A 115,020-nucleotide genomic window follows, 5' to 3' on the forward strand; every position below is an offset into this window, starting at 1 on the left:
TTGGTTTGTCGTAGTCATGGTTGTAGACAGACCACGTCGTTATTTTGAGGATTCTGTTTGATTCTGTTTATTTTTTTTTCAGACAGAATGTGTATTATAACGCCTTTAACATAATCTAGCAAGGTTTCTTAAACAAAAAACCAAGAATGATATATAAAATACATATTTGAAGAAAAAGAGTTATTGAAGGAAAGTCCACATCCAACAAAACGAGCAAACATTATTTTGCTCTTAGCCCTTGGATTGTGAAATAAGATATTGGGAATTCTTATTCCATGCCCTAATAAATTTTACATAGATATATTCAAAGATCCAATCAAAAGAAAACAAAACATAACACTTCAAGCCACTACCATCCCTCTTCGCCCCCCCCCAATAAAACCCAAAAAATCATACAGCCTCTATATAACTGTTTCGATTAGATTCATGATTTCTTCTCTTTTGACCCAATGGCTAATAAACAGTTACTGTTTACTTTATTAATCATGCGCGCACAGGGTGAATGAATTAGGACATAAGGCGAGAATTAGACATAGGAATCAAACAATTTAAAATGTATCGCGCATAGCTCATATTATCACAAAAGTGTCACAAAAGTCTCGATACCAATTTAAACGTTCATAACGCTAGTATACAGCACGCAAACCATCAGGTCAAATATCGGGTCAACCAGGTCTGTTAATGAAGGGGGCGGCAAGATTCACCTTTTCTCCGACCCATACCCTCCACACGCCCCCCCCTGCTCCCACCCCCACACGCCAACCCCGAAAAGGAACGACATGTGTATGCCACTGTTAATTGAGAGCGGCCTTCTTTTCCTTGTTCTTTATTAATAAAGGAAGACATTTATTGATATAAAATACAAACAACTTGCATAATGTCCTGTTTTCGATATATTTATTACTTTACCATTGTTATGTGCCCTAAACAATTCCATAATATTCATTAAAAGTTGTATGTTCACTTGTACTGATATTTGTCACTATTTATTTGTATATGGAATATTCTAAAAATGTTAATGAATAAAGTAAACAAAAAATTATTATTCAGTTATAAAGAAGTTTCCGGAAAATTAAGTGGTGGCGCTATTACATACAGATTAATGACTCTGATTGGACTTTGTTGAGGTAATGAGCTATATTTAGAATATGCCATAATTATGCTATAATTTGATGAGCATGTATATCTACAATACGAAAGATCAACATTTACTCGGTAGTCGGCTTTTCCTCCCAGCTACATACACTTTAAAAGAAATAAGTTTATTATTACGAAGAAAACAGTTTCTATAAAAACACAACATGCATACTATGATATTACTTTGATATTACTTTAATATTACTTTTTAAGACATTAATATTATTATGTAATTAATTTCACACAGTAAGGTGGTAATCAAAATCCAGATTAGTTCACCAATCAACACAGACAAGTCAGAAGCGAGTATCGAGGTCCACCCTGTTGACAGGAACATCATCGTTGCCATCCACAAGCCCGGTATATAGAAATGTTGGGCAAACTGGTATATATCTCGTCCACTTCCATTTCCTGATAAATGACATACCGAATGGAAAGTCGTAGATATGAATGGAGCTGAACCCTTCCGTATCGGTAGTCTGTTCGTTGTAGTCTTTGGTAAATGCAGTGATTCCTCGTTCCTCGCGTGACCCTATAAACAAAATAAAATAGATACTAAAAATCCCTGTTTGTGCGTTCAACATTCATAGTCAATCTCATTTTTCTTGCAGGCAGATCTCCATCTCCATGGTTATCGCAGCCCGAAAAACGTTTTCGACATCATTCGCAAAAGGTTATAAAAGGTTGTCAGAAAACGTTTAAGTATCGGGTTATATAAAGGGTATATTAAGAGTATAAAACGTTTTCATAACCTTAAAAAACATCTTTTGATAATCTACTGGTCAGCAAACAAAAATGTTTTACAGAAAACGTTTAAATGTCGAGTTATATAAAGGGTATAAAAACGTTTTAATAACATTCCAAAAACATTCTTGAAAACTTGATACAAAACATTCTAAACAGAATGTTACTTGGGGTTGAAAAAATATTTTGCGAAAAATGTTTGCCCAAAATATTTTCAATAACGTTTTAAAAACGTTTTCATGACCTTTATATAACCTGACATTTAAATGTTATTAAAAGGTTTTGAAAAAACAGTTTAAGAACATTTCTGTGTTTGCTGGGTTCAAATATTTTAACATAATTTTATTTAAGTATTGACACAAAAATGTTTGCAAAAATAGTTTAAAATAACATTTTTTGAAAACATTTCAAAATATTGTTGTAGTGTGTTTTCATACAAAACGTTTAAAACGTTATCATGACCTTTATATAACCCGACATTTTAATGTTATTAAAACGTTTTACCTAAACCAAAAGCCAAAATATAACTTATTTAAAACGTTTTAAAAACGTTTTTGTGTTTGCTGGATACATGTTAAATTTGTGGGCAATATAAAAAACAATATACACCAGGTAACACAACGATTGTCAATGTCAAATGGATAATTATTGTCCTATTTTGATGAGTTACCAGAGTAAAGAAACATCCTACATAGCACAAACTATGCCTTTCCTGATTTATCATGAAATTCGGGGGAAGACAATAATTTGAGACAATTTTCAACAAAATCGCACTTCCAATATTTTTGTGATTAAAAGTACTTGATTAACTAATTCAATCATGCGTTATTAGAAATATAAAAGACAAACGATTTTCACAGCATATTGTCAGTATATACCTGGTAACAGATTATCCAGAGTGAAGGCGAACACTCCTCCAATGAATACTTCCGTTGTCAACACAACTTTGATCACCCGATCTAAACGTGTGATTCCTGTATAATATAATTATTATAACAGGTTTTGTAAATGATTATAATTATGGTCATGAACCATAATACACACTGGTCAAAAGTATTGAAACATCACTGAAAAAAAGAAGAATTAGCTCAACGGGAAGGTCGAACAGTCATCAAATATCCTATTGGTAACACAATACGTACTGTACAGGTTGTAACAGAACAATAAAATCAGTGGTCGACAAGCGAAGATAAGATATATAAGATGACAGGGGAATGAGTCATATGTCGGCGATTTTCAAAGTTTTTTACATCAATTTCTGGCAGTATACAAATGCTACATTTTGATGCAAACCCCATCAAATTCGGACATCTGGTTACTGAGTTATAAGCAATTTATAAGCAATTTATTAATGGCTGAAAACATTATAAAACAAAAGAATTTAAACAATGTTATTGCCAATATCTCAAAAACAATTTTAGCAACATCCGACTCATTCCTCTTGATCATGTTACATTATGACCAATTGTGTAAAGTAGTCTTAAAATACCTTGTGCCACTTTCGTGCCTTTGTGCAGCAAATGTGACTGAATTGAGTTGAATCATGAACCATTTGGTTGCACTTAGAAGGATAATTTTAAATAATGGGGCATTTGAACCCGGCCCCCAACGCAACCCAAAATTGGCAACCATGAGAGTTACCAAATAGGGTGTAAAAGGGGTAATTTTTTCACCAGTAGCAAGGACCGCGAAATTGGCAAAATAGGGGGTATTACTATTTAATTTGGAATGTCCGCCAAATTTGACCGTGAAATCAGCAAAATAGGGGATATTTTATTTGCACTGTCCGCGAAATTTGAATAAAAGGGGTACTTGAAAAAATCCGGTAATTTTATGTCAATATTTAGCGTCATTGAAAAGGTTTTAAATACTAGTCATTGAAAAGGGGTGTTTGAAACTCTAGTCATTCAAAACCACAAAAAAGGGGTTGTTTTGGGCCAAATTTTGTCTTCGATTTTGCATGAAAAAGGGGGGTAAATTTGATGAACAATCATTACAAAGGGGGTCTTTGAAAGATTTGGTAACCCTCATAGTTGCCAACTTTTGTGTTGAGTTGGGGGCCGAGCATTTGAAGCGTGCATCATTAAGCACGAAGTAAGCGACTAACTAACGGTAGCTTTCAGAATTTTCCTGCATGACCCAATTTTGTCGAAGTGAAATTTTGCGGACACACATGGTGCCCACAACCACAACGTCGATTTTGAAAGGCAGAATTCGGAATACTAATTAAGACGAATGATCATGATACCAATATCATTTAAGAACTCACCTGTTTCTAAAAGCTTATCATTTTCACCCGTATCAACCCATAGAGGTAACAGCATTCCCATGAATAAAGAGAATCCAATGATGAGCAAATTACGTGATGAGTTCAAATCCACATACTGTAGATTAGACAGTCCCACTGCCACAAGCAGTCCTGTTAACATGATTAATATAACATTAAAATTCCTAGCTTCTTTAATTTTCTGTATTATTCCTTTGTTTATTTATTCTTAATCGGCTTTGTGATACTATAAGAATCGTGGATCCCTAAACTCCAAAGATGTTTTTATTTAAACTGACACGTAAAGACAAGTTGTTGCTACGATAAATTTGAGGGTGCGAAACTTGGAGACAGATCCATGTCTGTTACGGGCAGACCGTAACAGATCCGACTCGTCACAATCAAATCCGGAAAATGTTTCTTTAGTGAGCCCCGATGTTAAAACCTGCTCAGGACGTAGAAATGTCATTCCATATATTATGTCCTTTTTGAAGTGAAGCAAGCTAGAAAATTAAGAAACATAACTTTAATAACATGGTAACACTCTTGGTTCAGTGGACAGAGTGCAAAACCATGATCGTAAGTGACAGCTAACTGAATGGATATACAGATTTAAACTGGAATAACCTATGTATACTGGAAATGTCAAAACTTACCCAACAACACACATAACACTCCTCCAACAATGGGCAAGGGTATTGTTGAAATGAAGGCGGTGAATTTGCCTAACATTCCGACGATGATCATGATGACCGCACAGATTTGGATCACAAATATGCTACCAACCTGAAAGGTAATTACACCCATTACAAATCAGTTTGGTACTTCTTATAATAATTATACAATAATCGAAAGAAGAGTAATATTTAGGCACAAAAATTTTAACAATGTAACATCAATCTCTTAAGGCGTACCCCACGTACCCCCTCCCCCTTGATCGTCATGCTAATACGGCGACAAATGGTGTCTATAGCTACACTCCGTTAAACTCGTAAACGTCGGGAATTGTTTGGCTTTTACAACTACGAAAAAAGGTGAACCCACATTAAGAGTGATGTAGTTGACCTGCTCTCTAAATGTGAAAGAGTGAACAATCACTCAAAAAGAGTGAAATCTCACTCTTTCTAAGAGCTGTCTGAGTGACAACTCTTTTAGAGTGAAGCTCACTCCCAAGAAAGAGTGAAAAAATTCACTCCGGAAAAGAGTGAATCAGAAAAGAGCATGTATTTATTTATTTATTTATTTAGGCCTATTTTATATACAAGAATATCACAGCAGTTCATAACAGCTACTATGTGCTTTAAATTGTTGTGAGGCTAGGCCCCAGGTTAGGGTAGGGCCCGATCTAGGAATGTTGAACTGGTCTAAAGCTTAAGCACATACACAATGTGTCGAACTTCAGTGTGGGATGAATGATGAAAAACTATGGATTTAGTGAAGCTAGTAGTCAAACTGTTCAATGATGAGTACACTTAGGTGTAGGACATAACACTTGGCAAATACCATGTTTACAGACCACAGTCTGGAGAAGCGTGATGCGGCGTAACCTACATAAGCTTAAATATGCCTACATAATGTAAACCGGCAACTGGGCCGGTAACAAACTGCTCACATATGACTTAAGCTTACTGCCGCCGTTGTCTCCAGACCAAGTGTATACTTGCTACGAGTTATGACCTGCACATAAATGTAATCACTATTGAGTATGCTGTCTATTTCTTCATCAAATCCGCTTTCTTTTCGCCATTCATTCACACACTGTTCGCCATCTTAGACTTAGTTCCCGCCTCTTATTTCAGGCGCACCGCTTAAACAGCGTGAATATCAACATACAATATTAAAATATATATAAAGTCAAACAACAGTCAAAATAGAAAAAAATACTGAAGACTGGGGCACAAGACCAGCATGAAATTTAGCGGAGCTCAACAGTTTATACAACTTGAAATGGGGTTCAATCTGGGGTTCAATTGGTGCAATTAGCAAATCATTGGTTAAAGTCAAGTTCTCCAACTGGTCTTTGGCGTTTCCCCAAAGTTTAGTTGGTTTGTTATCAACATGAGATGATGCCCGGGGTGCGTTAACTTCCCGTGGCACTTCTTCCTTTCCAGACTGAGGGGTGGGGAAGGACCTCTCGAGACTTTTTCCTCCCGTTGTTTAGCCCTCCAAATCACAAGCCTCGCCTTGTCACGCTCCCGGGGGTGGGGGCACTTCAATATGAAATGGATATAGGTGTAGGGCTGGCACTTTCGCACTAAGGGGCATTCGGTGAGAGCAAAATGTAAAAAATATGGGGTCATTGGGTGAGAGCATGATTTTTGGCATTCGGTGAGAGCAAAATGTAAAAATATGGGGTCATTGGGTGAGAACATGATCTATTTTTAAATAGAATCTTTGGGTGAGAGCCAAAAAAGCGCCACAAAAACCGAAAATCGAATTTCTAGTTCAAAATGGCTTCAAATTTCATTGTTTTTTCCAAAATAAGTAACAAAGTGATAAATGAAAGTTGCTGTTCAAATTGAACTTGTAAGGGTCTTTGGGTGACAGATCAAATGGAAAAATAGGGGTCTTTGGGTGACAGAGCATGTGTTCGTAAAAAAATATGGGGTCTTTGGGTGACAGCGATGCTGAAAAAGGGGTCTTAACAGCCCTACATACGCGTCACCTCCAAAGTTGGAGTGCCCCCGGGGGTCACGCTTCCTTGTTGACGGAGATTTCTTCTGTTTCCTCTTCTTTACCGGGCAATGGCCAGTACCAATGCTATTTCCGACAACATTATCCACGGCAGGCGACGAATCACTTGAAGTGGTGTACTCCGGCTGTGCCGTTGTTGTGGTTTTAGCCGGCTCAATGTTAATGGCGCGGGATTTTGTCCACACAACATCTAAGAATATTTTCCCGTTGGTTTGTTTAATTTTCCATACAGGCTGGTCCCATTGTTCAAGGTGTAATGTCTCCAACACGGTGGCTAGCTGCTTGCCAAGTCCAAGGAATATTGGCGAAGAAGAATCCATATTATCCCTGGTTTGGTTAGCAGAAATACAAGACCGTGTGCTCACGCCGCCATTTTCCATTTCTCCATCTTGTTACACAAGTTCAACAAACATCGGCCGATTTTCGGCGCTTCTGATTGGTTGACAGTTCACTCCAAGAAAGAGTGAGATTTTGCGCCACTTTTGAGCGAGTGAGGCTCACTCGAAATCGCGAGTGAAATTATGTGTACTGTTTTCACTCTTTTAGAGCTAAAACCCACTCTTTTAGAGCTAACTTAAATTCATTCTGAAATTCAGAGTGGTTTTTCACTCTTTTACATTTAGAGAGTGTCTGGTCTACAGTTGGCATGTTAAAGAAAGTAGACAAACGTATAGGATTTTAATTAATAATTTGTGATGCTTCTTGTGAGATGTCACAAGACCGTTCTCGAAATAAAATATATTGATATAAATCCGCGATGTCATAGGCCCGCCGATTACAAGCTGAGTCAAACTATATCTATTATGATGTCTATGATTATGTCAGGTCAAAACCTGTGGATTTATTTTATATCCAGTAATGAAAATCAAGTCATACTAGCTTTCTGCAAATTCAATTCTGTTCATTATTTTGGTTAAGTGAGGTTGGGTGCTTTGATTCCTGACCCCATCGGACAAGGCTCAATATAAACAATACGGGTTCCAAAATTGAACCTTGCGGAACATCACAAACTATATATTTGAAGTCGGGTCTATTTGAGTTGAAGTTTTCATTATTTTTTGGTTTTTATTAAATAGGTAGCTTTGAAACCAGTCATGAACAATGCACCGAAGATTTATAGTGCGCTACGCACAGGTACAACGCCTAGACGTTGATCCACAAGCGTCAGCACACTTTACAGGTTGTCGCTGACCACTACAGCCCCACATCATAAACCATTTAACAACAAATCAGGGACTTTGCTGCTTCAAGAGTGCATCCTAGACATTCCACAAATAACCTTCGAGTTTCGTACGGGTTACAACGAGACAATTAGCAATAAGTCCCTTGGCCAAGGGAATTTCAAGCTAACTCAATTTTTCCTCGAGAACGTACTAGCCACCACTAGAGCTCGAACCCACAACCTCTCGCACCATAGTCGAACGCCTTATCGATTGAGTTCACGCTTTTTGGAGTTTCAGCTTCAATTCGTACCTTTGGTTAAGCAATAATTACATTTAAGTCGACGCGATCTTTTGTTGGTCGAAGCAACCAAAAAGAAATCGATTTTCATTGTCTAAATCAATATATTATTATCAATATATTATGAAAAATTGTTGTTTTAGCCCTCTTTACAACAGAACTCAAGAACCGCAGGACCTACAAACAGTGACAAAAGTATATTTGTGATATTTGAATTCTTCTATTGAAATGATCAATGCAATTTTTGCCAAAGCTCACTACCATTCGCAAGATGCTGTGAACTACCAAATCGCAACAGTTTAAAATAGTTGCTAACCTTAAATCACCTTATACTTCAACTGTAATACACTACAAATATTATAGTATCATATCTTGCCTTGGTAATGCCGACTAAACCAGCGTTTGTGCTAAATGACGTAGTGCCATTTGCAGTACCCCAAGCTCCAGCTAGTACACATCCAATGCCTTCAAATCCAATGCCACGATTAACAGCATGAGGTGGTGGAGGTGGTGCACCAGCTAGTCGAGCAATTGCATAGTAATCTCCCAATGAATCCAGAACAGACGCAACCACTGCTGAGAACATCACAAACACTCCTGCCAAAGTCACCACTGGTACACCCCATTGGCCTACAAGAGAAAAAAAGGATATAAAGGGTATCAAAGTCGAAGCTATTTATCATTTTGAGGTGCGATGTCGGTGTGCACCGCAATATCAACATTTATTTAGCGAGACGTCATCGTAATGTGATGGAACGTGGACATTTCAGAGTACAGCCCATCAATAAAAAGACAAGTTCACACAATGACATCCTGACACCGCACAGTGTCATCGCCCCGATATCTTCATGGCAGAAATCGCCATGGTAGGTTGAATCCACCGCCACGCATGGCCATTTTATATCGACCTGTTTAATAGTTTTGTGTTGCATCATGGGTCGAAGGACATCTGACTAAGGCTACTGATAATAGCCCCGATTAGCCCGGTTACTGTCCTCGCTGTGTGTTAGTCGAGCATAGTACACCATAGGTCATATGGTTTTAGACTACCTTTACGATTGGCCAATACACTGCGCTATATAATTCGGCACATATAAGTCAAAATTATTGTCAGATTTTGACTCAAGACGCAAGCTAGTATCTCAAAGCGCAAACTAACGACTATCATATCTGTTAAAAATATATATTCAAGTGCAAGGAACCACATCTGGTTTCTTTATACGAAATCATTTACGGGAGATATTCATCATTTTCAAACCCGGTATCCAAAGATTTATCGTCTGAATATCAATCGTGCATAGCACATCCACGTGTATCGATCCCGTGTATTCATTTCAGGTTCAGTGTCTCTTGCTGTATAGTGTAATTATTAACCGGGCGATGTCGGTGTGCACCGCAATATCAACATTTATTTAGCGAGACGTCATCGTAATGTGATGGAACATGGACATTTCAGAGTACAGCCCATCAATAAAAAGAAAACTGCAGAGGATTCAAAAGAAATACCCCTCCCCCTGAAATTTAAAAAAAAAACCATTTCTTTGCATAACTTGACGCACATTCTGTTGATTTGAAAAATTCAAAGGCTGTGAATAGAAGAATCATTTTGCTACCCTCCTAAAGTTGTTACATTTCCACAAATAATTTCTTTGGTCAAAAATAATTTCATTTACCAAAAATGATGCTTTCAGAAAAATTGCACTTTTCAACATTCTATACATGTAACGTACGAGGATTGATTTAATGGTGTTTTTGTTTTCTTTAATTTTTATCATCCGATAACCAGCCACCTATGCAATCATCTTTCAGTATAAAACAATGATACATTGACATGTTTGAGCCTGAACTAGAAACCAAATATAGTTTTCTTTTAGCCAAAATATTACTGACTCCACTGCTTATAACATTGTTTCTATAATTTCTTTGATTTTTTTCCTAAAAACCGATATTGCAATAATTTTTTATTGTTACAGTCTGTAGTTTAATAATGTTTATGATCCGTGTTGATGGCAATTGGTAGTTTAACATCATCAGTTTTTAAAGATCCTGACAAAATGTGTATGGCATTCTAATCATTGGAAAGTGTCATTCTTACCAGGGTATGGAATACGGAACCACTGTGCATCGTTGGTGACTTCCGGATTGAGATCTGTTCTAGCTCTGTAGCCATAAGTCTGGGATTCGGCACTGGGAAATACGTCGGTTATCGTGAAAATGTATGCAATCAGCCAAGCTAGCAGTACGCCCAGTATGATCTGCGGAAAAAAAGTTAGGTCTTCTGGGAAAAAATATATATCTTCAATACGACAGGTCAAAGTTTTCATATGATGGACGGCTTTTCCTCCCAACTTCATACACTTTAATTACATATCATTCGATTTATAAAGATTACTTGACTGTTAAATATCAAAAATGTAAAAGACAATTGTACCATAAAATTTGTATTATATCACGAATTAAAAAAAATCAAAATTAGTTGATATCTGAAGGACATTCCTCGTATTAAGAATGCAATTTGGTGTGCCTGATGTCCCAGCAAACACAAAATGTTTTAAAACGTTTAAATAACATCAAATGTCGGGTTATACAAAGGTCATGGAAACGTTTTAAAACGTTTTGTATGAAAACACACTGCAACAATATTTTTAAAATGTTTTCAAAATGTTATTGTAAAATATTTTTGCAAACATTTTTTTCTAAATATTTTGCCTACACTTGAATAACATATATGTTAGAATATTTGCATAAGGTTATCAACAAATGTTTTTGAATGTTATAAAAACGTTTTAAACCCTTTATATGTTATTTATATAAGCCGACATTTAAACGTTTTCTGACAACCTTATCTGACCTTTTGTGAATGATGTCGAAAACGTTCTGTGTTTGCTGGGGTGCTCTTAAGTCCCACAAAAATACTTTGCAATTGCAAACGTTTCTATCCGAGCCCTTAAGACACTCTTTGATAGCGAGAACCAATCCGAGCAAGTGTTAGAAAAATTCAAAACATTTTAACGTGTTAATCAATGGAAGCACGGCGCTGGTTCTCTTGTTCGTGAATGCATTGTGTGCAAATCAATAGGGCACACAATGGAGCAAACTGCAACTTTTACATTGGCATCTTCCTTGGGTTTTTGGATCGTCATATCTTTTTTTCTTGAACAATTTCAACAAATGAGGTCTTAATTTCGAGCTAAAAGATGCAGCTATAGGCTGCTGGTTCCAATTATGACATATCTGTCTTTGTTTATGATATACAAGGGGTGAACATAAGTGGTACCTTAATTTTTTGGCTTACTGTAGGTTAATAAACGCGTATTACTTGTTGGTTCGTGAAATTGTACAAAGTAATGCACTTGTACTGAGATCTTGATGCGTCTAATGCACTCCCCCTTCGGGGCTCGTGCATTAGACTAATCAAAATCTCAATACGCGTGCATTATTTTGTACAATTTCACTCCCAACAAGTGATACGCCTTTATTAACCTATAAATAATCGCAAAGCCCACTTTGTGACCCTCAATGACATACGATTACGATATATACATGTAGTGCATGATGAGATATCGAGACAAATGTATAGACATCATAAATAAATTTACCGGAAACATTCTGAAAAATGGAACTCTTCGTGTACTCGAGCATTTTCCTCTTCTCCATCCCAATACGGGAACCTCAACATTCTTTAAGACTTGGGAAAACATAAAGATAGAGAAAATTGTTCTGGAGAGAAAAAGAAATGGAAACATAAACAAGTGGACATGGTGAATAACGATAAAAAGCGTGACTGGTATTTTTCACGGGGGAGGTGGGTACCGGGGAATTTTGAATATCGCGTGTTAAGAGGCGGCTGTTTTTATTCGTTTTCATAGTCCATGAGTTTGTTTAAAATAAAACGTGATTCGTGCTTGATAATTATTTTGCTAACATTATAAGGCATAATGTTGTGATTGCCGAAGACTACCTTTAGTTATATACTACATGTAATACAGCAGATTAACCCTAACAAGTATGAACACTACAAAACACTACAAACAACTTAACGGCGCGTGCATGCATCCCACGGGATGTGATGACGCAATCACCATAAGTAATATATGGGCACGAATTCGCTGGCCCGGCCAGCGTAAGACCAGTGGCTAAGTGTTGGTGACCTACTGCTTGGCATGCGAGGGGTCTCGGGTTCGAATTCCACCCAGAATCAACAACTTATTTGTTCGTTTTCTATCTTTATTTCTCCCTTCTTTCCCATCAAGTCGCCAAAAAGCCGTCCGGGGGTTAGGGTTAATCAATTATGGGTCACAATGGACCCCAATGTATATAATACAAGTAAAATAATTGCTATATACATGTGAGTCACTTACAAGGTAAATTACGTCAGCCAAAAGCTATTTGAGCGATCCCAAACTTATTCCAAAAAAAAATTATGGTCGTAAAGATCACCTTGTATCAGCTTGGAATTGGAATCGATTTCTTTATTAATTTGATATACTATATTATTATTTATTTTGAAAAACCGAGCCTGTTCTATTCTGTTACCAATTCTTTGAATACGTATAAAAATACCAAGATACTGAACGTCAATGCTGTTAGTATTTGTTTCAAGTGTGGGGTTTTCAATTTTCATATTTCCTTTGTTCTTTGTTACTTACAATACTGATATTCCCCAGTGGAGTCCAGCTCTGGAAGCAGCAGGACCAAGAAGACTAAACCCAACAAGGGCTACACATGGTGCTATGGTTATTGGTCCTATGAACTTGAGAAGAAATCCCATGATGCCTGTGAAACCAACAACTACTTGTAACAAAGGTGCCACCATTATTGCACCTTGAACCTTAAAAAAAACCAAAAAAAAACAAGGATTTAGAAAAAATATTTTTGTCAAAGTCGTCAGAAATTTGTAAGGTCATAATTTGTAAGGTCAATGGATGACATGCACTAGTGGAAATGTATAATGCGGATGTAAAGTCCGGCTGCCAGTGGGTATGACGTTGTTTTGGTGTCCATGGTTTTGTTTTTGATGGATATTGCTTCTCAAGACCACTAACTTCAAAAATAAGTTTACTGTCAGCATTGAGCATTTTGAGATATGGCGGGTCAAAGTTCACACAGATGTCAAAATTCAAATTGCTCAAATACTGTTGAAAAGTTTCCCAAAATATTCCTCTTGTCATGGCGATCCAGAAAAAGTATACTTGTACCTATCTGAGACATTCCCTTCCGGAGTTGTAAGTAGAAAGGTCAAATGTCACCATTTGACCTCCACAGGGGGTCAAAAGCTGAAAAATACTCCGATTTGTATGAAAATAGTCTCAAATTTATCGTCTTCTGTAAACAATTAAAAAACAGAGCAGTTTGTCATAGCTAGGAGGTTTCGTTACTATGGTAACGTGGTGACAAAGGTCAGTGTCCATTGAATCATATGTAGACTTGACCCTTTTTGCTACGTTAACATGGTTACCCATGTAAAGAAGCATCATACACAATACAAACTATTATTTTTCTTCATGGATTCTCTATGATGAACAATTTGAGACTATTTTGGTAAAGATCGGAGCATTTTTCAGGTTTTGACCCCTGTGGAGGTCAAATCGTGACCTTTGACTTTTTTGCCGATAACTCCAGAAGGGTATGTCACAGATAGGTTAAAGTATACTTTTTCTGGATTGCCATGACAAGAGGAATAATTTGGGGAACTTTCCAACAGCATTTGAGCAATTTGAATTTTGACCTCTGTGTGAACTTTGATCCGTCATATCTCAAATTGCTCAATGCTGACAGAGTTCCAGTAAACTTATTTTTGAAGTGGTGGTCTTGAGAAGCAATGTCCATCAAAAACAAAACTATGGACACCAAAACAAGCTTCTGTGGCAAAATTGAGTTTGGCAGCCGGACTATATGAGAATTGAAAACTTTCTCATCCAACTTTCAACCCTGTGGGCATGCTTTCTCATCCAGATGTGAAATGCTGATTAACGTGTAATCAACCTGTCACATTGTGTAACCCCATGAGAACTACCTGCCGATCGGCCAAAAAGATAATATGTAATTGACCAATCAGAGGCAATGTTAGATCGGCAGGTAGTGCTCAGGGAACAGAGCAAATTTAACACGCCAATTAGTATAGCATGCCCTGATGATCAGTTCGTGGTTAAAATTTGCATAGAAAATTTTAATTCTCATAGTTTTGTCAAATTCTCATCTCTTTTGAAAGAATTCTCATTTTAAATTTCCACTGGAGATGATTGTACGATCGTAAAGCTAAATACTATAACCTGTTGACATGTGCAACTTCACTCTAAACCATCGCGGAGGTAATTTTTAGAAAATCCCGTTTTCTGCAATAACGTAAAATTCAGCAAACCACTAGGCTATACCAAGAATCGCCAAATGGATTCTGTAGCCAGAGTCGTGCATCAAGTTTACCATTTTAAAGGTGTTTATGACTTTGTATTCTAACATAATGAATTTAATCTGGAAATTTAACATTTCATAAACGATGAACGATGCTAGCACAGTTGCCCCAAGACAATTCTTGAACATTTGAATTTTCAGCTATGCAAATTTCAAAATCCCGTAAAATGCTACATTTAGATCAGCTGTCGGATGTTAACTATCAAAATAAGAATACCAAATAATTATTTGACACTATTCATGCTATTTGAGTTAATCAATTTTCTATTTTTTATCATTTTACCAAATTATTTGGACAATCGAACCTGAGGCATAACACCCATCTTTGTGTTGAAATCTTAGTCAATATTTTGCCAAGATTTAATAATACCCCAATAAGTACAACCTACCTCCCGCATCCTGACTTGCCATACTTCGGTGTAATTTGCCCGTTCTGAGGCGGTAGAATTAACTATAATATAAATTTGTAAAAATTATAATGTTACTCTTTAATACAAGCGTTTGCCTACAATCACCGAAATTGATATTGGCACACTCTGGCAAACATATATCGTTACCCCCTTTACCCCAGTTCAATGTTGATGAAAGCACTTTTTTCCATTGGGCAAACCCACCCACCCATAAACCCATCCACCCACCCACTCACTCACTCGCTCGCTCACTCGCTCGCTCATCCACTCACTCACCTACCAACCCACCCAAAGACAAACACCGACACCCACCCGCTCACTCACTCACTCACTCACTCACTCACTCACTCACTCACTCACTCACTCACTCACTCACTCACTCACTCACTCACTCACTCACTCGATCGATCGATCGCAATCAATCACGTGAAGGTTAATTTTAAGAAAACATACCAGTCAGGGACACAGGGCATTCTCCGTAAGAATTCATAAGGGCAATTGCTGGGCCAAGATACGCAGAACTTCCTCCCTGAACCACCGGCAACCTGTAAATACCAATTTGAATGAATCCTGTTAAAGGGAGTTACGTGGTTTTATTTAAAACAAACTCATATTGACCATAAAAACGAATACAAACAGTCGGCTCTCAACACGGGATATTCAAAATTCCGGCGCCAATGACGTAACAGTTATGTGCTCAATTGTCGTCAGCATCCATTGTATTACTGGGACGTCATTGCACTCGACAATTTCGGCGCCGGGGAATTTTGAATATCGCATGTTGAGAGACGGATGTTTGTATTCGTTTTTATGGGCACTATGAGGTTGTTTTAAATAAAACCACGTGATTCGTGCTTGGTAATTATTTTTCTTACATATAAGGCATAATGTTGTAATTGCTAGAGACCGGGCTAGAGACATCCTTTTAAAAAGCAACGATAACAATTTACGATACCGATAGTTAGCTCCATCGGTTAGCTCAAGACCTTATGCGGCCTATACACGCCCGGCACGATCAATTTGATTTATCAATAGACCATTCATATTTTGGCTGCTTCGACCAACGTACAATACCCCCGGGGATCACTCATCTATAAAAGTTGTAAGCATCCGCGTGAAAAAAACGAGGATTTAGGGTGGTTTTGAAAAGCAAAGCAATGATCCGCGCGGATCCGCGATTAGGGTATCAAAACACTCATTTTGCTAGAAGAAGGAGTATTTTTTTAAGGACGGTCCTTGCTTACAGTATTTTTTTTTTTTAATTACCGAATTAACAGCTATTAGTGGTGACATGTTTATCAACTTATTTGGCACAAATTTGAGTTGTTTCCGAGCAATTTTTCAACTTACTGTACTATTATATCACTGTCACTGAATGACACAAACAATGTCTATCATTGTTTAGGGGTAAATTTCAAACCAATTCCTTGTTTAGGGTGTTTTTATTTGAGCAAAATCCTCGTTTAGGGTTAGTTTGACAAATGTTTGAGATCCTAGCTTAGGGCCATTTTAAAAGGTCAATTCAAGCGGGTGCTTACAACTTTTATACATGAGTGAATACCGCGTCTACCCTTAAAAGTGGTTTTACATGCTTACCGTAAACCAAACGTAACCTGTAGAAACGTTACAATCCCTTCAACAAAAAAAGCCGTAGCAATAAGCTGACTGACTGCGAGCTGATCCTGTTCCATACACAGTGGGCCAACGAGAATGAGAGGCAAAGCAACACCAGTTCCACAAAATGTAAGGAAATGCTGTGAAAAAGAAGTAGCATTAATAAAAAAAAAAAATACAATGAAAATTAAAAAATATGTAAAAACAAGAAACAGAGAGACAAAGACCATGAATAGAGAGGAAGGCACTTATTTCAGACTTGAGTGAAAGCAACACCCTGCAGGGTTTGGCTATGCCCCTCATTTTTTAAATTGCACGTTGCTCTATGATTATTTTTTTAATGTATTTATTTCTAACATTCGGTCGAAGCCAGGCTAAGCCTAATAGTGCTCAGAGGCTACTAAATTCAAGGGATGCCATCCGGATATGGCGGGACATGGATATGGGAAGAGGCCCGAATTTAGATGCAGAAGGAAAACCGGAGCACCGGAGGAAAACATGCGAGGACGAGCATGGATCGGCAACCAAACTCACATGTGGCACCGCGGGGAATTGAACCCCAGCCATAGTGGTGAGACGCGATTGAGAAGACCACTACACTAACCCACTTATCCATATTTTTCAAAGCTGGTATAAAACACAGCAAATTTAGCCCCCCCCACTGCTCTACAGGGTGGTCCAAAAAGAACTTTACCTAATTTGAAATGTTCATTTCTCTGAGTTTAGAGCAGCTATGCTCAAAAATGTTACACATTTTTTAATATATACTTCCTAAAAATATGTGTTGAAAAATTGAGAGAAAAATATTGTGATTAGGGACCAATCAAGTCTTAGATTTAAAATGAAATCTTACAGACTTATAATTAAATCTTTAAGATTTAAAATTCAAATCTATCAGGTTAATTTTAAATCTAAAATTGATTGGTCCCTAATTACAATCCTTAAGGATTTATTTTAAATTCTTGTAATTTAGAGTGTAGCTTCTCTAAACTGCGAGAAAGGAAGCTTTCAAATTGTGTAAAGTTCTTTTTGGACCACCCTGTAGAGCCATCACTGAGAAAGTGTAAGCTAGTGTGCATTGCATACTGCGATAATAGCGCATGCTCACAGAATATATTAATAACAAGCAAAAATTATATGTTTGAACAGGGGTATTCAAAAACAATATCCCTGGTTTCAATAAAAAAAAATATGGTCGAGACTACCACTATAGGTTCAATCATGGGTAAAATCTGTTTAAATAGCGTGCTTCTTGTTTTTCTTAATAGAATGGTGTTTGGTTATTTGAGTTGTTCATGAGTTGTTCGTATATAGTTGACCCAACGTAAACATTTACACTTATTAGTTGCAGCTCCTTTACATGATAGGTTCCACTGATCATAAGGAACAAAAAAGTAAGTCAAAATTTTCACGCGCATTTCAGCACAAAAGCAATAGAAAGAACCTTTTAAGACCGATACCGTATTCAACTTCTAGTAACTTAAATTAATTAGTGGTAGGCCTTATTTGTCAAAAAAATTATTTCAAAAATAGGGGGGTAGGGGCGCCAATTTTGTTTCTTACCGGGCGCTACCAACCATATAGTTACGCCACTGACCGGCCCTGCATATCGGTGGGCCCCAGGGGCTATTTTAGGGGGGAAAAGACACTGCACGTTGGCAAATGGAATGTTGGTTACGTGTACTTTTGCCTCAATGCCCAAGCAGGTTACATGTTGGCACTTGGTCGGGGTGTTGGGGGCTCGAGGGATGTGTTTCCCTCCAGTTGATGAGGTGTTTTTGAATTACTCAATTTGGTGATACATGTTTTTAAAAATCTAAACCAGTAGCGTAAAATATTTCTCTTTGACATGGGGCCCCGGGAACATTCTACAATCTATTAACCAACTGGTGGGGCATGCTGGTACCGTATTTATCAATGCGCCCTTCCCTGGCAAATGTCCCTTTCTCTTTTTACGCCTATTAAGGGCGTACTACACCCATATATTGGTTTGATTGGTCTAAAAAAATATTTTTTCATTTATAGCGAGGCGATATATGCACGGATCATGTGAGATAAAAAAAAAATTTTTTTAATAAATAAAAAAGGTGCTTTTAAACCATTGTATAGTAAGTCATTTTAGCCCTATATATTTTTTTGTTTACCGTATCCTGGTAACTCAGATGCGTGTTTCATAACAAACCATAATTTATTCTTTTCAACATGTTCAAGTAGGGTACATGAATAGAATACATTAAATCCTTTGTTATACTCTCTATAGAAAATCTAGTGGTGCTTGCAAAATATATAACACTGAATAAATTAAATAAACACTTACACAATAGATGCATAGTCATTAGTCAATTTGATATTGATGTTGTTATTGATGTGTTGTTAGGAGAAGAAAAGGCTATTAGGTCACCGTATCAATTAAGCATCAATTTTGAATACACATGTGAGAGTCTGTGATACAAAATGTATCATAATGAGGAATAATTTTGATATTCTGTCTTTAACTGGATATATATCGAGAAGTGCAAGGTGGATATACTAATATACCTTGGGATGTAAATGGTGAGTACAATTTAGAATGCCTAGTTGCGATGGATTTCACAAATAAGTATAAAATAGTTACCAAAATCACAAAAGTTACGCTTACGGAAAACTACTCAATATGGTGGTATAGGTGACAAGAAATACAATTTTTTCAACATTGCTGTAGTATGGTTGTGGTAACCTGTTACCTATGGCTTAATTAAGTTTCAGTGAAATAATGTCGCAAGTTAAAAATACAAAATATAGCTCAACATTGAAAATAGAAGCATTTTAACCAGTTCCTTTTTTGATAGTTGTGGAGCACCAAGTTCATGAAGTCATAAAAGAAATCAGGTACCACTTATTCCCATTTTACATATCAACTTTATTTCCCTAACGTGTTAGCAACACATATCCAAAATGTTAACGAAATCCATTGATATTAAGCTTTCCAAAATGAAGTGAATTTAAATCATCAGTGATGTACCACCTTTTGGCTTCTACTTTTAAAAGCATGTAAGCTACGTTGATACCGATGCCACCAATAAAACGTGAAGATTTGCCCTTCATTTTGCATACCACTTTGTCCAATTTTTTTTGTAATTTCTTCACAAAATGCAAAAAATGCAAAAAAAAATCAATGGGTGTAGTACCCCCTTAAGTTTCTTCTTGTATCATTAAATTGATTCCCAATGCGTTTGTTCGTTCTGGTTACCATGCGTAACTTCAATTCCTACTTTTAACATATATATTTGCTACAGCTGTGATTAAGCATCATTTTGTTGATCTCCTGTTCCAGTGTTGTCTGTTGGGCATTATGTTGTACATATTCCCTACGGTCTTAGCTGCGCGGAAGGTCGCGTGTTCGATTCCTATCATCATCGGTGCATTCTACGATTTTTTTAATCTGGAGGTAACACTGACATACATTTGTTAACTCGTTTGTCTTAAGTTTTAATTGTAACACATTGGGTGGGTTAAACCGTCTTTACTCTTATTATGTTTGCATTCAGTATCCTCTTGTATCATTCATGATCTTATTGTGCTTTGTTTGTTCCAGCACACCATGCGTAACTTTATTTCTTGCTTTTAAAAATACCTTACTAATGATATTATTATTGTTTAATGTATTATCATTTATATATAATTTACTAAAAAGGGTCCCAGTATTTAACCTTGGTTAAGGGGTAGGGTATGAACCTTTGGACAGTATTTATTGTGGGGCATTAGAGTACATCAGTCATATCGAATTGCATTCTGAATGCGAAGAATGTCCTTCTGATATCAAATAATTTTTTGAAATTCGCAATGTAATACACATTTTATGGCAAATGATTAAAATTGATATTTTGATATTTAACAGTACTCGATGTAAACTTTATAAATTTGATAATGTGTACTTAAAGTGTGTGTAGGTGGGATGAAAAGCCGACGATCAATTGAAAATGTTGACCTTTCGTATTGAAGATATGGAATTTTTTTTTTTTTTTCTAAAAAAATTAGGTCTTTTGGGAAAAAAAATCCATATCTTCAGTATGAAAGGTCAAAATTTTCAATTGATCGTCGGCTTTTCCTCCCAGCTACATACACTTTATGAATATATCATTAGATTTATAAAATTTACTTCGAGGACTGTTATATATCGAAAATGTGAAAAATATCGAATTTTAATCATTTGTTATAACATTTGTATTATATCGTGAATTTCAAAAAATGAGAATTATTTGATATCAGAAAGACATTCTTCGTATTCAGAATGCAATTCGAAATGTCTGATGTGCTCTCATGTCCCACAAAAATACTGTCGAAACGCTCAAAACGCTCATTCCAGATCCCTTAAACTAGTTTTGAATCTTAAACTTTAAACATTTAATATTATTATTTATATTGTCTGCAATTCTCATTTACAATTTTTCAAAATTTGGCGTATCAGGACGTTTTGTTGTTCCTAAGAATAATTATGGTTATCCACTAGCGGCGTGTCGGACTAGCGGCGTGTCGGACTAACGCCCTGTACCCTCTTTGCGTAGCCGCTAGCACCAATTGTGCAAATAAAAGCCGGCTAACACCTAGAGAAGATGCAAGGACGAGGAGGGTTAATAGAATAATAGAATAATAATATATATAATGGAGATAATTCCGCAGGTAATCCCGTCGCATCTATTCATACATAGTCCTTTTGTTCGCAAGTACATCAATGCATAGATACCGCGTGTAGTTAATCCGATTATTATGTCACTTCAACAGCGAATAGATCACGCTGTGTGTTTTGTCGAAGGGAACTTTATTGTGTTATTCTTTTGTCTGCCTGTGTTTTCGCTGAAGGTGTAAAACGGGTGATGAAGTTTAAAATTTCCGCCAAGGCCGAATCATTTCACATTTTGAGTGCATTGTAGCCGACGGCTACCCAACTAAAGGCTGCTAGTCAGGTGTAGGAATGCGTGGATTTGGATTCGTCTATAGATGTCAAAGAAAGACTGATCACTCGCACCTGTAAGATAGATATCTTTGAAAAGACCGGTATTGTATTCAATCTGTGTTTGCTGACATCATACACAGGTGATTAGTGCAATCTGCTTGTAGTGCAGGGCGGTCTATTCAAAAATTGTATTCATCTATTGCTATGGTAGTTAATCCGATTATGACGTCACTTCTACGGCGTATTAACCACACGGTTTGTTAGTCCTCCATTCTCATTATTTTGTGATGTGACGTTTTTTCTGCCAAAAGTAAATATCTACAAAAAAGATATAGACTTTATGCATTTGACTCGTTTTTTTTTAAAGCTAGCTACAGCTCGAAGAAAGTACCCACCTGGTTCACTAAGTTAATGCTTTTATGTTTTGCTAAATGTTAATCAGAGAATATATTACTGTGAGGTATGTTTTCATTTAAAATGTAAATCCATTTAATTGACTTGTCATTATTTTCATTTAGCTACAGCTTGATGAAAGTACACACCTGGTTCACTAATACCAAGTTAATGCTATTATGTTTTGCAAAATGTTAATCAGAAAATTTATTACTAGGAGTTTTTAAATAGGTAGGTTTCCGTTCAAAATGTAAATCCATTTAATTGACTAGCAATTATTTTTACTAGCTACAGCTTGATGAAAGTAGACGCCTGACTAACTAATGTCAAGTTAACAATATTATGTTTAAAAAATGTTCAAAAACTGTATTATGTTTTATGTTAATCAGAAAAGAAATTGGTTGGAAGGTGTTGTTCAGAAGGGTAGGTTTTCATTTTAAATATAAATTCATTTTACCAAGCTGTAGCGTGATGAAAGGTCACGACAAAATGCAAAAACGCATACAAACTTTACAAAGGTGCCTACAATTTCTTAAAATATCGCACAGACGCTAAAAATTATCAAAATGTGATAAGATTTCTGTAAATGTCGCAACTTTAGTGACACGCAAAGGTGCATATAAGATATCTGCATATTGTATAAAATTTGTCAAAGTGGCATAAAAGTATTATGTCAAAAAATTAAACGCAATGTCTATGAACTAAATGTCCAAATAGTGCTTAACTTAATCAATAAGATGTTCAGTTCATAAACATGGTGCTAAATTGTCTACAAGCAATACACATAAAGGTTTAATACCGAAATAATTTGATGAGTTTATCATTTAGTGTTCAGGAACGTCTACAGGATAACTCAATAGAAAAGGCCATGTGGATTGGGGACTTAACTTAAAATATCGGCAGTAAACCCTGTAAACCTAAAACGTTCGTGAAGATTCCAAAACCATAAAGTGTCTTCTTTACAATGTTGCAAAAATCATCAAAATCACTGATCTGCTCGTCCCGAGGCTTATCTTATCCTCACGAGTGACCAAACAATCACGGAGTAAAGGGCGTCGCCAGAGGCAATATATTGCTTGAATTTTTCGCAAAATTAATGTTTGACTGATTACCACAAGCTATACCCATTTTGCAGAGGATTTTTCGTCTCGACCAGTCGTACTTTAACTTCTTTAATATCCTGGTCATTTGTCGTGTTGAAACTTGAATTGTATATAAATATTTTAAGCACGGATTTGTAATTCTCATTGCACGGATTTTTATCCTCACTGCACGAACGTGCCAGGAGGCACGTTAAAATAGCCCATGGTGGGTCCAGTCCGGCACACAGTAACTTTCACAATGCTTTTGGGCCAGGACTCGCCTTGGCTAAAATAATCACATGCCTATATTTACCACCGACCCAACTATGCGATTTTCTGCCTCCGCCAGGAGGTAGTATGATTTGAAATTTACACCTAAAATGCCGCACATTGCGCGGCATGTAGGCCGATTGTACAAATTTATATTCTGACAAGTACTCTAATTTCCGCCCAATATCGAGAGCCCAATATATATCCCCCACCACTTTGCGCCATACATAAATTCGCCTATCGCCATTTCCGAATGTTCAAAAAGGTAATCACGCTTCCTCAGCATGTGCAATAAATTAGCATTAAAATTAATCTTATTCTATAGGGATTCTAGAAACACCTAGCACGTGGCGCCAATGGTGCGAGTCTATCAAGCTCATGAATTATGCATTAGAATTTTTCAAACTCATATGTTGTATAATTGAAGACCGAATTAAAAAGACTAGCTTGCGTATGCCGTCCTGTCAACCAGACCAAAAATGCCATACTGCGCAGGTCAGCAACCAATCACGGCGCGCCTTTGTCATGACGTCAGACGCAAACTAGTATTTTAATTCGGTATTTAATTATGGGTTGTAGCCTCATCACATCAGCAATATCGTAGAAATCAAGTCGGACAACCGTTATGCTGTGTGTGGCAATGGGAAAACACATTAAACAAGGTTTAATTTCATGATTACATGAAACCTGATTATCAATGCAAAACTTTGGCTGGAGAAGTTGAAGCTGACGTTCATGGCGACACTTTGGATGTGATAATTTGACATCATGGATTGTTTTGTGCAAAATTTGAGGTATTTTTGTGTCATTTAATACGCGGTGAGTGGCATGCATGCTAGGCTCGACTAGGCCGCAATCATCGTGCATGCGTGTCTACATCATAATAATAGGTTGAAATGATGGGATTGAGAAGACCGGCTAGCTATTTGATTTCTCTGCATACGAGATGTATGTGCTGTGCCGTGTTAACTATGATGCGCCTAGCCGCGCCTATGGCCGGCTTCATTGCTGTTCAAATACATGTACTAAAGTATTGCAATTTTATTGCGTTGATATAATTCGGAATAATTCGTTTTAAAGTATTTGCTTCCCATGCGTGGTTGGTCATGTTGGTGGTATGTATGTCAGTTTTTACATTCTACTGAGTACTGTTGCAATATTTTTGTATGCATACCCATGACCGTTTCAAGACTATGACTGAGAAATTTGCTTTTTGTTTGTTAAGATAAAAATAAAAATAAAATGCAAGAATCATCTTTCCCCACACAATACTTCTTACAAACAAGGTGTTGATATTGGCCCTTTCGATGCAAAACAAAGCACAAATGAAGGATTTTTTATTCAATTACACATACAAAAAAGTAATGGCCTATGAAAAGACTCCCCTAAATATAATAATATTAATATTATTTTAGTCCTGAATACAAAATGTAATAAACAAGCATAAAAGAATCTGATACGAAAATTTGTTACTCTGAAACGTTACAATTGTAATTTTCAGTCAAAAAATCCACAAGAAATGACTCTTGATACAACTTAGGCCTATATTTTAAAAAAGCAGAAACGGCTGCCTGCATCTGGAACTCTTCATATCTGAAAGTTTGAAGGTCTTATTTCATACATCAGAATTATCTGCAAGATGGCTTTAGGTGACCGTGGCCCTATTGGCTAATGCACAAATTTAGATTTTCTTTCTATTTAAATAATGTTAAAGCTTATGCCCTGTAGATTACATTCGGTTCTTGAGATATGGCCTGTCAAAATGGCGCGAAACCAAAACAAAAAATTGGTAACAACTTTCTTTTTATTTTCTATATTTTTGACAAGTCCAGTTGCCAGATGATTTTCTAATTACATGCATGAATTATGCAAAGTAAAGATTTCAGATAATCAGATACAATTAAAAGAGCTATGGCACTGAGGCATGGTAGGCCTACATGGGTAGAACACACACTATACTACAAAATTACGGTTGCGTTTTGGCAAATTTCAATTTGCATAATTAATCAGGGCCACTTATTAGAAAAGTTGATTAGGGCCCAAATTAATTATGCAAATGGAAATTTGCCAAAGGCATCCATGGGTTTTATATCTTATTTTGTAGCCGATCTGAACATTTTACTTTGTATAACTCTTGCATATATAATTAGAAAATAAGGCCTACCTGACAACATTGCATAACAAAAATAAAAGAAAGCCATTTTGACAGGCCATATTTTGGTAACCGAATATCCGACTAAAATAAAATTTTCAGTCTTGTAATCAGGAGAGAATGGGCTCACATATTTCAATCAGACAAAAATCTATATCCAATAGCGTTACCTTAAAGCTAGCATTATAAGTGTCTCCTTAACTAATAACAAATATCTTGGAGGCATTGTCTTTTTTAAAGACATTTCTTGTTTTAGGCAGTATGCTTCGACTATATAAATACTATGTATTTATAAATACGCACGTGACCTACCACCTCGCTGCCATAACAGCTTGTAGATAGGGAGGCTGGAAGTGACCTTCAACAAAGGCGATAAACAACACCAGACTGTGCAGCAAAATTGTCTATTTTGTTTAACTTTTACATATATTACATGTAAACGTTTCCGTCAATAAATAATTTTCCGCCGGCAAATATTTTCAAAATGTTGTTTTTGATAACATATTACAAATTTGGAATCTCCCCATGTGTAATAATTGTATAATTCAATTATTACTTAAATTTGATGATATTTGTCTAACAACATTTTTGCCACACCCCATCTACTCCCCCGGCTCATAATTAGTGCACAATGCCTAAGTGTACTAGTACAAAGGAAAATATGTTAAAAGTTATAAACTGTTACCTGGACACCAAGAAATATTGCTTGAAAGATAGGTGGCCGCTCATCTACCCCATAGATGACAGCTCTCTCTACTTTCCTGGGCATGGCAATTTTGGAATCTCCATCACTCCTGGTAGCCAACTCTGTTGATAATGCGTGGTCCTCAATATAATCTAGATTGAAATAAAAAGTTAAGAAAGGAGGGTCACAGAAATTACTTCGAGAACCAACTCCTACCTGGGAAGCAAGTGATATGTATATGTCGACATGTTGAGTTATAAAAGTTTGCCTAGGTGTTTTATGTGTCATTGATAAAATGTCTTCTCTATAGCTAAACAGGAGGTCCCAGTATGGGGGACATGTTATGTGGGATCAAATTTCAAAATTGCTGGAATTTTTAAACACCACCAAAGTATTCAGAAAAAACAACAACAGCGCTACATCGTAACATCCTATGACGTCATTCTGTCAATCCTATGACGTCATCAGTGAGAGATATCCCGATTGTAGACAAGATATCATCACAGCATCACCCTCTGTTGAAGACGCTTGTCGGACCAGTGAAAACGTACCATGTGAGCGAAAAATAGTGTCTAGTGTTGAAGTTAAAACTTTAATTCATAACAACAACATAGTTTGACCTATAAACGAATCCAATTTCACGCATTCCTACACGTCAATGGCAGCCATAGCTGGGTCCCCCCCTTAGGTCTATCCCACCTAACCACCTTATGAAATGATGTGGCCTTGGCGGGGATATTAAACTGCATTCCATCACCCGTGTTACAGGTAGACAAAAGAATGGTGAAATTTTACAACACAATACAATTCAACATTGATTTTTAAGCGGATTTAATCTACCTAATTGAGCAGTAACAACACCAGCTTGGTGCAGACGGGACCCTCACTTGGCTTGTTGGATTCGTCCATATCTGGAACGGTTCTTGAGTTGCCAGCAAAAAGGTCTGGGGTCAGCATCGTTGACTTGTTTTGCAATGAATTATTTGTTTTAGATTTATGTATATTATGTTTTCAACTGTACCTAAATACATATTTAGTAATGTCCATAACCTGAACTGAAGCAAATAATATAACGCAGGCGGCAGGAAAAAGCTTTAAAATGCATCATATGTAGTCTATGATACACACATGGCTCCGAAAACCACACCCGAAAACCGCATCGCCTGAGTCTGGTCCCCTAAAATTACGGGAAACTCCTTGCAGTAAATGTTCCGGTTATCCCGTAATCAATTACCAAGAATAACGGGATAACTGCCAGGAGATTTCACGTCATTTTACGGGAACCAGTAAAAATAACGGGATTTTAATTTTACTTTTAGTGTGTGTAAACAGGATTAAGAGGGAGTCAGTGTACACCTTAGTATGTAGTGTTACGAGTCGTTAATAACTCAAGGCCAAAAACACCTTTTTCACTACCGCATGCATAACAAAACACAATGATTAACTAAGTTAACGATACTGAGTCTTTTGATCAGAAGAAAAGTATGGTTTTACAATAATTGTGTGAGTCAACATAGCCTATAATCAATTATATACATTCTTTAGCAAAGTTACTAATCCAGCAGCCTTCTTGTTGTTGATTGCAAAGTTCTCAAAGTTAATGTATGTTCTGATTCACGTGTCCTGCGAATATCACCGTTCAGTGAAGTCCACTGAAGAGTTTTATATATATCCTTTGCATAAAGTCCTCGCACGGTTGACTATCTCCAAAATGGTGCTATTTTCGCCTTTAATAATTCTAATGGAAAACAGGCCTGCATTGCATTGCATTGCATTTGTTTCCCTGTTTCCATTTACATTTGACAGATGTGTTGTTTCATTAACCATGAGGCTTCAGTAAGTCGACAGAAGAATATATGGTCGAATCCAACCAAAAGTGTCCACGGGCCAAAAATAAAAGTCCGAAATAAAAATGTCTCCACAATTTTGTCCTTTTGCCCATTGATTGATGACATATTGGCCTTATAGGAACCAAAAGTGCCATTACTAATCTTGAAAAATAAATCCAGGACGTGTGATAGTAAATGTGATATCAAAACCCAATGTTACCTACGAATACCACTAGGATGCTTTCACTATCGCAATAATAATCAGCCTAAAACAAATGGAATATTCCCATTAACGCTTTTTTCGTGTAATGTAGACCACAGGGTGTCAGGAAAATGCTAGCTCAACCAGGAAATATTTGTTTTTATTTTTATAACGCGATCAATATGATCTTAGTCAATTTATGCTAGTTTATTTTTGAAAATGAAGTTTAGGTCAGTTTCTGTATTTTATTTATCAAATGAGTATGAATCAATTTACACATTGTATTAGAACGAGTAGGATATATGTTTTCAAGAAAATTAGGAATTATACGCATACACCTAACGCTTTATACAATGAAAAGGTGAAGAAACCCGGGTATTCGTAGGTAACATGAGCGATTTAACAATATCTATATTGAGTTTAGAGGTTTAAATTTTGCTATTATGGTAATGAATTAATAAAATGGTAGTTTTAGATCTCTTTCAGATGGTACGTCCAAATGAATAAATGCTATTACCTTAGATCAAAAAAATTTGATGCTTTTAGCAAGATTTTGACCACTTCATTTTGATATACAAGTAGTTAATCAGCAATTTTACATAATAAATAATCGTTGAATGAATCCGTATATTGGTAATAATTGTGTCCTGGGGTACCGCTTAAAGTTTTTGACAATTAATTTCCATTGGTAGAGACACTTCATTACATATGTCATGTATTATGCTGTATTCGTAAGTAACATTTCAGTATTTGTAGGTAAGAATTAGACTTTTGGTGGATATCGCAATCAAAACTTCATTTTATAAAGCACTTTGAATGTATTATTTTCTTTATGTGCGTTTATTGATACTTTAGACCCTATCATGTACTAATGTCGGTTCACAGCGGTTGAAAGAGGATTGAAGTAAGAAACAAAGGCACTAAAGTGACTTTAATTTGCGTAATTGCACACAAATCGCTTAAAACCGTTATTGCAGACTTGTGAAGTCCATCTTGGAGTCAGTTACGTCTTGTAGCCTTTCGTTTGAGGGCAACTACAATTAGCTTTATACCAGGGTCCATCAATGTGTTGTCTAGATCATGAGACAATGAGAACAGTCGTTTTTTCCATGGTATTCGTAGGTAACCTTAGCGAAAACGTCAAAAGTTACCTTCGAATAAATCAATTTGGACACAAATTACTCAGAACCAGAAGGTCGGTAAATATTTAAAATGAAGCACACATGACAGTTGACAAATCCAAGTATTTATCCCCTTCTAATCTTCTTTGAATCTGATTTTTCGTTCAAATGAGCAGACCGTCGTCTATTTCAGTACATATTTTTCACCAATTAAGCCGTATTCAGTTTTGCATGGTGGGCATGTATTTGAATTCGCAACTTTCATTGACATATGATTTGATAGCAAACATACAGGCCTTTGTTATGTACCAATATGGGCATTGGCATGAATGGCGGTGTTTCACAATACTGTCATGATGTCAAATTGTATTCGTAGGTAACATTCGGTTACCGAAATTTACCTACGAATACTTGCTTTTATTGTTGACATCTCAGAAATATTTAAACGCAGGCTAGTGAAACTTGGTAGAAATAAAGAGTGTATTACCCTGCACATATTGCTTAACTATTGTTTACTATTCTCTCACTTTGTGGAAATGGCACAGCTTTTAACATGTATTCGGAGGTAATGCATATTTTTTACCAAACCTACCTTTGTGCCATTTAGAATTTCTGGCAGCTAAACACAATAATAAAGATGTCCGAATGCAATGCATTTCAGTATTGGACATATCAAAGCTTGTATCAATTGCGCATTTATTAGTGATTTCCATTTTTAAAGATATATCTAGTGCTATGAAAAATTGTATTCGTAGGTAATGTAAAAAATACCACTCAAAAAATTATCACAAAAATTCATAATTATGTACAAATATGTGAAAAATTGAACAGGCAATCTTTGAATACACACCTTTCAGGAAATCAATTTAGATTCAATCCAATGACTTCTTTTCATAACTGATTTATATGTTTTTAAAAATACTTTAAGAAATATTTTGAAAAAATGGGTAAAAATAGCATGTTTTGGGGTCTCTGTGTCTAAGTTTTTCACAGAAGGGGCCTTATTATATATGGCGCGAAGCGTATGATCAAGGCGAATAAACACAATACAAAAACGAATGCCAATTGATTAATACTTTTAAGTTATCGCCCTGAACATGCCGTGTACACTTTTCGTTGGATTCGACCATATATATATTTCTTTCTTGGAAGAGGTACGCACTTTGACGTATTTTAGATCTTATCTGATATCACTGGATAGTAGTACCCCCGGGGGGGGGGGTACTCAACTTTAGAAGTGACGGGTATGTGCCTACCGGGTGTCGTGAAGTAGGGGCCTATCGGTACCAAAGCATTATTTTAAAAATGGGGGTCATTGGGTACAAACAAAATAAAAAAGGGGGTCATTGGGTATAATATTTTGAAAAAAGGGGGTCATTGAGAATAAGATTTTTTTAAAGGGTCATCAGGTAGAAAATTTTGAAAAAATGGAGCAAAAGTGTGAAAGTTTCGGTATAATTTTGAAAAAATTTAGCAAAATTTGAAAGTTTCGGCCGGGGATTCGGCATTATTTTGTTGCATTTTGATGACGCTCTGCTAGAAAATCTAGGAAAAAAAGGGGTCATTGGGTAGCCGCAACCAAAAAAGGGGGTCATTGGGTAGCCGCAACTAAAAAGGGGGTCATCGGGTATGACTTTTAAAAAAAGGGGGGTCATCGGGTATAGTCGACTTCAAAAGAGGGGGCCTATTGACAGGCACATACCGTCACTTCCAAAGTTGAGTGCCCCCCCCTCCGGGAGTAGTACATTGACTACATTAGATATGTCTGGTTCACAATTTCCTTTCTTTGAAGGCATATGGACTGTTATATCACTGTGAAGAATCGTGTTTACATTTGTTTATCATACAAATATCAGAAACATCCCATTATATAAATAGCCAATATGTGTGCAATCCGTGGGAATTCCCAAGAATTATAAACATTAACCTTTCACAAAACATCAGTTCTTGTGGGGAATTCCAATAATGATGTCATATTTTCTTTACAATCTCAGGCGAATTAATACCCAATTCATAACTAGACTGGCTTTGTTTACAGTGATTTAGGGGAATCGCATTTAATGTCTTTACAAACTCTTGCCAGGGGAACTTCCCATGGAAGTAACTCTAAATTGTAAACAAAGATAAATAATCAATTTAAATTACTCAGGGCACATCACAGTAGTATTTACATTTGTGGAGTGCATATGGGTGTCGAGGTAGACCTGGTCACAAAAAGGTGTTTTCTTAGGGGTTGGGTCCCGTAAAGTTACGTGAAATTTCGAAATGCGGGCGTCCGTTAATTTACAGCTCTTTTTTACAGTGTAATTATCTGAAGATCAAGACAAAATATTTTTCTGACTCATTTGTTTAAAATACTCGTTTTAATTCACCACAAAAAATATTAATATAACAATTATGCCTATACATTTGTTACGATTCTACTTACGATTTTCCATGTTGAAATGACGCGGTTGAACTTCTTAATTATAACTATCTGTGACTCTCCGAATAAAATGCAGGTGTCTTCAAACTAATGAACCTGTTTTCTTACAGGTGTGCCAACTTTCGTGACTTATGGCAAATATACATTGTGTAGTGAACCCGTAGTGAACCTAACGTAATTGATCAGCTGATTGATCTGCTTGTTTAATTGTACACGTAGTTGTTGGTTCATCAGTATAGTCATGGACTTGGTAGTACACTCTAAATTATAAGGATTTAAAAATAAATCCTTAAGACTGTAGTTAGGGACCAATCAATCTTAGATTTAAAATAAATCTTGTGGATTTGAATTTTAAATCTAAAAGATTTAATTTTAAATCTAACACTTGATTGGTCCCTAATCACAGTCCCTTGGGATTTATTTTAAATCCTTGAAATTTAGAGTGTAGTTAAACCAGTGTGTAGTTAAACTTAGTTAGTTACGAGTCGTACTGACTCAAGACCAAAATCACCTTTTACCCAAATTCACACGAATGCATAAACACAAATACACTAACAATAAATCTAAGTTTTTAATTGAAGGAAAATATGATTGGCATGATATATTTCAAAACTGTCCCACATAAATGTGTAGTGAGTAGTGCAAAGCACACACAAACCACTATGGATGAGTACCAATTTACTGAGTGGGAGCCGAGATGTAAGGTCTAGTGCATGTGCACGTTTCTCTCTTTCAAGAGTTTAATTTTAATGGATTGGAAAGTTCCATGAACTTAAGAGCTCTTATATATTTTTATGGTCCATATTTGATAAAATTATGCATTTAATTAATTATCAATTAATGGTCACAATAATATGATTTTGCTACGTAACAGATAAATCTAAATAATTATTTGGCGGATATGTAGGATGGTCATTTTCACGGTAAAGGGTGTAACTTTGGATTTTTAACACTTTGATCCGTAGTTGTCTAATAAAGCTACAGAATTCCACAATTTTTGGCCACATAAGTCATCTAATTAGCAGCTACCTTGGGTAGCATAATCATCTTTGGGAGTTACTGAGCTGCGTTCAGTTTTGGCAGGCTAAAATGTCCATAAATATGGCCTTTTTGATGTACTAAAAAATAGTAACATTTTTGTAAAGCCCTGTGTTTTCTTCAGTTAGTTCATGGATAATTTCTCTTATGCTGAAAGTGTAGTCATATGCTCAGTAAAAACTGCCACATTAGTTTTAATTGTGAACAGCCCTGTATTTTTGAGAACCGGACTTCGATATTTGTCGTTTCGAGGCTTCATTTTCCGTTAACAATTGTTAACAAACTTTGTGGGTATAGCTTTGGTTCATGAATTCTTTGTTATTTCTTCATTTCTTCTTGATTCATAACAGTTAATTACTTAACTTGAAATAGGTAACAACAATTAATCGATTTGCAAGCTTTTAAATTTGTTATAAAATCTTGGCTTCATAGAGGCGATTTTCCGTTAACTCTTTTGAAGCCTCCGAAACAAACTGTTCAGCTAGCTTGTGCAAATATATATAAAAGAGCTCATCCAATCTATTTAGCACTGAAAATGTAGCAAAGTAGATCCTCAAGTCACTTGTTTTAAACAGTGGAGATATACATCACCGTTTGAAAATGGGACCCAATACAAACTTTCCGTTAACACTCCGAAACAAATGAAGCCTCCGAAACAACAATAAGATTAATTATCATCTTTGCACATCTAAATTGATGCGTTTCATACTGATATCTGCTTTGTAATTGTTACTTGATATGTGCAGAATGTCATAAATTTTAAAAAGTGTTGATATTATGGTTAATGTTTGAAAAATATACTGATACCCAAGAAAGCATGTTTCGGAGGCTTCACATGCAAGTTAACAGCATACTTAACAAGAAAAAAAATAAGTGTGATAAATCTACAATATCTGCGGCATAGAATTATTGATTCAATACACACAAGAAAATAACAGCTTAGATGATCCCAACAGTGTTCTTTAAAAATAAACTACTTCTGAAATATAGAATTGCAGATTAATAGGCCTACGTAGGCCGAGTGGTAATATAACTAGAGCGGTTCTCGGCTTTTGCGGTTCTCGGCATTCGCGGTTCTCGGTAGTGTGGGTTGGTCCGTATGTGACGTTTCTGTTCAGAACCTTGTGTGACCCTTCCCCCAGAAAAAAATCATCCGCCACCACTGGTTATAACAAGGGCCTTGTAAATGCAACTGGTGAGACAGAATGATTGTTCATTATCTAATCTTAAAATATATAATTCTTTAAACTTATTTCTTTTTTTCTGTTTCAGTGAATATCATCCGAAAAGTAGGCCTCTGCACATTATGATTTTCCTTGTTTTATTTAAACTCTTTATTGAGGTACATGCTCCTCTTACCGTTATTGACAAGTCAGCACATGCTGTACGCTGTTTATTTATTTCGCCCTCATTTTCTTTACTTTTGTTTTTAGATCTTTAGTTCTTTATTTTTGTTTCTGTGAATATCATCCGAAAAGTAGGCCTTCTGCACATTATGATTTTTCCTTGCTTTATTTAACTCTTTACTGGGGTGCATGCTCTCTGCTGGGGTTTTTCATGTTCCTCTTATCATTATTGACAAGATAGCACCTGCTGTAGGCCTACGCTGTTTATTTATTTCGCCCTAAATTAGTTCTTTACTTTTGTTTTAGATTTTGAAGTTGATATCATGATATCACACGCTATGTTTTATACCAACCGCATTGTCTGTTTAAAGACAGTTCTTGTTTTAAATCCTGAATACAATGTCAACATTCAGTTCGTTCACCTCACAATGCGGTGCGATGTTATATAACTGTATATATTACAGGGTTGCCAAACCCGCGATGTAATAGGCCTAGGTCAATAGGATGAGTTTTGAAGATTTTCCTCGCGACAATTTCCTGTCCTATAGACACCAATTGATGGTTAAGAAAAATATTGCATGACTTCTCAACATTGGCTTACGCGGCTTCTGGTAGTTTTTTATCTCATAGAAACCAACGGTTGATAAAAAAAATATTGGGCGACTTTTTCAATGATTTGACCCGCGGTTTGCCCTCATTTGTTTGGCAACCGTGGTCTGTGTTAAGTGAATATATTTCGGTAAGAAAACAATTATCATAGACCATGTAGACAGAACGGACAATAGTCATAGGCGCTCTCCTCCATTTTGAGAAATATACTTTTACACACACACTACATTTTATAATTAAAATGATCAGCCTTAAAGTTTTACCTTTTAGTGGGTTAAGCCAAACCTAAGTGGATGAAATATAAATCAACACTTCTGGCACTGATTGGTTTCCGTAGTTGTTATATGGAATACGAGCTGTCTGTAGCTACAAAATTGTCTGCAAATCGGCTTTTGCCGGGCCTCTCTTTTCGGCGTTTTTCTCATTAAATTAGGGTCCCGTTCAAATAAAAAATAAACTGGTGTCTAGATGTAATCACAGTTAACACACCAGGAAAATTATAGAATATACAACAACCTAGTTACACCTGTAGACCGCGAACAAACATGCACCTGGCCCGACCTGGCCGTATCACTTAGTGTTCTCCCTACGGATACCCTTAAAGGCCCATTCAGTGATTTGCTCATCCGGACGATCGTAAAAATCATCAAAATTCAGATTTTGGTACCTTTGTAATTGGCATAGATGTGCTAACATAGCCTGCTAGTGGTTCGGTCGAAAGCCGTGTATTTTAGACAAAATAAAGCATTTGCATGATTCTGGACTTTTGATACTGACAGTACAAAAAGTCCGACTCGAGATCGAAAGAAGCTCACTCTCCACGTACCAACACGCGTTGCGTATTGTTTCTACTACTTATTACATCAGTAGCTACTATTTTAAACAAAATACACAATTTTAACAGCTTTTAACTGTTTTTCATATTTGAATTGACCGTTAGTTTGCCTCGGTGACCTTTAATTGCTGATTTTGTTTTCTACTACAAAAATTAAGCGTCTGTTTTAAATCAATTTAGACTCTACTTCCCCGTGTTAGAAACACTGGACTAGGAAGTTTTTCCAGTCGATTGGTGGCGCACTGTACGAAAATCTCGATTTTCTCGAGTCGATCTGAGTTGAAGTAGAAAACCTTTCTAAAACTTCTGTTTTAGACTAATTTGTCGATGTATTCAGGGAAAAGTGGTTTAATGAAATTCTGTAGACTTATTCTTTATATCTAAGCAACTCTGACAAATTTCCATTTTTTTTAATGTTCCTGTGAAATCACTGAAAGGGCCTTTAAGGGTCACACAATGAAAGTAAATGTTTATTTTCGCTTACCGGGAGCGCTTTCGAGGAACTTCCTCATCATCCAACCTGACCAGAGCCAACAACACGCAAGCTAGTCTTTTTAATTCGGTCTTCAATTATACAACATAATGAGCGTGAAAATAGTCTAATGCATAATTCATGAACTTGATAGACCCACGCCATTGGCGCCACGCACAGTGTCATCGACCCTATATCTTCATGGGAGAAATCGCCATGGTATAGGGTGAATCCACAGCCACGATTGGCCATTTGGTTCAGACCTTTGAAGCTCTTTGAGACGAATAATTAGTCGAGGGACATGACTAAGGCTACTCACAATAGCCATGTAATTGATCTTGGTTGTGCGTGAATAAGCTTGTATACCCCATTGAAGTCAATGGTCATCGACTTTTATACTGCCTAGTAGTGAGTGCAGCTGTACTACACGATGTAGTCCATACAGGACCAACGCAATATAAAATTAGAGTTTTGGTCCGATTTTGAGTTCAAAGCGCACGGCCAATTTTCAAGGCGCATTCTAGCGACCATCATATCTGTTCAACACGTATTTTCAAGTGTATGAGACCACATCTGGTTTCTTGAGAAAAATTCATTTACGGAGATATTCATAATTTTCTAACCCGGTATCCGAAGATTTTCGTCTGATATCAAAATCGTGCATAGCAATTCACGTGTATCGATCCCGTGTATTCATATTAGTGTCTCTGCTACACCAAATAATTATTAGCCAGGCGGTGTCGGTGTGCCACGTGCTAGGTGTTTCTAGAATCCCTATAGAATAAGATTAATTTTAATGCTAATTTATTTCACATGCTGAGGAAGCGTGATTACCTTTTTGAACATTCGGAAATGGCGATAGGCGAATTTATGTATGGCGCAGCCAGAGAGGTGGGGGATATATATTGGGCTCTCAATATTGGGCGGAAATTAGAGTACTTGTCAGAATATAAATTTGTACAATCGGCCTACATGCCGCGCAATGTGCGGCATTTTAGGTGTCAATTTCAAAGCAAACTACCTCCTGCGGAGGCAAACACCCCCTCAAAGCACCCCATCCCCATACATGTATAGGACAAGTGACAAAACAAACCACAAATAACTTTCCCATATCACAGTACAATTAACATGGTCAGAGTACAAATAACATGGTCCTCCAATGAACTGATTAATGAAAATCGCATCCCATTAAAAATCAAGATCAAAGGAAAATTTCTTAAAATGATTACCCAGTTTTCCCTTGCTTTCTGCAATTCTATATTCTGTGCCAAATTTAACTTTCACCATGTTCTTATAACCTTGAAAACTAGGGTTGACATCCTGAAATTTACATCTAAACGGTTCCAAAAAATAAGCCAAAAAATAAGCCCCCCCCCCCTCTAAGAATTTTTGGTATAGTCCTAATCCAAAAACGGCTTGATAAATTCTCTTGTTTTAAAGTTTGAACCATAGGCTGATTAGTTATGCATCAAGTGAACGGGGTTTAGTTGTTATCTTTTATCATCTTCACTGAGAAATGTAGCCATTTATAATATTTTCGGCCAAAAAAGTTGCACATTTCTTGCACTTTTGGTTTCAGACCTCTTTCACTTGAAGAAAATAAATCAAAAAGGAATGTTTTTAAAACAACTTAAGTTAAAATGTTCATGAATTAATTTTTACACATTTCAAACATGTTTTATGGTTCAGTGAGTAATCATATTATGAAATATTATTCATCAACAAAAGTTGCACTCTTCTAAATTGGCTTTTTATATGCATTAAAGTGCATAAATTTAACAAGTGTTTCATTATAATTAAATTTATTAGGAAGGAACAGCTGTAACTTCAATGATAAATCCTGTGTTCATTGATTAAATTAACCAATGGACCAACAGATTCCTGGTCAGATCTTTTATGCTGGATGCATATACACTTGTTTCATTGGTCATTCATTGAATGGTTCAAAAAACATTTATATGGGTGGCCGTTAATATCAAGACTCAACTTGTCACAAGCGGACAACACCACCTTATTAGGACTTTGCAGCAAATTCTGCAGCATGCGGGGAACCAGCTTGACCAACAACAGAAGAACGATGCTTGGAAGCCATCTCACATGAAGGAAGGCCTATTCATTATTGAAAGACATTAATAAGCTGCAGCATTCATTTTAATTTATTCACTGAACTATAAAAACTGTTTTTGAGTGTGTGACACCTAAATCCGGAAAAGTTTGAATGTAATTAAATTAAATTATGCTTCTTTTTGATTTAATTACTCACTTAAAGGGAAAAAATTGTCAAACACAAATTGAAGCATAATAAAAATTCCCTTTAAAAGGGAAGGCCAGCGTCAATGCAGAAGAGGTCTTGTAAATAGTTTGGGTCACCGTGAAAGGCATTTTTAGGATCACGCTTACATCCATGTTACATGACAGTTCACCAAACCATCAATGGTGAGAACATGCACACTGAAACAGCAAAACACATTAACTCCTATAACTCCTGTCAACTCTTTAATTCATTACTCCAAATTGTTCTGTATTTTTGTCTTTACTGCTTTTTACCCATGCTTATTATAAAAATCAAGAAATACACTGCAGTTGTTAGTTAATTCGCTATGTTAACTCAACTTACATGCACATTTTATTTTAAAATAATTTTATATTATTTCGCAATGTATAGTTTACTATAAAGTAGATAGTGGCAAGCACATGATAAAGGACTGATCATTCACTACAATCTTCACTTTTAAACTGTATTTTTTGAATGTGTTGATTGTTAGTCCGAAACTCCTGCAAAGCTATGGACATGGCATCTTACCTACTCCATTCTGTAGTCTGCATTGTGTGTTTTCTCAGTCTTCAATCATTTTGTTGAATGTAATTTTATGAATCAAATAAAAAGATAGAAATTGGCCTCACTTTAGTTATGTGTCATTTTACAGTATTTATCATTTATAAAGTAAGACAATAATTTATTTATTTTCTATAAGTGCATGTCAAAATATGGGATATATTGTTCAATATTATAGCAGCCCCTAAAAACTTTATTTTCAATCGGATTTTTCCCGTTGAAAAGCCAAAACTGATGTTAAAGATAGATGTTAAAGATAGCAATAATATCATCAATAACATTTTGAGTCAATTTTATCCATAAAACGATACAGGATAGGATAGATAATTACTTTGACTTCAATGTGGTCCATATAATGAAGATTTTGATTCCACAACATTATTAGATCTGTTATCAACATATCAATTATGCACTCACAGGCAACCAAACATCATGCTATGCCCAGTAGTCCACTGATATGACCTCGTGATCATTCCCCCGCTTTGACCATGTCATTTTTTTTGATATGCTGATTGCTGAACAAGTTTATGTTTATATGTGTAGGCCTAACCTATGATAACTTTTTAAGTCATAATTAATTCAAACATAACTTTGGCAATACTCAATCGTTTTCGTTCGTTGAAACGGCAAAACATACTTTCTTTTCCTTGCAAAGCGAATTAGCAGACATCAAAACATTTCCACCACGAGAAGTAAAAAAAATAATTCATACCAATAGAAGAAGGCTATAATCTTAGCTAATCTTTAGTGTACACAAACCCCATCTCAGAATTAGGTACCAGCGCCCTATACGCTGGCGAAAAGCCTAAGTATAGAAAAATGCATCTTTTTTTTGGCCGAATTTCATAAATGGCTGCATTTTGCAATGAAGATGATAAAAAAGTAGCAACAAAAACACGCTCACTTTATATGCATAACTAATCAGTCTATGTTCCAAACTTTAAAACAAGAGAATTGATCAAGCCGTTTTTGGATACTAAAATGTCTTAGGGGGAGATTAACTTTTTTGGAACCGTTTATGAATAGGCCCTATAACATTTCAAACATAAAACAAGAAAGTTGATGGCATTTTTGTGTTCAGATTCCTCAACATCCGAACCAAACATTTTCTGAAAATGTTAGAATCCCAAACACTCCCCCGTTTTGCTGAAGATCTAGCCTGGGCGAAAAAAGTACTTTTACCCCCCCTGTCAGAACTCCCCCTGTTTCCCCAGAAAATTCCCACGTTTTGCAGTAATTGCGCAAAATTGGTTGATCCCCCTGAAATTCCCCCCTAATGCGCCACCCGAAAAAATTCCTGGCGCCGCAACTGCTTTTTGCGAGCAGGTCTTCAACAAAAATCTACTTTGTTGTTTTGAGTTACAGAAACATATCCATTAGTGATCTTGTGTGAAAATTAGCATTTACCGTTTTGTTTTTATGACACATTTTATAGCGATACCCAATTTTAATGTTTGTCCAGTACGTCCATGCATGGTCCAAGAGACATCTAAAATTTGAATGTCAGCCCACTATGTAAATCAACTGCCATTTTCTTAACCTCATTGGCATTGAAATAAAATGGAGCACCCAACGTGTCATTGCCCTTAATGTCGAACATTATTTTGTTGTTATTTTTATTTCCCTTTCCTTTAAGGCCCTATGTCACATGGGGGAAAATGGTAAATCACACATATTTAGCAGCATTTCTCCTCATTTTTCACAATTTTGCAGAATTCAGCAGCCTGTTTTAACAGATTTTGTCGTTATTTTAGAAAATCTGGCTGTTTTTGTGTGATCTCCCATTTTCCCCATGCGTCATGGGGCCTCTGTTCAGATCATGATTTTACATTTGAAATCACTCGCCTTAAAAAAAAAAAAAAAATCTGCAGGGGGGGGGTAGGGGGGTAGGTGGGGGGCTGAAAATTTGAAACGTTCAAAATCACTCATATTTTTAACCACTGGAATCTCAAGGCAGCCAATGTGTAGCATATATCTCAATTTGGACTCCAACTTGTATATTTTGCATAGGGTTCCATGTAAAATTAAAACTTCAATGCATTGTTCTGGAATTCCAAGTGCTTTTTTCCTCTGGCGTCAAAAAATTAGAATTGATTCCGGATCAAAGTTTCGCAACGAGAACGCGCATATTACTTAGGGCTTTCGAGATAAAAAAAAAAAAAAAAAAAAAAAAAAAAAAAAGCCGCAAAAAAATTTAAATCAAATTTGCTCCACAGGTTCCAAAGTACACAATGTGCTTACACTCAGTGATTTACCAGCCTACCTTGTATGTCCGATGTGTGAAATGCAGCCAATGCTTAATGGGCTGTTCCAGTTAAAATCCTTACACCCTCTAGATGGAGGTCATGACGTCAATCTTGCACAGAGGAGTGTAAAAAAGCGGGAAATTTAAATCAAATGTGGTCACCCATTCAGGCAACTCCATTTGATATTCACACTCCCTGTGTGGAAGATGTCTTGCCGGGTGGGGAGTATGGAATTCAAATGGAATAGCCCAACATTTCTTCTTTTGTAGGATTTGAAGGATTTCAATATTTAGGCCCTATGTCACATGGGGGAAAAATGGTAAATCACACATATTTAGCAGCATTTCTCCTCATTTTTCACAATTTTGCAGAATTCAGCAGCCTGTTTTAACAGATTTTGTCGTTATTTTAGAAAATCTGGCTGTTTTTGTGTGATCTCCCATTTTCCCCCATGCGTCATAAAATAGACCTATAGAAAAGATGAGAAAATAAAAAATTTAAACATTTTCGTCAAAATTTATACAAGTTTCATCATCGCCTTCATCATCATTATTTTATTTTTTAATCATAACAAATCACATTGAATGATTTAGTTTGATGAATTTTAATACAATCGGTGCCTTAGTTCTTTGATGCCGGGGTCTGATGATGCACGCGGCCAGGGAAGAACGGAATCGGCACATGATCAGTAAAATGCATTCTGTAGCTATCACAATTTACTCATGACTACTGCATCCCGCTTCGATTTTGCATTGTCATTTTGTCATGTCAGTGAGTTCGTGTTTTTATGCAGGATTTTTATTTCGTAGTTTGTTAAATTAATCAACCGTTGTGTTTATATAGCCTAGTATTTACGGGCAAGTTCAATTTCTTAGTGGTATACTCGGCGTCATCATGTGCCGTTTGAACCCTGGAGTCAACGGGCAACAGCACCAGGAATGTCCCGCCGGATCACACTCAGTTAGCCTACCCCCGCCCCGCGCCGATGCACAAGTCAAATACCCCTCACAACCAACGAACTCGAGCATTTATGTCTGATTCAACCATTTACGTCCCGATGTTTTGAAAAGTTATAAGAATAAAAATGTTTTTTCTTACCGGTTTATTGTTCTTGCAAGACAATGTCTTGGTTCCACAGTCACAGTGGCGGCTACAACCCACCCCGGCTTCTTTGCATTCGCAATTCCTGGTGGAACAGGTGTTGTTGCAAGAACATCGCCGAACCTGTGTATCCTGGGTACGGATCGCATCATTTATTATATTATCCACAGATTGGTCGCCATCAAAACTTGAACTTGGACCTGGTATATCCATGTTTTCAACAAGAGTTGGCCTAGATCATTAATTGTTTTTTGGGGCGCCCTCTACGGAGGCGTCCCACAATATTGGCATGTACTTGTGAGTAGCTTCTAATTTCAGTCTTACTAGATTTACTCCGCAATTGTTGTGCTATTTTGCTAAAATTATGCCCTTGCTCAGAAATAAATCCACAATATGCTTGGATTTTATTTTATTATTGTTTTCTGTTATGCACAGGATAAAATGGTGTGCGTATATTCTTTGTTTAAAAGACAAAATTAATGGATTTGTAAAAACACCAAATAAATCGAGACCTTTGACCTTTGTAACCACTTTGACCTTTGTAACCAGTTTACCGCCTCTTAGAACCCGATAGACGGTGACCAACACTTTGGATTACAATAGCCTAATCTGAATGGCATAGTCCAATAAGCTCAAATAAACAATCATAGTGCAAAATTTGACCTAACTTGCAGAGTATGAGTTTTTGTACCCAAAGTTTCAAAGTCAGGCATCTTATCAAGATCAAGATAGTGATAGTGACATAACAATTAACACGCTTATCTTACCAAGGTCTTATCTATCTGCATGGGGTAATTGGAAATTATGGTGTTGCTTATTTGTTTTAAGGATGAAACAACTGGCTCCTTTTGCATGGAAATTAGAACAAATTACTATACAAGCTGTATCAAAAGTTTGGTACCCAGCAGTTTTGATAGTAATTGAAAAGCCTGGTTCTTCCAAATGCAATATCGGGTCCCCTTAAAATGATAAAATGATCAGACCATAAATCTTTTGTGACTGTTTATGACATTAATCAACAAATTATGCGGATCCTAGATGTGTCGAGGATGTTATGTTTATGAACAAAACGTTACGTTTGTATTTTCAACATTGTTAATCATTGCTACGTGTATGTTAACAAATGAAAGTTCTGTAATTATTTTAATTCTTCAATGCTAAGTTAGTAAGTATTCTTTTGGATATCATCAAATTGTAAATCTCTAGTCAGATTTTCAGTGTGTTAACAACTATGTATCAAAGATGTTACGTTCATGTACAAAACATTAACGTTCTTATCTTGTAAACATTGTATACCCATATAGCTACTTTTGAAGAATGAATGTTCTGTAATTGTCTTTTATCCTTCATCTCTATTAGTAGGGATAACCATCAAAATTTCATGTTGACCCTATTGCTACAAAAGATTGTTTTCTGAGTAGAACTAATCAACAGAAGTATTTTGGTGGTTAAATGGTCAAAATCGGTCAAAAACTTTTCGAATTATGAATTATCAAAGTTTCCCATTCTGACCGGTCATTGGAACGAAATAAAATGACAAGGTCCAAAAATAGCAGTTGGGAGCAAAATTGGCATAAGCATATATTTACCTTTATATATTTCTTTATTTTAACATATTTGCAAACATGAAACAAGCATATTGTGAAAGTATCAAAGGGTTTCTTCTGAAATGGCACTTAACTAGTCACTGGCATAACTTATTTTTTCAAACCAAGGCATTGAAATCATGCATTTAGAGGACACTTGCCAAAAATCATCCAAGATAGCCGATATGGCACAAAATCAAAATTGCACTAAGTAGGTGAACTTTTTTTTTTTTTTTTAGAATTTCAATGTTATTGGGTTTAATATGACCAATTAGTAGGTGTATGTAAACAAAATCTTAAGTTTTGAAGGTCATTGACTCATTCACAACAATAGAGATTATCCTCATCATGCTCATGTGTATTCCTGTAGTATTCCTCATTCAAACCAAAGTAGCACTCAATACATTATGAGTATCTTTGTTCAAACCAATTCAATGCTTGACCTCGGAGTTACCTGCATGACTATCGCGGGCTATTTTGAAACAGTTATGGTTGCACATTCAGGTACTTCTTTTGAAAGTCCTAAACAAGGTATAGCCAGCAGCAAGTTGTAGATGTTATAGGCCTAAATATAAGAAAACGTTTAGGGTTAAGATCAGGTGAACAATACATCGAATGAGCACGAAACTTCACATTTATGTTCAGAAAGGTGTCTTCTTAACATGATTTGAAAGGAATATAAAAATTCCAAAGGGAAGCTGGTGATTTAATTTGTAACTCGAGATCTACTTGTTCAATTTTTAACCTTTTTACAGAGGGTATGATAGAGGTATTACTGGCAACTCTGCCAAATTACAGCTCAGTAGGCCACGTTTTTCACCTGATCTTACTGATTTGAATATTTTGTGCCATTCTTGAGCAGTGCTAAACTCAGCCACTGGCAATTAAGCGCACTGTGGCGATGGACCAATTTTGACTCGCACTTACAGAAAAACAAAATAAGTTATGTTGCTGTAATTTGCAAGATAGTTACAAAATATAATTGGCAGTAACTTCCCCAAATTTTACAGAAAAATATTGAAAAATAAAAGAATGAGATCAATTTAGAAATGTATGTGCAAGCAGTGCACAGTTGAGCTCCCTGCATGTCTATGGGAGTGTTCTAATCAAGTTGATGGTTCATTGGTCATCCCTACTATTAGATTTTCAGTGTATTAGCAAGTAGATGATGTATATGTATCACAGACGTTATGATGTATATGTATCACAGACGTTATACATTCATAAAAACTTTTCTTTTGGTCAACATAGGGGTAGATCCTCTTCTATACTATCCATCATATACCCCCCTGCATAACGAAATTCAACAATATTCAATATCCAAAGCAATATCATCACTACAATATGCCCCAAAATTGACCTCCCCCACCCCACATAATCGCAAATTGACACGACAGCTTCATTCCAATTCAATTTATTTCATCCAAAACGGTCCTGTGATACACCTTCCCCAATCAAACACATTTGTCTTGCATTTGATCATCTTCTACTCTTCCCTAGAAAAAATCATTATGATACCAAATCCCCGGGACCAAATCTAAACACCATGCCATGGAATTCACCATATCACGTCCAAGCTCACATAATTTGGGCGCCCCATTCCTTTTTTAAAGGAATTTTTATTTGGTCTACAAATGTAAATTGCGACATTGATATGCAGATGGACCTATTGGTGGTACCGTTTGTATGAACGAGTAGCTTTGTATATTGGTATGTTGGACATCGTAAAAGTTATTTGGTTTCAGCAAAATAGGCTCCACCCATTTCCGGACCCTGTAATTACTTTCGCCTTGCGACTAGCGTTTGTCAGCCCACATGGTCAACCCTACATTGACTTTATAGTACCGCCTACTGGTACTGGGCAGTAGTGCGCCACAAACGTTGAAATTAGGAAAGAAACCCCATCCTTATTTGAGTTGAACGTGACCAATAGGGGATGGGGTTTCTTGGCACTGTCCGTTGGAGTCCGTCTTTAAGGGATCTAAAATGAGCGTTTATTGCGTTTCGACAGTATTTTTTGTGGGACATGAGAGCACTTCAGACCTATCGAATTGCATTCTGAATACGAAGCATGTCTTTCTGATATCAAATAATTTTCATTTTTGAAAATCACAATATAATACAAATTTTATGACAAATTATAAAAATTTGATATTTTTCAAATTTTGATATATAACAGTCCTCGAAGTAAATTATATAAATCTAATGACATATTCTTAAAGTGTATGTAGCAGGGAGGAAAAGCCGACGGTCAATTGAAAATTTTGACCTTTCATATTGAAGATATGGATTTTTTCCCAAAAAGACCTAATTTTTTTTGGTGTTTTGGGGAAAAAATCCATATCTTCAATACGAAAGGTCAAAATTTTCAATTGATCGTCGGCTTTTCATCCCACCCACATACACAATAAGTATAAATCATCAGATTTATAAAGATTACTTCAAGTACTGTTAAATATCAAAAATATCAATTTTTAATGATTTGCCATAAAATGTGTATTGAATTGCGAATTTCAAAAATCAAAATTATTTGATATCAGAATGACATTCTTCGTATTCAGAATGCAATTCGATATGTCTGATGTGCTCTAATGTCCCACAATAAATACTGTCCAAACGTTCATACCCCAGCCCTTAAAGATGTTTTGATAGATTCTCTATCAAAAACATACACATTTGCAGGCGGGTTTTTCAAATGTCGAAATGAAATGCGCGCAATTTGAAGTGGAGTGAATTACAAAATATTCAGTAAGTTAGACATATCATTTAAAAAAAACTGGAGTTGGAGTCGACTGATGATGGACTTAAAGTAATGTTGGAAAGTTTTTTTGTTTAGATAAAAAAAATTAAAATAACACAAAAAAACAACCTTATTTAAGTTAAAGTCCGTTTCAGAGCTGGTGCCTTTATGTGCTCTCAATCAAAATGCATGGTACCTCGCAGTGGACAAATAATGAAGTTGGGTATCACAGCAAAAGGACTCATTAAATTAAACGGTAGTAGCGAGTCGCTTCATTTTTTCACAGAATATGACTATTGAGTGTGGCAATAAACGCGGCTGTGTACTATAGACATTGTTTCTTTCGCGAAATTGAGTTTTTTTGATATTTTTGTACTTTGTTATGTTTTTTATAAATACAAAGAATGAAAATCCAGATTTGTAAACTCCAACTGCAATATTTTAAGGATTTTATTTCACTATTCCACTCGTGTTTGAAATTGAAAAGGAAAGAAAATCTTTGTTGTACCAGCCAGGTACACGCGCGCAACAACGCATCGCGTTGCGTATCACGCACTTTGTTAACGCACAAATACGCTACGCATACGCGACGCTTATCTGCATGCGCGGCGCATCTTATGGAAACAACACGGAAGCGCTAATTTCACAAAAACCTAGTGGTCAAATGGCTCCGTTTTAGCTGATAAAATGTGGGTTTTTCAAGTTCTTTCCCCGATTTAAATATCAAGTTATGAATGGATTTCGCTCAAACTTCTCAACGGGCCGTGGATTTATCCGATGTTTATGTAATGTAAGGTAGAAAAATAAAAACTACCGCATTCTCCTGCGAGATTCGATGAAAGTGCAAAATGTGACCACATTAAACTTCAACGGCCATTATTTCAATGTTCATTTTCTCGGTAAAATGACGATTTAGGTACACGATAACTCAATAAATACAGCATCTATAGGTAAGCAAATATGATCATCGTAAAAAGCATGATCGACTCAAGAAACGGTTTTCTCGTTTTTATATTTTGGTCTATTTCCGATTTTAGGCATCATTTTGTGCAAATAGGCGTTTGTGAATTTTAAAAGTTCAATTTGATGCCTTATATGGTCAATATCTCAAAAAATAAGGCCAATATCAAAAAATAAAAAAACCGTTTTTGGAATGGAGCCTCAAGATTGAGCTAAAAACAAAATAAAATATTTTGGAAAGAGTGTTTTTTGTTATGATGTACCTAACAAATATTGCCCAAAACTCACTTTTTTGTGATTTTCTTCATAATTGTTGTTTTTACCCCAAATCTGCATTTATATTCAGATTTATTGGTGTCTTGCCTTCATAAAAATGTATACTTTTATATGTTTTGCGCGAATAATTACAAAGTTATTGCACTTTTACTAGGCCTACATGCATGTCTGAGAGTACACAGCCACCTTAAAGAAACTATCAATAATGGGAAATTTTAACTTGGTTCTATACATAACCGATTCTTTGCTCTGTTGCACTTTTTGACTCACCCTGTAGACTTCCTAATTGCTCAAATATGGACAAAACAATCTTTAACAGTAAATTTGTTATAAATAAAATGAATAAAATTCTAATACGGGCATTATTTTATTACGAACAAAATCAATAAATTAGGACTTCTTTTTATTCTCAAATTGGAGTAATACACTTTAGTTTTAATCGTTACAAATCATCAAAAACTTAAAACTACTAAAAATTGGACTCCTCCATCTTTATTTCATTCAAATACAAAATATAACAGCACAACAATTTAACACATTGAGGAGGTTCTCGGAAGGCCGGATGGCCTGTATTAAGAACCCCCTGTCCCAACCAAAAAAGTTTCCAAATAACAACAACAACAAAATATACCGCAAAATGTCAATACACAACACCCCCCCATAAGTTACCTTAACAAAAACCAAAAAAGCCTGTTTTGTGATCAAGAATATGCAAGAAGTTACCGTGAATTTCTGCAATTCTGGACAATGACTCTAACAGAAAATTTGTTATGAACAACAAAAAATAAAAGCACCGTGTATTTTATTATGACATAACATGTCTAAACTCTACAAACTATAAATGCCAATTCCTTACTATAATATAGTGGACTTATGTACTTTTTGCACTCAATGAGTAGACGTCAGTAGGCCTACTTTTTTACGCACAGATTGGGGTGAATTGCAGAAATTGACTCCCAAAAAAGGCGTGTCGAAAAATAGTTTTAAAAAACCCCACAAAATTATTATATTTTTTGAACTCAAAGGACCTAAAAACCAATGATAACTCAATTTCGCCAAAAGTGGACTTAACTGAATTATTGATAGCCCTACTTTTGGGCCTCACAACCAAATTTTTGGCCCGGATTGCTGGTTTAAAGTAGGCCTATATAAAGGTATACATATATCTCAGAATGAAAATGACTTGATGAATCCATCTGTGAGGTAAAATTTGGGCAAAAGAGCTCATGCAGTTTTGGAGAAAATCCCACAAAACAGGTTTTTTGGCCTAAATTTTTTCGAACACCGCAACAAGTAATTTCTTGAGTCAAAAATTGTTTTCAAAAAAAGTACTTTTTGCGCTCAGGTCTTCACATATCAATGCAGGAGCTCTTTCTAAAACTTCATAAAACTTTTCACAAAATACGATATGAAAATTCCTCGTGTACCAGTCGGTCTAAGAATAGCAGCGTGTTTTGGTTTTTGGAGTTTTTTTTCAATAAAAAAACCCCTTTTCCATGGCTGTATTTCTATGTGTCGTTGTAGCTCTTTGTTTGTTTATTGATTCGTTAAAATGAATGTATGCGGCATAATGCGGACAATGACATCCAGAAACAGGAAAGTGCACCTTGATGTTTCTCTTGCTGCGATGGCAGGAGATCGTGAGAACGAATCGGGGGTAACCAGATTGACCTGTCATTGTGATGTAGGGTGTTGAGGATGGGGTTGTGGGTGTGGGCGTAGGCCTATATAATATATGTAAACGTGGGGGGGGGTGCAGGGCGGGGCAGGGGTGTGCGGACATCCACGGACAGGTATAGGGGGTATCGAGTTAGGCCTATATATACATGTTTGTAATATTCCTCTAAAATTTAAATTACATAGGCCTATACTCATTTAAAAAAAAAATATTAGCCGCAGGCCTATCGGTTGTGTGGGTTGGGTGGTGTGGGTTAGTGGATGCGGGTTGTGAAGGTGTACCGTAGTCCCTCAATTACAGAAGGAATAGGCCTATCCCTGACATGCATGTATATAGGCGTATAAATCCCCTCTGGTGGATAAATCTCCCCAATATCTTGAATGGGGGGGGCAGGCAAGACTTTTCACAGGGAGCAGCTGCCCCCCTTGTCACCCCTTGGCTACGTTTAGGCTACGTACGCCACTGCCCCGCGGCCGCTTTTTGATTTCGCAGCTCCGAAAGAGTAGGCATAATTATTTCACCAAAATAGAGCTCCGAAAGACCCTTGAGCTCTTTCTTTCTTTCTTTCTTTCTTTCTTTCTTTCTTTCTTTCTTTCTTTCTTTCTTTCTTTCTTTCTTTCTTTCTTTCTTTCTTTCTTTCTTTCTTTTTCTTTCTTTCTTTCTTTCTTTCTTTCTTTCTTTCTTTCTTTCTTTCTTTCTTTCTTTCTTTCTTTCTTTCTTTCTTTCTTTCTTTCTTTCTTTCTTTCTTTCTTTCTTTCTTTCTTTCTTTCTTTCTTTCTTTCTTTCTTTCTTTCTTTCTTTCTTTCTTTCTTTCTTTCTTTCTTTCTTTCTTTCTTTCTGTCTGTCTGTCTGTCTGTCTGTCTGTCTGTCTGTCTGTCTTTCTTTCTTTCTTTCTTTCTTTCTGTCTATCTGTCTGTCTGTCTGTCTGTCTTTCTTTCTGTCTTTCTTTCTGTCTTTTTTCTTTCTGTCTTTCTTTCTGTCTTTCTTTCTTTTATTTTATTCCTTTTTCGTAGAGCAACCAGAAATACCCGTAGCATGCAGCAGCTGCTTGACATAGGTACAAGAGGGCGCTGTTTCTAATTGATAAATCGTCACGTCAGGTCGGGCAGATGTTCACTTCATTTGTTGTATAAATGTTGCGATCAATACCGCTATAAATTGATATTAATCAACATTATTGAGCAACGTCCAGCTAACGGAAGGAAGTCAAAACCTTCCTGCATGCAGTGGTAAATTTCTAGGTCGTGCTTTTGACTAGAAAAACATACATTTTGGTAAGTACTTATGCCACTATTTTCTGCGCACGAATTTGGCAGGCATCATTGGCATTGTATGTCATGACATTTCGATCAGCTGTTTTTTGTTTACGAGATCGAGCGGTACGTGACTACTAATTTTATATGTCATGGTCATTCTTTGTTTCCTTTGTTTTTTTTCCAGGAAGGTGATCTACAGTCGACCGGTCGGAAGTATGAACCACCAGCAGCAATCGTCTGCAAATTGTGGAGCCGCTGCACAGAGAAAAGAAATGTCTTTACAGCTAAAGATTCCTGAGAAAATGGACACTTCAGACATGTCCGATGCAAATCACAGCAATGCCAATGGAGGGCACGGTAAGTATGGCTATGGTATATTTTGCTCTAAACCTTTGACGAGAGCGCATTTAAAAATTTAAACGTACAATACCGTACGTATTTACTGCGTTGAAACGCACTTGTCTCTCTGATTATCCCGAGAAACCTACTGACAGAATGACTTGTATCAATAGAAGATCCAAAAGCCTTCAAAAGCCAGCTGAAACAGCACTTCAGCACACTTAAATAGCACACACACACGTTCCGGTTCGTCTTTCCCCACTAGGGGTGTTGAACTGTATTATCCAGATCCAGATACTTGCACCTCTGTCACTACGATTTCCACCAGTTGTCCTTCTCCGTACGAAGGTTTTCAGGCTCCTGACTGAGCCTATCTGGTCCAGGGTACACAGTATCAAATTTAATTAACAAAATATCACTCCTTACTGTTATGCACGTGAAGGTAAGACTTAAAAACAAAAAACATATTTTATGCATGTGTGACAATTTTGGGTACGGTAGGGGAGATTGGGGTTAGTTGGAACGCGGGGTAAGTTGAAACATTGTATTTTTTTCTGACACAAAAAATTAATTTGGTAAAATACTGGCACCTAGTAATAGGTATTAGTAAGGGTCATCCACCAAATTAGCAACAGCACTGATGCCCCACCAGTGTTGGCTTGGGAAAGGAATATCTGTTTTTTGACTTACTGACAAATTTTTATACCCCTCAGAAAAGATGCGTTATCTCCATGTTGTTTGAAGATTTTTTGAGTATCATAAGCACTAGTAGTAAGTCCCAGAATAATGTTAAATAAAAGTTTTATTGTATTTCTTATTTTGTGTAATGAACTTTGAAATGTAAAAATAGGCATCGGGGTTAGTTGAAACTTTTGAGGTGGGGTTAGTTGACACGTGAAAATCGCATAGAAAAATATGATTAAAAATTTGACTTTTTAAAAATTTGTAACATGTTTACCATTTCTTCAATATTGCTTTAATATGGTTAAAAAGCAATATATACAAGCAAAAAGTGCACACAGAAAGTACATTTTATAATATTTTAGGCTTATCATATTTTGGTCCATGGTGACACTCGTCACCTTGTGTCCCAAAGTATTGACCCACACTCCCACATATTTATTTATTCATTTTTTCACACTGATTGTATGTTAAAGGGTGCCTTCAAGGGAAGTATAACCCTAACAACACAATAATAATTATTTTGAAATTTTTACAAGCCGTGTTTCAACTAACCCCACCCTATGTTTCAACTTACCCCAGGGGTGGGGTTAGTTGTTCAAACACTTTTTTTCAAATTTTCAAATTGGATTACATGTATATGAATAATCATAAGCAGGTCCAATAAAGTTTAAGGCTGTATTTGTAGCATGTATGTATATGTTTATAATGATATGGTTAGTGTTTCTTGAAAGTAATCGGTTTGCGTTAAAAAGACGATTTTGTGAAAAATGTTTCAACTAACCCCAATCTCCCCTACCTAGAGTAGGCCTAAGGCCAAACACTTGTGCAGAAAGCCAAATTGGTCACTTATTATCTTATTGCCCACTGTTCAAAATGTGACATCTACACCAGTTGCAGTCCCCGAAATGGTCTACTTTTAGCCGACCTCAATTCCGAAACATTTAGTGATCAATAGTTAAAAATGCGATCCCCAACCCTTTGGTTACCTTTGGACGAATTTGTAGCAATCTCCGTGGAGTCTCCGTATCTGAAATTCCCCGGTACAAACATCGAAAATGTCGCATTTCTCAGTCCCGCTGATGAATACTATCCGCATCGCTGTACATGCATGCATATCTCTGACCCCTGTAAGGTCAAACATGTGGTGTTGATTTCAACCAATCCGATCCACCGATTGTGACCACGTGGTCGGTTTCATGAATATTTAATAAGCAGCTCAACGTCATATCTGAGGTGACCAGGAGGCAGGAGCTACCATTTTGGTCAACTGAACTCGACTTGTGCGTTCTTTTGGTTGACATTTATCAAATAAAATTTTCAATAACGGGTAATAGTAGGATTTCAATTTTTTATTAATGAAGTTACTTTTGAGGAATGACAAAGTTGTTTTTGGAAACTTAGATGTTTGTTTCAACTGAGGATCGCAAGGTGAGTGAATTCGTGAAGAGATTTCCTTGTTTGAGTGATAGTAGGATATGGGACGTAGGCTAAAATAGTACTTTGACCTGCTCTGACATCTCAATTCACACGGAATTATTCATATAACAAAAGTTAATGTCTCATACATGTAGTCATAGACTAGAGATAACACGGTGGCCATGGTGCATACCTGCCAACTACTCCGATTTTCGCGGAGTTACTCTGATTTCCCGAGTTGTTATTTTTATATACACCGTATGTATCATGCAAACCACTAACTAATGTTTACATTGTACCTCTTCATCTAGCACATATATCGGTAGTTTTTACTCAATTTTTTTTTGTCCCTTCTGGAACTTAAAAAAATCATCTCAAAATGTGGCGGGATGGAATTTTACCCATGGATATTTGAATTTATTTCTTTATTTTTGCAAAGTCCCAAGTTTTTTAGTGCTGAAATTGCCCATGGGCAATTCCACGGTACCTGGTAACTGAAGGACATTTGCACTCAATAAACGGCATTTCAAACTTGGGAATCACAAACACAGGTAAATTTAGAAACCCATTTAGCATTAGGCCTATGTAGTACTTACCGTATCACTTCAGCTCCAGAATGAAAACAATAACATTTTTATAATGTGTACACCATTCCACACATAATAGTAGAAAGCAATTTCTTTCTTTCTTTCTTTTTATAGTTCTTTATGACTTTATTCATCAGAATGTATGTCCGACCTAACCTTTCATTATAATGGAATTGCCCAATAGGGTACACAATGCCTCGCATGGTAGGCCTAAGTCATGATGTGGACTTAATTACTTTAAAAAGAGATAATGCAAGTAGATTGGGTATTTTATCAGCTCTATCTGGGTATTTTATCACAGCTCGGGTTTTAAGTTATATCACTTGAGACTGATGACTATAGGTGATGAATGGTTTACAGGTCTGCATAATCCTGTTAGACAATACTTCAAAGCCAATAGATCATTTAAAGGAAGTCTTTAATCAGCGTACTTCATGATCAGTGTTCAGACAGACTGGGAGAGAATGACAAGGGGGTCTGTGATATATTCTATGTTGCTGTAACTTGTAAGTGAATACTAAAATTTGTCAAGCTACTATTTATGCCTAGCTAGATATAGACATCACAATTTTAAGGTCAAGGTGCATTTTGTGATCCACACCTCATCCACGTACAAAGTTCAGATTTTTTTACTGGTTTTAAAGGTATAACCTCTTAATGTTTGTGTGTAAAAAAATTATTGCAATCTGTTTTGTATGTATTGATGGACTCTGTTAAAAACATAAATTTTTAGGGACCGTTCACAAACACTTGTAAGGGGGGCCTGATGCAAAAAAATTTCATTGCGAAAATTTTTTACAGACCTCAAAAATTTCATGAAAATTATGGGTCAACTCCATAGAAAAGCATATTAAACTCAATTTTCCCAGGAAAATTTGTGGTCATTGTTTTCAGGCCCCCACCCCCTTTGGAGGGTCAAAAAATTTCAGGGCCCCCCTTTTTGCATCAGGCCCCGTAACAAGTGTTTGTGAACGGTCCCTTAGCGTGATATGAAGTGCTTCATTGCTCAATAAATTATAATCTAGATTACCTTCATCATGCTGATTCATGCATCATAATTCAAATGTATGTGTACCCAATTTTAATCGGGATTACTGAAATCTTGGGGATAACATTTTTTCATGGATATCTAAAAACATGACATAACAAGTACTAGAATCACAAAATCTCCAGTAATTGCCTGCAAAGTGCATTTTAATTAGTCCAATGCACTGCAAGACATGGGAAACCATGTGTGCCAAAGTCCCGGCTGAAGTCCAAGTAGCCCAAGTGTCTAGAAATGTAATAGAATGATGTGATTGGACCTAAATATAGGATCCCTTCCTGGAATATGGTAAGTTTAGGTCAATATACTTTGTAAGCATGAGTCTGACCACTTCCAGCCATTATCTTAGCTATTCTTTGCACAGTGTTGCCAGTTTTCCAGCTGGCACAGTGTATAGTTTGAGTTTCCTGATGATGGAACTTCACCATTCAGCGGAGGTGGTATATCGTTGCCGGGATCGTTGCCTAAGTACAGTGTGTGGCATAACAACACCAGAACACCTTAAATGCATTGTAAGTTTTATGTGTAGGTTAGAGTTTAGGGTAAAGTTGATATGGTTAGTGTTTCTTTTACATTCCAAATTTACAGGTTCAGAATACTTTATGTAATGGTAAATTTAAAGTTGGTACTTTGATATAAGTTGTCCGTGCTTGTTATGATTTAGCTAAAATCTTGCAGTCAAACGACGAATTGGGATTTGGCTAAACAAACAATCTTAGGTTTTTTTCTGGCAGGTTTCAGGCAAACTTTCAGCATTTAATTTGTTCAGTCTTAGAATGCTATCATTTTGAAAAATCAAGTAAAATGATCTGTAAATTAATGCATGAAATGTGTCAGAATATTTTCAGTAAAATGAAATATAACAAATCGAAAAATTTTGCAACAGCAACAGGAAACAAACCTTATTTTTAGCCTTAGGTATTCAATTTAGAAGTCCCTGCAGCCAGACACTTTGTTTAGTTGATTTATAATAATTGGTGACACAATACGGTATAAAAAATTGAAATTGGCAACACTGATGTTCTTGAGCTCCCTTCCTTCCATTCATCATTGTCTTTTGGCACCCAAGCATACATGTTGTCAAGATTTTGCTTAGACCATTTAGCATGATTAGTTGGAGCACAAAGATTTTACAAGCTACATACTGTGTTGGATTTTGGAAGTCTTTCTTTTTCACATTATAATACAAGCTGTGCATACTATAAGAAAGTTGTTTCAGAGATTTCAATTTTTGCCAAGGAAATAATTTATCTGCACTTTAAATTATGGAATCAAGGGAGATTGTAAACGGAGTACATACTGCAAACAGTGAAGGTAGACTATGTGAATCGCATTGCAATGGCCATATCTCTCGTAAACGCAAACGAGAAAGTGCTGATGCTGTCCATCGTCGAAAGCGTTGTCGGAGTCACAGCCCGAAGAGGGAGAAAAAGGGAAGGCGGCGATATTTGAAGGATTGTCGACAGGAGGAGAGTGTTAGTGATTCAGACTGGGAAGCAGGTTGGTTAGAAAACCAGTAGCTTTGGGATATATGTAGGAAATAAAGTATCATAGACCATAGGGGCTATGGTCCCAGTCTATGGTATAATGTGTATGGATAATGTGTATCCCATGGATCTGTATAATAAATCTGGGCATGTGTACATTCTCTTCCATATTTTGTGAATCTCTTTGTCAAACTGCTGGTTTAGACTTTGGTACGTACCGCGGTACAAAATTGTCCATAATATAGTAAAAAGGGTCATTTACTAAATTGGATATAAATATAGCATGTGTTTTGGGAACCTTTACAAATAATTTTCTACAAATTCCAGAATTATTTTTGTAAACTTAAAAATGCTGATATGCATAAAATCGATTAATTAAATGTAATTCTTTTTCTTTATTGTTCATCAAATTGTCTATCTGCAACAATTTTTGCTATTTTGTGAATGCCTAAATAAAAAAAAAACTTGATAGCAATATGATCCAGTTTCATCAGTACTTAATTGATATCAAAGTCATAAATGTTGACTTTTTTTTATGATAAATGTAAGCGATTTATATTTTGAGTATAATATTAATGTGATGTGATCAAGCAAAATCAGTCGGAAGTCAGAAATATTGATTTTGAGATATAGAAAGTATTTCCTTTTGTTTACTATTGTTTTGGAAACTCTTTAAAACTGCTCACATATTTTGAAATGGTTGTCCAAATTCATCGTTTTTTTTTGCAAAATGTAGCTCTTCTGAAATGCTGTTTACAATCCTATAAGAAACTGAAAATTGGATGTCTCTTCAGACTGTTTTTGTTTGATCACACTACATATCATACCATTATTAAAACTAATAAAAGGGAGCTTTTGAACATGCTTACATACTGTAATTATTTTCACTTTGATTTGATTTGATCAGTGTGTGTCAATTGAATGCAAGGTTGACCAAGTCCATTTAAAGAGCAAAAAAAAGTGGATTTTCACGGTATTGTGATTACCAGGCACCAGGGCAATACATAGATCTATTTGTTACCTCTTTGACAGGAAACACCAAACTTGTGTGGTTGGTTCTCAATGGTTTTCTTGTTTGAGTACTGGGGTTTTAGTAAATTTGTTGTACATGTACATGTATATATACCGTACTGGTCCGAGTATAGTCCCATGTTCGAGTATAATCCCACCCCCATTTTTTTTTTTTTTTTCAGAAATTGTAAAAAAAAAAATTTTTTTTTTTTTTTTTTTTAAGTTTTTTTTTTTTTTTGGAGTGTCCCTGGACCTAGACCTAGGATCATTCATGGTTGACCTAAAAAAAAAAAAAAAAATTCAAGATATTTTGTATTTTTAATATGAAAATTGATAATTTGTATTCATGTCATACTCTATTAATGATTTCAAAATGCATTGAATTTGAATGCATTTTGAAATCATTAATAGAGTATGACATGAAAACAAAGTATCAATTTTCATATTAAAAATACAAAATATCTTGAAATTTTTTTTTTTTTTTTTTTTTTTAGGTCAACCATGAATGATCTAGCATCTAGGTCCAGGGACACTCCAAAACCGAAAAAAAAACTTTAAAAAAAAAAACTTAAAAATTTTTTTTTTTTTTTTTTTTTTGTTGAAATTGAGTATAATCCCACCCCCAATTGTGAAAAAATTTTCACATAAAAAACGGGTGGGACTATACTCGGACCAATATGGTAGTGTTTTGTAAATTTGATCTTTAGGATGTGGAGCACCTCTAGCTCTGTCCAGGTATACAAACACACAACTGCATACATGTACGTACATTACATCCATAATTTAGTGTAATATGTATGGGTATTGGGTGTGATTATTCTGTGAAGGCAATAGTGCTTATAAATTTAGTTTTGTTGGTGATGTCCTGAAGATTGGAAAGATCAGCGAGTGACAAAGTAAGCTAAAGTTTCTATTTTTACCAAAGAAGTAAAGAGTAAAAGTTGTTCTTTTATTTCATTTTGATAATATAGGGCTGATTTTTGGTGAACAAGGAAGTTGTGCATGCAGGAAAAGTAATTTCAGTTGTTGTTGTACACATTTTTGTATGGTACAACAGGGGTAGCGCCAGAGCAAAACACTCCAGAGCAGTGAAATTGAGTGTGCCAAATGAAACATTTTCTTGCCAAATTGGCCCAATTTTGGCCCAGTAATTTTCACTGGGCCAAAATTGAGACATACGGCCTCTGAGTAAACACTGCACTCCAGAGTCCGCAGGGACCCCCAAACTTGCAGAAAATTAAAAAGTAGGGGTCTGTATTGGAGTTTGGTGTGTCAGAGTTGCACAAATGCACTGCAGCATATATAGTATGTCTGCGGTAGTGCGCAAAACTGCGGGTCTGCAGACCCTTGAACTTGCAGAAAATTTAAATATAGGGGGTCGGAACTGTATTTTGGTGAGTTGGTACCCCCAAAAAGCAGCCCATCAGCGCTACCCCTGAAGTTAGCTGTAGTTCAGAGCCATGGTGATACACCCGTCAAGTATCTTGAAATCCTGACTGACTTGAACCTCCACCGATGCAGAGGTTTTGTATAGTGTGGAAATATAATACGCTATCATACGTAGCCTTAGAGCTAAGGGAACCTTCAAGCAAGCTCAATTAATTTCACTTGAAGTTCTTGACTACACATGCCCCATGGCTCAAAGTCGCAGTGAGGCAAATTTTGGGAAGAAGGTCCACCTTGAAAAAAAAAAACACACCCAGTCTTTTCACAGCATACCATACATCAACTGTATCAACTGGGAATCTAACTTGTTATTGTTATTGATCAATCGAACTAACTTGCTATTGACTGCCATACAACATGTAGAAGACCATGCAGGATCGTGTCATCAGGTGGACTGCTAGCAATGAACTTGGATCATGCATGGGGATATGGATGATTGACAACATTAATCGTAACCCTACCAAATATCCCAGGGTGACTCCCCTTCAGGCGGGCAACACACAAACTACCTCTGCCGCCCTCCCCCCACCCTGAGTGTTAGGGTTAAATGCATAAATTGTGTTATTAACTGGAACCAGCCCCCACTCTGAGGGTTAGATAGTAAGTAACTGCAATCAACCCCCACTTTTAGTATTAGGGTTAAATACAGAAATTGACTTACTAATTGTCAGTATCGTTTTTTGCCTTCCTCTTTTATCCAGGTGGTAGTCCTACAAAACCATACGTACCATTCTCTCCAACCATGTCACGAAGCTTTCCTAAACACAAGCCAACCCCGCAAGACAAAGAATATGAAGAGATTGCTAAACAGCTGTACAAGGCAAGTACCACGGCTGGCCAATCACGATGTGCAGACTACGAGTTTCCTGAGGTCCCTATAGAACAGTTTCAACAGAAGCGAACAGCTGTGGAACGACAGCTTCATTATGCCAGGTTAGTATTTGCTGAATCGGGGAAGGAAATTACAAACGAATCTTTTGAATGTTATTTATTTGGTCCTATGAAACCAGAAAGATTTGTAATGTGCAACACATGGTTGTGCTGAAGAAGGGGAAAAGCCTTGTAAAACCAGTATGCACATATCATGACATATGCACATTTTTCCCCTTCGTCAAGCCGGATGCAATGTGTGCGCAAAGGGGATAATGTTACTGGATTTTTGACTGAAAGAATGAAGCAACTGTAATTCTATTTGTAGCATTGGGACATTTTAATTTGTATAATGGACACTAGTTACTGTTTTGTATGACATAGCAATTAATTGAGAGTGTAGAATTCAGTCATAATTATTGTAATTATGTTAATTTCTTTTGCCATATGGTTGAAGTAACTTTTTCACATCTAAGTATGGCATTCATATAAACCAACCTATAATGTGTGGACATTTTTTTTTATCTTGTGTGATGCAACATAGCCTGCCTCCAAATGGTAGAAGGTGCGGGATTGGCTCTTTAGCGCTTTAGCGCCGAGAGTTAGCACCAACGCTAATGCTAATAATTACAATGAGTGCTAATTAGCATCATGTAGCGTTTTAGTGCTAATAACGCTAATTATAGCACAATTGGCGCTAATTAGTGTCATGTAGCGTTTTAGCGCTAATTACGCTAATTATGGCACAATTAGCGGTATTTAGCACTATGACATTAAATAGCGCAATTAGCGCTATTTAGCGTGATCTCAGCGTTTTAGAACTAATAACGCGTTAATTAGCGTTACCTAGCACTCTGACGCTACTTTTGCGCTATTAGCGCTAATTAGCGTCATTTAGCGCTTAAGCGCTAATAACGCTAATAACCGGTACCTGGCATTCTGTCGCTAAATTAGAAAATTGTAGATGTCCCAGTCAGTGGGGCACTAATAGCGCAATTAGCGCTATTTAGCGTCATGTAGCGTTTTAGCGCTAATAACGCTAATTAGCGGTACCTAGCACTCTTACGCTAATTAGCGCTAATAACGCTAATTAGCGGTACCTAGCACTCTTACGCTAATTAGCGCAATTAGCGCTTAGCACTCCGACCCTACTCTGCCCTATTAGCGCTAATTAGCGCCATTTAGCGTTTAGCGATAATAACGCTAATAACCGGTACCTGGCATTCTGTCGCTACATTAGAAAATTGTAGATGTCCCAGTCAGTGGGCGCAATTAGCGCTAATAGCGCAATTAGCGCTATTTAGCGTCATGTAGCGTTTTAGCGCTAATAACGCTAATTAGCGGTACCTAGCACTCTTACGCTAATTAGCGATAATTGCTCAATTAGCGCTATCTAGCATGATCTAGCGTTTTAGAACTAACGATGACGCTAAAGTACATCAGCGCTACACCATTGCTTTCGAAAACCGCGTTGTTTAAAACCACTAAAATTTATGGATGAATGATACGCATGCGAGGATGTTTATAAAGATAAATAAACTGCACAAACCGCCCCAACAACAATAACGCTAAAGTCCATCAGCGCTACACCATTGCTTTCGAAAACCGCGTTGTTTTTTAGAACTAATTAGCGCTATTTTGCGTGATCTAGCGTTTTAACTCCGAAAACCGCCCCAAGAACGATAACGCTAAAGTGCATCAGCGCTACACCATTGCTTTCGAAAACCGCGTTGTTTAAAACCAATAAAATTTCTGGATGAATGATACGTACGAGGGTGTTTATAAAGAAAAAAAAGTCCACAAACCGCCCCAACAACGATAACGCTAAAGTCCATCAGAGCTACACTAGCGGTACCTAGCACTCACGCTAATAACCGCTACCTGGCGTTCTGTCGCTAAATTAGAAAATTGAAGATGTCCCAGTCAGTGGGGCGCAAGCGCTATTTAGCGTCATGTAGCGTTTTAGCGCTAATAACGCTAATTAGCGCTATCTAGCAAAACCAAGAACATTTATGCATGAATGATACCTACGAGGATGTTTATAAAGACAAACAAGCTCCGAACCGCCCCAAGAACGATAAGAACGATTACGCTAAAGTACATCAGCGCTACACCATTGCTTTCGAAAACCGCGTTGTTTAAAACCAATAAAATTTATGGATGAATGATACATACGAGGATGTTTATAAAGAAAAACAAACTCCACAAACCGCCCCAACAATGATAACGCTTAAGTCCATCAGGGCTACACCATTGCTTTCAAAAACCGCGTTGTTTTTTAGAACTAATAACCTTAATTAGCGTTACCTAGCAATCTGACGCTACTTTGCGCTATTAGCGCTAATTAGCGCCATGGGGCGATGTCCCAGTCAGTGGGGCGCAATTAGCGCTATTACGCTCATGTCCATCAGCGCTACACCATTGCTTTTCGAAAACCGCGTTGTTTAAAACCAAGAAAATTTATGCATGAACAATACGTACGAGGATGTTTATAAAGAAAAACAAACTCCGAAAACCGCCCCAAGAACGATAACGCTAAAGTACATCAGCGCTACACCATTGCTTTCGAAAACCGCGTTGTTTAAAACCAATAAAATTTATGGATGAATGATACGTACGAGGATGTTTATAAAGAAAAACAAAGTCCACAAACCGCCCCAACAACGATAACGCTAAAGTCCATCAGAGCTACACCATTCCTTTCGTAAACCGCGTTGTTTTTTAGAACTAATAACCTTCATTAGCGTTAATTAGCGTCATGGGGCGCAATTAGCGATATTTAGCGTCATGTAGCGTTTTAGCGCTAATAACGCTAATTAGCGGTACCTAGCACTCTTGCGCTAATTAGCGCTAATTGCGCATAGCGTTACCTAGTACTCTGGCGCTACTTCGCGCTATTCGCGCTAATTAGCGTCATTTAGTGTTTAAGCGCTAATACCCGGAACCTGACATTCTGTCGCTAAATTAGAAAATTGAACATGTCCCAGTCAGTGGAGCGCTAATAGCGCTATTTAGCGTCATGTAGCGTTTTAGCACTAATAACGCTAATTAGCGGTACCTAGCACTCTTACGCTAATTGCGCAATTACCGCTATTTTGCGTGATCTAGCGTTTTAACTCCGAAAACCGCACCAAGAACGATAACGCTAAAGTGCATCAGCGCTACACCATTGCTTTCGAAAACCGTGTTGTTTAAAACCAAATTTTTGGATGAATGATACGTACGAGGATGTTTATAAAGAAAAGCAAACTCCACAAACCGCCCCAACAATGATAACGCTTCAATCCATACGATGGTCCTTCATCAGTAACTTGCTGGAGCCCCTATTTCTTTGGAACCTCTTTGGAGAGCTTGTCTATTCCTGGTTTAGGTGGGTGCTTGGGTGACTTTGTGTTTGGTATAGGTCCGTTGCCTCTTCCCTGTGTATATTTGAAAGATCTTCGTGAACTAATTGCGCCCCTCTCACTGGGACTTCACCTTCAATTTAGCAAATTAGCGTCAGCGTGCTAGGTCATGCTAATTAGCGTTATTAGCGCTAAAACGCTATAAAGCGCTAATTAGCGCTATTAGCCCTACACGCCGCTCCTCCGGGACTTCACCTTCAATTTAGCAAATTAGCGTCAGCGTGCTAGGTCATGCTAATTAGCGTTATTAGCGCTAAAACGCTATAAAGCGCTAATTAGCGCTAATTGCGCCTCTCACTGGGACTTCACCTTCAATTTAGCAAATTAGCGTTAGCGTGCGAGGTCATGCTAATTAGCGTTATTAGCGCTAAAACGCTATAAAGCGCTAATTAGCGCTATTAGCGCTAATTGCACCCCTCTCACTGGGACTTCACCTTCAATTTAGCAAGTTAGCGTTAGCGTGCTAGGTCATGCTAATTAGCGTTATTAGCGCTAAAACGCTATAAAGCGCTAATAGCGCTAATTGCGCCCTCTCACTGGGACTTCACCTTCAATTTAGCAAATTAGCGTCAGCGTGCTAGGTCATGCTAATTAGCGTTATTAGCGCTAAAACGCTATAAAGCGCTAATTAGCGCTAATTGCGCCCCTCTCACTGGGACTTCACCTTCAATTGAGCAAATTAGCGTCAGCGTGCTAGGTCATACTAATTAGCGTTATTAGCGCTAAAACACTATTTCGCGCTAATTGCGCCGTGCTAGCTAGGTACCGCAAATTAGCGTTATTAGCGCTAAAGCGCTATAAAGCGCTAATTAGCGCTATTAGCGCCAATTGCGCCCTCTCACTGGGACTTCACCTTCAATTTAGCAAATTAGCGTCAGCGTGCTAGGTCATGCTAATTAGCGTTATTAGCGCTAAAACGCTATAAAGCGCTAATTAGCGCTATTAGCGCTAATTGCGCCTCTCACTGGGACTTCACCTTCAATTTAGCAAATTAGCGTCAGCGTGCTAGGTCATGCTAATTAGCGTTATTAGCGCTAAAACGCTATAAAGCGCTAATTAGCGCTAATAGCGCTATTAGCGCTAATTGCGTTCCTCTCACTTAGAGCAGTTTTGGTAAAAAAAATTATTGGCCTTTAGCGAATTAGTGCACCTTTTGGCTAGCGTTGCAATTAGCGCTAATTTACATAGACCCTATACGCTAATCCTATGCTAATAGCGTGATTAGCAAAATTGCGCTAATACGCTAAAGGTCCAATCCCGCACCTTCCTCTCCAAATGATTCAAATAGAAAAGTTACAATCAACCATGGCAAATTGTAAATTATTAGTGATGCAAAGGGAAGATACACCCTGTTACCATGGATCACTCCATGCAGGAGGAGAGGTCCGTATCAATGCATGGGCTATTTCATTATAAATGACAACATTGAGTCCCAAAAGGGGTCAAAATTCAAACTCATTTATTTCATGCAAATTCATTATCATTTCAAAGTTCAGATGGTGTGTCAATAATTCTCAAAATATTAGAGCGTCAAACCCTCAGGAACCATTAAAAAAATTAAATTGAATTTTTGCTGTGTAAAACATAGCTGCCGTCTGGAGGGACATTTTTTTAAACAATTTAATACACAACTTTGAAAGAGTATATGTAACCAACATTGGGTTCATACTTATTCATATTTAGTCTGTAATAATTGTTGTATGTTCCTTTACACTTCAGTGTCTTAAATATGCCAGTTTCAATATAAAACAATTAGTAAATTGATACTAATCCAGATAAATGGTGCAAAATTACTACATATTTTTAAGGATAAACTTTATCTTCACATGAAAAATTCATGAAATAGTCATTTTGTCCTGCCCAATAGCTACACTGATGCATAAGTGAGTATTCTGCGTCAATCTGTTGTACTAGTCATGGAAAACCTAAAATAAAAGACCCTCCTGTGTCATTTGTTCTGGATAGGACACATTTTTAACACATAATAAGCCAAGTTATCCGCTTATAAGCCAAGTTATACTTTAACTTTAGAAATAGCTGCATCAATATTATTGCATAAAAGATCCCCAGCATTTAAAATCCACTACAAACAGGGTTAATATTCTGGTTAAATTAGGAATATTGCAATTTTTAGCTAACCGAAGTTCAATGCAGAATAATATCATTATGTGTTCTCAACAACTGGACAATAATTTGAACACTAAAGTGGTTTGTAAGCATAATTTGCAATAAAATGCAAAAATTTCTTGTAGGTTTGGCTCTTTGAAATTTTTATTTTTTAGTTTGTTTACCAATTCATGGAAATGACATAATTGTGCTGGAGAGGACATTTGTTAAGAGCCACTGTCTGTAAGATTCAGACTCTTGTGATTCAAGTGTGTCATAAATTTTCTTTAAAAAAATTAGGATGATGCAACATTGGTCCAAGAAAATAACCCCAAAGTTTTAGCTTCCTCGCTCATTTCGTTTGTCCGCAAAAAAATAATGAAATTTTGGCCCCAAAAACATCGTTAAATGGTTTATCATCTAGCAATGACTACAAAATTGTGCGCCAACATTGGCCCAGTAAATAGAAAACAGTTTTTGAATCCTTCTATGGGTGTCATTACAATTACACAAAAAAATGGTTGGGTTACCATTGGCGCGTTGTAATAAACAAGTTTAAAATATTAGTGAAAAGCGCCCTCGTGTTGATTTCTGTGGCTTGAAACTCGTTGCGCCATTAAGCACCCATATAAAAAGCAAGCTGAAATGGATAAACTAATTATTTTGAAGCAAATGCAAATGCAAAATTGATGGGTGCTTGTTGGCGCTAGAAGAAAATTGGGGTCAAAGGTCAAATTTTCTTATTTTGCGCCATTTTCACGCCTCATTAATTTTGTGCGCCAAGGTCAAAGAACATTAAAAGTGGTGTTCAGTAGTAAAGAAACTATAACTCTAATATAAGAAACAGAAACAAGCTTGGGTCCTGTTGGTTTAGTATTTTTAATGATTTTCTAAATATCACCCTAAAGCCTAGTAAATAGTAAATAATAGACCAAATAGGTGTTCCATCAATATTCAAGCATCCACAACAGGACACGCCAACAGGTACCCGTGGTGTTTTTATTTCATTCACCATATTTAAGTGCTGTTATTTGCATTTATGTAGAAATTAGTTTGGGCTCATGTTCGCGCAAGGATGTTTTAGGGGTCAAAGGTTAATCCAAAACCATAAAGTACTGCTTTATGATAGTTCGTGCAACCAATATGCAATCTTCAAGCATCCACTATTATATGTGCCAAAGAGTACCCATAATGTTTTTACTTCAATCAGTTTATCTAAATGCTGTCAATTGCATTTATATAGAAATTAGTATGGGTTCATGTTGGCGCAAGGATATTTTTAAGGTCAAAGGTTAATCCAAAACCATAAAATGCTATTTTTTGATAGTTCCTGCAACTAATACGCAATCTTCAAGCGTCAACTACTAGATGTGCCAAAAGGTACCCATAATGTTTTTACTTCAATCAGTTTATCTAAGTGCTGTTCCTTGCATTTATGTAGAAATTTATTTGGGTTCATGTTGGCGCAAGGATATTTTAAGGGTCAAAGGTCAATCCTAAAGCACAACTTTTTTGCGAGTTTGTGCAACTGTGAAAATGTGCGCAAACATTGTCCCAATTTCTACCTCAAATGGAGTGTAGATTTGCTTGTTGAAGTCATAACAATGGGATGCTCATAGCACAGTGATATTTAAGAATATAACACTTTAATTTTGTTGGATGCAGAATGTGTATAAATCAAAACTTACCCTGCATTTTCAGATCATGTGACCATCCACACCAAACCAAGTGGAAGGTACACATTTTAAGTTTTCATGGTTTACAAAAAAGCCTGCACATGTTACAAGTATATTGATTCATTGCAGTCAAAATGCACTATTGATCTTCATATAATAATATTAAGCTTGTAACTTCTGCATTTTAAATAAAAATGCAGAAGTTGGTCACATACATTGTACTTGTAATATTTGGCTCTTTTTAAAATATCAATATGCCAATATTATGATTATCCCAAGGATTTTTATGAAGAAATTTTATAAATCAAGTTGGCATAGGTTATAGGAAGTGAAAAAATTATGGGATCTTGTTGCCATTGAAATTACCAACACTCAAAGAATGCAATTTGTCATATTTTGAGTTTTTTGTATTGACCTTTGACCCTCAGAATATCATTGCGCCAACATGAGCCCAAACATATTCCTACTGATACACAAGTAACAGCACTTGGATAAACTAAATGAAGTTAAAACACCATGGGTACTTGTTGGCGCATCGAGATATGGATACTTGAAGATTGCATATTGGTCGCACAAACTAACATAAAAGTAGCATTTTGTGATTTTGAAGTGACCTTTGACCCTTAAAATATCCTTGCGCCAACATGAGCCCACACCTATTTCCACAGAAATGCAAGCAACAGCACTTGAATAAACTAACTAAAGTTAAAACACCATGGGTACTTGTTGGCATATCTAGTAGAGGACGCTTAAAGTTCGCATATTGTACGGCATGGCATATTATAACAGTTTACTTGCCTTTTAGATGATATTTAGAAAATCATAAAAAATACTAAACCAACAGGACCCAAGCTTTTTACTGCTTCTTTTAGTAGAGTTACAGTTTGTTTAACACTGAACACCACTTTTTCTGTTCTTCGACCTTGGCGCATGAAATTAATGAGGCGTGAAAATGGCTCAAAATTAGAAAATTTGACCTTTGACCTCCATTTTCTTCTTGCGCCAACGAGCACCCATCAATGTTGCATTCGCATTTGATTCTAAATAATTAGTTTATCCATTTCAACTTGCATTTTTCATGGGTGCTTAATGGCGCAATGAGTTTAAAGCCACATAAAACAGCACGAGGGCGCTTTTCACTAATATTTTAAACTTGATTATTACGACGCGCCAATGGTAACCCAACCACTTTTTTGTGTCATTGTAATGATACCCATAAAAGGATTCAAAAAATGTTTTCTTTGCACTGGGCCAACGTTGGCGCACAATTTTCTAGTGGCTGCTAATTGATAAACCATTTAACGATGTTTATGGGGCCAAAATTTCAATGATTTTTTTCGGACAAACGAAATGAGCGAGGAAGCTAAAATTTTTGGGGTAGTTTCTGGGACTGATGTTGCATCATCCTATTTTTTTAAAAGAAAATCCATGACGCACTTGAATCACAAAGTCCCATTTCGGTCCCATTCTTACCGACAATGGCTGTTAAATTGCAAACAGAATCGTGGATACAGGCTTGCAAAAATGCAACAAATACCAAATCATGTGCCACCTTGGTAGAAGGAAGACCACTCTTCCTCTACAAATTTCACATTCTATGATATAACCCTTCTTATTTCAACAATTAGTAATTAACTTCAGTTCTGGAGAGGACAATTTTTAACGCGAACTGTGGTATCAAGAACAAGTGGTCTACTGTATGTAAAATAAATGAATTCCTCAAGCAGTGCCCTGTCCCATCAATTGGTAATATAACACAGATTATACAGGTAGGGTAAGGGTTTATATTTCCTCTTTAATGTTAACAAAAATGGAGGCATGAATTGGAGAGGACACTCATTTTTTTATTTAACGCCAAATGCCAATTTTGCAAGAATCTACTGAATTTTAACATTTTTGCACCAATTTTCACCATTCAACTTGCATGATGTTCCACACATATCATATTTTCATTGCAACAAGCGCATTGCCATAGAATGTGCCTAATTTTTCAAAGAATTAATTCAGAATACATGGGCAAAATGAAATGGGACTCCAAAATTGGGTTAAAAATGTACCTTTTGGCAATTTTTTATACAAAAAATAGACAGAATTCTGTAAAAATGCTCATGTAGCTTGTAGTTTGTGGCATACTTAGAATTAAGTTAATAACACTGCATTATCACCCTAATTATATCAACCAGATATGATAAAAGCCATTTTTGTGAACGTGTCATTTATAATGAAATAGCCCGCATACTCCTGAGATGTGCATCAGTTGTGTGTACAGGTGGCATCATGTCTTAAGCACCTTACATGCACAGGACATGGGTGCCCTACATGGACATGCACAGGCACTTTAACGCACATGCAATTACCCACTTCCTACGCAATCATTCAGATGTGGATCAGATCAGTGACATGTATACAGTAGGCCTACTTGATGTGGATCCCAGGAGTGCACATTGATGCGGTCTCGCTCCTGTTTGGAGTCACCCCATATTACAGTGTAGATAGTTGTAGGCATAGAGTGTATCCCAGGGAGTGTGTCATGGGATTTATAGTCATGTTGTTGTCACACATTGAGATATTTGCCTTCTCCCAATATTATGTCGCGATATATCATATTTTGAATTGAAACTATTACATGCACTTGCCATGCTTGTATTTTAAAATGGTAGCTCAATTCAATCCTTAAAGATGCATGGAATAATGGAAGAAGGCAAATTTATGGAAAATGATTCTGGTAGTTCAAGAAGCCATACATATCATAACAATATGAAATAGTTTTGCTATATATGTCAAAGGTTCGCTATGTCAAATATGAAATCAGGTATAGGAAAATACCAGTTTGACATAGTGAACCTTTGACATATAATTATTGAACCTTCGACATATGTGACGTGTCATGTCAAAAGGTGACACTTTTGGGCAGGATCGTAAATGGAGAAAATCTGCCCGTGGGTGATTTTTTTCACAATTTGGTTTGTTGCGAATTTGTGATATTATTTGTTAAAAATATTGTCTGATAGTTTCAGACCGGAATATAACTGGCATCTTGTATTTTTTTTTGATTTTTTTGAAGGTAAATCCTACTCTCAACAGTGTCAATAATATTTTTAAAGGGCGATATCTCAATTTCCAATTTTATAATTCACCACAACTTACCAACTCAATATCTTCGCTTAGGAATGTCCGATTTCATTGGGGAAAACAGCATTGTGGAGCAAAATATCTCTGTATTTAAAAGATGTAAAACCTCAAAATTGATAACCTGCCCAAAAGTGTCTCCTTTTGACATGACACGTCACATATTGGAATCTTCGACATAGCGGAATCCTCGACATAGCAAACATAGGACATATAGCAAAAATTCTAAATATGGGACCTTCAACAACATTGCGGACCTTTGACATAGTGGACCTTAAACATAGCGGACATTCGACATAGCAAACATTTGACACAGCAAACATTCAACATAGCGGACCTTCGACATACATGTAGCGGGCCTTCAACATAGCGAAACTTTCGACATACATTGTAACAGACCTGTGACATAGTGAACCCTGTATAAGAAGCAGATCTTCGCAGATGTAGATTGTCGGACGCTATCTCAAATGACCTTTACAACCGGAAGAGCACCAGTGTAGTATTAATTTGGTTGGCTTAGCTGAGCTGTACTGGTTATGGAGAATTTGAAACTACATTGTACATGTTGGTGAAGGTAATTTATGGTGTAATTGGCCATACTCCCTATTGCAGAATTAAAAATATAAACTGATTTGCCAAATGAATCACAACTAAATCCTAATTGTTTAGTTAGTTCTAACTGGCAATACAGGTCAAATATTAATATTTCAGCGAAAATGGGACAAAACATGCAATTTTACATGTTTTTTACAATTGAAGTTACAAAATTCTAAGACTTGGCACAAGTCTAAGCATTCAAAATAGAGTTAGCACATCATTTTAATATTTTATGTTATTTTTGATAATAATTAAAAAGGTAAGAAAATGTGTTGTCCAAAAATTAGAATGCATAACTTGAAATTATAGTCTCTGTACAAGTTTTGGGCTTGATTGTCACAGCATACGAAAAATGCCCTAAAAACGCATATTTTTGGCCCTTATTTCCAAAAATCGAACAAATATTAAAATTTGACTTTTATTGCCAGTGGGGACTTTAAACTATCAGATTAAAAATAACTACATGTACTGCTCTCTCTTTAAATTTATAGCCTATATCTCAGTGTCACAAATTCCACCATTAGCCTGATTATCAGATAATAACTGCTAGTGTCCTTGGCCTTGAAGACATCAATAGAAGATACAATATTAACTTAGTGCACTCAACTGTGAATTATAATTGTCATGTGTGTACCACAAATAGTTATTAGGAATGTAACAATACTATTGCTGCCGTGTTTAAGTTTTAACTAAAATTGAGACAAAGTACATGTAGGAGATAGAGGAAAATTCTTGCTAGAGGAAAATGAGCTGCACTGTGTGTGATCAGGCAAAATCAGTCTCAAGTCGGGTCATATTCAATTTTCAGTTTCTTATACATTGTAGGATAGTAAAAGACCAGAGGAGGCTTAAAGGCATTCCTACAATGCACTATGATTGGGAAATTTGATCAATATAACCTAATTTTAAAGGCAAAGTCCCCATTGCCACACACACACAAAATGGTCATTTTAAAACTGCAGCCAACGAGCTAATAGTTGAGACTTAGGACTGATATTTGATTTTCTTACAGGAAACATTCATATTGTCCCACTGCATTAATTTTATTCCTAAGTCTCAATGTTATGAATGTTAAATAATAGGATGAAAACACCAGATATTTGCACACAATTCCAATGCAAGGCATGATCAACTGTACCATATGTGTACAAAAGCCAGACATACAAGGTCAGAAACCCCATTGGGTTGTGGGAATGTCTTTAAACATCCTCTGGTAAAAGACGATTAGTTACAAAGCTGTATTTTGCAGAAAACTCCATTGGAAATTGAACAACCAGTTCAAAAAATATGAACCATTAAAGAGTTTCCAAAACAAGAGGAAACAAAGGTAAATATTTCCTCTGTTTGGCTGTATCTCAAAATCAGTATTTCCAACATGACTTATTTTCCTTGATCACATCACATACAATGTACAGGTGAAGTACATGCTCTAATCCAGCCTGGCCAAAGGCATTAATTGAGACACTGAGATACAGCAATAAGCAACAAAATACATTTTTAAAGAGAAGGGTGAAATCCTCGAGCTTCTAGTATACCAGGGTAGCTTTAATCGGAGCCAGAGATAAAGAAACTACTTCGCGTCAGATAATGCTTTTAATCAAACTCCACAGCTTTTGATAGTAGCGCGCAAAAGTTGATTCATCTGGTGCCTTCAGTGGATCAAAGGAATCACAGAAAATGGTGAAGAATGTTGGTACTTTACATGGCAAAAAGTATCTTTTTTTTGTTGACATGGTGCTTTCAGGAAACAAAGTATCCTATTAAAAACATGTAAGACCTAACTTTTGAGACAGTTTGTATACATTTGAAGGTGAAAAACTAACCATAGGGCACGCTGTTTCATCAATTTGTGTTCAAACTGTTTGTTCCTTTGATTGACAGGTTTCATCAGATGCGAACTATTTTCTTAATTATCTCTGGCTCCGATTATAATGGATACCACCATCTACATACTATCATCCTCCATACTATCATCCTCCTCCATAATCATCATTGTAGTACATATTAATATTGTAGCGTAAGTTAAATTTCCATCTTGTTCAGATTGGGTGCCACAAGCTTCGCGCTCTGCGTCTTAGTGGCATCCACATCTCTTCACTTCTCATGTTCTTATAATGTGTTTCTATAAGTAATTATCATTAAGTATTTCTTATCTTGCATTTCCATTTGTATAACTTTTTTTGAATTGAGATGAAAACAAATAAAACTTGAACTTGAACTTGAACTATAATTTCCAGTCAATCCTAGTCAAAAATGAATTGTACAAGGCAGCCATTACTTATGGCATGTAATGCAAGTATCTGATTGTACGTTGCACAAGTGATGAGATGTATTGTGGAAAAAAAGCTTAATCAATATCAAGATGACAAGAAAAGAACAGAAAAGGTCAATTTAACCTTATTCTGTGTTGTCTTCTGTCTACTATTTGTCTATTTATTGTAGATGCTTTTAATATGCAGTTTGGAATTCTATGTACGTGTATGGCAACAGAACAGAAGCCGTACATGGTATGATCGTGAAATTGAAGCTCTATAACAGATTCTTTATTATGTAGATATTTATAATTATGGTATTGGTAAAAGGTTTTTTTGATGGGAAATGCAAGAAAGTATGGTACAAAATGATAAAAGGAGAAATGATAAATTTGCATCTTAAGCAAAATGACAAATGACAAGAAATACGCCTATGACACTCTGTTTCTTTGGGTCGACGGCTGCACCAATTATGCGGTAAGTGAAGTAGTGAACCTTGAATTAATATGAAATAAAATGTTATGTGGCAGTGAAAAAATAATCATTACCTGCAGCATTTCATTATTTTCTGCACATCAGTGTTTTACTCTGCAGTACACATGGATATTTTATTTAGTCTCAAGTAAATAGCTGATTTATATCTTGGTGTGTAGATATTTCATGACATTATTTTTTAAGTTAAATATACATGTAATAGAGAACTAAAATGTGCAACTCACTTTGCTATATACGGTGCGTCCAAAACCATCAGATTTTAACAGGCATCTGTGATGGTAATGGGGTGACGTCAGGCATCGTACCCTGCATTACGAGACATTCATCGCCATGTGAAGTCACACGTGCACCATCATCTGGGCCATTCTTCGGTCACGTGTGTGACATAACTAGGGGTATTTCACACTAATGCTCCTGTGCCTGCTTTATAAATAAAACAGATAACACTATATCTTTTGCATGATAGTTACACTAATGTCTATACTTTTCAAAAATATTTTTATTTTTTTTTTACGTTGTGTTATTTTTTGTGTCAGGGGTCAACAAAGGGTCGGTCACGTGTGTGATGACATCAGACGGATGCAAGTTTTTGGATTTTAAAATTCATTTCTAAATTTCTGTGAATGTTAAAGGACGGTTATTCCTTCATGTAATTTTACACGAAATTAGGGTTAGGGTTAAGGTTAGGGTTAGTTTAGGGTTAGGATTAGGGTTAGGATTAGGGTTAGGGTTATGATTAGGATTAGGGTTAGGGTTAGGATTAGGGTTAGAGTTAGGATTAGATTACACGAAATAATTACATGAAGGATCGACCTAAAGGACCTACATATTCATACCAAATGTAGTAAAGCATTGATATCTTGCAATTACAATGACACCAACATTGACAAGAAACATTCATGCCTAGCTGTGTTAATTGAGGGTTTGATACTAAATGTTTGGTAACGTGTGTGACATTTGGTTTTGTTCGTCTGAATGTCACACACGTTACCAAACTTTTGGGTGAACAATTAAAGTATTTTACAAAAGCAAATTTGTTTCCAAATTTATTTATTATATGCCCTATAACCAACTAAATGTATTGTTTAGGGAAAAACAGTGGTGTGATGTCAACAATCACTTCGTACAAACCTTCCATTAAAACTGAAATAACTGGATGGTGACACAGAAATCCATATTCTTAGGGGTAGGGGTAAAACATGGGTCAGTTTTTGCTCTTATAAGAATATTTCAGGTGATGTTGAGCTAAAACTTTGTGTTTAGGTTCATTTTGTGATTTACTTTTATGGCAACTACAAATCGGGTAAAAATTACATTTTTGGATTTTTTTTCTTCCATAAAGTCCAATTTTAGCCTATTTGTGTGTACAATCAAGGTTTTATCACATTTGTGAGGACATAACCACAAAATGATACCATAGCAGCAAGGTATCAAGAATGTTGGTACTTATTTTGGTGTCAGTGGATAGAGGAGACCCATACATTGATATCAAAATTCAACATCATAGGGTGCTCTTAATGGAATTCCATGGCGGAGTTTGTACGTCACACACGTTACCAAACTTGTCACACACGTGACCCCGGTCATTATCATGAATTACGTAAAAACTAAGAATAATAATTTCCATTTAGGAAGCTGGAATGGAGGGTATAATCAGTCTACCTTTTGACATAAAATATGAAGTTCAGTTAATAAAATCTTTTCTGATGGTAAAAACAATTGCATGTTTTTGGTCATGTGTGTGACATACAAAACCAATTAATTTGTTTCGTTAATTACGTGATTGTTGTGGTTTGAAAAACATTTCTACAGTTCTGATTTATTTTAGTGGCATCATAACAGCATATTTTTCAGGAAATTAGAAAAACACAATTATAAGAAGTTAAAACTGCAGTAAGTGTTAAAATGGCCCAAAAACCTTACTTTTAGACCCAAAACTAACAATTATGTTAATTTATGCAAATTAGGGTGTTCGGCGATTAATTTTTCATGAAAATTACAGTTCTTAAAAACTTTGAACTGTACTTGTCACATAAAAGTTTAAAAATAAATGATACCTACAATTTGATCTTTTTCAAATTAGTTTCATTTTCTGAAGAATGGCCCACCTACATTTTTTGTATCAGAGAGGCCTGATGAAGTCTGCTGATTTGTGATTTCGGGCACAACCTAGCAAAGTGAGTTGCAAATTCTAGTTCTCCAGTATTGGAAATGTACAAAATAAAACAGCTGATTTGTTGCAGTGCAGGTTTTTACTGCTTTTGTAACTATAATTTGGTAACTAAATTACTAAAACATGTGTTCATTGTATTATTAATCCCTTTTATGTAATAGTAAATAAGATGTGTAGTTAAAAAAGTTCCCACAATTTAGTTAAACTACAATGTATACAAAGACCATGCAAGTTTTTATTATTTTTGTTATAAATATACAATGTACATTTTGCACAGTTATCTCATTTACATCTAATAGAACTAATAGTATCAAAATATTCCCTTTGTTTTACAATGTATGTGATTGTATCTTTATAGGTAGGTTTACATGAACTTGGTGTCTTGCATTATTATTTTATTCATGTTGTTATTATGAATTAACTTTGTAATGTTCAGAAATTTTTATTCTGGTATGTTTGAAATACTGTATGCAGTTTGTTTTTGTGCTAAAGATTTAGTTGATTTGATGTGTTTAATTAAAATCATCATCATCATTAACTTTATAATAATTTTATTTGCTGTGGTTTTACAAATTTAAATAACATGCTTTTTCATTGCAACAGCCAGTCAAATTTTACCTGAAAATGAGATACCGTAAAAAACTCTATGTGCTTATTACTATCGAGCGCTTTTGAAAACATGAAATTGTACCAAAGTCTGGCACTTTACCAACTGAGCTAATGGGGTAGAGGCACACATTTGCAGGTTTACTTGTTCGTATATAGCTATGTGTATCCATGATTTGCTCAAAACTCTTTACACTATTGTGGATGGGGGCACTTCATTGCATGTTTTAAGAGCGATTGATAGTAAGCCTATATACTAACTATCATGTTTTTACGGTAAACAGACTGTTATATTAAAATCCTAACAAGCGGGAATCCATCGTAAACTCACATGTACAAGCTGCTATCGTAAATTATTTTGGAGGAATTGATCAAATTAAATGAGAAATAAGAATTTCAGTCTTAGAAATCAATTCTCAAAGGGAAAGTAGAATACTAAAATACAGTACTACTTACTGTTCTGATAATTTATGGTTGAATGCACTAATTATTGGTTTTGGGTGGGGTCCAAAACTCAAAACGTTTTCTGTATATATCAGCCTGTATACTTCAAATATTTCAACAGTTTGTATTCTTTATTATATTTGAATAATTATTAATCAATTAATCGAAGTGTGATTTTTATTTTTATTTTCTTCTCTTCCTATCCTTTCATTCCTATGTTCATTCATGCTAATCATTCAACATCATCATTTTGCTTTTAACTTGACCCTGCACTTATTACTTCCTTAATTTTCTTTCCCGAACTTCATTCACTTTGAACTTGCAAACCTATACCTACATGTACGCACTTGCCTTCATTCCTTTCCCCTGTTTTCTTCTCTTCTCTTCTCTTTCGCTTTTGGTGTGGGTTTCGCTGCACTTACCACTTACCTAAATTCATATCATACCCATAATGCATTTCCTCTTCCACATCTCACCTCATTCCTGATTACAACTTTTACCCATGCTCCTTTGCTGCTGCTCCTGGTGCTTGATACTTACCTTTATTCGCTGTGAATCCTTGTTTGCTGTGCTTGTACGTGTGTCTTCTTTGGCCTGTTGGGGCCACTTTCTGACGTGAAGTTCTACATCACATTCTGGGCATAAAGTTGTGAATGGGACAGGCCCTGGGCCTCATTTCAACAATGTTAATGCGTGAGTTTTTGCACTTTTAATTTCTCATTTAAAAAACAAATTAAATCTCTAACAAATTACTAACATGTTCAAATGAAATATCCTCATGTATGTGTTTATAAATCTCTCTTTATCAGCTAGGGTTGCCAAAAAATTTCAGCCCAAATCATGAGTCAAATTTTTGAAAAGTTACCCAATTTTTCCCTCAACCATTGATGTTTATATGGATTACCAAAAGTGGTGGGAGCCAATGGTGAAAAGTAGCCCAATTTTTTTTCTTAACCATTGGTTTCTATGGGACAGTAAATTGTCAAAAATCATGGGGAACATCAAAAGTTGCCTAGATTGGCTACCAAATCACGGGTTTGGCAACCCTGCTGTTTAGTATTGCATGACTGAATTAGAGTTTGCATGGTAGTCTTGATAAATATTGAATTCTTGTTCGTACTGCCTGTGCTTAATTCTTGAGTCCATTCTTTTTATTATTATTCATTGTTCATATTGAAATGAAAAATATTGGGAAATGTTTTGTCATTTTACCAAAGTAGCAGGATGATGAGGTCTTTCGAGTTAAAATCCATACACTCCTATGAAAAACATGACTTTAATCTCTCTCACATCAAGGGGTGCAGATTTAAAATGGAGGCACCTATTAAGGAAATTCACACTTCCTGTGTGAAAGATTAATTTATGTCTTCCATCCATAGGGTATATGGATTGCAGCAGGAATAGCCCATTTTGGAGGTTTAGATAAATTGGTAAGGCCAAGTAAAAATAAAAACATGTTTCTCGTCCGGGTTTTTAAAAATTAGGAGAATGAGGGGCTTTTTATTTTTTATTTTTATTGGAAAACGACGCTAAATACCTGTATTTGGCACCATATTTCGGTATTCGACATACAGATTGATATCTGAGAAAAAGGAGGAGGCCCTTTTTATTTTATTGTTTTGAGAGGTAGACCCCTCTAGTGATCACAAAACTCTTCTTAAATGATGTATTATGCATTTTACAAAGCCGTAAAATAAGTTTCAACTTCTGAAACATCTTTTTCAACAAGTTATAACTGAAAGTTTACAAAATAAAAAGAAATTTGACAAATCTTCAAAAAATGAGGAGGGCGCGGACGAGAAACATGTATTTTTTTTACTCGGCCTAACATATGTGGCTGAATGAAAGCATACTTTTTAGCTTTTCTTGAAGTGAAACTGGTGCTATGAACCATCAAATTGTCAAACAAAATAAAGCAAAATTTTGAACACATTATTACTTCATGGTTAGTTGAGGATATTGCTAGCTTGCAAAATTTGTGGGGAAAAGACCCAAAAAAACTAACATCTGGTTTTGAAGCATTGCAATATAAAATATTATTTGTTGCTTGGATTTGCTAATGAAGCTTTTTTGAATTTCAAACAGTTTGGTTTTAAAATAATATAGGCCTATACTAGTTGTGCACATACATTCAGTATTTTGCTTAAAACCCTGCTCAAGTTCATTTGCTCCCTTCCTTGAGTTTGAAAACAGTTTTTAAAAACACTTTTTAGAAATTTGTTGTTTGGTCAGGAAAAACCTCCTATGTGTCCTTGGCCCCTGAACATGTTTAAAGCAAAACCCCTATAGATGGCAGTTTAAAAACATGTTCAGGGGCCACAAACACATAGGAGGTTTTTCCTGCCCAATTGCCTTATCCACATGTCATTAAAGTAATTACATGTACTCGTTATTCATATTTTACTTAACCCCATGAGAACTACCTGCCGATTGGCCAAAAGAAGTTTTCATTATCAATTGGACCAATCAGCAACATTGTTAGAATAATTTCACCACACACAAAAATTGGGGTGAATATTTTGCAAAGCTCCATTCTGAATTAGTGATTAAAGTAAATATATCATGTAATTGGCCAATCAGAGGCAATGTTAGATCGGCAGATAGTGCACAGGGGGTTAAATAGACAACTGCAGTTTGTGTAACAAGGACTAATACTGACCCTTAATTTGCAAGGATTTGCCATCTTGCGCCCAAAATAAGGTTCTTCTTTCAATCACATGTTCAAAACATGCCTTTTATGCCTGCTTTTACAGCAAGGTGCCAGAAGGTATAACGCCAAAGTGTATGTGGTAATTAATTATGCGTAAGAGAGGTGTATACATGTGCTCACAATACACTTTGAGGGTTGAACCTCCTTTTGAGATGACCATGCAAAGGGTCAGTATACATATAGTTTCTTGAGTGGGCTTTTCCACCAGTATATTTTTGTAAGCCTACATGTTTAAGGATTATCCTGCAATCTACATGTCAAAAATTTAATGCAAATCAAGTCATGTAGCCTAATATTTGCTGTGTATAATGGGCCCATAACAGGTGTGGCTCAAGGGCCCTCCTTTAAGGACCCCTGGTGGGGTCAGGGACCCTATATGGTAGGTGACTTTAGGCAGAGTTGAAAGAAGTTGCATGATCATGTATTTATTTACTTATTGAAAATATGTCAGTTGATGTCAAAATAGTTTATCATGTATTTTAAGTGTGATTGTAATTTTAACAGTATACAAACTGTATGCTCCCTTTTACCAGATTCAAGATTCACTGAAATATCATACCCACGTGGTGATACCAGGATTTCTTTTTTTTTTTTTGGGGGGTGAATTTCATGTGGGCAAAAGCAACAAATTTTGAACAAAATTGCTGCAAAAAGTGGTATTGTAATTTTGGGGGTTTTGCCTTAAAAAAGTGAGGGGGGACATGAAAAATATTTGAGGGGGAAATACCCCCCTCCCATGTGCCGCCACTGATTACATGGGCACTAATGCCTTTCTTACTGTGCCTATGGTTTTCTTGCATGACATCATCATCTGAGTAACCAATCAAAATAGAGGTTACAGATCTCTTGGCACTTTTTAGCCTAACCCCTTGCTTTTGTGCTCATGTATTAAAGCAGACCTCCAAAGATATTTGCACCCTGCTTTTGAAGTTGAGGTACAATGTCATTTGAAAAAGGTTGTACAGGGCATAATATAGAATGTTTATCATTTAACTTAAAGGCGCACATAAAAATAACAGATGTGGAAATAGAGTATAAACTGACCAGTAGATATCAGTGCAGTCCTAGTAATTCATGGCATATTGGATGGCCTAAGGGAAAGTTAGCCCATATTGCAAGACTATCCTTGCCTTCAAGGTGAAAGAAACCTACTCATGTTAATACCCTCTGGCCATCCATCTGGCCTGCTGTCAGATATTTCCCAGGAAAGATGACATTCCAATATTCCCCTTTAAGCAATTTTTCAGCCCGCTTTAATCTGCATGGGAAATCATTTTATTTACCTATTCATCTAGAGTTATTTTTGTTTACTATATGTTTTGTTTTCTTTTATTTTCTGTAGTATCAAAAGGTAATGATAGAGTGTGTGACAAAATTTGGCGTGGAGTGCTAAACTTTAGTTCACCTCAAGTTTGGAATTGATATAAGTGCGTAAATCGCCGGTCACCCCAGTATATTATCACGCTTGGAAAGTTGATCGGGCAGAGCATACCAGTTTGTCAACACGCTTGCGGTGTAACTGTAAAAAGCATTTACATCACTACCAAACTTGTGGTGAACTACAGTATAACAGTAGGGACAACATTTTTAGAATATTTCACAGTTGAGGTGTATCCTTGGTGTAAGACATTCATGAGTTAAGTCCGATGTATACTCCACTTCGCTGCCGCGATTTCGCCGACGCGAAGAAATTTGAGCTGAAATTTTACGACTTTTACGAGCAGGTTTCTTCGCTTCGCAGAGAGTTGAAATTTTTTCAACTTTGGGGGGTATCGGTCAGCGAAGTTTCTGCACAAGCTCTTCTGATTGGCTGCTAAAGTAATCAGGCCAGCTAATGGCCCCATCAAGAACTTGACCTGCAACTGTAGAAAATACCTTTCTCTATCTGTTTGTGTAAATTCTGTATTGACTGAACTACGGACGACTATAAAGAAAAAATACTTTCCAGTCTTATATGATTACCAACGTAAACGATTATAGAGATATTGGGAAGAAGGTGAATGCTTGGGAAACAATTTCCTCTAATCTTGACATTCCAGGTAAATAATTCAATATTCTGTAATATGTTTTATGATATGCATAGGTCTATATTTATAAACCATTAACAATGCATACACCATAGCCAATCATTCTCTAAAATTGATCATAACATGTGTACAAATACCGGACGGCAATGTTTTCTTCGCGATACTCGGCGATCGTTAAGGGGAAGTATACATCAATTACATCAATTATTTCGCGCGAAGCGGCGAAGTATTTTTTGCATCGCAGCTTCGCGCGAAGTTGCGAAGTGGAGTATACATCGGACTTTAGACTAGTGTAAAGACTCCATTGAGGAATTATGCAGCTTACGGAATAAAGCTGTACCTTCAATAGAAGATTTCTGTGCTAGGCTAATTTCATGCTCTGATTTACATTAAGGGTAAACCACAGTTTGGTTCTTAACCTGATTTTTTTAGCAACAGAACACCAATACATACAACACCAAGTGTCTGAAATATTCAGGCCATCATGCCCTTTGGCCAAAAGCCTGCAAAATGCACTGCATGCCGTCCAATACGCTTCTGTACGGGCCCGCAGAGCCTCATGAAATGTCACCAAAGTTGAACAGTATGACACATTTATCAGTGCCGACTTCAAAATCAATAGCATTACCTGTTATTGGTAAAAATGTGCAAATCTTACAAAATAAAAAATTGTGGACCAGTGTGACTTTATTAAAATATTTTACAATATGAGCTTGGGCCTGTGAAGACTGATGAGGGCCAATAGATTTCAAATTCAGAAAGGACTTGAATGGCTTATTTTGAACACTGTACAAATTAATGCAGCCCTTTCTCAAGTCCATGGTTGCAGGTTTGGGTTCATCTTTAATTAATGAAAGTGATCCCAGCTACATGTAATGATCCTGTAAGTGTTTTACACACTTTGTAGAATATAGACGAATCCAACGAGCCAAGTGATGGTCAGGATAAAGTTGGCCATAGCTGGGGGCCATCTGCGCCAAACTAGCGTAGTTTGTTTGGATTGCAATCCAAGACGCCCACTATCGTGAGCGCATAGCACCTGTGCCACGACACGGGAGCGGTAAACACTGCACGCCTGTGATACTGGCGTATGCGTGAAATGGATGGAAGGCCCAGCTATGGCCGCCAGTGAGGTGTAGGAAATGTGTCAAGTCAGATTCGTACATGCAGAGGTACATGCACTTCTAGAAACTGGAATCCCTCCATTGCCATGGAGAATCTCCATGTGTGTGTCCTTCCCCATGCAGTTTAATCAGCAAGTTGTGGAAAAGCAGTTTCCAACAGCGAATGAAATTTTTTTCTTTTAAAATAAAAAACAATTTTACAAACCCCCCCCCTACACACACACAAACATGTAACATGCACGCACAGACACTGATTGAAGAGTTCCCATGCAAACACAATATATCCAAAGGCACTCACTAATCAGTGTGAATAATGGTATCAAAAGTGCACATGCATTCAAAAAATAAATATGCACACTAAAATACCACAGGGCAGCAATCAGATTAGGCTGTTCCATTACATGTATATTGGAAATCCATACACCCCATAATATTTATGGAAAACATGATCTTAGTCTTTCACACGGGAGTGCAGGTTTTAAATGGAATCACCCATTTGTGTAATCCGACTTAAAATACATACTCCCAGTGTGGAAGATTAATTAAAAGGTCAAGTCTTCCATAGGGGTGTATGGATTTAAAATGGAATTGCCCATTTTGCACTTGAATCCTTTGTACAATGTGTGATTAACATCGGTAGAATATGCACATACAGAGTGAAGTGTTGCAGTGATGTGAGAACACAGTGGTTTTATTTACTAACTCAAAGAATATTTGCATGGTTCCACCAATTATGCACTATGTGCGGGGAGAGCCTCGAACTGGCAGCATACATGAATGGGAATTGAACCAGTCATATAACATTCTGTGTAAGGTCACATAATTCTTCCTTTCATGTGTGGTGCCAGTTCCGGGCTCTTCCCACACATAGTGGATAATGGCGAAACGATGCGGTGAATGAGCTAAAGATTTCACAAGTAACTTGGCCAAATCGCTTGCATAGCTTCAGAACTACATTGCACTAATCGCATCCACAATAATTTACGTAGAAAGAATGATGGTTTATCTACGTACACACACATTTTGATACCCATTCTTGCAATGTCATTCAATATTAGCAACACAGAAGTGTTTTTTTTAAAAGAAAACACAAATTTAAAAGTTGCATTTCACAAGGATCAATGGTTATTATATATGCAATCATTGTAAAACAGCCATCTTCTTCACGCTGAATTGAAATCAATACAATTCACTGCAACTTTTAGATAGGAGTCACTAACATATGTCTGCAACTCCAGGGGGTGCTTATTAGGGAGTGCTGGTTGAATACTGAACACATTGTGGGAGAAGCCATATTATTCTCTCATAATTTTTGTTTTGAAGCCCTCTAGTTTCCTTACATAAGATTACCTTCTGGACTCATCCTGTTTTTTTCTTTGAAAATTGATAATTGATGCCTAATGATGGTGTTTTGAATCGTTGTTGTTGTTTTGAAATTGGTACTATTTAATTTTAGGCAACAATAACAACCTGGGAGATCCTTGTGGTGGGAGTTATACTAGTCGTAAGAAGCCAACAAGTATTGGGCAATTCCAGAAAGAAAGTGCACACCCCCTATAGTAAGTTTTCAATAAATGAAATGTCTGGATTTCCAAGTTTGCTTTCTGAAAATGGTTGCAATTCCAGTTGCCCAACATATATAATGTTACTTGAAAAAGCTTGGAAATACAATTAAGTGAATGAAAAATCACGGCGATGTCCAAAATGAACTCTCAAATTCCGGATTTCTGATTTTGAACTATTAGTATTTTTCAGCTGGATTTTTTTGCCTTTGGACACTTTTTTAAAAGTCTGCATTTCCAACAATCACAACTAGACAAAAAGTCCAGAAATTCAAACTCCTCTACAGGGGGTGTGCAGCTATTGTCTGGAATAGCCCATGGATGCTGCCGGGATGATCATTGTCTTGTCATAGTCTTGGTGGTTGCATAAGTGAATGAGTAGTTCTGTGGTTAGAAAAAAGATTAAGTTGTAGGCCTATATGTACATACATAACTTGGTATCTGTGGTAAAATATGTGTAGAGTTGGTATGTTTTTCTATAGGGGGTAAGTAAATGTGTGTGTATCATCACTTGTGATGTGATTAAGCAACAAGTTGTTGAAGATCAAACAACTGCATTTTTTGCCTATTAATTTTGTAGCAAATTGCAGTGTTCAATTAAAAAGTGTAGCTGTTGAGAGAGTCAAAATTGATTAAGAAATGTTCTTGACTTCATTTCAATTTTAAATTTGTATGCTGTGTATTTCTTTCCACTTGTAGAGCCAGAACCAAATCAATTGAGCAATCATTCGAGCAGGATGAGATGGTAGCAAAGTCCTCTGCCTCTCAATTGCCACATCAAGATACAGCCACATTGGACTTATTAGATGACGAGATTCCAGGAGAGCCTATTGCTTTGGAATTCCAGAGGGTGTCTATCACTGGGGATGATACTAGTGGAGTAAGTAATTCAAACCTAAAGAGGGAGATAGAAAGAAGCCCCTTTGTATGGACTGCTCTGCTGGATGTCCGTCTGAAGTAGACATCACCAGAACTTTTACTCGCACATGTTTATGTATTTCAAATTGGGTTACCTGATGACTCCCATATGAAATCTACACCCACTTGTGTGGGATTTTAAGGTAATGGCAGAGGGCTGACAGTAAATGTCGCTGATCCCTCCTGTTCTTTTCTATGTCGATTTAACACACGATTCCCGCTGTTGTTTTGGTTCTACTTAAGCACCCCCCGGTACACGCATGGAGGTCGCCATTTGAGGTTTTAGCACCCACTTTAGCACCCGTCTACCATGGCTACGCGTACAGTACGCCAAGTCTTACGTGTATGCGCGAAATTTAGGTTAATTTTCGTGATTGAAACAGTATTTTTCTTTTATAAATCTTGGCCCAGATAGCGGGATTGTTGGTTGATTTAATGTATTTGATAAATTAGGTTCATGGATGCGTTAAAAAATATAATTAAAAGTATTAAAAAAGCTGTTCAACATCTGAAAAAAATGCACTGTAGCAGGCTTGAAAAAGTCTAACCGTGGATGCAGCAAGCCACGATTTTAGGGGTTATTTTCATTACTGCAACGCGGAGCACGGGCGCGATGCAGCCGGTAGAAATCGCGGTAATGTTCCAGGCCTACGCGATGGCAAGGTAATGGTGGCTTCCATAGTTGTATTACTTTTTTATATAAAGTGACGCTTCCCAATCTTTATTTATTCCCTGGTAATGGTGTCCATAGGGAGAATATGGCTTTCAACTGGAATAGCCCACTTGGACATTTAATGAAACCAATGCATGCATGCATGCCTGGATTACAATTTCATATGACTGCATATATATTGAACAGATCTTTTTTCTCAAAACTGACTCATACATGTTTGAGCGTGTGCTTTTAATGAGATAATCAGAAATGTGTTGTTTTAGGTCCTCTGAACACTTTGAGGTCCTCAGAAAGATTATGGTACCTAGCATTTGTAATTTAATACACTGCCACTGCATGCATACCCACACACTCACACCCCTACATGTTTTAACTGACAAACATGGACCCTATGAGCACCCTATGTAGTTAACATTGCAACCGTCGACCTTGATGCACTGACATTTCACTACTGAAAGCTTGGACTTTTGTGGTAAAATATAACATTTAACCATCAAATTGTGGACCTGGAATTACACTTACGATGAGGGACCTACATTGTATACCCCATATGCATTATTGCAGCCTGTAGCAACCTCTACTGCTCGTGGACATCCGTGGTTCCTGTTGGTCCGCACTTTATTATTATGTGTGTGTATCCCTAATTAGATAATATGGAATCAGATATGTGTATATCGTCTGATTCTGTACTATGCAATAGGTGATCTTTCCCCACCCCCCAATTTTCTAACTAATGCCTTTAGCACCCTTTAGGGGGGTTATAACCCCATTACCATAGTTAGAAACTGGTGATATCCCCATTTGCAGGCGTATTCCCAGTATATCGGGATGGAGCGCAAATGTATCCTTGTTTCACATGTTTTACAAAAGCCCACAAACATAATTATTTGATATTCATTAGTAACTCTGATTTTGCTCGATTACACCACATATTTCAACCATAAAGCAGCGGTTAATATTCATCTACCAACACTGCCACTCAGAAATGGTAAAAGTTCTGTAAAGTAATTTGATGATGAAATGTATGACTCATTCATAACCAACTGTTTGTGTCTGACTATAGGGGGCTTCATATACTGTTTAACTAGAGACGAGTAACTAACATATATTGGGATGATGTTGGCTCATATAGCTTGGCATATTTTGTTAATTTAATTTTTACATTGAATGTATAGTGAACTTTGGCTTGCATCATTTATTTCCAATCCTTTCTTATACATTTAAAGTGTCTTGCATTGTCATACGCCCATTATAGGCCACCCTTTCTTCATAATGTTAATTGTTGCTTTTATTGTAACCCATAGGTTCCACCAGATGATTTACAAGAAGCCTCTGAACACCTTGTTGATGCCTTGCTAGTAAGAGAGAAATACATGAAGCAGGCCCTACAGCCTTTCCCAAGAACATGTGCTAAATTTCTCAGGGCTTTTGATGGACACAAAATGGACGAAGAAGATGCTGTAAGCCCTGTGTATGATGCACAAAGTAAGTGTCGGTGTACTACATGTATAAAGCTTTGATACTTTTGATACTCTTTGAGCAAGTTAAAATGCAAAGTAATAATACATGAAGCACAGGCCTTTACAGCCTACCAAAAACCTGTTCTAAATTATTAGTGCCCTTAATGGACATAATATGGGAGGTTAAGATACCATTGTTATTGTAGGATGCTCAAAGTGAGGGGGTAAGCCTGCTGTACAAGTTTATATATTAGTTGAGTCAAGTTAGACATCAATATTTGAATCAACTCGGATAAATTGATAAAAAAATATATCCGTTGCTACAACAAATATAAACATGATGATTGTCTTGATCACCATGGAGATGAGACTTTGTGTAGATCAAGGGTTTTCAATTTTTAATCAGTATGCGTATTAAGAACATTTGAGTGACTGCTTTATCCACCCAGCAAGTCAAGCATTTGATCTACGTTTATTGGCAATGACTTGCTTTGTTGTCATGGGAGTTCCATGTTATTATTTTTGATCAGCATTATATGCTGTACAGGCAATATACCAGATAACAAAAATGGAGCTGCTAGTAATATATTTTAATAGACCCTAGAAATTTTGAGTTCTAGAAACCTTTTCTTATGAACTTGAAAATTCAATAGAACTCAAGGCTGATGTGTTGAATCATAGCAGACGTACGGTACAGTTCCACATTTTTGGGTAATCCAAAATGGGACTCCCAAGTTATCAAGTTGCACGGAATATGAGTTGGGCAAACTCAATTTTCAAACAAAATTTTATGTAATGTATATGTAAAAATTGTACACATTATAGTTGTTGATTTGTATATTGCATGTTGTACAACTTGTATGGTATCATGTCTCTATACCCAGAAAACCAACAGCGCCCTCAAGAGCAGGCCGCTACTGCCGGCACGTCTTCCGACACTGTGATGTCTGATGCTGATCCAAGTGTGTTGAGAGATCATGGTGATCTTATGTTGTAGTTTATTTACTAAGTGTGGTTTTGAATAAGGCTTCTTAATCTCAGCTGGCAGAAAGCTATTCCAATTGAAATCCAGACACCCCCTGTGGAAGCTATGAGCCTAAACTCTCTGGCAGGGGGTGTAAATGTCAAATGGAGTCCCCTATTTAGGTAACCCCATTTGAAATTTACATTCCGTGTGTGGGAGATTCAGGTCATGTCTTCAATAGGGGGTGTATGGATCTCAACTCTAATAGCCCAATGCATAATCTATAGCTAACCGTGCAAACATTCTTGTATTCCTGTTGATGTGAGGGTGGAATAGTCCTGGCATGAAGACAGGGATGGGATGTGTGCTTAGGGTCCATTTCTGGAAGTTCCTATAGTGGAAACTCCTGATATAGGTATAACACAAAAGTTGTTAAACACAAGCATTCCTGATTATAGAGTGTTTTTCCTATACATAAATATTGTATTCATTATAAAGACCAACACAAAATCCAATACACAAACAAAAAATCTGACAACCTGACAAATTTTTAATGAGATTCCACTGATATATTTGTATAACTTGGACCATCTGTTTAAATCAACTCATTCATATTCTGTGTCTTTGCCATGATATTGTAGTCCTGCACTGGCTTAAATTGAGTATTAGGAAGCCTTATATATCTTGCAGTGTTATTTTGATATTGAGTTAATGTGGAGATGACCCATTATCATTTGTAATGGTGTTTGATATACTATAATCAACTCATGCACCATTACTGGTAAAAAGGGTATGTGAGCGCTGAACCAACAAATCTTACTTTTTTTTTTCATTTATTCATTTATTTATATATTTATTGGTTATCCCTAATCAAAGCTTTAATTCTGAAGATTTGAAAAAATTTGCACTTCAACCCTTTGATTTAGGAAATGTTTATGCAGAAATTAAAATGCATTTCATGATCTAGGATTTCAATAGGTTTGCCACAGATAAGTTCCGTATACATGTGCAAGTATCAAGTTTTCATTCCTGACTCTTAATAACAAACCTATAGAAGTTTTGCATGTAGGTGGGCTATTTAGAGCCACCAGTATGCAACTCGTGAACGACAGCTACCTTTTCTCATGGTATTAGAGTTCAGGTGCAAAAGGATATACTAGTACCAGAAATGCCACTTTTTGGCCCCCAGCTTAAATGCAATCACCAATCAACTTCATTATTATGTTTTCAGGGTTATTAGGAGTAAGAAAACCTAATAATGATAATATTGATGGCTTATTTACGATGATACCATAACATATATATCGGATTAAGTCATACAAATATCGAACTCGCCGCTGGCTTGTCCGATATTTTTATGACTCATCCAATATGTTATGGTATTATGCTCAGCCATCCAATATTATATCAAACTTGGTCTTGTGATAGTATTCTTTATATTTTCCAACCTGTGTTGTGGGGGCCACGTTAATTATGAACCATGTAATTCTAGTTTGGATATTTTTTACTGGAATTCCATTTTTTTTTCTTCATTAAAACAAAACAAAGCAAAAAATCCCAAAATAACATAAAACAGTGAAAAACCTGATAAAAAATAAAAATCCCTTGGATATATGTATCTTACGTCTCTAGTGCAATGAATATTTGTACCATCAACACTGCTTCATGGATTGGATTTTGTTTCATTTACCTTTTACTTAGCAACTTCTAAAACAAAAAAAATTAAACCACCTATGAAATACAAATTGATCCCATTATGCTAATATCAGTACCAAATCTCTTAATTCTTTCTGCTAATTGCAACCCTGAACCTAATTCTAATTCTAATCCTAATAGTAAATATAGCCTTAATCTGAACCCAAACCCATATTCCTAACCTTAATTTTATAGGCAAGGGATGTCAGTCCTTAAGGTTTGATCTTTCAAAATTAAAGTTTGCGAAAATTTCTAAGGGATACAAAAAAAAAAAAACCCTGACTTGAGCAATTATGCACAATTAAATCAGTAGTTCCCTTTTTGTAATTGTAAACTATCTCAGCATGTGATTTTTTTTATGTATGACAGGAGAGAAGAAAACCTAGACATTTTATAATTTGGATGTTTAACTTAGTTGTAAACTTATACTTTGCAGTGATTGTTTATTTCCATAATTTTCCCAATCTTAGTTTCTTTAAATCTTATTCGATATAAACAAGATGGTGTATTCTTGTTTGATAGTGAGCTTTCTTATATTTCTTTGCAGAGAAGTAGACAAATATATTTGTTAATTAAGGTATTGATTATCAAGATATTGTGTATCTATATGCTCTTAATCAAAACTGTTTTGTACTCTATAACTGAAAATTAAATGTTTTGCTGAGCTGGTTATGGTTGGGTGCATGTGTTGTTTGCGGGTTGAATAGGTTTCAAAGATATGTCTAACATTGCAAGCCAATTTTTAAGAAATTTTTAAATGCTATAAAAATGTGGTAGCACAATTTAGAGGAAAAGAACTAAAGGTTTAATTTTCCTTCAAATCGGACTATGTGAATAATAACTGCAGTTTTAATTCAGCTCAGCATGACATTGTGCATTAATAATCTCTATCAACTATAATACTCTTCAAGAAATCTACAAAAGTCATGTCATATAATACTATGAAACATGGACATGTAATTAGATGATTACAATTATGCCATACTCGTGCTTATTGTTGCACGAATTTCAATTGAGGGGGCTGTAACAGGTTCACTACAGGATTCCCATTGGGGCTGCCTGCACTGTTGCCAAGGTACTTGGCTGGTACTGTGCAGTATCAGGGGAGTACCAGTGTATAGTACCACTCCTGGTGGGTCCTATGCAATAGCAGCATTGGTACTGTGTAGGTACTCTCAGGTGGCGATGAGTACCTATGCAGGCAGCCACAAAATAAGAATTTTACAGTGTTAATGGTAGTGGCCAAAGGGTGACACCATTAAATTTTAATAAAAATATTAGGGATCTTTTGATTTGGTAACTGCATTTAATGAGCTGCATCTTGATTATAATATTCATCCGGTCATGTTGAGATAAACAAATGCACGTATAATGAGAATGTTTCAGAACTTCCCTTTTCATAGTCATTAATTATATCCTTTATAATCATCAGAAATAAACCTCTCTTCTTCCAACAGATCACCCAATCCACCCACCCAGCACAGAGGGAGATCCATTTAAAATTGATGTCCCAGATGATCTCAATTGTGTTCTGAAGACGGTCCAAGGTGTAGTCCATGTGTACCAGTCCCAGGAGGCGTTTGAGAAAGGAGAACCGGTAGAATTGCCGTACCCTGATAGGGCAACCTTCTTAGCTGATATGAACAAGCTTATGGCACTTATTGCTAATGGACCTATGTAAGTTTCTGCTGTTATCTGTTTCTTTCTATATTTATTTAGCAGCTTGTACATGTGTACCATTATTTGAGGGACGTAGAAAGAACTGTGAGTTGCAAGGCTGGCGTGATGTACATCTGCATATGTTTAAAGACAATGCATGCCAAATAGCTGAATTAACTAGCTGACGTTCTCTCTGCACATAGTGTACCGTTATTGGAGGGACATATTAAGAACTGAAGTATTTTAACTCGCAGCAAAACGGTGATGTGAGTCAGTGCGCATTTCATTGCCTGCAGCTTGCATGTATTCGCTCCAAGGGCTAGCGTACATATGCATACGTTTAAAGACAATGCATGCCAATAGGCCAATAGTATTAGCTCATATATCATTAAAAGGTTAACATTTCTCATAACAAGCTGATTTTTTCAGGATAGGTCCAGGAATATGTATAGAATCAAATTCCAAAAGTCCCCGAGAATCCCCCTTGTGCTTCCTTCAAAATCCAAGATGGCGTCCAAAATGGCCGCCATTTTCAGTTTTTATCATAATTTTGCCCCCAGACATGTTAAAACCACAAACAAAGCATCTAAATATATGTTTTGAGGTACAAGGAATGTTTTAAAAACATTTGCAAGAGGTTTCAATGATCCTAAGTAGCCAAAATCCAAGATGGCGTCCAAAATGGCCGCCATTTTCAGTTATTATCAAAACTTTGCACCCAGACATGTTAAAATCACAAACAAAGCATCTAAATATATATTTTGAGGTACAAGGAATGTTTTAAAAATGTTTACAAGAGGTTTCAATGATCCTAAGTAGCCAAATTCTAATATGGCGGCCAAAATGGCTGCCATTTTAGTAAGTAAAATTAGTTTTCAACCAGATATGTTAAATACATATATACAAAATATCTCACATAGGTTTGAGGTACAATGGATATATTCAAAATGTACTCGAAGGATTTCAATACCTAGATATAAAGCCAAAATACAAGATGGCATCCAAAATGACCGCCTAAGAAGTGTTTAAGATGTGTTAATTGGCATTGGAGAAAGTTCGAAACTCATGATTTGTAAGCAGACTTATAATGCACATCATCCAAATTCACTATCATTATTACCATCATTATTTTACAATATTGATTCAGTGCTTTTACCATGTGTACAATACAATAGTTGCCATTATTTTCTATTTGCCTCCAAACTAGCTGAGCTCATGCCAAGATGACTTAAGCCTATGTTCACATCGGTATCCATGTGATGCAACATGTAATGCAATCAAATGGTATACCTTAAACTTATCAACTTGCACTGTGTCTTCTGCATTAATGTTCTGCAATGTTGGTTCAGTCTCCTCCTCATTGTCGCCAACTAGTACAGGTGCTGTGTTGCTGCAAGACTGACCACAGTATTTGCTGCACATCAATGTACAGAAGAGTCAAGTTTCTTGCAACTGCATGTCATGTTGTTGCATCTTGTTTGTATCCACATGATACCATGTTGAGCAATGTGTCTGGTGCAACAGCGAGTTCTGTTTCTACTTGAACAAGAATTCCATCTTGTGATCTCCATCCCCAGTCAGTTGGACTTAGGTTGTTCCCCATACATTCTTGACCCGTGAGGAAAGTGCGGAATGAGTGCTGTTTTGCAGCAGCACAAGTTGGAGGTAAACTCGCGTGCTCAAATGAAGAGCTAAGGGAACTGCGACCAATTGCCCGTTTGTATACAGTGTGGCGGTATTCATTCAAAGAACCATTGCTAACCCCATACATCTTCAGGATCAAGCTCTCCCCTGCTCTCTGTACCTCATCATGCATGCTGCTGGCATTTGTAAAGGTATCTAACAAGTCATATTCGTGTTTCTTGTTCGGGGTTTGCGCTTTCCTCGACGATAAATGGCTGAGACTGTGTCACAGCCTGTAATAGCGTGAGACATCAAAGCAGGTGAAAGCAGAATTGGGAAGCTGTGGGTGCAATACATCAGACAGGTGGCCCTTATTCGGCATTTCATTAGAGCTGAAAGAACAGGGAATTGGAAGCTCCACCTCTACTGCATAAGAGAGATGATGCCAAATCTGCAAGGTTGTATTTACAACAGATGGAGTCTTTGGGGAAAAACATGCCCCCAGATGAGTACCAACTGTTCACAGACAAGGGATATTTCACCATCCGACGTTTAGATTTTTTCTGGGGTGGAAACTTCTCTGACCAAACCATGGAGCAGTTTTAGTTGTGGACTTTGAAGACATCAGGGGAATGACACATGGTCGCGGCATCACAGACAGTACATTAACCAAGTGAGTCCACGCACTTTCTCGATGTGCCCCAGGTTGGTTGAAGGCACATCCCCCCTTTGCTGGGTATGGACCGGATCGTCTGGTATCTGTGTCAACTGGGACTGTAGCAGATTCATCCGCTAACTGTGGTAGAGCGGTTGGCATGAAGTCAGCAATAGAAAAAACGGGCACGAAGTTTACAAACATTGCCTTACGCCGAAATGACAAGGTTACTATGATTGGAGCAAAGGACAAGATGTTGCGAGTTAGGGACAACAAGTAGAAGTAATTCCGACTCTATTATTTAATAGAATCACATGTGTACTGAACAACAGCTCTGAGATAGCGCCGTTCTTTACGCATTTAACTAGGTCCTCAGCCACCTTCTCTCTTTGAAGATGACCTTACGCCAGTAAATCGCCAAAGAGTTCACTGGGCCTTCTGTTGAAATCGCTCACTGAGCATTCCAAGCTGCCAGACCATTGTCTCTTTGTAGTAGATGGTGGCTACCTACTTCGACATGCCATTTGGCCACATCCCTCCACCTATGCAGGCATATGTCAGAATTACACATCACACATGCTAAAGCATTATGGAGCACACCAGATTGTTGTATTTGATGGATATGGCACTTTTCTCACGGTTCAAGAATGGATGGGGAACAACCTGAGTCCAACTGACTGGAGATGGAGATCACAAGATGGAATTCTTGTTCCAGTAGAAACAGAACTCGCTGTTGCACCAGACACATTGCTCAACATGATATCATGTGGATGCAAACAAGATGGCTGCAACAACATGACATGCAGCTGCAAGAAACTTGAGACTCTTCTGTACATTGATGTGCAGCAAATGCTGTGGTCAGTCTTGCAGCAACACAGCACCTGTACTAGTTGGGGACAATGAGGAGGAGACCGAAACAGCATTGAAGAACATTAATGCCGAAAACACAGTGCAAGTTGATCAAGTTTAAGGTGTACCATTTGATTGCATTACATCATGGGGATACCGATGTGAACATAGGCTTAAGCCATCTTGGCATGAGCTCAGCTCTTTTGGAGGCAAATAGAAAATAATGGTAACTATTGTACTGTACACATGATAAAAGCACTGAATCAATATTGTAAAATAATGATGGTAATAATGGTAGTGAATTTGGATGATGTGCATTACAAGTCTGCTTACAAATCATGAGATTTGAACTTTCTCCAATGCCAATTAACACATCTTAAACACATGTCTGGTTGAAGACTAATTTTACTTACTAAAAAGGCGGCCATTTTGTCCACCATATTGGAATTTGGCTACTTAGGATCATTGAAACCTTTTGCAAATGTTTTTAAAACATTCCTGTACCTCAAAATATATATTTAGATGCTTTGTTTGTGATTTTAACATGTCTGGGGCAAAGTTATGATAAAACTGAAAATGGCGGCCATTTTGGACGCCATCTTGGATTTTGGCTACTTAGGATTATTGAAACCTCTTGCAAATGTTTTTAAAACATTCCTTGTACCTCAAAACATATGTTTAGATGCTTTGTTTGTGATTTTAACATGTCTGGGGGCAAAGTTATGATAAAAACTGAAAATGGCGGCCAATTTGGACGCCATCTTTGGATTTTGAAGGAAGCACAAGGGGGATTTTCGGGGACTTTTGGAATTTGATTCTACACATGTTCCTGGACCTATCCTGAAAAAATCAGCTTGTTATGAGAAATGTTAGGGTTATAGCTAATACTATTGGCCTACAAACAGCTGCTTTAAGAGCGGTCTTAACCCTGGAATTATGGAAACTTTTGGGCCTCATAGCTGCTAAAATTTTGGTCTAAAGTAAATAAAAGTATGTATGTTTAGAATGGATGATGAATCTATCATCTGTGAGGTCAAATTTGGGCAAAAATACTCATTTGTGGAGAAAATCCCTCCAAAACAGTAGCGTTTTTTTGAATTTTGACCAACTTAAAGAAATTTGCACCAAAAATGGCCAAAAAATGTTCGATTTAAAAAATAATAACCAAAAAGCCTGATTTTTGCCTTAATTAAAAATATATTTGGTGCAGAAAAAATTGGGTCAGTTGACATCCCCTCTGGACAGAGTACTCTCATGGTTCACTTACCAAATTCTAAATGTATGGATGGGGAGATATGGAAGTCTGAATTTATGGATGTTTCCAATTAAATTCAAACCTTTTTGTCCAAAGTCAGCACCTCAGCAAATTGGCACTGCTGGGTATTGAACCTGGGATGTCTTGCGCTAAAGGCAAGCACCCTAACCATTGGGCCATGCCCTCCCTTAATTAGCAACATACTACATATCATTTACCATCATTCTATCATATTCTGTCCACAGCAAATCCTTCTCTTATAGAAGACTTAGCTACTTGTCATCAAGGTTTCATCTGCACAGTCTACTCAATGAAATGAAGGAATTGGCAGCACAGAAAACAGTACCACATAGGGATTTCTATAATATTCGCAAGGTATGTTAAATATAGAAGCAGATTAAGTACATCCACAACCACACTTGCTGGAGAAGAACAGCACTTTTTATTGCATGCACAGCGTAAACATAGAAGTGGGGTGCTGATTTGCTGATTGAATCATGTCTTGAAAAGCTGTGAAACATCTGTACCTCATTTGCTAAAAGTTACTTCCCATATTGCAAGGCGCATGGCAATGTATGATCCAATTCTTTTTGCACTGTGTCGATATCAGTGCAAAAGAGTGGCATTCTTCTCTGCCAGCTGCCAGTGGTGCAGGGGGTTGGAATGCCCCAAGATTGAAACCCCTGCCCCACCCTGCGTGCCCCTCAAATGAGTTGACTGTTTGTACGTTTGTACATGCTTCAGTGGCAGGTCAGGATTCTGACCTCCATCTTCTCCCCATAGATTTCCCATGGCTTCCCTCTCAATTGTGTAAGTCTAATTATGCCACTGCGGCCTGCTCCTGTAAGTTGCGAGTAAGTCTGCAATATAGTTGTAGCATAGTTTTGCCTTTGGAACCGAGGAATATCCCGAGGTCCAAAGCAAAATGTTTAGATTTTTCACTATGCCCGACATATAACTGATGCAAAGTTATTAACCGAATTCATAATCGTCATTTTAACTCATCACTCAACTAAATCTCAAGATTTTATTTTCTGAAAATTGTTGAAATAAACAATTTTTATCAAACAAACTTCAAAAAGTTGAACATGCTAAAAGGGTCTTACCAATTACAGCACTGCGCAATCATGCCATGTGCAAATATGGTAGTTGCGTGCGTGTGAAGTGTTCCGGCGCAACAGATGCGCTTACACGCCGAAGTCATTGTACTGCGTAAGCATACTGCGGAGGTCATTGATGGATATCAATAACCTCCGCGCCGGTCCACCGTGGTGTGCGTAAATCATCTAACGACCAATTTGATTGGGACGCACATATGGCGTGATACGCGGCGGTTATGAATATTATCACTCTCACTTATTATTACAGTTAATTAATTTATTTCAAAAAATGTGCCGTTAATTTGCAACTAATTTGCATATGTTGTTATTTGCAGGTGGATACTCACGTCCACGCCGCATCCTGTATGAATCAGAAACATCTGCTGCGATTCATTAAAAAGAAGATCAAAACTCAAGGGCATGATGAAGTGTGCTACAAAGATAAATCCAAGCAGAAACTTATGACACTTAAAGAGGTAGGTAATATGGAACAAATGACAAAATGTTGAGATTATATTCAGAATATCCTCTCTCTTGACCTACAGCAGGGGTGTGAAATCTCTGTGTTAACGCTTAAAGCGGAAATCTGTGTTTTTAGCATTCACAAATCCGCGTAAATTCATGCATTTCCGTGTGTTTTCAATTTCTCAAATCTGTGATTTTGGCAATTGCTCACCGTATTCCTTTTAAAGGAATTCTTGATATTATTTTTCCTCAACATCCTCAACTCCAGTAAAGAAAGAAACCAATCGCTCTATGTAGAACACACTATACAAACACATATTATGATGCTGGAGATGAGAGTAGGAAATATGTGATACATTAAACTTTATAAATCTTATGATATGTACAAGTTACAGTGTATGTAAAGTGTATAGCTGCCAGTATGAAAAGCCGATGACCAATTGAAAATTTTGACCTGTAGTATTGAAGATATGGATTTTTTGTACCCAAACACCCCAAAAAATAGGTCTTTTGGGGAAAAATGTATATCTTCAATATCAAAAGTCAAAATTTTCAATTGATCGTCAGCTTTTCATCCCAGCTACATATACTTTTAAGTACATATCATTAGTTTTAGAAAGTTAACTTTGAGAACTGTTAAATATAAAAAATTAAAAAAATATCAAATTTTAATAATTTGTCATAATATTTATATTATATCGCACATTTCAAAAAATCATTTTTGATATCAGAAGGACATTCCTCATATTCAGAATTCAATTCTATATGTCTGATGTGCTCTCATGTCCCACAAAAAATACTGTTGCAACATTCATACCAGAGCCCTTTTAAACCTCTATGGTTTGTCTTCACCCATGTGTATAAATGAGTAACGCCCTCCTTTGGCTTGGTTGGTGCATACAATAATTATTATAATCAATCATACTTGAGGATACAAACGTAGATGTAAGCTGCATTCTAAAGTAAAGTCTCCACTGACTGCATTATTTTCATATTTTTGTAATAGGTTCCATTGATTTGGACTAGCTTTTCTGGTGATTTTCAAAGAAAAGTTAGTTTTTTTTTTGTTTTAGGCAAATCATGTGTGACCCGCTCTGACAAAACCAGGAACAAGTCGAATTTTTGACATTTCATGATTTGAATAAAAATGTAAGCTTTAGACAATAAGCTTTAAAATGATACCAAACTTAAATAGCATCAATACTTTTTAAGATATGGATAATTTTGTAAATGATACCTTGAGATTTTTGCCAAATGTGCCCATCCACCACAAACTGGTCGTAAAGTCGGCATTATCTATTTTGAGATACAATCAAAAACAGTATTTGGATTTATATGTAAAATATATAAGAAAGTTGACCTTTGATGAACTATAACTTCACTTACATATGTCTGATGAAGCTGGTTGAGGTGTCATTTTAAAGCTGAAAGTGCATTCTTTCAAAATCTGCAATAAACAGAAAATGATCTAGAGCCGACTTTACTACCACTTTGTGGTGGATGGTCACAAATTGTTTTTCTGAGTAATGGGCCAATTAGTTTCCTACCTTATACACAGGATTGAATAGAGATTATCATAGTTCAACTGCTATTTATTCAGTAATTTCAAGGATTTGAAAGTCCACTTAGTCCCACAGTCAAATACCATGAAATTAAGAATTCCAAAATTTTTATGGGAATGTCATCGTTAAAGGCCTATAATTCAAAAAACATGTCTGGTGACTTGTTCCGGTTTTGTTGGTGCTGTCATATATATGTATTTTGTGTTCGATTAAAGCTATATTGTGTTGAAAAGAAACAGTCAAAGTTGGTCATTAAAGTGTTTGTACACAATTGTGCATGGTTCCAGTTTGTAAATGTCATGTAGCACATACAATAGCACAGTAGCCATAATATCAAAATTGTTCTTATGATTGAAGAACGTCAACAACAGCTTTTTTTAGGGGGTGGGGTTGGGGGTTGGGGAAGAGGCAGCAAGTTATATTTTTGGAGGTAAGTTTCTCTCAAGTTATACATTTATAGTTACATGTTCTTCATCATGTGTGGGTAAAGCTGAAATTTTCGGGTAATTTTGTGCCTTGGTGCCCAATGTAATTTACATGCGGGTACCCAGGGTACAAGTATTATCAGGATAAAGTGTAAGTGGACTGCTAAATAGCTTAAAATTTTATGGTCTCCACACAGTGTGTGGGGGTGTGTGTGTAGCAATGATATATACATGCAAAATATTTCATGTGAACAAGTTAAACAACAGCTGGCCTCTTGCAACTGGATTTTGTGGCTAGGGTCTGGACCAAGTTTTATCAACTCATTTGTGACATTGAACTTTTCAGGCAAACTTTTCATGCAAACAAGGCTTGTAAACAGTAAACCTGCACCAGAAATTCCAGCCTGGGTACCTTGGGGACGGGCAGTGATCTCAAGAGCCCGCCCGAATGTCCCAGTCATAGCTTTAGTCTATTTGAAGTACCATAAATATTTTTTTTTTTTATATAAATATATTTTTATTAAAGAAGTTTTGGCGTGAAAATTCTTTAGGGCACAATATTTGCATCTAGTTATTGTTGAAAATAAGCCTATCGGCAAAAATGTGAAATGAAAACTACACTGCACCTACTAAACATAAAAATATAATTGAATTGGACTTTGGGAAAACAATTCATGCATGAAAGAGTTGATTGGCATCTAGAAATTGTTGTAGAAATATGTTTCAGTATGATGTGTTGATAATAGTAATTTATCCTTTTTAGAAGAGCTGAAAATATGTACCTCCTGTACCTCATTTATGTTGTGTGCTTGCATATATTGTATTAAACATCATCTATGTGTCACTTGGTCCATAAACCCTACACTAGCCTAGAAGTAATAACCCGTATTGAAATCATAAATGGGAATTCATTATTATTATGGAGGGACACATGGAAAATGTGGAGAACAAATTACTGAGAAACAAAACTTCATTTTATTTGATGTGTGACAAGAAAATGAGCTCCCCAGTCTGCAATTATTGCAAATTGTGAAAATTTAGTTATAATTGTAATATCATTGCACACAAGAGTTTTTTGCTTCATATATTCCCCAATAATTCAGACAGAATCTGTGGCCTGATTGTGAATCAGATCATGTCATGTATGCGGATGTGGGCCGACTGTAGAAATATGACATAATTAAGATTTCTGTACCATGAAATTTCTCTTGATTTCTCTTTATTTTTGTTAATGTTTACATTTTTCAGGTGTTTGACAGCCTAAATATGACTGCCTATGACATAACTGTGGACACACTGGATGTACATGCAGTAAGTACAAAACTGATGATTTATTTTAATACGTTATAGCACGCGACTTACATGTATACGGAAGCCATTTTGTGAAGTGCAATGCAGGGGTAGACATACATTGTAAGGAGCAAGGTTTGCAGCTGGCCCAAGGACAAATCCAATTGCCCAGATTTTACTTCATTGTGTTTCTAGTATTGTAACATGTCATAAATTAATAATTATGCCGAAATCCCAACTGGGCCATCCAGACTGAAAATCTCCTGGCCCGACGAGAAAACTACTGGCTAGGGCCAGTGGTTGAATTAACCCCTGGTAATGTAATGCAGGTATAACACAATAAGGTGAACAGGATAAGACTAGGAAGAGGTTATTTCAGAATGCAGAAGGAAAACCTGTGAGGACTGTCTTGGATCGGCAAACATGCTCACTTGCAGCACTGCAGGGACTTGAACTCTGGCTGCAGTCATGATAGATAAGTGCTACGACCACAGCAACAACCCGTCCTTCGATATGGGGGATGGCTGTGAAAATTGTGGATCATGCTTTGTAATGTACCATAAAGGTTTCCAATTATATTTGTTTGCCTGCCATAGAGGGCTGCCAAATAAATTTCAAAGGTCTATGTTTAAAAGCAAAAATACATTTTGTCAGCCACCATTGTCCTGCATGTGACCTGTGGGCTGCAGATCGAGAATCCTTGATATTGTAGCATATGAGTATGTATAACATGAATTTGAAATCTGGTTTGTTCCCCCCTTGTAGGATCGTAACACATTTCACCGATTTGACAAGTTCAACTCCAAGTACAATCCAATAGGAGAGAGTAAACTGAGGGAGATCTTCATCAAGACAGACAACTACTTGAATGGCCAATACTTTGCTGAACTTATCAATGTGAGTTGAAACAATGGAAGAGTTAACCCCAGGGGACTACATACTGAATCATCGGCCTGTATGAACTATTTTGATCAGAGGCGTACCGACCAGGGGGTAAGGGGAGTCAAATTTCCCCGCTCGCCTCTGGCTCAAAATGCCAGGACTAAATGGCAGTAAATGCTGGGGGAATTTATATCAAAAGTTGTAATGGCTTCAGTTGTTCTAATTTTTTGCCCATTTTAGCATAAACATTACAATTTTAATTTGTTACTGTTGTATTGATGTTGTATTGAATTAGTATAACAAATGAAAAAAGATGAATTTAAGAAGTACTTTTTGGGGGGCTAATATTGATAAGAAATCTCATAAAAAAGATTTCCCAATATGTGACATGATCTGGTCCATGGGAGCCAAAGGTGGCAAATTTGAAATTGAGATAGAGCAGAAATATTGAGTAAAAAAACAATAAAATACATAAGAAAATACGCATTACAAAACTTCATAACTTTAGAACCAAGTATGTTAGACCTTTGGTGTTTTCAGTGTATGACACCCCTGGCCAATTTTTTGCCTATTTTTGCATTTTTCTCAAAAATTATAGCGCATTGGTGACAAGTAAGATATGTATATTATTGGGGCAAGGACTACAACTACTGCACTGGAAATTTTATTTCAGCACAGGCAACAGTTGTGGAGTTACAGTCAAAAATGAGGGAAACCAATATTTGATCAATAAATCAATAACTACTTGACGTGAGTTGCTGAATTTTCAGTGCAGTAGTTGTAGTCCTTGCCCCTATAATATACATATCTTACTTGTCACCAATGTGCTATAAATTTTGAGAAAAATGCAAAAATAGGCACAAAATATTGGCCAGGGATGTAGTACCCCCTTAATGTTTGTTTTAGATAATAATTACAGTAACTCAATTTTCAAAAATGCCTCCTTTGGCCCCCATGGAGCAGATCGTGTCACATATAGACAAATCCAACGAGCCAAGTCATGGTCAGGATTTGGTCGGCCATCTTTGGGTAGCCGCTAGCACCAACCTGGTGTTTTGAGCGCCCCATATATCATTATATGCAAATAAAAGCCGCCTAACACCTAGAGAAGATGCAAGGACGAGGAGGGTTAATAAAATAATACATACAATAGAGATAATTCCGCAGGTAAACCCGTCGCATCTATTCATACATAGTCCTTTTGTTCGCAAGTACATCCATTTGTAGCGTTTGATATGGCGTGTTAATCCGATTATTATGTCACTTCAACAGCGAATAGACCATGTAGAAGCTGTGTGTTTTGCCGAAGGGAACTATATAGGGCCTATTGTGTTGTAAACTTTAATCATTCTTTTGTCTACCTGTGTTTTCGCGGAAAGTGTAAAACCGGTGATGGAATGCAGTTTAAAATTTCCGCCAAGGCCGAATCATTTCACATTTTGGGTGCATTGTAGCCGACGGGGACCCAACTAAAGGCTGCCAGTCAGGTGTAGGAATGCGTGGATTTGGATTCGTCTATACAACATTATGAGAGATGAGTAGAATATCCATTAAAAATAGATTTAAAGACAGATCTCTTTTATTTCTTTTAACAGGAAGTAGCGGCTGATCTGAAGGAAAGCAAGTACCAAAATGCCGAGTACCGTCTCTCCATCTATGGCAGGTCACGGACAGAATGGGATTCTCTGGCCAAATGGGCCGTCAAGCATGGTGTATACTCGGACAACATCAGGTGGCTCATACAAATACCTAGACTATTGTAAGTATGCCAGATTGTAAGGGGAAGGTCAAAGGTCACATATTAGGCCCTAGTATTGGCCAGGTATTGTTTCTCACAGCTACTCAAATAAAGAACAGTTTGTCCATACTAGGATAATTTTGTTTTGTTTATTGAAGATCAATTTGGATTCAGCTGTGGCAATCAAGAGCTCTTTTTGTAAAAAAAAATAGTTTGTCTAACTGCTCAATCTATAATATATAATGGTTTATTCCAGGTAAAACCCATTCACCTCCTGTGGAAAACATGATCTTAATATTCCACACAGGGGGTGTAAATTGTCAAACATGCTAAATTAGACCTAAAATATGTAAATAGTGCCCTTAATTTGCACAAAATATGCAATTAATAGAATGAAAATCACTACAAAAAGGCAGGAAAAGATGAAAGTCCATGTTAAAAATAGCTAGAAAATGTATGTATATACTATAGAAAAAGTATTTAATTTGTGTACATCGTGGAACATACTCTTTGCGTGGCTGTGCGTAGTAAGCTGTTGTACACAGATAACCTCGCTAATATGGATGCATAGAATAGCGTGTTGTGTGCTTGTGTATTAGCATGATTAGTCGCGGAGTAACAAGCGTAGTTGAATGTTCCACAATGTACACAAATTAAATAATTTTTCTATAGTATGAAAACTGAATAGTATTGTACATGTCTAGAATTGCAAATTATATGTTTTGTTAGAAAAACTGATAAATGATCACATCCAACAACCGTGCGATATAACTACATTGTAGTCTAGTTAATGTTTAATGCTTTGGGCTCTGGCCATAGACTTCAACATATCAGTCCAAGTTTTGAGATATTTTCTCAAAATATCACAAGCTATCTTGAGAACCACTGAATCAATATAAAGCTTGGTTATACTTTTTTTGGTGAATTTTGAAATTTGAAACTTGTTGTCTGTAGTCGACACCCGTATGGAGAGAGTTAATAACATTGGCTACATGTTTATTTCTATATTTCAGTGATGTATACAGATCCAATAAGATAGTAGGCAAATTTTCTGAAATCCTAGAGAACATCTTTATGCCGCTGTTTGAGGTGACCAACAACCCAAGCTCTCATCCAGAACTACACAAATTCTTGCAACATGTGAGTTATATATATATAAAAAATACATTAATGTAAGCATTTTTTTACATTACATTTAATATAAATGCCTGTAATGTAAAAGCATTTATATAGCACCTTGGATCCATTATCAAATGGATATCATACCACTTTTAAGACATATATTAAAACAGTTGTTAAAGCATTCATTCTGTTGCCACTAAGATATATCACTCCATTGGCTGCCAATAATAATGGCTGCCAATGATAATTGCACCAATCCTTTAACAGCTCCCCATTTCACAGTGGGTGGAGTGGAACAAGTCAGGTAAAATGTTAGGTATTTAAACCTTGGTTTAGATTAAGTTTTGATTAATATAAGTGGTGCGTTCCGCACAGATTGAAACAGATTTGATCCATGAAATCCAAAGAAGTTTCACTTCTTCACATGTCTATAAATGTAAAATGTCTTGCTCAAGGATGCAACTCATTGGCCCTGACAATTTTAATATTGAGGGTCTTATGAATGACGTAAGTAGCCATATATTAAATTTGTTGAAATAGTTTGGCTAAAGATGTCAATTATTTAGCAGTATTGCATGTATTTTATAGTACCGTAATGAAATATTTTTTTTTTCTGTTCAGGTGACTGGATTTGATAGCGTAGATGACGAATCTAAGCCAGAGACCGTAGCGTTTGGATTCGACACACCCGAACCAGATGATTGGACTCATGCAGAGAATCCACCCTACTCGTACTACCTGTATTATATGTATTCAAACATAGCAGTACTAAATCACTTCAGAAGGTCAGTATAATAATATATATATAAATAATAAATAAAAATACCCAGACATCTCCTCCCTCGATGGTTGTGTGAATGAAATGCTAATTAAGGTTCACCATAATTTGCTTGATATTTGCAAGCGCTGTGATGACATCAGGACCAAATAATGTGCAAATACAAGTAAAAGCATTTTTTTTACAAAGGTTCATTTAATATTTTATGTGCAAATACCCAGTGCAGGGTGCCAAGACATGCTTTGGCAACAAGTAGTCTAAATGAGACAAAACATTAACAACATATACATTTTTGACAATTTCTTTTCAGGGAGCGTGGGTTCAGCATCTTTTCACTACGTCCTCACTGTGGTGAAGCAGGGCCAGTACATCACCTTGTGTCTGCCTTCATGCTGTCAGAGAACATCTCTCATGGATTGCTGCTACGAAAGGTATGGGTGGGTTTGGGTGTGTTGGTTACTATAAGTGCTAGGACTTGGACTAAAAGTACACTGCTTTATACAGGATCTATGACTGTTGTCCGAGGACCTTACATTCATCCTTGGAAGCAGTATGTAGTGTAACATACGTAAGAGGGCGTGTATACCTTTTAAAAGTATCAGAAATGCACTCATTCAATTAAGGCACAATCTTTCTATGGAGAATTTTGAAAATGCACTACCTTTCTGAGCCGAGGACACACATTTCAACTTTATACGTTTTTGGTACGGTGATGGTACGGTGATGATACGTATACCTGTAAGAGTGTGTGTAAGCTGGGGTTTCTATTTGTAGGGGTATGTCTGCGTGGATGCAATCAAGGGTTAGGTCTATCAAATTTCATTACATGTCCTATACAGTTGAACAAAAACATTTTCCGGTTATTGAAACATAGATATGATGATGCCGGAAGAAAATGGGGTCAAAACACTGCATAGGAAACCAAGAAAAATGAAAAACAGTCTTAGGATTGTAAATGAACACATCACTGCTCAATTATGCAAGTGCTAATTTGGAGCCTTGGGAAGCGACACTAATTAAGTCAAGTCATTCCAGTTGATAATTTTTAACTGATAACCATACACTGGCACAATTTCTTCATTGGGCTTTCCTATATAGGGTATGTTTGTCGGTTTCTGCAGTTATTTATTGTGTGACCAATTAGGGAATGGAAAGTTGCAGTTCATCTGTTTTGTGAGCATGCTAGTTTGCTTGCATATATGTATGGGGTTGTGCCACAGAATTACAGAACTGGGACTCCCTATACCGCCACGTACAATCGCGGCGTCAGCTATGGGGAGAAAATTGGGGGTATTCGGGTCCTTGGCGACGGTGCGCGGAGATGAACAAAAACAAGTCTGCGTCTCATCTGCAGCGTCTTGATACTCGCGTGTAGGTCATATCAAGTGCGCTCCTCAAATGCGCCCATCATCCATGTCGCGCTTGCATGACAACAAATGCCTCAAGCGCATTCCATGGGAAACCAAATACCCTCAATTTTTGCTCCATGCCTGTATCATGATCATATAGTACATAGTGTTTAAGGTTATGTCTTCTATTGGGCATGTTTGGTTGGTGGAATAGCCAAATGTACCATGATAGTAAGCATAGAATTTGGAATTTTTTTTGGAATGTGAACTCGGCCACTTTTGTTCAATCACATTCTGTCATATTGATTGGATGTTCATGCATGGGGACTGAATGTACAACTGGCATTCACTGGCAAGGCCCCAAAAGCGAACAATGATTGCTATCTGTAAGATTGAGCATTTCAAAGTTTTATTACGGTACATGCAGAACACTATAAACTAACAAGTCATTGGAGGATAAATTGGTGTAGTAGTCATTTGCAATTGTCCCCTCACCTATGCACCACAGGTTCGATTCGCTGTAGTACTGTACATTATGACCATGTTTGCCGGCCTTTGCCAATAACATTGACCTGCTTTATCCGATTCTCTTCTTTCACTAGGATCCACAATGTACTCATCTATCAGGGGCACAGTACTTGAACTCCAATACATTTGTACATTCATTGAATGACCTTTGAAAATGTGGGTACTAAAACTCATATTCGACAACTTGAGGTCAAATTTTGCACTATGATCGATTGATCGTTTAATTGAGGTTATTGAACTATGCCATTGGGATGAAGCCATTGTGGTCCATAGTGTTTTTGACATAGCTGTATTTAATACATTGATCCTAGGTATATCTACTGGAAGTCAGTTTGACCAAAATTCCTTCCTACAAAAAAAAAAAAAAAAGGCACAATGAATTTAGATCAAACTGACTTCCGGTAGAGAAACCCACGATCCACATATCGTCGTTGGGCAGGAAAAACCTCATATGTGCTTGTGTCCCCTGAACAGGTTACATAGGAGGTTTTGTTTTAAACATGTTCAGGGCCAGGGACACATGATGTTTTTCCTGCCCAAAGACGATATTGGGATCCACAATATTGAGATCCATTTGTCGGTTGAGTTATGCATTATTAATCCCAATATTTCATTCATTTTTGCTTCATTAAACAGGTGCCTGTACTTCAGTATCTCTACTACCTAGCACAAATTGGCATTGCCATGTCACCGCTTAGCAACAACTCACTCTTTCTCAACTATCATCGCAATCCGCTGCCTGAATATCACGCTAGGGGCTTATGTGTGTCTTTGTCGACTGATGACCCACTGCAGTTCCACTTCACAAAGGTCAGTCATGCTTGATGTTAATATATTTGGTATTTATCGTATATATTTTAGACACCAGCGTTACAGTATCTCTACTGCTTGGCGCAGATTGGTGTAGCTATGTCGCCACTGAGTAACAACTCGTTATTTCTGAAGTATAATGATAGCCCGTTGCCAGACTTTCTTGCTAGGGGGCTGTTGATATCTTTGTCAACTGATGGACCACTGCAGTTTCATTTTACAAAGGTATATTATTACCAAATATTAAAATGTTCAGCAATTAAAGTGTAATGTACGATTTCCATGAAATTTTAATTTTATTATTCTTTACCGGGTACTCAAAGTGCTAAATGTGCCCATCCACCACAAACTGGTCCATTTTGAGATGTTAAATATATTAGGAATTTGACCTTTGACGAACCATAACTTCCCTTCCAGATGTCCGATGGAGGTTTTTGAGGTGTCATTTTGAAGCTGAAAGTGCTTCTTCAAAATCTGCAATAAACAGAAAATGGATCTACAGCCAACTTTACTACCACTTTGTGGTGGATGGTCACAAATAAATGAGCACAGACTACAACAGACTATCCATCAACAGTTGAAGTCCCCATGCTTTGTATGCTGTGAATTTTACGCATATTCATGAGGGCCCATCGTTCAATCGTGCCTGTCTAACAATCATGCCAGTGTTGTATGCCTTCGTGTATACGCAATAGAGCGTTGCATGTCTTCACGTTAATGTGAACCATCGTAAAAATATGTGGTATGTGCGTAGCAGTTTGGTCTGTCGCAGTTCATGGAATAATGGGCCCTGAGACTTTGACTGTTTATGGTTCTTCTGTAGTAGTCTTTGCATAATTATGAGTTTCTTTAGTGAATACTCAAACAAATACTCAAGTGAAGAATTGATGCAATCGGTGGAGGCATATTGGGCCATTAATAGCTGGGCTGATTTTTGGGGATTGTTTGGCAAATTGACAATGTGATTCTTATAGCTGTATTTCTTATTAATTGCTATTGGTATTATTGTTGGATTTATAGGAAGCTTTGATGGAGGAATACAGTATTGCAGCCCAGGTGTGGAAGCTGACTTCATGTGACATGTGTGAATTGGCTAGGAATAGTGTGCTCATGAGTGGATTCCCACAACAGGTATGTGATTTGATTGATTGATTGATTGATTGATTGATTGATTTATTGAAAAGTAGTGACTACGTTGAATAAGTTCATCAGGTTTGTTGGATTAATAAACGAAATGACATTTTTGTTTCACAAACCAAGTGATTTTTTCTCACTACAATATTTTGTCCTTCACATCGGAGGACTTCATCAGGTATGACTAATGGTCATCTGATCCACTTTCCCTGGAGACTGGTTTCTGGTGTTGTTATTGAGCTTGTTCTAGCTTGCAATTGTTTATTATTCCACTCTACCTTGGTGCAACAAACTTGTAGAACACATGATTGAATAACTCAACTATTTTTTTTTCATTTCACAGTATAAAGATCATTGGCTGGGCCCTAACTGGAGGAAAGAAAGCCCTGCAGGAACGACATCACACGAACAAACGTATCCAGACATCAGGCTAGCATTCAGGCACGAGACTCTCGAAGAAGAGCTCAACACAATTACAAAGTCGGCCAAAGGAGAAGCAGTCAACGGCGAGAAAGCGACTAAATCATTTGACAAGAATTAAACAGGGTATGGATGGGTTTGTAAAATGTAGAATAGACCAGGTACGGGAGCATTGGTGGAGCAAGCAAGTAATGCGCATATCATATATATATCATACATGTACTAGCAGTCACAGGGAGTGGCAGAAATGGGCTATTCCAGTTGAAATCCATACCCCCTATGGAAGACATAATCTTCCACACAGGGTTGTAGATTTCAAACTAAATCACTCATTCAGGTACCCCATTTGAATTTCACAATCCCTCTGTGGAAGATTAAGGTCATGTCTTCCACAGGGGGAGTATGGATATCAAGTGGAATAGCCAATTATCACTTGGTGATCACACACCTGCAGGGATTGTACAATGCTACCAGTATTTTCAGTTGTGGATCAGGGGTGTAGCTGGGGGGGGGGGAGCTCGGGAGGCCAATTGTCCCCCTTCCCCCTGCAGCTTACATGACTAAATATGGGACAAAAATTTACAAAATAATGAGGACAAGAATTTGGCTTTGCCCCTCACACTAAAATCCTGGCTATGCTACTGCTTAGTGGTGTTAAGAGAAAGTTTGTAAGTGATGTAAATAAAAGGAACAGAGCAAAGGACAATACATAGTGATCAAACAATCAGGTATATATATGAAAATGGTGATGTGAAAGAAGAATGTAAACTAGCATAATTTTATTTATGTAAGGATAATTATTATAGGTCCATCAATATTAATTGTTCTGTTGAACTTCATGTGTCTTGCTTGTAATTCTGGTAAAAGTAAAATAATCAAATATCATGTTGAGTGAGAGTTCCATGGGAAAATTTGCAACCTGGTTATGAAGCTTTCTTTGAGAGATGAGCAAAATAAGGATAAATAAAGATTTGAATAACAATCTTTGGCAATCAGATAACATATTCTATAATTCTATATTACACCCATGAAGAAACTAGTACAACTAGTACTCGCAGTTAAAAATGGTATTGTGAATCCCACTTATGGTACTGCAAAGGCAGGAATTGAAGAATGAACATTATAACACTATTTACTCTCACAAATAATGTTCACTGAACAAGATCAGGTAGCCCATGTGATATGTGTGTATATATTGGATAATGTTACCACAATGATAACAGTAACTTATGGAGTTCATTGCATATGTGTGCTGCACATATAAATCCACTGTTGAAATATTATGTTTAAACAACGGGTGCTGTTGATGTTTTTAAACAAAGTATATTATACAAAGAGAGTAAATCAGGGACTTTTGGACAGTACACATGCTACTTGATGAATGTAAATATAAAAGAATATGGACAAATTTGAATGTGGTGCAAAATTGCTAACTTTCTCTTACTGTTTCAGTACAGAAAAGAAATAATGAGGCTAGTATAATAACTTTTCTACGCAGTACGTAGATTTCCAGCTTAATAACACTTTGTGATTAAAGAATTCTGAGATTCACACAGCTTAAAAATAACACTTTGTTTATTACTTCTATATGTAAATAAACGGAATGTTAACACTTGTTAGATCAAACAATTAGTCGGCAAGTCAAGAAATAAATAAATTCTGTAAGATCTGGATGTGCTCTGTTCATTGAGGTACATTTTGTCACTATCAACCCATGTTGCACTAGATAGCCTATCTGTACGAGAAATTAAAATGGGAGAAATGCATCTTCTTTGCCTGTGGACTGGACAGCCTAAAAGCGAGGTTTTGGGCTATTCCATTTAAAATCATTACTACCCCAGTGGAAGATTTTTGAAATATCTTCCACAGGGGGAGTATGAATTTCAAATGGAATGAACACATTAGGCAGCTCCATTAGAATTTTATACACCCTCTGGAAAGATTCAACCTGAAACTTCCACAGAGGGAGGGTAGGTTTTGAATGGAGCTGTTTATTGTGTTCATTCCATTTGAAATTATACTCCCTGTGAAAGATATTTCAAAATCTTCCACAGGGAAGTGGATTTTAAATGGAATAGCCCATTGTTGTAAAGCCCATGGGTGTTTGGTGAATTAGTATATGTGAGTCTATTTTTGGATTGTGAATATGTAATTTCATACTGTACATACAAATATTAACTGTAAAAAAATAAAGAGTGATTTTATTGATTATAAATAAATGTATAAATCATACTTGATGAGCTGTGTGTGTAAACTTGACACGATTGGATGCACTTAAGGCTAATGTCGAAAATGTTTGATCGTGTCATAAATGGTTTTTGCCAAACTCTATGTGGGGGCGATTGAATTGAAAAATAAAATTCAATTTGGGAGTATGTATTTTAGACATTGTACATGATTAATAGAAACAAATTATTAGTTGTAGTCATGGCTGTGCTATGGAGATAAGGTAATTAGACAAAATTCTGCCATAGTAACACAAAAATAGAAAGTTTCCACTGGTATGAGCACCAGTATTTAAAAGCAATAAGATTTATAGGAACGTTGGGAGATTTTTGTTAACTATACAGTATGATAATAAATCGGAATTGTTGAAAAATCAACAAATTAATGCAGTAGCATTAGTCTCTAAGTTTTCATAGAACTTGTTAACATATAGTACACATAGCTAGCTAGGTTTATGCAACATTTCTTGATCATTAATCGTCATACGAAGCGATCTCTATCTCTAATATAGACGGAATACAACTTTGATAAATTAAGAGTTTTTTAAAACCGATTTGAAGAAAACTTACTTGTTTTTCTTGATGACAGTTTTGTCAGTGAGCCACTGACCTTATCAAAGCTTGGTGTTGTTGTGATGATCCAACAGCTGATGACTGGCGGGAAGTTATGTCACTTCTGTAGCGATGTTAGTCTTGCTAGCAGGCTTCAACATTGATAGGTTAATAATAATTAAATACAATTCTGGCAGTACTATATAATGTAATATAATGGTGCCTGTGTGCTACAATATAATGGCAGATTCCTCAGCATTGGAGTCTATAATCTCCCTTAGAACATCCTTGGATATTGTTTAAAATGTTAAAGGAGTACAACCATTTGAGAAACTGAATACTTTGTAGGAAAGGACTGGCAAATCTATTATGTTGCAAATATAAAAAAAAAAATTATAATATTTTTCAGTGGCCTTCATCTAATGCAAAGTTTTAATTTATCAAAAGATTCTGCTTTGAATACAACAGATTCTGTCAAGATGAAATTAAGTTAATGTCAGTACAATGTAGTTGCACCACGTTGTTTTTCACAAATGGATGTTATTCTTTTTTAAGAGATTTTACTGACATCTCATTTTGAAGTGTAATTTTAGTATTAGATAAGTTTAATGTTTAACTTAAAAACTCTTCAAAAAAAGTTGTGTCATTTACTGTGTAGTCAAATACAATCAGCCCATTTTTGGCTATTTTGTTTCGTTGTCAGAAGAAAATGGAATGAAAAAATGGCAGTTAAGCAACAAAAAAATAAATAAAATAAAATAAAATAAGTGGCTATACAAAACAATAAAGGCCTTTTTAATAAAAATTGTATTGTACATTATGTTAACTTGCACAATACAAAGTCATATTGCACAAGCACATTGCAACATGCATATAATGCAACATTTTCAGTTCCGAATGCTCAATTTGGGCAAGGCTACAACACCGTAGGTGTTCTCGTTTTAGTTGTCAGGAAAAACTGAATAGAAAATATGGCCATGAAGCAGCAGCAGCAGCAAAAAAAAAATTGTGTATGTATTTTTTTGCCAAATATTTTTGAGAAAACCTTTTTCTTAATAATACAATAGGCTGTTCCAATTGAAACTTACACCCCCATGGAAGAGATGATCTTAATCTCCACACAGGGAATGTGAATTTTAAATGGGGTTACTTGAATGAGTGGCTCCATTTGAAATCCACAACCCCTCTGTGGGAGATTAAGGTCATGTCATCTATAGCTGGGCATGGTGTATCATTTGTTTTGAGTAACTGAATGTCGCCCATTTATAAAGAAAGCACATTTTGAAACCGTATGAATATTGGCCAGCATTTCTGGTGCCTTAAACGGCCAGTCAGTTGTAATTACTTAAAGTGAGTGTTCACTATATGGCTTGGGTCATACTTTGAATTCAATGTTGAATATTTGATGCAACAAGTATTCGTAAGTATGCATTATTCAATCTATTTGTTCTCAGTGCCAAACGTGGGTGAGTGCAATAGCTGCCCAGTGAACATTTGGAAATTTACACACAGTATATTGTACTCATCCGCATGGCAGCTACACATGGCAGCTATTGCACTTAAACACTTTTTAACACAATTTAACGTCTAACAAACATTTGTCGACTCAAAATTGATAATATATTTCCACAACTGAGATATTCTACATGAAATATATTTTCTTCAACAAACACATGTTAGAAGAGAATAATCGATTGACAGATTGAATGACGAATACTTGTTGCATGGAATAATCGACATGGAGTATGAGAATTGGTCCTTAAACAAGTGCTTGTAATTTTGTGTTTTTGATATGCATATACAATGTATATTATACATGTTATATACATGTACATGTTTCAGTCATTGGGCTATATATATTCCAGTTAATATCCATACACCCCCAATGGAAGATGTGACGTTAATTAAGTACATATAATTTCCCACACAGATTGAAGGAGTCAATCCATTCAAGGTCATGTCTTCCATAGGGGATTGGATTTCAACTGGAATAGCCCGTTGTAATATTATATTGCTCTTAGTTTGTGTATATATGATTGTGTAATTGCGTTGATTTGATATTCTAATCATGTGCAATAATTATTGTGATTTTTTTATCCCATGTCTGTGTTAAATATTACAGTTAATGTAGTGGATAGTACAGTTTGAATTAACATGGTAGTTATTATTAGTGTGCACAACCATCATATTTAGGGTTTAAATATAGATTTTAATCCTTATCCATCCCTTAATGGTAATTGGGTGTTTACGCCTATCAAAATTATTGAACATGTTGACTGCTCAGTGCCAAATGTTCATAGGGCAGCTATTGCACTTAACCACGTTTGCCACTGAGCAGTGAGTCGATTTATCTTTATCTGGATTGATTATTCTTGGTAAAGCTTTAAAAAAAAAAGGGAAAAAAAGGAACAGTTGGTGTTTAATTACATGCCAGACTGCACATCACATGGAAACATGAGATTCTCTCATCTGAATTTGTAGTAAAATTCTTTTTGCAAAATGAAATGATGAATAAAAAGTGAAAATATCACAGATCTTTTGCTTCTTTCAAATACAAGGATTAGTTTTTTTTTTTTTTTTTACTTTTACTTGATTACAATAATTAAGTTTTACTTTCATTTATGCATATTAACCATGTTAACAACTACCAGTAGCTATAGCACCTAACATCATGGCCAGTAATCTTGTGTGTCACTTGAAATATGTTTGTAACATGGCAAATGGCAATATAATATTGCTACCAATTTACTGGTTTGAATTTTCTTTCTTTTTAACCCCATATGGGCACTGCACGTTGCTGATTGGTTAATTAGATTATATAGTCACAGCAGTAACCAATCAAAATGAAGCTTTTATACCATATCTATGATTGGCTCATACATGATATATGC

General features: G+C 36.5%; 2 protein-coding genes across 7 annotated transcripts; one reads left to right on the forward strand and one right to left on the reverse strand.

The window, feature by feature from the left end:
• Window positions 1–887: 887 nt before the first annotated feature.
• LOC140169023 (solute carrier family 23 member 2-like) lies at window positions 888–31,948 on the reverse strand. The gene is made up of 13 exons (XM_072192309.1): window positions 31,833–31,948; window positions 26,253–26,404; window positions 16,720–16,877; window positions 15,577–15,668; window positions 15,103–15,164; window positions 12,952–13,133; window positions 11,902–12,022; window positions 10,398–10,557; window positions 8,679–8,932; window positions 4,804–4,933; window positions 4,151–4,300; window positions 2,760–2,855; window positions 888–1,669 (listed from the first exon to the last, which is right to left on the reverse strand). Exons 1-13 carry the CDS (start codon window positions 31,840–31,842, stop codon window positions 1,434–1,436), a joined length of 1,803 nt encoding a protein of 600 aa, XP_072048410.1. The 5' UTR covers window positions 31,843–31,948; the 3' UTR covers window positions 888–1,433.
• A 19,072-nt stretch (window positions 31,949–51,020) lies between these two features.
• LOC140170088 (AMP deaminase 2-like) lies at window positions 51,021–111,170 on the forward strand. Of its 6 annotated transcripts, none has more exons than XM_072193407.1 (18): window positions 51,021–51,165; window positions 59,525–59,756; window positions 77,197–77,268; window positions 84,698–84,878; window positions 86,894–87,074; window positions 87,934–88,029; window positions 91,166–91,385; window positions 95,995–96,124; window positions 97,185–97,325; window positions 100,550–100,612; window positions 101,357–101,488; window positions 103,069–103,232; window positions 104,225–104,351; window positions 104,955–105,118; window positions 105,422–105,542; window positions 107,625–107,798; window positions 108,819–108,929; window positions 109,276–111,170. In XM_072193407.1, exons 1-18 carry the CDS (start codon window positions 51,024–51,026, stop codon window positions 109,471–109,473), a joined length of 2,649 nt encoding a protein of 882 aa, XP_072049508.1. In that variant the 5' UTR covers window positions 51,021–51,023; the 3' UTR covers window positions 109,474–111,170. The 6 variants fall into 6 exon arrangements, with proteins under 6 accessions (XP_072049508.1, XP_072049505.1, XP_072049506.1 ...); XM_072193404.1 differs by lacking the exon at window positions 51,021–51,165 and adding an exon at window positions 56,130–56,379; XM_072193405.1 differs by lacking the exon at window positions 51,021–51,165 and adding an exon at window positions 56,130–56,379 and having other exon boundaries at window positions 87,934–88,011.
• Window positions 111,171–115,020: the final 3,850 nt, after the last annotated feature.

Source organism: Amphiura filiformis, chromosome 14 (assembly GCF_039555335.1).
Source record: "Amphiura filiformis chromosome 14, Afil_fr2py, whole genome shotgun sequence".
Taxonomy (NCBI): Eukaryota; Metazoa; Echinodermata; class Ophiuroidea; order Amphilepidida; family Amphiuridae; genus Amphiura; species Amphiura filiformis.

Coding starts and splice junctions, on each gene's coding strand:
- LOC140169023 (XM_072192309.1), bottom strand. Junction 10,558..11,901: donor CATTTTTCAGAATGTTTCCG/GTAAATTTATTT, acceptor TTTTTTCCGCAG/ATCATACTGGGCGTACTGCT. Junction 4,934..8,678: donor GTTTAGTCGGCATTACCAAG/GCAAGATATGAT, acceptor ATTACCTTTCAG/GTTGGTAGCATATTTGTGAT.
- LOC140170088 (XM_072193404.1), top strand. CDS start 56,145: ATGGAATCAAGGGAGATTGTAAACGGAGTACATACTGCAAACAGTGAA. Junction 59,757..77,196: donor CGACAGCTTCATTATGCCAG/GTTAGTATTTGC, acceptor TCTGACGTGAAG/TTCTACATCACATTCTGGGC. Junction 107,799..108,818: donor TGCAGTTCCACTTCACAAAG/GTCAGTCATGCT, acceptor TTGGATTTATAG/GAAGCTTTGATGGAGGAATA.